Below are 121,896 nucleotides of genomic sequence, written 5' to 3' on the forward strand. Positions count from 1 at the left end.
CTCGTATGTCATGCCGGAAAAAAACTTTCTATCAAAATCTTGCTGACAGAATTACAGATTAGTTTATGTGTTCTTTAAAATTTATAATATAGTTACTAGGTTTAAATTGAAATTTGGTACATAAAGTGAAGTTGGTTATGGTGTTGTAAATAAAAGATAGCTGATTTGATCCATTGGCATTACAAAGCTTGAAAATAGCTCACCAAAATAATGGATTTTACACCAGTCGCAAAGCTGGCAAATTTGTTTTTGTCAAGCAATTGACAAAACGGAGAGAGAGTTAAAGGTCCCTTTAAAGTTAAGAATAGTTTATTGGCCGGATTAGTAGAGCTTATTTTGTTGATTAGATAAGAAAAATTAGCTTCAGAATTAATATATATTGTATAGTTATACCTATATACATATATGTAAGTGAAATCAAATCAAATGAAACGAAATGGAATAAATAAATGGTCCTTTAAAAGACGCGCTTAGATGTTGTTTTAAAATAAAACATGTAAAAATTGAGATTAGATTTGAGGTTTTACTATTTTTATTCAAAATACGGATTTTAACAATTATACGTGAAAAATGACATCATTTAAATGTTCACCATAGGCACGCCTACAGATGAAATCTGCCAAACAGTCATGAATACCTAATTATGGAAGCCAGGGAAGCCAACGGGTATACCAGGATCCTACCGGCCTCTTTGCCCCCTCGACAAATTGGGCAAACTTTTGGAACGTCTTATCAACAACAGAATGCAACCGTACACTGAAGGCGAGACGGGACATTCGCCGAACGAGTATGGTTTCCGAAAACGAAGGACTGCTATACAAAAGGCAATACGAAGGCAATACAAAAGGTAGTCAAAATTGCTACGGATGCGATCGCAGGCAAACGTTGAAGAGGGTGCGATAAACAGTAGTGTGCAGTCGTGACCTTAGATGTGAAAAATCGCTCTTAAAAAGCAAGCTATCCCACCAGCCTTTATTTAGAATAAGGTCTGGAACTATCTGAGCAATCGAGTGTTGGAATATGACACGGAAGAGGGAATAAAAAAGTAACAGGTTACAGCAGGTGTGCCGCAGGGTTTAGTGCTAGGCCCACGCTATGGAATATTATGAAGGATGAAGTGTTTCGCCTACCATTCCCCACAGATGTAGATATCATTGGCTTTGCCGATGATGATATAGCTCTGGTAATCTCAGCCAAACTGGTGAGCAATATTGAGTTCAAGGCTAATACTGCTATTACAACAGTAGCAAACTGACTGGATAGTGTTGATTTATCCATTGAAGCGTAGAAAACCGAAGCGGTTCCCATAAGTAGTCGTAAGACACATGAGACAGCCTCCTTCAGCATAGGCCCACATACATTTAATTCGTCTCGTCAACTGCAATATCTGGGTGTCTTAATTGACGATCGGCTCAGTTTTGGGACACATGCGGAATATATAACCCGCAAAGCATCAAGAACTATCAGTGCACGCTCTCGAATGCTCCCGAACGTAGGAGGGCCGAGAAGCAGCATCATCACATCGACTCTGCTATACGCAGCACCAGTATGGGTAAAATCCTTGGAGGTAAAGGTAGAATACCATACGAAGCATTGTACAGACTTTGCGCACTGAGGGTGATAAGCGCATACAAAACTACCTCGGACGAAGCTGCAATGGTGATCGCAGGCATGACGCCCTTCGATATATTGGCAGAAGAGCGAGCAAGAGTGTACGCGCTAAAAGAGCAGGGTCGAACTAACATAGCAACTAGTAAAACTAAACTATAGTAAAGTATTATAAGTCACAAAATGGCTCCCGTATTAGAAGGTCGCGTAGAGCTATGGGGTACAATAAAACAAAAACAACTACATATTCATACAAGCCAATCGCTAAAGAAACTGCAACGAATTTAAAAAATTAAAAGAACAAGGAACTTCCGCTGAAATTAATATACTGGTAAGACAGCATAAAATCATACGCAAAATGAAACGAAATTTAGTCATCAAATTAAAAGAAAAACTACTGAGTTAAAAGGAATAAAAAACCATCGATTCAAAACAAAAAATAAATCAACAAAATTTTAAAAATTAGCCGATAGTAATCATAAAAAAAACTAGAAGCTGCCGTAATAATGGTAGTCTGTACAGTACAGTTTTGCATCAAAATACAGTTTGATCTCACAAACGGAGGAGTACCCTGACGTTTTGTGGATTTTCATCCCGCCATTTTAATTAAGATTGCAAAAAAAAAAATTTAACAGATGTTTGATTAAAATTTTCCGTTAGGTTGTCAAGTATAGTTTTCTTATTATTTCACAAACTGGAAATAACTTATCGCATATGAAAAAAAAATCTTTTTTCGATGTTTTTAATTTTAATTTTGTTATTATTTAATTTTTGTTATTATTTTCAATGTTTTAATAATAACAATAATGCATATTTGTACTCGTATTAGTCAATCGATGAGTGAAGATGTGTGAACTTCAAGAAGCTATCCGAGAGATTGCACACCATTGCGAATAGTCCAGTCAAATTAGGCCAAAACGTAAGGGTCAAGTTACTAAAATTCATAACAAGCTGAAAATGGATGAAATTGTTCAAAACGTATATAGAAATAAAATTTTAAAGCTCCCAATCGATCCGGCCGGGGGAAAAACATTACCTCGAGTCAAAGATTAAAAAAATGGATTTTTTGTGAATTTCTCGAAAACGGTCAGTTTTATTGTAGATCATAAAATTATCTACAAAGATTTTTTCCCTAAATACCACCGTTTCTAAGATATAACGAAGTAAAGAGTTGAAGAGGAGGAGAAGTAACGCAATCGTTTGTATTTGGCGATGCACAATTTTTGTGGTGATAGTTTTTGAGTTGCGAATACCTACATCAATTACCTTGAAGAGCAAAAAATGATCACCGGTGCGTAAAACGCGAAGTGTTGGCTTTTATTCGGCAGCGATTTGAAGCAAAAGCGACCGGATTTGACTGTAATCGCAATAACAGAATTGCAGGATTTCGATTACGAATTGTTCCCTCATGCAAACTATTTTACACAGATTTGGGACTTATGCCTGCGGGACTCTTATTCGTCTCCAAATATGAGGACGTGGATTGGCAGTGAAAGATTTAGAATGATGAAGGAAACGCCTATTTTAGCGAACACAAGAAATACCAGGTGAAGACCGGAAATTTTTACTAAGACACGCACCACGAATGGTGTAGATGTGGAGTAAAGACGATTTTCTTAAAGGCTTACTACTCATCTACGCCAGAAAACATTCTCTGTTTACACCTTCCAGGGCTCACTTGTGTTATATATATAAAATTGGCGCGAACACCCTTTTTGGGTGTTTGGCCGAGCTCCTCCTCCTATTTGTGGTGTGCGTCTTTATGTTGTTCCACAAATGGACGGACCTATAGTTTTAAGCCGACTCCGAACGGCAGATATTTTTATGAGGAGCTTTTTCATGGCAGAAATACACTCGGAGGTTTGCCATTGCCTGCCGAGGGGCGACCGCTTTTAGAACGAAGTACCTTCTGTCATCAAACACACAGTCGGCGCACTTGCGTATCGGCACCCAGGTTTCGAGGTTGTAAGAGACTTCGTTTATCTAAAAACCAGAATTAACACCAATATCAATGTCAGCCTTAAATATAATACTTTGGACTAAGTAGGCAATTGAGTAGTAAAGGTTCTCATCATGCCCGTCCTAACGTATGGCGCAGAAGCTTGAAAGATTCTAAGAAAGTGATCTGGTAGTAGCAGAGGTAGGAAAGATCAGGTGGAGAAGGTCTTGGCTTCATTTGGTGTGTCCAAATGGCGCCGAGAAAGAAACGACGCGCATTGTCAAACTCGACCAAAATCGAATAAGCGGTCATCGCGCCAATTAAGAAGAAGAAAACAATTAAAAAGTATGAGTTTCCGATGAGTTTATTGTAGAGTTTCCGGCAAACCAGGGTTGTTTTAGCAAGGCAAGTTTATAGTTTCTACCTGACTTTTTTGTTTAAAAACAGCTTTTTTAACATAATGCCTCGAAAGCGTAGACATGGGCTTACAGCCCTGCTTAAGTGAACCAAAAGAATCTTAGAAGTTTGAATCACGAGCCAAAGAGAATTGTCTATTGGAGTTGGAGGAATTCGAAATGCTCTTGGAATGATTAATCGCAGAAAATTCAGAGCATAGCGGTCGGTTGGTTATCCTGTGACTCGTAGACTCGAAGCGAAAGAAACATACATAAATTTATGAAAATGGTAAAAAAGATAAACAAAAGGTCTTCTCCTCATTGAAAGAACTACATACATAGATATTAAATAGATTTCAGAATTTGAACTAAAATAATTCTTCAGAATTTATTCACACAAGCTAAATAAAGGAGTGCCAATGATTTGCGTTCACGACAAATAGATCCCAGTTGTTAAAACTAAATCCATTCACTTTATCCTTTCAACCACGTTATGTACACACCGGACCGTTAGACTTTGTCTAACGCCTGTCTATCAGGTTGAGTGTTTATTCTCGTGTGGATAAACCCTTTGCCAAATATGTTTGTATGAGTAAATAAGAATAATTTCATTATAGTACTTGAAGCTGCGTAAGGCCAATCGTTGTTGTGCAGATGTTTGGTATGTATGTATGTACGATTTTTTATCCCGGAATCTACAAAAGTTGTTTGAGCTACATATAAATGCTCGCAAGAAGTAAAAACTGAGCGAAATGAGTAAATAAACCAAAGCTGTGTTGTTGAAAACTCTCTGAGCGCCCACATTTACTAAGTTTACATATCTCTTTATCGCGCCCATTTGTTTGTTTACGTTTACGCGACAGTACACACTACGCTGTGCATTCTTGCGCAATAACCGGCGAATTCGCCGCAAAAAGGAGCGTTCCGAAAACAAATATGCCGAGCAGGAAATGCAATTAACTTTTGCTTACTTGCTTAAAGTAACTGTTCTTTTAGTATTGTTCTCACTCTCTCTCCCGCTCTCTCTATTTCTTTTAATGAAGAATGTGCCTCCCGGTTTGCGAGAGCGCTCAACATTGCTATCGTCCATTAACGACGATGACGACGACGACGACTTTGACAACAACAACGGCTGGTTATTCTGTTATATAGTTGCCATATCAGCGAGCCAGCAAGTGCTCTTATAAAGGGTATTGATTAAAAATCCTTATTTTTTTGAAGTTCGACACAACAACAACAACAACGATGGATTCGAGTGCGCCGCGAATTGCTATTCCTGCCGTTATTTCTGTTCCTGTGTCAGTGTACGAGTATCTTCCTATTGTGTCCTGCGCGCGAGGTTCGCCTTGACTCCTCGCTCCAGTCGAATACGTTCGCGCACACATACATGCACATATATCAATAAGGATGTGCTTGCGCCTGACAAGGATATGACTCTCGGTAAACTGCAACTAGCGGTAACAATAGCGGAGGTGAAGGCGACAGCGGTTGCTTGGCAAATGCAGATTGCCACAGTGCGCACAAGTTGGGAGTTCGAGGGGTTGACTGCTTGCCTATAAGACGTCGGCTACAATTGCGACTGCGGCAGGCGCGATAGTATTGTGTTTGCAGGACAATATATATGTGTATGTATGTGTGTTATGGTATACCAGGCCAGTCGGTAAGGGGACGAAGGTTTGCTGGTTGAGTAATTGCAAGTACAGCTGTGGGTGTGAGGGAACATGTGTATGCGTGTGTGTGCGCGAGTGGATGCTGTTAGGGTTAGCTCTGCCACTGCCACTGTCTATAGATTTTACCCATTGGTGCACACAAACAAAAATGCACACACTTTTATACGCAGAGTTAAATACATGGACATACAAACATACGTTCTTTTGTACATTTTATCATTGTGTGCAAATGCAATGCACAAATATTAGAAAGTTTGCTACAGACACAAGCAGACAGGGAGTGACTGGGAGTTGTTGCGATTTAATTAAAAAAATGCAGTTAAAGTATTTTCACAGCATTCGTAAACACTTAAGGATGAACTTTAAACTTGATTTTGCAGCTACCGAAAGCTTTTGGAGTACATGAAAAATATGTAGTATGGTTTTTTATTTTTTTGTTTTTTATTTTGTTGCGAATAAATTATATACATACATTAGATGTATGCTAGTATGTGCATATGTATTTGTTATTAACTTTTCACCCAATTCAGTTTTTTTTAATCTTTCTTAGCAATTCCTATATTGTTTTACTTTAATTTTGCTTTTTTTCTCACTTTAAAATAAAGAATTATTTAATTCCAGCACTTCCACATGATTTCCATATTCACTTTAATTCATGCTAATTTCATATTTAAGTTTAATTTTGAACTTTGCATTTGCAAAACTTTTATAGATACATAATTTTCGCCCCCAAATGCACTTAGGGCGACTACAGCAAGCAGAAACTATGTTCTATATTCGTATAAGTATAGCTACATTGAAGAAAAAAGTATTCATAGGACACACAAAAGTTTTCCGTTCACTTACTTTTCAACAACTCACACAAAATTTGTTTCACTTTTTGAATTACATATTATTGCGTATATATTCTCACTTAATTATTATTCTTTGTAATTATTTTATCATTTAGTTAGTTAGAAATTAATTAAATTTAAAAAAAATCACTTTGCTTGCTATCCGACGGTCGATTTCAAACGGCAGCCGAAACACATGAACCACACATTCTGAGCATCGAACTAAGTATGAAATTTTTTTCTTTTAACCCGGTCACACCCTCTATCGCTGGGTATACGAGTACGAGCACTCAAATACAAGTATTCGTAGATTGTATGTACAATTTGTGGGAAAAAGAAATATGCGAGACAGGATTCAGGACTCAGGCACATCGTAAAATTGGGAATAGAGCGCGGAAAGCGACAAAGAGAGGGAGAGACAAAAACGTCAGAAAGTTATTGAACATTTTCATGTGAGAAAAGGTTGTATGCTCAATTTGTGCTTTGCTCGCTTTGTTTATGTGCTTGGCGAGTATCCTGATTTAATGATGCAACAAACGTTGCTTGCTCTCAATAAAAACACTGCCCGTATAAGCTCGGCCGTTCTCGTTTTGAAATAAATTCGCCGCAATACTTAATATTCTGTTTATAGCTCATTAGGCATTAGTATGTTTCTGCTCGATGTCCCGTGCTGCTCTCACACACACGCACATTGTTCACACTGTTGACAGGAAGGAAACTTTGCCAAAGCCGGAAGTATGATTTCTCCTATCAAAGCGGCTCTTTGTAGTGCAGTACACCACTTGTGTTGCGACCTGAAAAGTGGAGTAATTTAGTGTCGCTACGATTATAAATTTGCAAAGATTCATGAATTAATAATTGTTTACCCTTTTTGTTCTGAAGGGTGTTTCAAGGGAAAATAGCGGTGTGGAAAATTTTCAAACAGAAAAGTATAGGCACCACTACCTTAAAAAACCCATATTTTTCGACCGTAAAAACAGAGATGAAAAAATCTACTTTCCCTTTTAGAGTCGGTTTAAAACTGTATGACCATCCATTTGTGGCACAACATCAAGACGCGCACCACAAATAGGAGGAGAAGCTCGGTCAAACACTTAACAGAAGTGTACGTGCGCATTATTTATTTATTTTTTAACAGAGATGTAGAGAGGATGTTGAGGAAACTTTAGAACACCTTCTATGCGTTTGTCCGGCATTATTAAAAACGCGTTTAAAATGCATGAGAACCCTACTGTTTGAGGGTCTGAAGGGCGCCTCAAAAGCGAATCCCCAGCTCTGCTTAGATTCGCTAAAAGCGTTGACTCATACATGAAGTCTACTTTCAGTATGCATAGAGGTAGGTCTCCATCTGGTATCGCTAGGGACCAAAAGGTCTATGCGTGGCTTAATGCCAACCAGGCTAACCTAACCTAACCTAACCTAAAAGAGATGACGGGTTAAATATTTAAAAATTTAGGCCAAGCTTGGACCGTTAAAATTCTGTATTCGAGAACACTTTGCATGTATTTTATTTTTGCAAAATTTTCTGTTCGCCGAAAGCAACTCGGTAGTGCATCAGCTGTTTTGTGTGGATAGTCATTTAATCTATTTATTTGTTTCATGAAACTGCACATAATTTTATATTAATTTTTATAACAATTTTTAGCACTAATCATCGATTTTATGTAAGGAAAAACTAAAAAGAGAATCCATTGGCATCGGTTACACGCTGCTATCAGCGTTCATGAGCAATTAAATCAAATAGCCGATTCAAAAAGCAAATTTTACATGGCCCACCCTATACATAAAACTAAGAATTAAGGTTTTCATACAACTATTTAACGAACTAGTGTGTACAAATGAACAAAAATCAGCTGAAAAACGCTCACCAAGACTTTTTGTAGAGGGTAGAAAATGTCACCAATTCGCCTGGTCGGAGTACTACAGTTTGTGAAAAGAAAACGAAAATTGTACAGCTATTGCGCAGAGCGAAATAAATGCGACATTATTGCAAGAAAAGAATGCACCATTAATTTTAAACTTTGGAGAGTGGAGAGTGGCAGCCGTAGTAGCGACATGGTGAAAAGATTATTAGAGGTGTGCAGACCGTTATTCTGCTCTGAGCGATTTTGACAGAATCAGCTGATGGGCTGACATCACTTGGAATGTATTTACAAAAAACTGAGATTGTGTTGGTGATATACGAAAAAATCAACCAATGACAATTCGTTGCCGTCTGAACAACGACTGATTGGTCAAGTGTGTGAATGCTTATGAAATGATCGTGCAGAGTTCGGTTGCCGATCTCCCAAGTGCCGTGTAGACTAAGCTACCCTCACAATTCTCCTTTTCACCATAGTTTAAGCGCAAACCTGGTAAATCTAACATTTTTGACTAGAATCTATGTCCTGTGCACCACAACCTAAGTTTTATCTACCACGTTTCGCATTCATTCAAATTTTGTAATCTGATCGAAAATTGTGTGTACTCATGATTAAAGAACCGCCGAACTGAACTTCGGGTGAAGTCGAACTGAATATTTCCGAGAGCCTAAGAGCATATCGGAATTTTGACCTTACTAGCGACACTATCTATAGGTATAGAGCTGACTTGAAGCACTGAACAATTACTCAGCAGCGGCACTCGTTGGAGTAATATACAGATATTTGAAAGCAATATTTTCCAATAGAATATGCGGCGTTTGCTTAATTTTAAAGAGATTTTACTGAAACTAAAATAAAATAAATAATTTTTTGGACAAAATAATAAATATTTAGAATTTTTTTGGTCGAAGTAGAACCGATACTAAACTGACCCTTCATGGCCGAACATGGCCGAAACCGAAGTTCAGTCATTTTCTACTAGTGCATGATGCCGCCACTCTAAATCTTGTATTCTATCATTTTTCAATAATGAAGGAAGTTAGATGAACAGAATATGAAAATTCAAATATGTGACATTTCAACAATAATTTGAAAATATCGATTGAGAAAAACAGAACTAACTAATGCTTTTCCTGCTTTTGTTTCAACAAAATTTGTGAAATATTGTGATCAAGAGCATTAAACTCGTATTATATTTTCAAAATTGCAGAGTATATTTATTGATCTCGCCACTATGCGCCCAAGCCCGGCGCGTAGCAACCAATAATAATAAAAATAATATTTACCGCTCGAAAAATTCACCATAGAAATCGCTGCCAATTATTCATCACGATGTTACATGGCAACTCTGAATTAGTGATAAGAGAACGCTACCAGCTGATTAATATTGCAATGACGTTTGGGAAGCCCATTGACTTTAATTTGTTCTCATCACTTATCGTGAGCGAATTTCAAGTTATTTGTGTTTGGAAAAGGAGTGCAAAAGTAAATTGCCGAAAAATGCGCTAACAAATGCAATCACAGTAAAGTATGTGACTGATAAAAAAGGCCAAAGACCACAGCAAAACAAACGAAAAAGGAATTCCAGTTTGCAGCAGCGTTCAATGTAAACGCTAGGCAAATCAGATAGTAGAAACGATGTCCGGGAAGTTACAACGAAATGCGGCAATTGAAAACGCCAATGCGACCGGTGAAGGAACTTCCCATGAGAAACTCAATTATGGCCTAACTACTCGAGTTGCATTAGCGCGTCTGCACGATGATATCGAAAAATTGTTGCGTGAGCATGAGGCCACCTACGCCAAGGAGAGGTAAGTGGCAAAGCAGTATATATGTATGTACATGTGTGTATGTATACATGTGTGACTTAGTCTAGTCTAGTCAAGAGTGTTATTTATGTATGTACATATTGTTATTCTGTTTGCATACTTAATTATTAATAATATTTGGACTCATTCCAAATTTGCTTGTTGTTGTTCATTGCAGCTTCTATCGGAGACTGCGTTCGGCGTTCGTAAAGCCCAGCGATACACCATTGGGATGGCCTGCAATCACTGCCACACTATTCACCATGATTGCTCTACTAATTGGCGACGCGTATCTGGCTGCGATCTGTGTTGCGGCTATCTTATCATTAGATTTGTGCGTGGTGGTGCGCGAGAACAATTTACGTCGCACCGAAATCTACCGCAAGACACGTCAGGCACTCGCCGATATAAAACTCGCTGAACGGGATCTATGTGGCGAGTGGCAACCATGCAATTATCCACATCTTTGTTGTCCAATTTCGCCATGCGTGTCATTGCAGTGGACGTATCGCGATGGTAATATTGTGAATCTTCCGTGGGCGCTCCTAGTGCGGGGCGATCACATCGTGCTACGTCCGGGTCATATCACTCCCGGTCCATGTACGGAAGTGAATGGCAAGCGCACATTTGAAATGCATGAAATATATGGCCCAACACAGGTGAATGATCCGCCAGTGCGTCCATTGGCGAGAGCACCGCTACCCGATTTGGTGTGCAGCTTACAGACGACGCCGTTTTTGGATAACTTGCGTGTCATTTTGGAGAACGCTTTAAAACGACCATCAACGATTTATAATCAGCAGCGTTATTTGGTGGGTAGAATAAATAATACTTTCGGTTTATTTTGTGCAAATGTGATAATTAAATTACGGCAAATTACTTATGACAACTGCAAATAACTCGACGAAAATGATTTGAAGTGTATATTGAGTTAACGTTGGCTTAGAGTCATTCAAATTAGTCGATTACTTCTTAGACAGCTTCAAACAACACCAGTGGCTATATTTCAACTAAGCGAATAATAACTTCAATTCAATCTGCATTCCTGGGTAGCCAATTTTCAATCAGAGGATCGCCTTTGAATTATTTATAAATACAAAAAATAAATATTTTTTTTATTCATTTGCCTTTCGCGGCCTTATATTTTATTTTTTTTATTTAAAAAATCTATTTTTAATTTTCTTATCCTGTAAATAAATAAATAATAATTTTTCATAACCTGCAGCTGGTGACGAAATACATCCAACAATGGGGCTTCATATGTGCTCTTTGTTTAACACTTTTCGCCGGCTTACTACGCATAAATGGTTTGAGCAGCTCGCCCAGTGCGGGGCGCCATTCCGACGAACAGCATTACTGGAAATATGTTTTTCTGGAGACCCCAGCTGCCGCGGTAATACCACTACTTCCACTCATTTTCCCCATCATGTGGATATCGATGAATTTGTGGGGTGTTGCCAGACTACAGTGTTTTCTCAAAATACCACAAGTGCTTATCACTAAGGACTCCGAAAAGTCATTCGAAGAAGACTTGGACACTCCCACCTTTGACTATGAGAATATTTCGTTACTACGTTCAAATGTCTTCCGCAATTGGTGGCAGCTATGGAATGGTGATAGTGAATTGCTACCGCGTTCATCGAATTTGGTACAAGTTTTGGGTTCCATCACTGCCCTTTGTTGCATAGATAAGAAAGGCATACTTTCATGGCCAAATCCGACGGCTGAAAAAGTGTTCTTTTTACACGATACTGACGACGAACACTTAGATGAGCGCAGCACTAGTTGTTCTACGTTGAATACGGAAAGCAATCGAACGAGTCAGGCCGAAAGCAAGGATGGCGGCATTGTGGCCGAAGTTCTGGATCTTACACATGATCAGCATTGCCCGTTCCGTTTGGAGTTCGATGATCATGAGTGGAAGTCGCATATTAAATCTCTTAAACCATTAGGTACGTACATATACAAACATATTTGTATGCCTAAAAACAGACAAATTGGTAATAATTTTTATTATGCGATTAACTATTTTCAGGTCTCGCAATACTACTAAACACGTGCTCGCCCTTGACACACGCACATTACGCGCAATTCTGTGGGCATGTAACCGCTGTGGCAATGCTGGATAAAGATTTAGTGCCCGTCACAAATCGGTATGCCATCGTTGACTCCAGTTTGACTAGCTTTTTGCATGGGTACGTAGTTCATTTTCGATGCTTGCCTTTTCTTTTGGTTGAATATTTTTGGTTTTACTATTGGAATAATTTTAATTTTTTCATATATTTATCTACAATTATGAACGAATTTTCTTCTAAACTCTATTCTATGACCAAATTTAATTTTCTCGATATTTTTATTACATTCAAACCACTTTGTATTTTGCACAAATATTAAGCGAGAAAATTACAGCATCAGTTGTAAAGCAAAAAAAAAAAAAAGAAACGCAAAATTCCAAATTATCAAAAACAAATTTTCTATGCGCACTGTAATAAGGCAAACAGCAAAAATCGTGCTACATACTGCCTCTTAATGAGCCTGCATACTCACATATGTACATACATACGAGTATATGTAAACCGAATTGAATCACTGCATAATTATGTGAGAGCGAAATAGTAAGAATTATTTGAATTCATGTAAGATGCGAAGCTATTTTCTACTGCACTACACTAACGCGCTTAACCATGAAACAACAGTAACAAAACGAAAAAAAAACAAATTACAACAATTTTGGTTTTTGAATTATTACCTTTTTCAATTACTTTGTATACGCGTTTAATTACTAATTTGCATAGGAATTTGTTTTTATTAACGAAAAAACTTTTGTACTCATACAAAAAGCTACGCTGAAGTCTTTAACGCAACAACAGCAGGTTTACTTGCACCGAATATAACCTAACTTTTTCATATACAATTTATAAATAGCTTTTTGTGTTATTAAGAAATTAAATATTGAGCATGAAATTTTTCAAAATTTTCTAATTTGCACACTTTATTTTGTACCTACGTAAACCTTTCTGGCGTAAATAATTGCTTTCTATATTCAAAAGTTAATTTTGTAATAACTTATTTTACTTGTTTCATTTTATAATTTCGTTTATGTATCGGGTGTTTTCTTAAAAGCTTGAGAACTTAAAATGATAATACGAAATAGAAATATTGTTGGAATGAATTAGAATTTGTATTTATTATTTAAAAAATTAATTTGTTTTATTAAATGATTTCCTTTTTTCTTAACATACTTTTATTATTTTCTTTATTTAACCTCTTTTTATTTACTTTTTTATTTAATAATTTTTATAAATTTTTTGGCTAAAATTTAGTATAATGTATATCGCTTTGGAAAAAACGGTAAAAAGGGGGTGATAGAGGGGTGTATTCCCATCTTAAAACTGAAAACAGAACCTGCCGGAGGCTTATAGTTTTTAAGTAATTTAATGTTAAAGTTCTATAATTTAGCGAAAAGTTGGTGTTGCCATACACCTGAAATGAAAACGAAGTTCGCACGCAGGGCTGTTCAGTGGAAGGTTCATTGTAAAACTGCAGTATTTTTTGCTGTAATTTAAAGTTGAGAAATAATTTTGAAAATAAAAACATACAACTCATTTAAACTTAAAAACAATGATATTAAGCGTATCACAAAAAATAATAAAGTAATTAAAATTAAATTAAATTAATTAACACAGTATTTTTGCGTGGAACTCCTTCGGCCGCGCTTCAAAAAAATAACCCTCATCAGTCCAACTCCGGCTACGCAATCCACAGTATTTTTGCGTAGAACTCCTTTTCGCGTGGGCGGCCTTCGGCCGCGCTTCAAAAAAATAACCCTCATCAGTCCAACTCCGTCTACGCAATCCACAGTATTTTTGCGTAGAACTCCTTTTCGCGTGGGCGGCCTTCGGCCGCGCTTCAAAAAAATAACCCTCATCAGTCCAACTCCGGCTACGCAATCCACAGTATTTTTGCGTAGAACTTCTTTTCGCGTGGGCGGCCTTCGGCCGCGCTTCAAAAAAATAACCCTCATCAGTCCAACTCCGGCTACGCAATCCACAGTATTTTTGCGTAGAACTCCTTTTCGCGTGGGCGGCCTTCGGCCGCGCTTCAAAAAAATAACCCTCATCAGTCCAACTCCGGCTACGCAATGCACAGTATTTTTGCGTAAAACTCCTTTCCGTGTTAAAACCATTGAACCCAAAATTAAAACGTCATATGCGTGTATGTAGTAAGCAAGCACAATAACCCCCATTCCCATCATTAACACTAAACTCAAGTACTTAATTTTTGTTTTCATTTGCAGGCATCCGGCAACACCATACTGTTGTAATTCCAATCTTCTTCTTGTTCGCCCTTAAAATTGGAATGTGATTGCATAGGGAAATGAATTTGCATTTAATTTTAATAGATATAATTAGAATATTAGCATAAAAATCGGTAAAAACACGCGTGGGAGTGTATATTTGGTGAATTTTAGTGAAATGTTAAAAAATATAGAGTGTAATGTGGCAAATTATAGTGAAGTTCCCGAGGGCATTTTGAATGTAAATAATTAAAAAATTATTATTTCCCGAATAATTTAAAGTTATAAAGAGTGTTCCTTAACACCTCACTAACATCTCCGCCAAGTTTCATTAAAAAAAACATTATAGTTTGCCAGAAATTCCAAAATATACATTGTTCTAAATTCCAGCCAATTTTTTTATTTACTTTTTTTTATTTATTTTTTTTATCCAATTTTTATTTATTAATTTTTTTTTTTATATTCATTTATTTATTTTTATTAACTTGGTTTTTATTCAATTTTAATTTAATTTAAATTATTATTTTTTTTATAAGTTCTTTTTATTTTTTTATTAATTTGTTTTATTAATTTTGTTTCTTCTTTCTTAAGTTTCTTTTATTAATTACTTTATTTAATTTCTTTTTATTTAATTTTTTTATAATTTTTTTTTATTTATTATTTTTTTGTTATTTAACTTTCTTTTATTAATATTTTTTATTTAGTTTCTTTTTATTTAATTTCATTTGATTTAATTTTTTTTGGTATTTATTTATTAATTTTTATTATAACTTTTTCACGTCTTTATCAAATTATTATTTTATTTTTTTTTTATTTATTTTTTACTTATTGTTTATTATTTTTTACTTAATATTTTGTAGTCTTTTTATACAATACTTTTTTTGTAATATTGTTGCTTATTATTTATATCAATTTTTAATTTAATTGTTTTTTGTTTTATTTGTAATTTTTTATTTATTTTCTTTATTTATGTTTTTTTATTTTTATTTACTTTTTTTATTATATATATTTTTTTAATTTAATTTCATTTTCTTTAATTTTTTTTGTATTTATTTAATTATTTTTATTAACTTTTTCATTTGTTTTTATCAAATTTTTATTTTATTTTTTTATTTATTTTTTACATATTTTTTTATTATTATTTTTATTTAATATTTTGTAATCTTTTTATACTTTTTTTAATATTGTTACTTATTATTTTTATCAATTTTTAATTTAATTGTTTTTTGTTTTTTTTTTATTTATTTTCATAAATTTTTATTTTTATTTAATTTTTTAATTAATTAATTTTTTATTATATTTTTTTTTTATTTCATTTCATTTCATTTTTTTTTTTTTTGTATTTCTTTAATTATTTTTATTAACGTTTTCATTTGTGTTTATCAAATTTTTATTTAATTTTTTTATTTATTTTTTACTTAATTTTTTATTATTATTTTTTATTTAATATCTTGTTATCTATTTATAATTTTTTTTGTTTTTTATATTTTTACTTATTATTTTTATCAATTTTTAATTTAATTACTTTTTGTTTTATTTTTAATTTTTTGTTTAATTTCTTTATTTATGTTTTCTTATTTTTATTTATTTGTTTTATTTATTAGTTTTTTTTATTATATATATTTTTTTAAATTTAATTTTATTTAATTTTTTTGTATTTATTTATTTATTTTTATTAACTTTTTCGCTTGTTTTTATCAAATTTTATTTTATTTTGTTATTAATTTTTTAGTTCATTTTCTATTATTTATTTATTTAATATTTTGTTATCTGTTTATAATTTATTTTTATTTATTATTTTTATCGATTTTTAATTTAATGGTTTTTTTGTTTTTAATTTGTCTTTTTTTATTTTGTTTTATTTATTTTTTTTTATGGGTTTTTCATGTTGATTTATCTTGTCGCCCGCGTCTAGGAGTGGCTTGAATATTGCAATAAATCGATTGTTAATTGCGCTGTATGGAGATCAAATGTCAATGTTGAGCTGATTAATTTTTGGAAACAAAAATTCAGTCATCATGACTCGATAGCGCTCGCCATTCACCGTAACGTCAGCTCCTTCCTCATTTCGACAGAAATAAGCACCGATTATGTCGCCAGTACTCTATGAATTGTTCGCGATTTATTTTATTCATTTATTTTTTTTTTTTTTAATATAAATTTCCACAATTTTGAAGCGTATTCTGGCTTTAAACGATTCATGATGATTTACCAAACCATACTGAACAAAAATGTCAACACAGTTTGCCATTCTCAGCTGTCAAACCATAGTTAAAAATATCGATAGTTCTCATGCAGCCCAAAAAAACACCCGATACAATTATTATTTTATTGTAGCTTATTTATGTTTTCTATATTATTTGTAAATATGCAACAATGCTGTGCGCGTGCATACACTTTTATATACAAGGGACGCACAAAGTCTCGACACACGTTTAGGCCGAACTTCTGCTCCAATTCGTCGTATGCATTTTTATGTTGACTTGACCTAAAGTTTGATTTCGGCTGTAAGTGTCATATTGGTTTTTATGAGAAACTTTTTCGTAGCAGAAATACACTCGGAGGTTTGCCATTCCCTGTCGAAAGGCGACCGCTATCTACAGCGGGTAGTGCAGCAATATTTTCCCAGGTTTTGTTTTTTTTATATTTCACTTTGTTTTTACTTTTTTGTTTATATACAACAAAAATCATTTAACTCAAGGTTTCACAAATTCAACAAATTTTCATCAAAATTTCAAACTTTTTAATCAGAATTTTTAGAAAAGTTCAAGGTAAGCTATAAAAACGGAAAGAAAAAAATTCTGCGTGTTAATTTTGATAATTCCTTTTTTTTCCTTACAATAAAAATTAATTATTTCAACATGAAACCTTTGCATGTGAGACCTTTTCATGAAGATTAAAGCCTTTTTTATCGAATTTACTAGAAATTGCTGTCAATGTGGTCCCGCAGATTTAGGAGAAATAGAAATGTCCCTACTTAACCCTCCGTTGGGCACCCGACTTTTTCGACTTTGGACATGAATTTAGCCTATTTCTATTATACCCAACGAGTTGAGCTTCCAGGTAGCTTCCTAAAATTTAACTTTCTATCAATTTATAGATATAATCTTTTAAAAAGGATCCTCGAACAGATTGAAAAAGCCAGACCCGGTTGTCCAACCCAGGATTAAAAAAAAACGTTAATTCATGGAAAAAAAGGCACATTTTTATGATTTTTTTTTTTGATGACACAGTTAAAATTTATTCGTCAAATCTTTTACTACATAAAACTATAGCATTTGAAGTATATTTTGTGAAATTTTCATCCAAAAATATTTAAAAATACGGCAATGGCAGAAATTATTCGGACGCATCTCAAAAAAAGTAGTTTTGCGGTGCCCCTCATAACTCGGTGTTAAATCATCTGAAATCAAAAAACCAAAGTTATTTCGTTAGATAATCGTTTTCTCCGGGTAACGCCGAGGGTTTTTTGAAATTAAAAATTTTTCGATTTTTGGGAACACGTTAAAGTCAAAAACACGATTTTCGCGTAAAAAATCGGTGAATTAGTTACCGTAAAAACAAAAGTATCAAAAAATTCGAAAAAAAAAACTCTTCGGCGTTACCTTGTAAAACATCTACAGAAAAAGTGTTCAAAATTTCAAAAGGATCGGCGCAGTAGTTTCAAAGTTATGAGGGGCACCGACTTTGAAAACATAAGTTGTGGGAAAAACGCTTTAAAGTTTTAAATACAAAAAAAATCAGAGTAGGTAGCAACACTTACATGGCTGTATCTTTGTAAGTTTTGCTCCTATTCATCTAAAATTTTCACAGAATATTCTTGAAAGGTTCTTCATTTAAAAAATCAAGACGTTACTTAAACTACTTATCCAGAATGAAACCGTCTCCCAAAAAAATATATGTATATTTTTTTTTTTCAAAATTTTTTTGTTTGTTTTTACTTTTCGACTTGATACACTTCTAGCGCTAATTGCACAATCATTTATTGGCTTGTTCCTAAATTCCGTGTTGTTTCTCTATTGGCTTTCGGTGCTAAATTGTTACTATGTATTTTACTATATTTGTGTCTTTAAAATTGTACAAGGTGGCACAAAACTAATCAGTCTGACTTGACCTATACAGCTACAGTATACAACAAACAAGCAATTGAGCGCGGAAAAATGTACATCGTTCAAAATCAGTTTTATAGTTTATTTAGTAAAAGAGTTATTAAAAAAAAGATTGGTTGATTAATTTTGCGCCACCTGTATTATCACATATTGGACTTGCATACTTATACAAATCGCCATACAAAATCCATTTGTGATCATAGCTTCGTATGATGCCCGTCGACTATCTAAGTGTTTGTGTATTTACAAATTTTTACATGAAAACATTTACTTTTTATAGTTTTATTTTTTAATTATACTAGTACACTAATTTTACTTTTAACGCTGTTCCATGTACTTATGTGTAGTAAACATCTATTAGCACATATATTTCCATATACAAGGAACAAAATTACAAGACATATTTCAATGCTTAAACCTACTGCTCATCACTTCACATGCAACAATAAAAAAATCTAAATATTCAAATCAGTTACTAATTTCTAATTTTATAAATACAACTTGAATTGGCGGTCAGACGTTGTCTCTGTGAATTGGCCAAACAAATCGGTTTTACCGATCACGCCACAGATCGTTTTTCGCTCGAGGGTCAGCTTGCTTCCTACAGGCATTTGGTGAGTAGCGACTTTCTTTTTTAATAAATTATAAATAAGAAGTATGGAAGAGTCTAAGTTAGAGTGCATGTTTTTATTTTAATTAAACCTTTCTTTTTAAATAATGTGCCGTGCACCCTCCATTCCCCAAAATTGGTAGTCATGTTATTTGCGCTGGTTTCATTGCTAATCTGTGCTGCCTTAGGGCAGAAATCGCTTTTGTTTTGTAACTGTAAAATTACCGCGATATGACCGGTGGGTGCAGTTTTTCACCGACTTCTCCCACTTCAAATTGCAGCTAACTTCATTTGAAACTTAACTCATTAAAATCTTAAATGTTGGGAGATGGGCGTGATTTTTGTCAGCGTTGAATAAGTGTCAGCATTGAGTAAGAATGAATGAAATCGTTTTTGCTGTATTAAAGAACATTTTGGAATGTTTGAGAATAACGGTTTTCGTGTTGGGCGTGCAGCTGCTTCTACGCCTATGAGGGGTTTTGTTTTTATAAGTACAACATTTGGAATATCGCCTGGTGGGCGACAAATTTTATTAATTTGAGATATTATTATAATGAGATAAATATTAAAATAAAATAATTCTTAATAACACATTGGCTGAAAAGTCCCGGGCCTAATAAAGAAAACACTTTTTTTTGTTCAAAATTTGCTTTATTCATCAATGTAATTTCCATTAAGGGGTTCCGGTGGTCTAAAGCTCGAAAATTTAGGGTATTTCAGGAAGTGTAAAAAAGTTAAAAACGCTGCTGCAGAAATAAACACTGTTCATGGAGAGGATACCATGAATGTAAAGACTGCGCAAAAGTGGTTTTCAAAATTCCGAAGTGGTAACTGCGACGTGGAGGATGCCCCGCGCGCTGGTCGTCCTGAAGTCTTTAACTCCGACGCCTTGCTCGTACCCGTGGAAGCTGAGCCAAATTTGACAGTCGATATGATAGCTCAGAGGTTAAATTCATCGCATGGAACAGCTCACAGGCACCTGGTTCAGTTGGGAAAGGTTTCAAAGCTGGGAAAATGGTTTCCGCATAGACTTTCCGTCGCCATCCTTCAGCAGAGAGTGAATGTGTGTTCTCAGCTACTGCAACGGCTTGAAAATGAAAGCTTTTTGAACCGTATCGTTACTGGTGATTAAAAATGGGTCCTTTAACATAATGCTGTTCGCAAACCCCAATGGTTAGATCAAGATGAAACACCAGAACTGACCCCTAGAAATGGCCTTCACCCCAAGAAGATTCTCCTGTCTATTTGGTGGGATATGGCCGGTATTGTTTATTATGTACTTCTGGAGCCAAACCAGGCGATAACTGCTGATTATTATTCCCATCAGCTATCAAACCTGAATGAGGGAGGCACTTAACAAAAATCGACCGTCTTTTGTGAATAGACGCAAAGTTTTGTTCCACCACGACAACGCAGGACCTCATACCGCAAGGCAAACATTAGGCAAGCTGAACGAGCTCGGATATTGCACCTTGTGATTATCACCTTTTCCGTGGACTTCAATCCCGTATGAGTAACAAGAACTACTCCTCAAAAGACGCTATAAAAAGGGATATCGAAGCTTATTTTGGTTCCAAGGGCAAACCATTTTTTGGGCAGGGAATTAAAAATTTGCCTAAACGTTGGAAAGACATTGTAAAAAATGAAGGAAAATATATTATTGATTAATGAATACTTTAAACATCTTTTTTATTAAATTGAAAACCACCTTTAAAAAACGCACGAACTTATGGACAGACCTGATAGAACAAAAACAAAATTGACAAAATGCCGCGGTTTTGAATTTGATACTCTAAAAATCGGTGTTATTTTAGTTTTTTATAAAAAAATACGAAATAATTGAAATAATAATATGATGCTAGTACGGGCGATAGCCATTAAACATATTAAAATTTCAGACGATTCGGTTGACTAGTGTTTTTTTTTTGGTTTGATAGCACCAGGCCGAAAAAAGTCGATTCGAGATAAATGAGTTTAAAGCTTGAAGTACAGGAGCGCGCGGACCGCTCTGTACCTAGCTAATGGGCTGTAGAAGCTATAATATTGGGAAGTTCCGCATGAAAATTTCACAGTATATTCCATATGTATGTATATACTATACTTTCGAAATATCGAAAAACAAAACATTGATTTTTTGAAATTTCTAGTCCAACGGGGTCCCTTTAAGAACAACACAATCATTCCAGCGCCGCATTTCAATACCATTTTGTAGAACGATTTATCTTTTGCCTCAATATATAGTAGGCCTCAGTTTCAGCGATAACCTCCTCATTCGAGTGAAATTTCGTACCGACAAGCATTTTTTTTAGGTCTGCGAACGGCCAGTAGTCCCTGTGAGCCAAATCTGGCGAATACGGTGGATGTGGGAGCAATTAGAAGTTCAATTCATGTAGTTTTGCTATGGTGTTCATTGACTTGTGACTAACTTATTTGTGGTCAACAATTACCACTTTGTACAAAGCTTTCACATAGTCAAATGCTCATGCAATATAAAGCCAATGCGATCTTTTGATATCTTCAGGATGTCAGCCAACTCACGCATCTTCACTTTCGACCATTCAAATCGAATTGTTGGATTTTTGTTATGTTTTCTGGTATTACCGCCTCATTTGGACGTGCTTTGCATTGTGCATCATCGGTGTCTCTACGACGACTCACAACTAACAACTGCCTTTTTAAGGTTAATACTAACTAAAAAAGAGATAAATGCAATAAAACTATGTGTTCGGCCCGGCACTTTTTAGCCCATGTGTTAGTACCATAAAATATTTTATAAAAATTCCGAATCAAAATATTACCAAAACATCAAAAGAGCTACATTTATGCGTACATAAAAATACATGCATAAATATTTGCATATATCTACATATGTACGTTTACCGTAGGATTGCTTTCTGAGCGGACAAAAATCAAAAATTCGGTTGTTCCAAGTATAGACGTATTTGATATCAAGGATGATAGATTACCAGGATTGGCCAATCAGCTATGGGGAAAAACGAAATTGGGGAAGTAACTTCGGCTGTCACGTCACCGAGTACTCGGCAGCATAACTTCTGCCCGTTCATTTCACACGTATTCACACACTCGTCCAATCAGAGGAATGATCGATTTACAAGGTTTGGCCAATAACTATGGTGAAAAACAAAGTTGTGAGGGGGCTTCGGTCGCCACGTCGTAGGCGATTCGTCACCCGAGTTCATTTTAGATGTATTCACACACCAATCAGTCATTGTTCAGATAGCAAAGAAGACAAATAAGCGAATACTTTGCTGATTTTTTTTTTTCGTATATCACTAACACAATCTCAGTTTTTCGTAAGCAAACCGTTGTCTTGACCCCGATGACGTGAACCAATCAGCAGGTTCCTTCAAATTCGCTGAGAGCCGGTTAACGGTCTAATACTGGCCAACCATTTGCAATTTTTTCAACATGTTTTTGCTATTGTTGGAATGCTTCAAATGTTGAATCTTTTTCTTAGTCTTAATTTCATCGCAAAATTGAAAGCTATCAAAAGGACAAATTAGGTTAGTGGACTAGAGTATTAAGGAAAAACTTTTATCTAAACCCCACATTTCCTTATTTTTGCAGACTTTTTATATCTGGTCATACCACTGCGATTTACTTACTTTTTCTTTTTACTCTGTACGAACAAAGTCATTGGTGCTCGCCTCTCGACGCGATGATTTACCTATTCTCTTCGTCTCACACTTATTAATTTTACCAATTATTTAAATTCATTTATGTAAAATACACAAGCATTTTATGTTTTCTTTTTCTTAATATGACGTACTCGGCAGTCATTTTTTTTAATAGTTGTATTATGCATCAAATATAGTGGCAAATATTTGCAAAAATTTTGTAGATTATGCAAGATTGTAAATTGATAAAAAAAAGTGAAACATTTAAAATAAAAATTTTCAACTTTCAAATTTCATTAAAAAAAAATATAAAAATGCGGCAACGGGTTTTAATTAAAATTCCTAGAAAAAATGTTGGCATGCAGTTTTGTAGCCCACTAACTTCTAGTACAGGGTCTGGCACTCGAAGTGTAACTAATTAAAAAAAACCATACATTTGGTATGGAAAATTTCTTTTATTCAATTCAAAGTAAAAAATGTGTGGAAATAATACGAAATTAAGAATAATTTTGCTTTTGCCTTGACTATGGCCTTGAGACGGTCCAGAAACGATTCGCAAGCTGTCCGAATGTGACTCTCAGGTATTTTGGCCACTCGCGAACAATGGCTTTTTTTCAGCGCCTCGAGACTTATGAGTCTTTTAGTTCGGTCTTTGCTCTTCAAAATGGCCCAAAGAGAATAATGCTTTGAACTCGCGCCTGGTGAATTTGAGAGCCATTGTGTGGACGTTATGAAGTTCGTAACGCTGTTTTTTATTTTCACATTTACCTTGACACCAGGTTCGATGAAAACGATTTGAGAGCGCCCATCTGTGATTACAGCGGCCCAAGTCAGGGGTGCTGCCTCCTGCTGGCCAATCGGTGACTCAAATTCTCGTATGAACGGTCAGTCAAATAAACGTTTTGGCAGTTTACGAATTGCGCAATTTGAAAATCTTTCTCGTCAGAAAACACAATGTTCGGACCGCTTTAGGCCAAGCGAAGCAACTCCTTCGCTTTCTCAAGTCAGACTTGTTCCTGCTTTGGTGTGAGATCATACGCCTTTTGGGTCTTGTAACACTTGACTTTGAAATCATTTTCAGTATGCGGCGGATGCTACGGTCAGATATTTTCAGTTCTTTCGCCATTTGATTGGCACTTCGTCGGGGATTTCGCTCAAGTCACTTCTTCATTTTTTTGTACCATTTTACGTGCTGTTGCGGTCTTTTGATGACCACCTCGTTGACGTTTTGCGATGCTACCAGATGAGTAATGGTGCGATAAACAAAAACTTTATTTATATTAAGGTGTTCGAGCTCACGAACAAGCGCTGATGATGATATCCAGCCAAATAGGTATAATGCAATCACACTATTACGTTTGAAATCCATTACTGATTTTCTTTTTTCGCGTTTACTCTCCGCTTCCGTGCGCTTGTAAACAATGCTCTGGACTGTCATTTAGCCAACTAACAGAAAGCTGATGCCCGTGCATCAGCTGCGCGAGCGGTCGGAAGTTGGTTACACTTCGAGTGCCGGAGCCTGTACAAAAAGTCCAATTTTAAAGTTGCTGAAAAATTCCATTTTTTATAATTTCTTTCCTTGAAGGTGATGCGTGTATTCTCCAAATAAAACGAAAGCATTTGAACAGAGGCATTCCGCTAGACACCCGGAATGTTTTGATGTACAATCGGTCGTTTTGTAGAAATAATGTCATAATTAAAAAAAAAAGAAAATATGCAGCTTTGTCGGAGGCTACATACTCTATGTTGTGTAAAAATTCATAATCGACATATGTATTTTAACAGTTTCTCATTGGAATATAGACGTAGTAGGATTTATAGCAGCTATTTCGTGAAACCTTTTTCAAGAAATCAATTATAAGCCAGTTCGCCACAAACTGAGAAAATTGTGAACCTCGAAAGCTTTTGTGGTTCTTTCTTCAATTTTTATTTCAAATCAATCCAAGAATGATGAATACAATTCGTTTCTCAATTCTGTATTCGATTCGCCTTCAAATCAATCAATATCAAGTACAAATATTCGCCGCTTCTTAAACTCCGGCTGAAGTTATAATTTTAGGCTGAGTAGAAGAAGTGGTAATCTCCGAAAAAGCAGCTATAATTTTTTTTACCATAGAAATATAAATTGGCCTTGAGCTCACAAAACCAAAATTAATATTTAAAATTATTAAACCGTAGTAAAAACAAAAATGTGAAACACAAATATAATCTCTATTGTTTTTCTATTTCTCACTTTTGCCTTTTGCAGCAACCGGAGGTAGTTCGCCGTGACATACGCTTCGCACGGCAACTCCAACTTTCATCCAAAGTGAAGGTGCCTTTTCCACACTCATTGTCGGTTGTGATGCGCGAAAACCCTGGTGGCTACCTTTCGCTCTTCACGCAAGGCACCGCCGACATAATAATGGATTTTTGTGATGATTTCTGGGATGGCAAAGATTTGCGCCCACTGTCGGCACAGGATCGCAAAAAAGCGCTCGATTTCTATCAACGCAGCGCACTCACCGCCTACTGCACGGCCTTTTCATATCGCCCACTCCGTCATGGCATCAATGGTGCGCTAAGTGGCGCAAAACACACAGGCGGTCCCATCGCTTACCTCGAGTTACCACCCGAGTCAAAAATACGTATGCAACATGTAGATCGTGCGCATTGTGACTTTGAGAGTGGGCATGGTCATGCCAAATTGAGTCACAGCATCAGCACCGATTCGCTGCTATTCTCCGAGAGCAAAGACGATGACATTAACGATGTGGATGGTTGTTTTGAGATGCAATGCCATCAGGTGTTCATTGGTATGGTTACGATGCAGTACCAGGCCCAGACCGATATTGTGCAGCTGGTGGAGCGACTGGAACGCGCTTGCATACGATTTGTGCATTTCAGTAAGGAAAATGAGCTACGCTCGCGTGTGTTCTCGGAAAAAATGGGCCTCGAATCGGGTTGGAATTGTCATATATCGCTGTTGAACGAAGCAGACGATAAGGCATCGACGAATACTGGCGCCGCCACAAACGCAAATGCTGAAAAGGCTAACAACATTAGTGGTACGTCAGCGGCAGGGCAAACGCCCATGCGCTCTGGTAACAAAGATGCGCATACTAATATTGCGAACAATCATGATCACACAACAGCCATTATCACCATAAACAACAACAACACTGCCACAAGCACCATCAATTCGACCACCACTGCCATTACTAGTAATAATACTTCATTGCCTCATAATGTTGAAAACATGAATCAGTGTAGCAGCACCATGCACCCCAACACAACCATCAGCAACCAAAACAACAACAACAACAGTAGTATTAGTAGCACGCATCACACTCATCAAACGCACCTAAATACATCGAACATTGCAGGAGGTGTTGGAGGCGCTGGCAACGACGCCGATGACGAGGGTAGCGACTTGCATCGACTGCTGCCGCCACCCAATCTCGAGTCTTCCAAAACGCTTAGCTCATCAGCTCCTGGCGCAATCTCCAATCCCGACGACTACAATGCGGTGCAGCTCAGCTCAACGCCGACATCTCGTCGCAGTAGCGCCAGCTATGGTGATGGTAACGACAAAGAGCAATCCTTGCACTTAGTTGGTGATGGCGGGGTCGACGCAGAAGGAGCGCATGCTAGCAAAGCTACTGCCGATGCTGTTGCAGAGGAAAACCGCCAATCGGAGGATTCCGCCATGGATGAAAACTGTCGCTCCATGAGCATCATAACAGAAAGCACCGAACAAAGCGCTCCGGTACACTTTGATATGTCGAATCGTGCCAAATTGCCGCGTGGCATCGAGAATATACGTCCACATTTGGAGCAAGTCGATAATGTACCGTTGCAAGTGTCACTTTTCACCGACTGCTCGCCCGAAGCGACACGTCAAATGCTCGATATTATGCAGTCGTATGGAGAGATTGTCGTCTGCCTCGGCTCTTCGGCAAGCAATTCAAATGCGAAAATTTTCTTGCAGGCTGATTGCAGCATTGCTGTGGAGCCATTATATCCGCAAGTTTGCCAAGATATTGCTGCATTCACGGAGAGCAATTTGACTAATAATAAATTACGCCTGCTACGCCTTAAAAAAGATCTCAATGGCGAGGAGAAGTATGGCAGTCATGAGCCCTACACCACCGAAGAATTGCTCGAGAGCGGCTTCTATGGGAATGACGAGCCACAAATGCGCCCAATGCAAGCATCTGGCAACACCCTGTCGCCCGTCTATCTCAGCCGACTACTGAATTCGTTGGCCTGTTCAATATCCGTGTGTCGTGACGAGCCTTTGTCACTGGTGGCCATTATCGAGCTATCGCGTCGTTTCTCTTCAGGGCTCTGGAATTGTATACAATATTGGGCTTGCTGTGCTGGCGCACTTTCCGTAATTAACATCTTGAGCGCCTGCCTTTCATTGCCACCGCTACTGACGCCGCTCATGGTGATCTACTTGATGAGCATACCGGTGCCACTGATTGCTCTAGCGCTGGCGCACATCGATATTGACCCGAAGATTATGAACCGCGCAACGGGGAAGAAACAAACTGAGTATGACACGCAAGTTTTTGGTTTTGTGCTTTGGTGTTACGGCTGTAAATTTATCGCGCCTATTTTGGTATTGGTGAGTACGTATGCAAGTTAAGTTGAGTTTTAGATGTAAGAATTTTCGGGAGAGTTTTGTAAATTTTGGCTCACGACATATCAGCGACGCAATCCATATGTTGGTTGTTCTTACGATTTCATTCGCCTTCGGCGCACTTCTACAACTCCTAACAGGCGTATGAAATATTTGATACCATCATATTTACCGCATTTATCCAAGGGTTATCTAGAAGCTACGACTTACAATCATGCCAAAGTATTACCTCAGCTGTTCAACAATAGAAATTTACAGCATTTTTTTTAATTCTAAACGTTCCTACGACAGTCGAATCGACGTTACTCTTACGCCATGGGTGCTGTCGGTTCATCAGCATTCCGTATAACGCATTGTATAGGATGTTACAACAATACACATCAAGAAGCAGAACTCCATACGCTGACATATCATTGAATCAAAATTCACATAATTAAAACAATTAAAATTGAAGGTGTCTGAGTTCCTCTCAAAAATATAAAGTAAGGGTTTTCCCAAGAATAATAGAAAGATGATATTCTTTCCATCATGGGGTTTTCCAATAACAGGTGTAAGGTGTTAAACAGGACAGATGATTAACGATTATTTATGGCCAGAATTGGATGGTATTAATCTGGACAACGTTTGCTTACAACAAGACGGCGCTACGTGCCACACAAGCAACGAAACCATTGATCTTTCACGGGAAAAGTTTCCGGTCCGTGTTGTCTCTCGAAGAGGTGATCACAATTGGCCACCGAGGTCTTGTGATGTAACACCTTGTGACTTTTTTCTTTGGAAAATAGAAGGTCTACGCGAACAGTCCAGAGTGGATTCAAGTCCTCAAAGATGGAATTCGTGAGGCTATCGAGGTCAGGGCAGCCACTTTGCACTTCGGTTATGGAAAATTTCATGAAAAGGATATTGTCCTGTAAGCGTGGTCGTGGTGGTCATTTGCCTGATGTTATTTTCCACGATTAACGGCACACCTTCCTCTTTATAATGAAATAAACATCCGATCATTTATATTAAAAAATAGCATTTTTCTTTGAATATCAAAATAACACCTTTTATTGGAAAACCCTTTATTTAAGGGCCCGAACTACTGGTCAGGGCCACCCGAAATTATGAATTATGCGCAAAGAAAATGCCATCTGCCCTAATTACTTTTTATACGCTAATGCTTTTACTTTTTATTACTTCTATTCGAAAACAGGTTTTGGCCTATTGTACATTTATGGCCCATCCCATCGAGCTCATGGACATTGATGAAGAAAAATTTCATATAAATCTGCATATTGCGCGCATTTTTTCATTTCTTGGCATTTTAGTGCATTTTGGTAAGCATACAGTTTTTTTAAATAAAATTTTTATTTAATGACATTGTTTTTTGATACATTTTTTTTTTAATTTTTTTTTTTAAATTTTTTTTTTATAAATTTTTTTTAATAAATGTTTTTTTTTAATTATAAGTTAATTTTTTTTTAATTATTATTTTTTAAATAACTTTTTTTAATTATAGTATATACATACATACCTACATATCTGTATCAGACTATATAATTTTCGTATATATTTTAACATTTAAATAAAATTTTTTTTTTTAACATTTTTTTTAATAATTTTTTTTTAATTAATTTTTTTTTTTCCAAATATAAATTAATTTATTTTTTTTTGATATTAAATTAATTTTTTTAATTACTATATACAGCTGCGGTCAAAATCTTAGTAGTCACATACGTAAAAATGGAATGGGTTAAAAAAGTGCGTGTCATCGCTTTTATAAAAAAATTTATTTTTTCCCTCTTATAGCCCACATGTCAACCAAAACAAATCCCAAAAAAAATTCAACGTTTATCTTATTTCAGTAAGGTAAAATTTTATTTAGAAAAACTGCAGCGAATTTTGAGCAGTCAAAAACTTAGTAGTGTAACAAATTGTAAGAAAAATGTTTACAAAACTTTTTTATGAGGATGATTGCATTTTTATTTTTACATGGGGTTTTTTTAGTTTTTAAATTAATTAATTTAATTTTGTTGCATCACCATTATTCTTTAGAATTGCAGCACAACGGCGTTGCATTGAGTCAACAAGTTTTTGGCATCTTTCAATCGAAATTGACTCCCATGCGCTCTTTACAGCTTCCCATAGTTGCGTATTAGATGTTGGCTTGCCGTGGGCTACTGCCTTCTTGACATCAACCCACACATTTTCAATGGAGTTTATGTCTGGTGACTGTGGCGGCCATTCCATTACGTTGATCTGACTCTCCTCAAACCATCTTTTACAACTTGGCACGTGTGTTTGGGTTCGTTGTCTTGCTGGAACTTCCAAACAAGCGGCATTTCGTCTCTGGCATATGGCAGCATCATGTCCTTGAGTATACAGGGTTTGATTGAAAAGTAATGAGCCTTCCCGCGCGGAGCGTCTGCCAAGCGATCAACCGGACTTCTTCTTGTTCCCGCGCCTGAAAAGAAAACTGAAGGAGAGGCGTTTCGACTCCATCGAGGCGATCCAAAAAACTGTGACAGCCGAATCGAGCGCGATTCCGGGGAATGAGTTTAAAAAATGTTTCCTGCAGTGGAAGGACCGCTACCAGCGGTGTATTGACGCTCAAGGGTCCTATTTTGAAGAATATTAGTTGTATAAGCCAAAAGGTTTAATAAATAAATAATATAAATAAGGCTCATTACTTCTCAATCAAACCCTGTATCAACATATGAGCCCCAGTCATCATTTCCTTAACCCAATGAATGAGTCGCACGCCTAGCCAAGAAAAGCATGCTCAGACCATAATGCTAGAACCAACATGCTTTATTGTTTTTGTTTGACAATCTACGACTTTTCCGACCATAAAATGTTCCGCCATTTGGTGGAAGACCAATTTATATGTTCTTTGGCGAATCGAAGTCTCTTTTCTACATGCGTTCTTGTCAACAACGGTACTTTTCTTGGACTGTGGGCAGCCAGGTCGTAGTCACGCAAACGCCGACGAACAGTCTCAACACTCGACGACACTTTTAAGGCATCTTTTATCTCAGTAGCAGCCGCAAATGGAAACTGCTTTGAATATCTGACGATAGACTTAACTTCTCTTGCCGACATTGCTAGCTTTCTTCCACGCTTTTTGCCACTTGGTATGTACTTGATGGCGTTACGTATCATTGTTGGTGAGCAATCGATCAGCAATAAATTTTTTTGTGGAACAGTAGGTCCCTCCATTTGTGGAACAACATCAAGACGCACACCACAAAAAGGAGAAACACCCAAAAAAGGGTGTACGCGCCAATTTAAAAAAAAATATCTATTTTTTTATAAGGGCGCGTTACTCGGGTGTGCAATTTTTCCTTCTGGACATTACTGAATGAGGAATATGGTAATAAAAAATTAGCCATTCGTTTATTTAATTGATATAGTGTAGATCAATTAAATAAACTTATTTCACCGTTTGTTTTTTTTTAATTTTCACAAAGATAGTCGCGATAATATTAATTTTTCACACACTACTAAGATTTTGACTGACTAAAAGTCCGTTTCAACTAAAATTTCATGCAAAATTAACGAACCCAACAGGTTAAGTTTAATAAATGATTGCATAACTTGAAGCCGACTACTTAATCTAACGGTTTTTACAGTAGATGGCGAAAAATTGTCGTGATAAAAAACCACTTAACTATAATGAGCCATAAGCACTACTAAGATTCTGTCCGCCACTGTACATGCATACATACATACATACGAGTACATATCTATATCAGACTATATAATTTTAATACATATTTTAACATTTCAGTCGTGATTTCTGGCTGCTTCGTGCATCGCGATCACTCGCTGTGGCAGCGCAATCCCTTCCGCAATCGCATTTGGGCTTTCACCTGCGGCTGTACGCTGCTCGTGCACGTCGTCATATGCGCGGTGCAAATATTGCTGCACGACACCTACTACCACGAGGTATGTGGCATGTGGCCAGCAATAGTTTTTCTCTACTGTGGCAGTTTTATAAGTCTGATTATCACAGAAATTTGCAAGTGGCAAGAGATTAAGTGAGTTTATTTTTTATTGGTTACTATTTAGAATTTTATCGATTGTATCTCATATTGAATATCTTTTCTCGTTTGAACCAGAGTAAACACACGTTATCAACGCCGTGCGAGGCTGGACTTTGGCACCAAATTGGGCATGAATTCACCGTTTTAAAATTGCGACTGATCATAAGCATTGAGTATTCAAAAATCTAAAGAGACTAATTTCGTTATCAAAGAAATAAAAATAAAACGATGCAAGAAGCGCATTAAAAAGACCATAAATTTACGAAAAATCAAAAACTATAATACAATTAAAAAAAATACTACCCTTGTACACATGTGTGCGCGGCTATAAAAAATATATTTAAATATAAGAAAAATGATGAGCAATTCAAGGCCTAATGTATGGGCTGCAGGAAAAAAATCAAAGAAGATTAAAAAAAAGTTTGCTTGTACTTACATTTGTGCCGCATGCGGAATGCGAATGCGCCGCTGAGAATATCCATCTAACAACATTCTCTAACGTATAGCAAAATGCATTTACAAATATGAATTTACGTAGAAGAAAAAAAAGTGTAAGGTTTTTGAAAACCTTTAATGCCGAAAAGCGATATTCAATTGACATTAAAAATTAAACCAATTAAGGGGACAGATGCCTGTAAACGGCCATATTCTTTCCTGATTTTCATTAAAATTATTTAAAATGAAGAAGTCAATATATTTTTTTCAAAATTGGCATACAGTTTATTTATACATTAAAATAGTATAAATTTTTTTTTTATTTTAATTATTTAAAATGGCGGATGTACACTCAATTCTTCCAGGAAGGTCGCAGCGGGGCTTTTTAAACGGCTGGCATTGCAGCATCGCCGTCAGTGACCTGAATACAAAAAACCAAACATTTTTTTGTTTATTAATGTCATAATTTCGATATGAATTAACAATAAATGAAAAAAAAAATCGCGGAATAAAATGCTTAAAAAAAAAGAATTTTGGGGCGAATTTTCCTACTATTTTTACTTCGAAAAAATTATTTTTTCGAAAAATATTCGCAAACTTGAAACGCATAGAAAGTAATATCATAAAAAAAATGTGTACAAAATTTCAGGGGGATCGGTCAATAACTTTTCGAGTTATCGTGTACGCCAATTCGAAAAAGTATAGTTTTGAGAAAAACGCGCCTAAAGTTTGAATACAACGTAACTGTACCTCTTGGTACCTCTGTACCAAAGAATAGAGTCGTCACGGTTTACGATCTTTAATATAAGAAATACTTAAATTTACGTTCTAAACATTTTTTGACATATTAAAGGGTTATATATGTATATATATATATATATGTATAATAGGCGCGTACACCCTTTTTGTGTGTTTGGCCGAGCTCCTCCTCCTATTTATGGTGTGCGTCTTAATGTTGTTCCACAAATGGAGGGACCTACAGTTTCAAACCGACTCCGAACGGCAGATATTTTTATGAGGAGCTTTTTCATGGCAGAAATACACTCGGAGGTTTGCCTTTGCCTGCCGAGGTGCGACCGCTATTAGAAAAATGTTTTTCTTAATTTTGGTGCTTCACCGAAATTCGAAGGATTTAAAGGATTATATTAACATTTTATGTAAAAACAAAAAAAAAATTTTCGAAATTTTACAGGTATCTGTCCCCTTAAAAATGCCATCAAATAGCTAGTAATGCCGACTGAACATCTCACGCTTATTTGAACGAGCGTTTTTTTCTGTTTTTTTTCTACGTACCAAAATATTTCCTTAACGATTTTCTGTAACTCAGCGCGCATTCGCGTTTGGCTGCACATAAAACTTCATAGCATCTAAGTTTGTAGTTGTTAGTGTGTACATTCTTCACATTATGTACACTTTTTTTGTAACCAATCGAGTTTATGTTCTTATTTTTGTATCGTATTGTACATATACATAAAAAATAATTAACTAAAAAGTGTTTATGAATTTTTCGCTTTATAGTACTAACAAAACATATTTGTAAAGTTTTAAGTGTTTTATGAATTCAAACTTGCTTTGTGGCAAGCTAAAAAAATTACAAAAAATTAACATTTATCAATTTTTTATGAATTGTTCCTTTTTTGTGCGAGTGGCCCAAATATGGTCGCAACACGAATTTAACGAAGAAAGAAAAAAAAATATTACAAATAACTTAACCAAAATGATGTATTTTTCTTTTAAATACTAGGTGATGAAGTTACAAGGCGCATTTATTAAAGGCCTAAACCAACAACAATGTTTTGTACGTTTGGTTGTCACGACAAAGTATTGGCAAAGTATAAAACCAAGGCGAATTGTGTACCCTAGCTAGCTTCGTGCCAAAATAATTACTTTATTTTTCGCGATTTTGACAAGTCTGATGTCAGTTCCGTTTCCAAAACAAAACAAACAAATAAAGGAGAAATTAGATGCTTGTGAAAATTTTGTGAGTGACGTGGTAATATTGTGATTACCGAGATTTAAACTAAACACGCTAAGGAAAATGAAATCCCGCGTGTTAAATTGTGAAAGCACAAATTAATTATCGATCAAACTATTTAAAGTTTATGCTCGTTGTCAAGGTGACGTAACACACTAAAAAACACAGGGTGTTAACAATGAGAGTCAACAGAGAGAAAGTTCGATACATTCTACAGTTTTTCTTTGATAAAGGCGAAAATGCAAGCCAGTCCGCTGAAAGGGCTATATACAGTTAGAAGGCAGAAAAAAGCGACTTTTTACAGAATTTTTACTGAGAAAACTTTTAAATTTATTGATCTAAAAATTTCCACACATATTATGTTATCTTTTATCTGCATTTTAAGACTTAGTATTAGTAAAAATATTTATTTGGAAAGGAGCTACAGCTGATCTCCGGGAGCTCCTCTCAAAAAAGACGTTTTGCGGGGACAACTATATCTCTGAACTGGATCCTCTGAAATTAAAAAACCAATCAGATTTCGTTAAAGTAATGTCAAACCTAGTCATTTATCGAAGGAATAAGCAAAACACATTTTTTTGACAAAATGGCGGTTTCTCAAAAAACAAAAATCGGCTTTTGACCAAAATTTCGGCCTTAAATTGTTTATATAAAAATATTTATCGGTGAGAAAAAATCTTCGATTACTAAAAAAATATATTTAAGAAGCTCGTGTTAAAATTTGAGACTAATCGATTTAGCCGTTTTCGAGTAACATTGGTCACCGACTTTGAAAAAAACCATTTTGAGAAAAACGAGTTGAAAAGCACTTGCCTTGTACTTTTAAGCACTCTGAAACGCCTTCTCAAATTTGCATGTAACTTCGAAAATATTGCCCGGAACGATATTAAATTTCCTGTCTGTCCATTAAGAAAAAAAAACCAAAAAAAAAAATCGATTTTTTGCCCAAGAATTTAACGCAAAAATAATGAATTTTCTTTTCCTCTACCTCATTTTATCATTTGACATACCGTCTGCCAGCTCTCTCGTTTATTAAAAAAAAAACTTTTGCAATAGAATTCGTTTAATCAATTTCACGATTTCTAGTAAACTGCGTTGTCCTGTCCAAAAGCATAAAAAATTCTAGTTTTTAGTTATTTCGATTTAATTTTTTCCCCATAGTAATAATTAAGCACCCCAGTAGCCTCAGTCCCAAATTAATCATTAGCATCTCACGAAGACAGCCTCCGTAGCCTAAAGGCTTGGTGCGTGACTAACATTCAGAGTACGTAGGCTCGAATCTCATTGCATGAAATAGCAATATGATAAACAATACTTTTTTTCCAATAGCGGCCGCCCCTCGGCAAGGAATGCCAAACCTCCGAGTGTATTTCTGCCATGAAAAAGCGCCTCACAAAAAACCATTTGCCGTTTGAAGGTTCCTCCAATTGCGAAACAACATCAAGACGAACACTATAAATAAGAGGCGGAACTTGGCCAAACACCTAACATTAGAGTACAGGGTTTGATTGAAAAGTAATGAGCTTTATTTTTTATAAGCAGTTTTATTAAACCTCTTGGCTTATACAACTAATATTCTTCAAAATAGGACCCTTGAGCGTCAATGAACCGCTGGCAGCGGTCCTTCCACTGCAGGAAACCTTTTTTAAACTCATCCGCCGGAATCGCGTTCAATTCGGCTGTCACAGTTTTTTGGATCGCCTCGATGGAGTCGAAACGCCTCCCCTTCAGCTTTCTTTTCAGACGCGGGAACAAGAAGAAGTCCGGAGGGGACAGGTCTGGGCTGTAGGGAGGGTGGGAAGCACCGGAATCCACATCTTGGCCAATGCAGAGGTGCAGAGAAAGGTGGTGTGCGCCGTCGCATTGGCGTGATGAAGGGTCCAATTGTTGACGAGGTCGGGCCGAACCCGGGCGACACGGTTTTCCAGCCGAAGGAGCACTTCTTTGTAAAATGCCGCATTTACAGTGCTTCCTGGAGGTACAAACGCCTTGTGGACGATGCCTCGAGAGTCGAAAAAGATGATCAGCATGGTTTGGACCTTGGATTTCGACATGTGCGCCTTCTTGGTTCGTGGCGACTGGCTCGTGTGCCACTGGGCACGGGACAGAGATTGGTCCCCGTAAGCCTCCTTGAGTAGCCCAATGGTTTCGGTACTCGTTTTGTTTAGCTTTACGCAAAATTTGATCGAGTAACGTTGCTCCTACGATCGCTGCATTTTCGCCACTGCAAAATCCTAACACACTTTTAAAACAGCTTTCACGCGCGGAGCGATGTTGACTGTTGACCTTCCCCGTTGGCAGACGCTCCGCGCGGGATGGCTCATTACTTTTCAATCAAACCCTGTACACGCCAATTATTATTTTTTTTTATTCTTACGAATTTTAGTTCCACCAGGCGCACAGAATCGAAAAAACCGACTTCCGGAGCTCTAAACTGTGCAACTGTTGCCTACATTTAGGTCATACGATAACAGTGGTGCCAAAAATGTCGAGAGAAAAGTTTGGAGATGTGCATAATAGAAATTTTTTCTTTTCTGCTTTAAAAGCTCTTTGGTTTAAAAGCACAAGAAATGTGTTTTTAGGCAATCGGCGAGTGTTAAATAATAAACTTCTTTTGATTTTTATTACAGCTCATTTATTTCGTGACTTGTTTTTATTTATTTATTTACCATTAAACATTTTTTGTTTACATAATTGTAGAGTTTTCTTCTTGAGATGGTTGTTACAGGTCTTATTGAACGATTTTTCTTTCTTTTATTTTTTTTTTTTTTTATATATATTTATTTATGTATTTAACAAGCCGAATAAAGCATTACACAAAAAATACACCAAATACAGTAGTATAGTATAAATACAACAACAAATATAAACAGTTATGCATTTGAAAAAGCTACATGTAATATAAATAACAGTATTTTTTGTTTTTGTTTCTTTTTTCTTCATTGCAAATAAAGTAAAAATTACAAATTCTCCAAATGTGTGCAATATTTTGAGGTATTTTAAAATGGGTTCTTTGTATCGGTTTCAGGTTCGTGTTCAACTTCAGCTTCAGCTTAAACGACAATTGCACTTTCCACTGAAATTGATTAGAGTTTAGTAACCACCGCGTAACTATTCGTAGCCGTAAGTAAAATTACTACTTTAATCAACATTTTATTTTACTGGTAGCCGAATCGCTGACAATTCGCTGGTCTTCTCATTAATTGGATGGTAGAAAAGGCAGTTGAAAGGACAAGGAGGGGATCTCGGAAAAGCACTCGATCGATGTTTTTTGAAAACTGGCATCTCTATTGCATTGAATCGCCATTTCGGTTGTTCAGCTGTAGAGGTTTTATGAGAAAGTGAGTGATCAGTGATTTGTCTACGTCAAAAAAACGATGAACTGAATAAACTCGTGAATATTTCATAACTAAATGACAAAATTCATAAATAACGAAGTTTTGCGAAAATCAGATTTGGAAGGAACGAAGTATTTGGGGTACTCTCGACCTGCAACGTCGTCAGATGGCAATTGGCGCGTACACCCTTTTTGGGGTGCTCCTCCTCCTATTTGCGCCTTGCATTTTGATGTTGTTCCACAAATGGAGGGGCCTACAGTTTTAAGCCGGCAAATAATTTTTTATGAAGACCTTTTTCATGGCTTAAATACACTCGGTGGTTTGCCATTAGCTGCCGAGGGGCGACCGCTACTAGAAAAAACGTTTTCTTCAGTTTGGTTTTTCATCGAGATTCGAACCCCCATTCTCTCTGAATCGGCAGTATTGCTCTTTAGTATAAAACTTCAAGCAGATTAAAGAGCTCGACTTTACGAAGGCAAACCACTGCTGGATATTATTTTTGCCATTAAATTGGTATATAACGGTATATACGGCGGCCGCCGTAGCCGAATAGGTTGGTGCGTGACTACCATTCGGAATTCACAGAGAGAACGTTGTTTCGAATCTCGGTGAAAACACCAAAATTAAGAAAAACATTTTTCTAATAGCGGTCGCCCCTCGGCAGGCAATGGCAGTGTATTTCTGCCATGAAAAAACTCCTCATAAAAATATCTGCCGTTCGGAGTCGGCTTGAAACTGCAGGTCCCTCCATTTGTGGAACAACATCAAGACGCACATCACAAATAGGAGGAGGAGCTCGGCCAAACACCCAAAAAGGGTGTACGTGCCAATTATATATATATATATATATGGTATACAACTTAATTTAGACCCGATTACGGAACTTATTTGGCCAGCCGCAAATTCATGGAAAATCCATGAAAACGGTGCAGAAGGGTGTTAGCGTCAAAACGTCATCTGGGTTCCCGGTCAAAACAGCATAGAGAAAAACCCTGAGCTGTCTAGACAGGTGACCCTGGATATGGTTTCAACGCAAAACGAAAAGATTGGGGTACCCATCAGAACTTGTGATCTGCTCTTGCAAAAATGGTTCTCACGCCTACTCAACGAGCGTTGGGCTAGTGCGAAAACGTGTAAAGTCGCGAGTTCGATCTCACCACGAGTGGATCGGGAGCGCTCTAGGGGACTTTTAAGGCTAACAAAGCCGCAGCTCTCTAATTTAGTGGGCATCCTACCGGGTATTGTCCGTTAAGCGTACATGCGTTGAGACTTGAAATTGCTTCAAGTTCTTTCTGCAGAAGTTGTCTGGAGGGTGAGGTGGAACTATCTAAGCACCTTCTTCTTAGCTGCCTTGCTCTTGTAGGGCAAAGATTGAGATATCGGGGCTATAACTTTTTGCTATACCTGCGGATATTGCGGGTTTAAATATCACACACCAGGTGCAATTCATCAATAGCTTGAAGCTGTTAATACCAACGTAGTTAGCCACTGTTGGTCGTCCTCCTTTAATCCAAAGCCCTTTTCTTTCTTTTTTCAGCTGTTTGGTTGTGTTCCTTCTGTATTGGGGGCATTGCCACAATGAACTTGCTGACCCTTACGCTCGTCGCAATAAAAAGGGATGATTTAAAAGAGAATACCCCAACTGGAGTTGCACAGCTCCAACAACCAGCTCAGGCGATTCTGGCCTTTCGGCAACTGTCGAATCTGTTATCTCTGCGGACATGCCGAAAGCACTCAGTCCCCTGCCCGATGAAAAGGTGGCAGACCTGGAAGCTCCACGTGTGTAAGACCCTAAATGTGTCGATGAGAATTATGGTCGGACTTATGTCCTATCTGAAGAAAGGGCTTGTATCCTCTCCCTTTTACATTTCATGATGCGGAATCTAGTCGCAGTATTGGCAAAAATTTCTACTCGCCGAGGAGAGCAAGAAGCCATTTTAGCCTACGCATATCTTCGGGTGAGGAGGGGACGGCCCGCAAAGCTAAAAGTGAATGCGCCTTTCATACACTGTCGACGGAGTAGCTGTCCCTGGATCTTATGCTGTGGCGCCAACGCCTACTACACAGCCCGGGGTAGCTCAGACAACAACAATAGAAGTGAATACACCCGCAAGTTTATTAGTAGTTATGAATGAACATTTGTTAATGTTTTTGGAAGCGATGTCTTAGATCTGACTCTGGGAGTGAAACACAGAATACCTATTGTCGGATTCATAGTGAATTTGATTGTAATTTACTCGGAAGGGAATTACAGAACCTGCTGATTATTACAACCAAACCTGCCACCAAATTTACCACTTACGAAAAGCGTTCTGATGGCATATGCAGAGAGACATTTGCCCCGTCTCTCTTATCTCTCACAATAAAATTTTCCCATCTAGAAGTATTTGGAGGCATCGTAAGAGAAGAGTTGAATGCGACTGGAACAGGTGCGATTCAAAGTGCGGCACGTTATCTGACACCAGGCGCATCTTTTGAAATCAGCAGTGCGGCGATAGTGTATGAGGGTACCGTATCTTCAGAGTGATCGTATAATAGAACAACTTCAAGTTATCTAGTGAATCGACCTATGATAGGTCAAGTATTGATTGAAGCGATTTGACATTTTAAGAGAGACACCAGATTGATGAGAATATTTCGTTCGTTTTTTGGTTGGTCACACACATGTCGCTGAATCTTATTTCGCTGGCCGCCAATGCAAGATTTTGCCCAACTACGACAAGCTTTGTTGATTGAGGGTCAGATAAATCATTCCGCGACCAATTCTTTGATATTTTTATTCAGTTACCTTGTCCTCTAAATTGTCTCCTTTCTATCCAATTTGATGAGAGGACCTAAAACAAGCGAAACTCGATTCTGATGGATATGGCTACAGAGTGGCTATAGTGAATAACACGCGGTGGTTATAGTGGCTGGTATGACCGCCACATGTATATAAGTATCTTATTTCGTAAAGAGTGACCAGATAAGAACAATAGAAAAAATAAAATTGAAATAAATAAACAACTATGTGAGATACCAAATTAATTCAGGCTGTATTTTCAAGCGACTTTCGTGCTGTTATGTAAGGAATAGCACGTCATAGAAATGACCGTATCTGCTTCCTTGGCAGATCTTCAAGCGGTCGATTCAGTTTTTGATGACTCGATCCAAATTTGCGGCGTTGTTCTGGTTATAGTGACTCGAATGTTGGGCTCAAGCTCGTTTAAATTGGATGGCTTCTTGGCTTCTTAGTGTTGACTAAGAACTTGACGCAGCCCAAGAGTGAGGTATCAAAAATCGCATGATTGCGGCGACAAATTGATGAACACTCGCCGTGAGATGATCCAGTCGTCAAATTCCTGTTTCGCAACTTTGAGCGTGGCGTCGCTTGTACGGTATGTAGCGTCATCTGCTTGGAGCCATTGACGATAACAGTGTCTGCACCCTCCTTATATCAAAAGAACAAGTTCCGATGATGCCGCCACGCCTTAAACCGTATTTTAGATGCTTTGATGATTGGCAGTCCAACACTCGTGGTTTGTATTCGCCCCAATAAAGGCAAATTTGGTTGTTAACATAGCCGCTACGCTAAAAATTGGTCGCCTCCGAGAAATCCGAATATTCGTAATTACAACTGAGCCGGTATTTCAATATTGATTTTTATGATTTCCTCAGTCTCCACGAGCTTGAAACGAGGCATAATGAAAAGTCAAACCTAAATTTAGATATAAATGTCATTGGTAGCATTGCCAGTTACTCAAACATAACAATTGAAAAAACTATCCTTTCTATCTAGTCACCCTTTACTTTCGCTTGGGGGGGGGGGGACAAAAAAACAGATACCCTGTATGTACGATTAGAAACAATTCTATGTAGTTTATTAGTAGTGGTTATAGTAATAGTAGTAGTTGTAGTTGTAGTTGTAATTTAGTGGTAAATGTAGTAGAAAAAAGCCTCAAGAAGGTTACATAAATTCATGAGAAGATGATGACTACATCGCCATGGCACCACAATTGGATTATACTTCTGGTTGCTCAGTGTAAAATATGTGCGGGTGCTGTCGCTTGTGGCGTCGGTACCCGTTGATCCAGCAGCAAGCTTACTCACTCTTGGGAGTCTCATGCACCTTGAATATGTTCGACAACTCGTCCAGCAGCGTTTCGTTGCGATAGGCGACACGGATGTCGGGCACGTTGGTGCGTGTTATGTCATTGCCAGCGACACCCTCACGCGTGTAATTCGGGCCGAGCCAATGTTGTTTGACCTACGGAGAGAATATGGAGACAAACATTAAGAAAAATCGAATTCTCATCGTGATGAAAATAATAAAATAATAAGCGGCCTTGGTAGTCTAGCGTAAGCGCACTAGCCTGTCATCCCAGAGGTTGCGGGTTCGAGTCCCACGTTAAGCACGGTCCTCGCACTTTTCCAAATTTACTTACTTTCCCTGTTGCTAAAAAACAAAAAAAATCCTCAAACCAAAAAACCTTATCCTTTACATCCTTACTCCCGCACAAAAGTCAGCGCATTATTTGCAGTCGGAATGCCCACAACGCTTTCTTACTTCTAGAAGCGCCATCTGTGTCTCACATTTTTCTGGCAGAAGGATAGCACAGATGGTTGAGGACTTCGCTAAATTTCGTGTGTCTGCGCTATTAACGCGGTCGCCCGCTTCCTCTTGCCCGCGCCACTGATGCATTGTGTAACTGTGTTTGCTTGTTTTAGCAGCCACAATGCTAATAATGCGCTGACTATTGTGCGAGAGTAAGGATGTAAAGGATAAGGTTTTTGGGTTTGAGGATTTTTTTTTTTTTTAGAAACAGGGAAAGTAGGTATATTTGAAAACGGGCGAGGACCGTGCTTTACGTGGGATTCGAACCCACAACCTCTGGGACAGCAGGCTAGTGCACTTACGCTAGACTACCGAGGGCACATACGTTCATATAATTCAAGGTATTTTTATTTTTCGCAGCTGATATTTTTGCTGTATAGAAAAAAATGTCCGCTCAAGGGAGTTATCCGGCTAATCGAGGTGTCCGTTAAGAGAGGTTACACAGTAAATACAAGATGGCACAAAATTAATCATCGAATTTTATATTTGAAGAAATGTTTACTACATAAATAAAAAAAGATTTACGCGCACCATTATTTGTAAACTGCAGCTGTTCTAGCTCAAGTTGCCTTAAGGCAGCGGCAAATACTTTTGTATCTCTAACCACCTCTTCACATGCCCCATCAAACCCACTAATCTAACACCTCTCTCCCTCTGGACCCAACCCGTCGAAACTGCCAGTTTCCTGGGCCTACCGTTAGATGAGCTAGACGAAGACGACCGGTAATTACACTACACTGACAGGGCGAAGATACTGCTACAACAACAACAACAACAACAACAACAACTTCTGTATCTCTACTCCTGTATTGTTTGAATGTATATTATATAGTCCCACGTACTACAAACAGGTGCTTGTTGTTGTTGTTGTTGTTGTAGCAGCATAAACATTCCCCATACTTACATACAGGGAATGCTGCTGGAGTGACAGTCCTTGGCTGGATATAAGGCCGGGTCATTTCGGTAACGTAGAACCGACTGTCGTGGAAACGACAAACAGGTTCTCCCTATAATCGGTTCTACGTTACCCAAACGACTTGCATTTATATCCGATTAAGGACTGTCACTCTGGCAGCATTTCCCAAACATTTATGAGGAATGTTTGTCTTTTTACAACAACAACAACGCACCTAAAACACTTCCCTCAGCCGTCTGGACAAGCTAAAGCAGCCTTAATAAACCAATTACTTGTTTGAGCATAAGCTTCTTCTTAATTCCTGCCACCCCCGGTGGATCATAGGGTCTCAAACATAATAATCAAACTCAAAAGAAATTGGATTTAGATTTTTAAAATGATGCTGCAGTCCAGCTCACACTTACCTTATGCGGAAAACCACTCATGATTACACTGTTGCGCGCCAATTCACACATGTCACATGAGCTAAGCTTCCACACTTGCGCCGCAATGCTGTACTCCTCCATCAGAGGTTCCTAAAACACAAATAGAGCGAGTTTTTTTAATATTTAATCAAATGTAATATAATAGAATAGTCTTACTTTTGTGAAATGAAATTGCAATGGATCATCAGTCGAGAGTGAGACAATCAAGCCGCGTGCCAAATATTCTGGTAACGGATTGCGATGATAGTTGAGGAAAAGTGAATTATTAGAAAGCGGAGACATGGCAATGCCAATCTGAGACAAATAATATAAATACTGCAGAACAGGCACTTTTCGCAACAACAGGCCGTGAGAAATATTCTCAGCCATTAGGTAGCCGCAAACTAAATGCTGCACGGGCCCAGCTTCACCGCAATGCGGACGTAAAACAAAGGTGTTCATGCCGCGCGCTCTATTGGAAGAATTAAAAAAGGAAAAGGAAACAAAATTATTAGAGGATAAATTAATTAAAAAGCAAATAATGAAAAAAATAATGCCCACTTACTTTCTGTACTGATTCAAGACCGTCATATTCGCATACATATAATAAATATAGTAGGCGTATGGCGGATTCTCCTCTTCACTCCACGCTTCGGGGGTTAGTATATCCAAATCGATAATGGGATTCTCCGGTTTCGACTCATCATCCACAGAATCGAAGCCGATGACATAATTGAGAAAACGGTGCAATTCTGGATGTTCATTGGGCCGGCTTGTGGCCTCGAACAGTGGTAGAAAGATATTATCCAGTATATTTTGGAACGAATTCATCAAATTATTGGATTTGAAAATATCACTAAAAAGAGGGAAATAGATATTGATGATTGCGAGATTGTTTGGCCGAAATTTTTATATAACTTATTATTTATTTATTTTTATTTTATTTTTATTTTATTGCTTTATTTTATTTTATTTTATTTCTATTTTATTTTAATTTTATTTTTTTCTTTTATTTTATTTTTTTTTTTTAATTTATTTTTTTAAATTTTTTTTAAATTTTTTTTAATTTTTTTTTAATTTTATTTTTTTATTTTTTATTTGAGCTTAATTTGCCGGAGATTACACATCCCGGATAAAATTTTCAAGGGATTGTGCTCTGGTGGAGCGTAGTCCAAGTTCTACGCTCATGCGATTGCTATTGCCTACATATTATATTTAAAAATCTACGAACTATTGCACATGCGTCCAGTATGGTCGACTTCTGCATGTCTTCTAAAAAATGTTGGCAGTCATACTTCTTCAAATTTTTGATTAGATGCCTAGGCACTAACCCAGTGAAAGATATAATTATTGGTATTATATTGACTTCCCTCGCTTTGTAAATCCGTTTAAGTTCTATGGCCAAAACTGCATACTTCGATATTTTAGTGGAGTATGTGCTTCGGATGTTGCGATTAAGGGGCACCGCTATATCGGTTACTTACTTCGACTGTTTTATTTATCTTGTAGAACAAGATGATGTCAGGTTTGTTGGCAGCTGCAGTTTGATCTGTAGAAATAAATCTGTCCCAGTACAGTTTAAAATTTGCATTTTCCAATATTGGCTTTGGTTCATATTTAAAATACAAGACTTCTGCTTGTAAGAGACCGTGTTTTATCGCAATTTGTTGGTGGAGGATCTTTGCTATATTGTTATGTCTCATGACATATTCACGGGGGGCAAGTACGCTACATCCAGCAATTACATGGTCGATTGTTTCGCCGTAAATGCGGCACCTTCGGCATCTATCGACCTTCCGAAATTTCTTGTTGGAATAACTCGGTCTTGGATAGCGATTGCGAAAACTTCTGTTTCAGAAAATAGCTTTCCTCTTTTCATCCATAAATTGGATTATTGTGCGTCTATCCATTCCATTTCGAGATCATGGGGATGGGCACCGTGTATTGTTTTATTTTATTTTATTTTGTTTTATTTTATTTTCTTTTATTAATTTTTATTTTATTTTATTTTATTTTATTTTATTTTCTTTTATTAATTTTTATTTTATTTTATTTTATTTTATTTTATTTTATTTGATTTTATTTTATTTTATTTTATTTTATTTTATTTTATTTTATTTTATTTTATTTTATTTTATTTTATTTTATTTTATTTTATTTTATTTCATTTTATTTTGTTTTGTTTTGTTTTGTTTTATTTTATTTTATTTTATTTTATTTTATTTTATTTTATTTTATTTTATTTTATTTTATTTTATTTTATTTTATTTTATTTTATTTTATTTTATTTTATTTTATTTTATTTTATTTTATTTTATTTTATTTTATTTTATTTTATTTTATTTTATTTTATTTTACTTTATTTTATTTTATTTTATTTTATTTTATTTTAATTTAATTTTTATATAAATATAATATAATATAAAAATTTACTCACTAAAGTCGGGGAATTTGTATCAGCCAGCGCACATTTGTTGAATGCACGTTGTAATCGATGGCCCATTTAGCCAGCTTTTTCCACTCGTCCGGTGATTTGCCATAAATGGAAAGACGTAACTCCGCATTTTGGTATTTTGACTCTTCCAAATCGTAAGCGACTTCCTGCGTAAATTGCAAAAAAAGGAAATAATAAGGAACTTATTTCTAAGTTAATGCCATTACATTTAATATCGGTTCCCTTTTGCATGCCAATTCGGTTTGAAAAGCCATATGCGGCAATTCTGTCATATTAAACAGTTTACATACTTGGTTTTCTCATTACAGTGTGACATCAAGTCGCTTTTTTTATTTCGACGTTTCAAATGTAACACTTTTCAAAACAAAAAATTTCATTCAATTCCATGCAATTTTTTTCCGAACCGAAATTTATATTTTTAATTACAAATAAATAAATCGTACCAAAATCTACATTTACCTTAATAATTTGTGCAAAATATTTGCCATTCGAATAGTTGTCCGTCTTGAGGAAGACCTCACGTAAGCGCGACTCGCCGATCGGATTGTATTTGGAATTGAATTTGTCGAAGCGATGGAATGTGTTCCGATCTGCATGCACATCCAGCATATCCACAGTTAGATCATAAGTGGTCAAATTCATCGATTGGAAAACATCTCTAAGTGACATTGGTTGACCTTTGGTAACTGTCACAATTTCATCAGCATTATTTTTAAGGGTCTTCTTAATGAAGCGTAATAGGTGTTTTTGATTCATGCACGAGGCTGCGTGTATGTGAGTGTCCACTTTTCTAAAGTGATAGGTAGGATAAATGTAATTGAGGTTATGTTTTTATTATAAAATAAATTTGTATAAAAATAAAGATATCAAAGAATTTAATTGCAAATTTCATTAGATAAATAACCTTTTTATTAATGCTTTTCAATATATTGGGTAGTCGAAAAAGTCTTTCGTATTTTGTCAATAGATGTCCAACTCACATTGTATCATATCATATGGTGTTAGAAAGGTGACATTTTAAGCTTCATTTAACCAAAAAAAAATGAAATTCGGAGAAGTTGAAAAAAAGGTATACATAGCTGTTCAAAAACGAGTGAAAATAATGAAGAAATTCGCTATATTTTGATATTTTTGTATAAAAAAGGGAAGAATGCCACGCAAGCCACCAATGAAATTTTACGGAGACGATGATGTATCAGTTCGTGTAGCACAACAATGGTTCGCTCGCTTCCGTTCTGGAAATTTCGATGTGAAAGATGCACCTCGCTCCGGTCGACCTATCATTGAAAAAGTCGATGAAATTATGGAAAAGATTGACCAGGACCGTCACATAAGTTGCCATGACACCGCCAAGGCACTAAACATTCATCATCAAACGGTTTTGAACCATTTAAAAAAGGCTGGTTACAAAAAGAAGTTCGATGTTTGGGTACCACATGAATTGTCTGTGAAAAATTTAATGGACCGAATTAACATCTGCGATTCTTTGCTGAAACAAAGTGAAATCGAAACATTTCTGAACCGAATGGTAACAGGAGACGAAAAGTGGATCAAACACGACAATAATGTGCGAAAAAGATCATGGTGCAAGGGTGATGAAGCTCAACAAATGGTCGCAAAGCCAGGATTGACGCCTCGAAAGGTTAGGAAGGAATCATCCACTATGAGCTGCTCCAGCCTGCTCGAACGATTGATTCTACACTTTACTGTCAACAACTGATGAGATTGAAGCAAGCAATCGAAAAAAAACGGCCAGAACTGATCAGCAGAAAGGGCGTCGTCTTCCATCAGGACAACGCTAGGCCACACACATCTTTGATGACTCGGCAAAAACTGGGAGAGCTTGACTGGGAAGTTTTGATTCATCCACCATATAGCCCTAACCTTGCACCATCGGACTACCATTTGTTTCGGTCAATGCAGAACTCCCTTAATGGAGTAAAGTTGGCTTCAAGAGAAGCCTGTGAAAATTACTTGTCGCAGTTTTTCGCCGAGAAACCATAAAAGTTTTATACTGATGGAATAATGTCTCTAGAAGAAAAATGGCAAAAGGTGGTCGACCAAAATGGTACATATTTGGTTTAATAAAGTTCATTATAAATATAAAAAAAAATGAGTTGAAGGTTGATTAGAAATACGAAAAGACTTTTTTGGACACCCAATATAATATAAACGAAACGAAATTAACGAAAATATCTTAATTTTTGGCCAAAAAAAAACACCGTAATATTGCCACCATAATATGAGCCAATTGATCCTGCACCATCGGACTGGAGGCCAAAATCGCCAAGACAAAGGCTATGAAAGTCAACCAAAATAAAGCAAGAATTGTAATGGTTGACGGGTGTCCGGTGGAATTTATCGAAAGCTTCTGCCACCTCCGCTGCACTATCACGTCAGACTGGAGCAAATGAAGATGTGAACTGCCGGCTAAACAAAGCAAGGGCGGCGTTCGAGCGAATGCATGCAGCATGGACGAGTTCGCAAATCCCCAGGCGCACTAAACTGCGAATATTCAACTCATGTGTGAAGTCTGCATTGTTGCACGGAAGTGGAATATGGCTGGCCTCCGATACCATCGCACAGAGGACGAGGCGAAGGTCGATGTTGCGCGAAATAGCAGATGTGAACCGTGAACCGCAGAACCGTGTACGACGGAAGAGTCACTCCCGAACGGAGTGAACCAGGATATTAAAATATAACCGTACTCGCCGGACTTGGTCCTTTTTTTTTTTTTTTTTATGTTTCCGAAACAGATACCTACACCTACGAAAATATGGGGATTGGCCACAACTGTAGAGATGAAGTCCGCATCGTTAGAAAAGCTCAGACCATACCGAGGTGGTTCAGGGCTTGAAAAATGCTTTGTTAGTTGTTGTTAGGGATATACAGCTTTATGCGAAGGGCAGATGACTTTTTGAGGAACTTTTTCATAGCAGAAAATACTCGGAGGGTTAAAACTGTCATAAGAAAAAACATTTTCCATCACTTGGTGGTTCATGAACACCGTCAATTTCGGGCCTTACCGAGTTGTAGTCACGTACAAACTCCCATTTGGCTACGGTGGTTAAAAAGTGATAACTTAACTTTTTTTTTTATTCGATATCTTTTCTAGATGACAATCTACCGAAATCTGAAAAATTCGTTTTGTGTTTGCTTGCCGCTGCTGTTTTAGCAGTTCATCAAGTCCTGCCAGTACGGAGCAATGTCCGGTCATCAGCGTCTATCTTATCCAACGGGAGGCCCAAGAGGGGTGAGTGAGATTAAGGGGCATGTGGATAGGTGGTTAGTAACGTGAGGGGTGCCTTCACATACCGGATATATGTTGAGCTTGTCGGGTTCAATTCTGGATAAGTAGGCGTTGAACTTGCCTCAATATCCTGAACGTAGTTGTACCAAAGTCCAGGCCAGCCCAGGTGGTAAATGGGTTTGCCGTGGATTAAGTGGGGTAAAGCTGGTGCTTGGTAACGCGCAACTGCTTTACAACGTTACAAAATGAAGAATGGAAAAGAGAAAATTCGATACACGAAGGCCATTACGCACTGCGACCAGAGCTGATCTATTGTGAAAGGCCTATTTTGGTAACCCTAGAGTTTTAGGATTTTTAAAATTTTTAGCACAATTTTGGGTTTGTTGTTCCAAAGATTGCATGGAGATACTACGATACCACCAAGGTGATGAAGTCTCTGTCTGCCCAACTCAGGACATTCACAAAGCACATGTTCTGAGCTTTCTATGTCCATTTCGCAAAAGCGGCAGACATTGATCGAAATACAATAACAAAGCGGTGGTGCCAACGGTTCTTTTTTCGTAGTACGGACGGGGAAGATGAGGACAAAGAGCGAAAATGACGATGACACCATGGAAATTGTCGACCTGCGTACTTTTGCAACGACTCTATCACAAGCATCAAAATCATAGCATAACCTAATTAATACGCACCTGATGTTGTAGAAATCTCGATGTGGTACCGCCTTCTGTGAAGCTAACTCGCGCAGCTCATTCAGGAGCACATGCAACTGGAATTTCGATGAGAGATAGCAAAGACGGCGATAACAAAATGATTTGCTGCAAAAAAAAAATTATATTTAAAATTGTAATACCAAATTAGAGTAACCAACTCACAGCGGTCCATCGACGATCATATTGCACATCACCTGCATATCGTTGACAAACTCCTTGAGATTTGGATATTCGCACTTAACCTTTTCTGTGCATTCCTGTCAAAGTAGGCAGATCGAAAAAGAAATTAATTAAGCAAAACCATCGACAAATATCCATCGCATTACGCACTCACCTTATCCTTGTAGACGTGGAAGACACCATTAATACTTTTGATAGCATATTCATTATCGGGTGGAAACTCCAATCCCCATGGGTCGGACTTGTTAGTTGGCGGATGTATGGGATGGTCTACATACGATTACACGAGAGAGAGAGTGCGCCAATTGAGTGGGGTGTCGGGGTGTCAGGTGTCGGATGGTGGTGTAGATGAAGATAGTGGCGTATGTGGCCCAGTTGTAGATGCGAGTGTGTATGTGTGTAGTCGTGAATTCCATATACGTAATTGCATTTGCGTATTTATTTTGATGGTTGGTTGGTTTTTGTTTTCAAGTCATTACGTGTGGATTTTATAATCACAAATCACAAATTGCATTTGATGCGTTGCGCGTTACGTTTCAAAAATAGTTTTACGCACACACGCATACACATTACGATGTGGCACGTCATAAGTGTAAAAAAGAAAAAGAAAAAAACCAAAATGTTTATTTGTTGCACTAATCAGTGTCATCTATATAATTGCATACATATGTAAAATTCACAATACATATGCACATATAACTACGTATGCATGTAAGTATGTATGTATGTGCTCTATATACTATATACATTTACTATATGTACAGTATCCGTGCAACGAACTGCGAACAGTAAGAGTTTCTTATAAAAGTCGGCATTTATGAGACCTTAATAAAGGCCCTACTGTGGTCTCTACCGCGCATACAAACTACGACCCGACCTATTGGAATAAGGTAAGAGTGTTGAAAAGAATGTGTATTAACATTTGTAAAGAAAAACAAACTAAGATTCTCATAGAATTGCTTCTTAAAACTCATATTGAACGACGAAAGCTGTCTTGAAGCCTTGACGGAGGCCGCAAATTACAATTGGAAAAGAAACATGGGACGCTTTATCACTGATTGTATTTTTCCAAAAGTGAAACACCCACATTCAGTGATGAGTTAGTGCTGCATTTCTATTAAGGGGTTAAGGGTAGCCAGAATTTTCTAAAAAATATATTTTTTTCTTTGCATTTTTTTTAAGTATAACATCTTAAAAATATTGTGTGAATATTTGAAGTGAATCCGACAAATACTTTTCGAGTTATTCAACAATTAACAAAGGGCGCTCCGGAGTCGATAGCAAAAATTTAAATGCGTTTTTCTCAAAACTTTGTTTTTTGAACTGGTGCTCACTGTAACTTCAAAATCGCTTGGAAGATTTCAATACAATTTATAATGCTTTTGAAAAACATAAAAAGCTCGTGCCTAATCGAATGATTTTTTTTTTTTAATTTCGATTTTTTTAAACAATTAATTGTCGGCTTTTTTCTCGATAATCTGAAAATTTTATCCTTGGTAGATTTCAATAAAATTTATACTGCTTTTGAAAAACATAAAAAACTCGTGCCTCATCGATTTTTTTTAAACAAATTGTCGGTTTTTTCTCGAAAATCTGAAAAATATTTCTTTAGGCCGCCATATTATTAATTTTAAAAAAAAGCTTCGAACAGGCACAAGATTATCTATTATTAAAACTACTTTCTCTTATCCGATTGATTTTAGATGAATCTCCAAGGACTTGTGATGATCACCGAAAAGGACTTCTGGGGAAGTGGGCTCCACACAAACAGCGATAAATTTTACAATTACTAATTTTTTTTTTTTTTTTTGTGAAATTTTACTAAAGTCAAGTCGAAAAATGATGTATTAATGCTGTGTTTTTATTTTTGTAAAATAAAGCAACTGACTAGCAAAAAAAAAATTTTGAAAATCTTAATTTTTTCGGGTCTCTGACGACGCACCTCTGTATAACCTCTTAAAAAACTTGGGAAAGTGCATTCCGATGAGCAAAGAATGCACTTGGTCCAATACATTCTCAATGCTAATTTTCAACTTATTGCTAAATTTCCATGGAACGACCAGAAATGATCAATTCTGTGCATTTTCAATGAACTGCGAAACAATCACCAACTTCGCGCTCTATTTTGCTCCTCTCGTGCCAGTACATTTCATTGCTCGGACGATTAAATTTTAATGCATTTTAATTAGGTTAGGTTGCCAAGTTGTTTGTCTATGACAAGACACTCGGTGACCCTAAGGCCCATTGTGATACCTGCTTTTGATTTCCATCCCCTAAGTTGCTTAAACCGCTTAGATCTTTGCAAGAAGGTAACTCGTCCCTCCAATGAGGCATTTGCAAATTTCCCAGGTATTTGGCACGGCTTCTTTGGATTGCAGGCCATTCACAGAGGAGGTGCTGTAGCGACTCAATTTCTTCTTCACCCCTACAACTTCTGCAGAAGTCATTGTGAGGCACACCCATTCTACTGGCTAGGGTGCCAATAGTGGAGTGAGCCATTAGAACACCTGTGAGGACGCTGATAGTTAATCTGTTGAATCCAAGCAGACATTTTGTCCTTTTGAAATTCAATTTTGGCCAGAGCGCGTTGGAGACTCTGCGGTTAGTAGTCAGAGACCACCTTCTATTGGTTTCCGCAATTACGCTCAAGTCAATCGCAGTGTACAATTCGTTTAGAGGAATGCTTATGTCCGCTACTACTAACTGAAAGTCGCACCTCAGAGCCTTTCCTTGAACACTCACGCGCTGTTTCATTTTCCCACACTCTAAAGTGGCCGGCGACCCAACAAAGTGTGTTGTTGGATAAGCGAGAGCGACCTACTGCAATCTTTAACACATCTCGAATTAATGCGCGCTGAGGCTAGTGTTTTAATTGCTGCTTGGTCACAAGAGAAATCGTAAGGTTAGCCGGAGGTAAGTTCATTAGTCTTATCGTTTTTACTGCTTTATGTGTAGCATAGATCTAGGCTTGGAAGACGCTTCACCGGCCTGAAAGTCCAAAGGAGCGCGATAGTGAAACTTGTCACTTAGCAATAACAAGCATCGCTAATCGCCTCAAGAAGTTAAATTTGGAGATGAATTTAGAAAGTGCCCAATATTTTTTTAAATTTATTTATTTATATGAAAGCATACCTATACCTTTAGCAAGTTGTAAGATGCTTATAGATAAACACACTATCAGAGCTGCCAACAGGCTATGGTCTCAGTCCCTGACCTGTGCAACTAGTAGAATGACGTGGTCGGAATAGAACATGGGCCGCACAAATCGACTGTTAAAACTAAACAGGAAAAACATGAGAAATCTTCTCGGAGTCCCAACAGGGCAGTGTCTGATTGGCAGGCATGCCAGTAGACTGGGAGCGCCCTATAACGACTGACTATATCAGAAGAGACTATAGAACACTTTCTATGCGGGTGCATGGCTCTGGATAGGAGAAGGTTCTATATTTTAGGTAAAAGTTCCCTGAATAATTTGGCAGAAGTAGCCAATATAAAACTAACAAGTCTTGTTAGATATGTTAAAGCCACAGGTTGGTTCAATGAGGACAATGTAGAGTGAGGAGAGGGGACAGCCCTGGTGGTATCACAATGGGCCTACATCAGGCCTAGGTGTGTCAACCGACAACCACTTTCCCTACCTACCTACCTACCTACCTATTTGTATGAAATATAATTATAAATAATTTCATTGCAGGAATAAGACAACTAGCAGCTGGGGCTATGGTAATAATTTTAAATTAAACTATTAGAGATGTGCTGGAAAGTGCCGTTAAATATATTCCTTTTTATTGCTGGTCGATGTTAAAAGTTCGTAATATTCCCCTGCTATTCGTAATTCTTTGACCTGATACTGTATATACGCCTAGAATAAACGCTAAGTAGATTAAGCGCATCGCAGGGGTGAAAAAAGTGAAAAGCACACACAAAAAACGGTAACAGTAAAACAAAGGGCTTTCAATTGAATTGAATAGCGTGAGTAGCGGCTTAAAAATACTTAGTTAACAAAAAAAAAAAATACACATAAAAACAAGTTAAATATAGTACAGCGCGACCGGCAATCTGCCCTCGTAAAGGTCACGGCTAACAAATATACTCTATTCAAGGGCGTTTAGCTGCCGGCACTTTGTTGGTATTTACAAGTGGATGGATGATGGTGCATACGTACTTTAAATTTTGTAAATTTCAGCACTAAATGTGGCTGTGCTAAAAAAGAAAAATATATATAATCTGATAGCGATTTATACAGGCGAGTTAGCTACTAAAAAAATTAGCTTAGATTTTCACTATCAGCGGCTGCCTGCTTATGGACAAGTGTAGCGTAAACTAAGCTAACAAATAATCCTGTTAGATTTTTATATTATACGACACTTCCATAACCAGTGTTGCCAACTTTTTAATTTCAAAAATCGCGGAAACTTGAATAAAAAAGCGTTCTGCCACACTAAAAACACTACATATTTTTTTAAATCAAATAAAAACTTTTTTATAGCAGTTTCTATTTATCAGGGTTGGGCATAGTGCACTAAATCATTAATGCGATAAGTGGATAGTTAAAACACTGAAAAACTGAAGACTTGGTGATAACGAAACCCCTATTTTTACTACTTACTGATAGTGCAATTTAGTGGTGGTTCGAAATGCCCAATCCTATTATTTATATATACAGTCTGTGTCAGAAGAAAAAACACGGTTTTTTTTTGTAACTTCAAGATATATTTCGTTCTGCTTTTTGCTCCGTAATAGTCCCACTCAAGGGCTACGACGTCAGTGCTAACTCAGGTTAGTGTCGTACGAAACTTTCCCGTAAACGCAAACAAACAAAAATGAGTGAGAAGTACGCGAAGCGTTTTGAGGCGGTATTTTTATGCACGCAAGGGCCGAAATTACCTTACGCCGCGACTGCAAAAGTAATTAAAAAAGTTTGTTGTGCTGTGGAATCAGCGGTGTAAGTTGTACAAAAATGTTGATGACTTTTCCGAGCGCGGCTTGAAGCGAGTGACGACAAAAAAGCAGGATAAAGTGATCGTCCAACTTTTTAAGCGGGACCCTTCATTATGACTACGCCAAGCACGATCAGTTCTTACTAAAAAGGGATTAGATGTGAGTATCAGCACCATCGAGCGTCGACTGAAGGAGGCGAACATATCCCACCGTCCCACATCATCAAAACCACTGCTCTCAGAATAACACATTGAAAAACAACTAAACAAGAAAATGGCGTCACAGTAATGGGCTGGCCTTCCCAGTCCCTAGACGTACATGTGTGGGGAATTATGAAAACGCATCTTGTCGAAAAGATAGTCCACGATTTAAAGCAACTCGTGCGTCAACTTCGCAAAATCTAGTCCTTTTTGTCGACGAGCTACGCAGAAAAACTGGTTCAAAGCATGAAGAAGATGCCGGGCTACACCCGACAACGATGAAGACTACACGACTTATTGAGTAATTGCGACTCGTAGTTTTGTACATACTTTCATATAAAAAAATTTTAAATATATATCTTTCATATTTCATGAATAATCGCGGTTCTTTTTTGCTGACACAGACCCTTTTTGGGTGTTTCGCAGAGCTGCTCCTCCTATTTTTGCTGTGCGTCTTATTGTTGTACCACAAATGGAGGGAGGCGGCTCCGAACTGCTTTTTCATGGCCAAAATACACACGGAGGTTTGGCATTGCCTGCCGAGGCGGGGCCGCTATTAGAAAAAAGTTTAGTGTTTCATGTACGGAGATTCGAAGCTGGATACTTCCAAATGGTAGTTTGCAAGTAAAATATAACCATAATTCAATAAGAAAAAAATTATTCATTTTGTTAATAAAAATTGTCCCTACACATTTATCAAAATTGAATCCAAGGTCTATTTACTCATAAAATTTACCAGTCTGCAATGACCTGTGGGAATGCACGTGAGTATTCACAGTTTATCCTTGGGGAGGGTTATGTGTCTTTTAAACCACTTTTGGTTGTGCCCCAACCCCCAGTAAGCCTTTCGCCTGGCCCCATAGTTTGGTGCCAGAAAATGCTCAGCCTTAGCTCTGCACTCCTAAGTTTGGGTGTGTTGTCCCATAGCAAAGAAGGCCTAGGGTCCTATTAATGGAGAGGTCACTGCCTCTCTCGCCAATGCATCCTAGGGCCTGCCTGAGCTGGATACGATTGTGCGTTGCTAGTGGATTTAGTTTCTCGATACACTCTAGTACCAGTGAGGACTTAATCTCACAAGCTGTAAGAGCCTTGAATGCCGCCTGACTGTCGCTTCGAATGGCGATTCGCTCATTCCGGAAATGTCTGTCTAAGTTTATCTCGGCACATAGACAGTTGGCATACATATCCACTTGGAAGATGCTTGGAAAACTATCCATCGGCACTGAAAGCTTGGATGTGGAGCCATATATTCCAGCGCCTACGCCTTGTGGTGTCTTCGAGCCATCTGTGTACCAGTACAGGGTACACTCCTGGAGTTTCCTTTCAAATGCAGGTCTACTCCAGTTTAGCATATCACCCAGTTCAATCCTGAACTTCTCTTTGAATTTGATGATTTTTGTGATATCATCTCTGGTGGTTACCGTATTCACCAGATATCAACATTATTAAAAATACATGGAGACGGCTTGCTCATAACGCTTATGAGAAAGGGCAGCAATTTGAAGACAAAAATGCTTCAATTCGAATCATTAAAACAGCCTGGAATGAAATTTCATTAGGTTATCTGGAGATTCTGTAAAAATCCATTCATCAACGGATTTACGCAGTAATTTATAAACAAGGAGGCAGCACAAACTACCAAGCTTTAAATAATAAATTAAAAACAAAAACTTCCTATATTTGTAATTATTTGGTTACTACCTCTAATCAAGTGAACTGGACTGTAGAAACCTTATTTGAGATCTACACTATGGCCAGCAACTTCAGCTAGGTCGGAAATAATTATGTTCAAATCCACAATTGTCTACATGAACGCACAGTACTCACTAAAAGAGTCCCGTCCAGTCTTGATGCTCATCCTCTCAGTCGAACTCAAACCCTTAGTTTGATATACGAAAAGTGGTGCATACAAGAATTCGTTCCATAAAACAAATGGATTATAAAGAAAGATAATTTGGCCCTCTTGAAATGTCGGCGGAGAGCAATCGCAAAAAAATACCTGAATTGTGAATTCTATCAGCTGATTCAATGTCGCCGGAAGATTTATACTTTTTGCAAATGGCGTCGTACTTCAATCATCTTTGACATCTGTGAACTAGACAGCCGCAGTACGAAAGCAAGACAAGCAATGGAGCGCAAATGGAGGTCAAACGATTTCCACCATTCAAAATAATATTTTTTTTTTCATTCAGTAAAAAATATATTTGAAAACTAAATTGGATGATTAATTTTCGACCCTTCGTTATATGGAGAAAATGTACAAGATCGCCAATGAAAAAAATAATCAAAAATCAACACTTGCTCTATATTTTACCAAAATTCTATGGGCAATCTGAAACAATGGGCAATCTAACTTATAAATTTTAAATTTTGATTAAATTTTGCCGATTTTTTTTTCTTGTCGATTCTTTCTAATTGAAAAAAGTTTTAAACTTGGATTTTTATAATTTTTGTAGTATGATGAACTATATTTTCACAAAAAAAAAAAAATTATAATAAAAACAAAATATTAATAATTGGCGCACAGGTTTCTGTTAGGTGTTTGGCCGAGCTCCTCCTCCTCGAATTTTGAGGCGTGCGACATGATGTTTTTCCACAAATGGAGGGACCTACAATTTTAAGCCGACTTCGAACGGCAAATGGTTCTTATGAGGAACTTTTTCATCGCAAAAATACAGTCGGAGGTTTGCCATTGTCTGCCGAGGGGCGACCGCTATTAGAAAAAACTTGTCCTATCAGTTTGGTGTTACATGAACGGAGATGCGATCTTACGTACTCCCGAATGGTAGTCACGCACCAACCGATTCGGCTACGTAGGCCGCCGAAATATTCTAAATACGAAACAAATAAAAAACGGTCAAAAAATCTTTGTGCTATAGTTATGAAACGCATTGTTTTAGGCTCGCAAAAAACAGTGACCTACGTAAATGTATAAAATATATTATCCAGGTTACTAGGTTTTCTTAAGAAGGCTGTTTAATAAGGAATGATGTGTAAAATGGGCGCCACTCTATATACTTCGTTTCTACTTCATTAACTACCTACATTTTGTATGTAAATATGTGTATTTAGTAATAAATAAATTGTTACGTATAATGACATAAACTGATAAGCTTACTGACGCAGACTAACGAACAAAAACTACACTTGATTTTCAACAAAAAAAAAAAAAAAAAGAACATAGAATAACAATACGAGGGTTGCCTTTCATATTTTGCGTAGCATATTTTATGCAGAACTACATGTGATTAGCTGGAATTCGATATTTTTATCGAAAAGTTTGGTATCTTTTAGCATATAACGTTTTCACTTACGAGCTTTATTTCTTCTTTTTTCAGCGAGTTGAAAATTTAATTACGTCCAAAAGATGGAATTAACTCGTGAAAATTTTCCTGCGACGATTTATTACGACTTTCGACGTGGAGAGGAACGCATTGATCCACTTACTTCGATCGTTCGAGAACCACACTTAGCCACTGTGAAACGCTAGTACAACAAGTACCAGCGTGGTCGTTGATCCTTCCAGGATGAATTTCGTCAAAGTTGTCCAAAAACGGTTATTGTGCCAGAAAAAATCGGTGCTGTGCGTCAATTTGTAATGCCAGAATGTCATGTAATCGGTGCCAGTTGGATACACCAAGTGAAACCAAGTCTTTCTCCACCTGATCTCTCCAACTGAGGGGAGGTAGCAGACCCCAGCTGGTACCGCATCGAATACTTCCTGAGCCGGAGCGGTTGTATCCACTAGAGAAACTTGAAACAGGCAATTCAGAGTGGTAAACAACCATTTGTTTGCTAGAAGTTTTCGAAGAATTAAGGAAAACCAAGCGCCGAATGCGAGTCACTCTTCACCCAGCCAATGCGAGCTCTCACGTATCGGCTCACACACGAGGGCTTTAGAGCACTCAAAAGATCGAATTAATGGATCATCCGTTTTACAGCACTGATTTGACACCTAATGTTTTATTTTTTATACCGAACATCAAAAATAAAATGCGAGGTCAAAGGTTTCCAGAAGCGTGAAGAAGCTGCTGCAGCCTTGACCTTTGGCGACTGGTGCCGGGTACATGCGGAAGTCACGTGGTGCTGGACGCGGTCTATATACGGCAGCCACTTTTTGTGCAACAGAGTCTGACGTCGCTTATACACGGCAGTCATCTATTGGTTTACAGTGGCTGATGCCGATACGGCAGCCACCTAACGGTATGACCGATCGCGCCATCTGAAAGGCTTAAACAGCTCGTTTTGGAGGTGTCCACTTCCGAGTAGCAAAAGTGCTTTGAAAATTGGTTCAAGCGAATTCTGAAGTGTAAGCATTTCTAAGAAAAATATTAGACAAAAAAAGACAACCCTCGTAAAATAATTTGAAAAAAAAGCACTAAAAATTTTGCGTGCAAGTTCAAAGCATCATTCAAAAGCAAAATGCAAACAAAGATGTGAGAAACATGGAAAATAAAAATTAAAATAAACGAACAGAAAATAATAATAATTATAAAATTGTATCAAAAATCCAAACAAAGCCAAGAGAGAAGCAAAACAAAAATTTTAAGGTCAATCACATTCCAACATAAATTCTGAAAAAGTCGTAGAACAATTCCGACTTCTAAATGATTGATACATTACTATTTACTATGTATGAAGGCATAGAACTCATTGGCTTAACTGTGCAATGAAATTTTGAAATTGAAACCAAAAATAGCAATTCACAAAAAAAAACAAAAAAAAAACTGAAAAATACACAACTCATTCGCCCGCTGCAGTGGTGAAATGCATAAACGAACGAATTACCTGTCTGCGAACTGGGGAGGCTGATCTTGCGTATTATAGCTATAAAAGAATAATGTTGGAAATAAAATGTTTATGTTTGTCCAAAAGGAAATGATAATAATAGAAATAAACAAAATGAAGAGTGTGTGACTAAAACACTAGCGCTAAGAGGATTTATCCAAAATATTTCTAAATTATTTTTAGAAAACCATATCAAATGAAATCGAGAAGAAAACGAAAGAAAAGAAAGAGTTTGCGGTGCGATAGGCAAAACACGACACGACAATGCGGCGTTTGTACGACTATTAACGAGTAACTGTTATTCAAAGGAGCTTAAGATTGTTAAAAGTCCTAAAACTTTGCTTTGTACATATTTACAATAAAACAATAGGTGTAGTAAAGGAAGTTAAAAAATATCGAATTTCCAATTCAATTATAACTAATTACAAAAAAAAAATAAACAGCAAGCACGAAAAGTGACTTGGTGTACAAATTTATGCCGTAATTAAGTTAATTAATAAACTTGCTTTAAAAATCTACATGAGTACAAAACATTTTCTTTTTTTTTAATTCTACAACCTTCTACAAATTATGAGAACTTTTTATAGCATAAGATTGTTTTTGTAGCGCTAAATCGAAATAAGCTCAACTCACCAGCAATGGTCTTTCGATTCTCGTGTTCAATCGTACCGAAACGATTGCGTTCGTGTACGGTTTTCAGAAAACGCCGAGTGGTTGTCGGGAATGACTGTCCAGAATGCAACATATAGCGTTCGCGCAACTCCAGCGCTTGTATTAGTAAAGTGGAGGCGCGCTCTAAGTCCTCCAATGGCACTCCACTTGTATCCTCGCCCGAAATAGAGACACGTTGAAAATTGGGCAATTCATGCTCCTCTGCATCGACGGTCTCTATTGTCACCAAACTGTCTTCAGTGATTGAGGAAAATTTTTCGGGAGCATTAGCAGGTCGACTGAAGAGACATATAAAAAAACAAACAAATATTACAATATGAACAATTGAATTAAAATGTAAACTTCTACAGGGTACGGCACTCGCAGTGCAACCAATTAAAAAGTCCATAAATTTAGTTTGGAAAATCACTTTTTTCATTTCAAAGTAAAAACTGTGTGAAAATAATACGAAATTAAGGATCAATTTACTTTTGCTCGATATGACCACCTTTTGCCTTGACTATGTCCTTGAGACCGTCCAGAAACGAATCGCAAGCTGCCCGAATGAGACTTGCAGGTATTTTAGCCACTCGCGGACAATGGCGTTTTTCAGCGTCTCGAAACTGGTGAATCTTTTAGTTCAGACCTCGCTCTCCAAAAATGCCCAAAGATAATAATCCATCGGATTCGCGTCTGGTGAGTTTGAGAGCCATTGTGTGGACGTTATGAAGTTCGTAACGTTGTTTTTTAGCAATTCATGGTTCACTCGAGCTTTGTGAGTCGCTGCCGAGTCATGTTGAAACGTCCATGGTCTACCACCAAAATGTTTGTCTGCCCACGGCTTCAAAGTAACCTCCAGAATAGCTTCCCGATAATATTTCGCATTTACCTTAATGCCAGGCTCGATAAAAACGATTGGAGAGCATTCACCTGCGGTTACAGCGGCCCAAACCATTACCTGTGGCGGGTGCTGCCTCCTGGTGACCAATCGATGACTCAAATTCTCGTAAATAAACTCTATCATTTTGGGAGTTTACGAATTGCCCAATTTGAAAATTTTTCTCGTCCGAAACCATAATGTTCGGAAATTGACCGGTTTCAGCCAAGCGAAGCAACTTCTTCGCTCTCTCAAGTCTGACTTCTAGCAGGTTTGGTGTGAGATCGTGCGCCTTTTAGATCTTGTAAGGCTAGTCTTTGAAATCATTTTTCAGTATACGTCGGATGCTAAGGTCAGATATTTTCAGTTCTTTCGTCATTTTATTGGCACTTTGTCGGGGATTTCGCTCAAGTCGCTTCTTTACTTTTTGAACCATTTCACGTGACATTGAAGTCTTTTGATGACCATCTCCATGACGTTTCGGATGCTACCAGTATCGTAACGAGTAATGGAGCGATAAACAGAACCTTTATTTATATTGAAGTGCTCGAGCTCACGAACATTCGCTAGTTGTGAAATTTCCAACCGAATATAATGAAACTACACTGTTACGTTTGAAATCCATTATTGATTTTCTCTTTTCGTGTTTACTCTCCGCAAAAAACTTCCGCGCGTTTGTAAACAATACTCTGGACTGTCATTTAACCAACTAACAGACAGCTGATTGTCTTATTATCCCTCCATAAGTTTACAATTTAAACCATTTTTACCGCAGAACCATTGATGATTTCCCATGTTTCCTCGCTACTTAGCATCTATATTGAATATCGGAATTGATCCCTGTGGCGCTCCAGATGTGGCGTCTATACAAGGAGAACCATCTGGAGTTTGATAGACGAGTTTGCGGTCAAGTAATTCCTGATTATGCGTTATAGATATGCCGGAATTCTGAATTTTTGTTATTGCCTGCGGGCGGGCGCTATAAGAAAACTTTCTACCATTTGATTTTTCATTCCCGGAGTTTCGAGCCTGGACACTTCTGAATAGATGAATAAAAGGTCTGAAATATGAGCATGAACAACTTTAGTTCTTTGGTTTCATTCCTTTAGTACAGGTTAGGGTTAGGTGAATAACATGACAAACAAGTGGTGTGGCTATTTCAAAAGCCACGGTAATTTATTTGAAACCTGGACCTCCGTCCTCGAGTGAGTAAGTACAACAAAATATACGCGGTAATCTGATTGTGGACTTAGCCGATGTAGTTATAAGTCCCACAAACTAGCAATATAATTAGCCTTATCACTGAGTACGTCATAGAAAAGTTACGAATACTAAACTAAAAGGTCAAATTTTTTTATGTTTCGACACAAGCTGCCACTAAGTAAAAAAAAAAAAAATTTTAGTTAGTTTAGTTTTCAGTTTTTTCAGCGATCTTCCAGAACAACTTATCGCAAAATTCATGATTTGGAACGAATTGGATGAAGTGGAAAATTTCAGTACTGTGATCACGAATCTTCTAAAATTTTTGAGAAGTTCACACTGGTTTTAGGAGAGATAAGCACAAGTTTCCCACGCGGCATCACAATGGGCTACATATTGGACAACCTCAATCTAACAGCAGCTAGAAGTTAGTTGAGAGAAAGGCCCTTAATCCGGATGTATATTTTTTACCGATTACCCATAACATTTAGTTGAAATGAAAAACAAAAAACAGCATCTTACCTGTAGAATAACTCGAATGTTTTAAATTTATAAGTATCACAGGCGAAAGACATTTTTCAACGTACAGACGCGTCACGTCTTATCACTATATTTGATTATTTAAATAAGGCACTTTTTCTAAATAATTATGAATGTATGACATTAGCATAAATAGAATTTAAACACTTTGTTTGCCACCGGCAAGAGACTTTTAACTATAACAACTCAAAAGCAAATGTCTCTCAAAAATACTCAAAAACTGCCAAAGTCATCTGTACACTTCGTTTCACTATTAACAATTTCGACTCGATGAAAATATTATGATCGATTGCTATTATTGTTGTTATTATCTCTTTTTTTTTTTGAAGTTCAGACAAAAAAGATTACAAGTATAAGCAAGTGGCACACGCCATTCTGTACACGCACCTTCACAATGCCGGCTGTTGCCACAGATACGAATAGATTAGGATTGTTGGCAATCGTTCAACTTTTTGCGGACTAAACCGTCTATCAATGGGCGATTACATATTTTGCAAGATGTTAGGAGTACTAAAGCCGCTATTGTTCATGTGAAAAACAAATTGACAATCCAGAAATTCTGGCATAAGGTGTTGACCTCCACACTCTTTAAATGCCATTAATTGAATGAGTGAATTTCGTGTGACACGAAAACAAAGTCAAAGAGTTCAAATTACACCAGGTATAAATATGAAAGAAACTTTCGGTTTTTAATCATAAAGGAAAGTTACGAAATGACTTTTTGGAAAAAAGCATTTTTTTTTGCAGCACAGTAGAGACTGTTAAAAAAGTACGGGAAATTGGTGAAGAAAATATTTGGTATGGGAATAAGTTTCCGTCCTTTCTTAGCCAAAGTTACGAATTATTTAAACAATTAAATAATACATGATACTATAAAAAGTATTTGCCAGTGGATGCTAAAACTTTCCTCCATCTTTCAGCTAGCATACGGTTTCCTCTGACGAAAAATGCGAGTTCGTTTCACTTGATCGATTCATTGAGCCAGTTTGCGATGCTCTCTCCAATAAGGGCTGACTGCATTGATCGGAACAGATGGTAATCCGAATGTGCGATGTCTGGGGAATACGACGGGTGGGGAAAGATTTCCCAATTCAGTCCCTCTAATATCTGGACCTATTTAGCAACGTGTGGCCTGGCGTTGTCATGCAGCAAAATCAGTTTGACATAACTAACGTCCCATTCCGGCCGCTTTTCTTTAACACTAAACCTACCATGACGGGTCAAATGACCTATTTTAAACTTTTTGTCAGAAGTTCTTAGAAATAACATTATTAAATCGCCGTTTGCCTTCACGACTTTTATTAAAAAATACATCAAATATATTTTTCAAGACTTACTTCTCTCTTGCTAATTGTTTTACCGAGAAATATATGTGATCTTAGTAATATATATAACATTTTAAAGACGGGTCATTTGACCCACTTTGGTAGGAATAGGAATACAAAAAGTATCGGTAGGTTTAGTGTTAGGAGCTCGTCGAACGCATTAGCTGCAGTCGGTAACGATCGCCAGTGATTGTTTCAGATGGTTTAAGGAATTCACAATAGATGACACCCTTCTAATCCCACCAGTTGAACAACATAACCTTTGAAGCATGAATATTTTTTTCGCCTACAATGGACCTGGTTCCCCTGGCAGGCTCCAACTTTTTCGACGCTTAGAGTTATCATAATAGATCAATTTTTTATCGCCAGCGACGATGCGATGCATCTTTACAAGTTGTATTTGATGGAGTGTGATTACCGTAAATATTGATCAATATACGACACGTTTCAGCTGCTCTTTTCTTTAAAAGGTAATAATGAAGCATGACTTCCCGCAAATTCTGTGTTTTCGAGACGAACGGGGTGTACATTGATAATGATATTCTCTATTTACCGTCAGATATTGTTTTTAATTTTGAAGAGCTTTTAAAACTTCCAATTCCCAATACTTTTCTCGTAGAATGTGAATTCATTTTCAGTGTAAATTTGATTAATCATTTACAACGGAATGTCACGATGTGTTGAAGAATTTCTTGAAGCAAGAAAAAGTGGAGTTTATTGAAGACTTTTAGTTTTGTATTTTTTAAATTATCCATAATAGCTAAAGAATATTTCTAGTAAATCCAGGGAAAATTGACGAAGTTATAAGTATCGGAGCGTCCATTGCTCCAGGCCGGGTTTCTAAACCTGCTCGATTTTAAATCGTTGTTATTAGACTTGTTATTTTTGGAGCCTGCCGTGTGTTGTAGGTTAAACTCTACTGCACCAATCGTTCTGCGATTTTGCGCATAATTTACCTGGTATTATCAGGAGCATTTTTTTTAATAACATCAATTAAAGTAAGAGAGTAGCCAAGAATCAAGATTCCAAACTTTAATCCCCCAAAATTAGTCTTATGCTAACCCAACAGGCAAAATACTTAGGTGTTATCTTAGATCCCAAACTTAGCTGGAGGTCAAAAGTAGGGTACAGGGTAAAAAAGCAAATATAGCACTTTACACGTGTAAGAGAATGTTGGGCGAAAAATCGGATCTCCAACCAAAACTATCCAATTGGTCCTACACAGCCATTGTAAAGCCACTACTAACGTATGCGGTACTAGTCTGGTGGCCCGCAATAGAAATGAAATACAACTAAATCATGCTGAACAAAATATAAAGAACAGCGTGTATCTTAACTACAGGAGCAGTCTACTGATGCACCCAATGTACTAATTCATCTATTATCATTAGACTTACATATTATATAAAACAATCGCTACTTGCAGCGCGGTGAGAGTCAGAGACATAGGAGGCTGGACAACAAGATCGTACGGTCACAGCAAGATCCTCCTACAGAGACCCTCGCTGCTCAAAAACAAATCAGACTACACAGTCCCCGACCTTAACTTCAAAACGGTACGTTTTCCACCGAGAGCCTCATGAGGCAAAGGGAGGGTAATTGGAAGATACGATATTGAAATCTACACTGACAGTTCTAAGATGAACTGTGGTGACTTCCATTTGGAACCGCTCAACTTATCCTAATCAATTCGACTTACAGACTATGCCAGCGTGTTCCAGGCAGAACTATTAGCGATCAGAGATGCATGATAATTACTAAAACTCTGCAAGGAAGTTGGTGCAAGGGTAGCTATCTTTTCAGACATTCAAGCAGCTATCAAGGTCTTAGACTCCAACTCCATTTAATCCAAACTAGTCTTACAGTGTAGAGAGGAACTAGAATGGTTTAGTTATTGGCTTGAAATTACTCTGATAGTAAGCAGAAGAAGGTACATATTAGAGCTTGTTCTCGGCCAAAAGTTACGGCATATAATTCTGAGGCATTTGTTGGCAAACATTTGAAGACGTCGACTTATATGGTCAGACATAAGCCAGGTCTCAGAACCATATAGGTTAACTGGTTTTACACTGGTATTGAAGATTTCAAGTTTTATTTTTAGTGCGAGAATGCAATCATTGTAAAGACAATGAACTATATTTATTGTATATAAAAAAAACCGAATGAATATTCAAAAAAGTAAAATTGTCAACACTTGTCAAGGTGTTGATGTGCTGTCGTTGTTTGTCGCGGTCTGTATGCACTTGGGTGTGTTTCAGCATGGCGCGTGCATAATTTATTCAAAACTTATACACATATCTACGTAGGCACTAAACGTTAAAAAAAATGGAGTTTCGAGTGCCAAACTCGGGTTCCGAATAGATGCTTATATGTACAGCTAAAAAATGGAAATGCACGATCCGAGTTGTTAGTGTCGACTGTCCAATTTTCGGTTGCCGCCGCGTATATGGTAGCTTTATCGGTGGGCACGTTGTACGCACAAGTTACTACTATTGGCGAAAACTAATGAGTCTGGTCTACAATTGTTGCAACAACATTGGACACCGACCACGACCACGATCACGATGTTAAAGACGCGGAGACCGTGTTCCAAATCATTTGAATGCAAAAATCATACTAAAACAAAATAAACCTAATCTGTGGGTTGTATGCAGCTAACAAACAGTCCTAAGTTATAGACGTGTAAATATATTTTAAATACATGAACAAATACGTGTTCATTAACACATGAATACGTGCGTACGAAAGTGTATTGCCACTCTTCAGGTGCATATTTCAGAGGTAAGTCCGTAAAAGCTGCCAAACACCAAACACTGATGAATGGTCGTTGATGGTGTCAAAGATGATATGTCGCGAAATGCCGCCAGCTGAGCTGGCTTACGTAAGCGTGTGTAGAAGAACGTCGAAACGCTTCTACGGCGAGAAATTCTGACAAATTTTCAATACAGCACGCAGAGGTGTGTACGCACAGCTAAGCTATGCACCAAAGCGCCCCTATTCAACGGTCACATTTGACAATACTAACTGACAGCTTTATGCGATACCACTGACATATGGTGGGTGAATGCCATAATAGAAGGAGGATAGAGACACTGAAATGGCAGTTGAGTGAAGCCACTTACAGACAGGCCGGTAAGAACGTCCAAAACTGAGCAGTAGTATGGAATTATACACATATGTAAATACTACTCGTATGTCTGCAAATACTCATGTATGTATGTATGTAAGTAACTATGTGCATCGATATTAGTGTCACTGCTATCGGTCTCCAGTGTAAATTGAAATCAGTAACTTGTGGAGATACGATTATTTACTTTATTCACATTAGAAAGTATATTTGCGAAAATCAGAATATGGGGGTAGTTATTCAGGTCAGTAGGATAAAAAATAAGTCATTGTCATACGAGTAACTTGGCGTGGTTAATTTAAGTACTCTGTTAACCAGCGTTTATGTTCGGCAGTCAGAATTTCATTACTTTTAACTTGTCCCAGTGCTGCTCTTTACGTCGTTTTGCATTTAGTTCCCAACGTCTCTCACGCTATTTCCATCGCTGTTCAAACTGCACTTAGGTTAAAGGTGGTTGGACTCTGGAGACAATCTCTCAAGGGACATGGTAGCATTTTTAGGCATTTAACACCGTATTTCTCTGAACTTCGTACAGATCTCTCTATCCGAAAACTGGAGTTTGTTGGTCCCAACAGGCCAATCTTTTCAAGTAGGCAGGAAGGGAATGAGGGGAAAATCTGTACCGAGGCTGGTACCTCTCCCTTCACTGACGACTACAAGATGGAATCGGGAGTCAGAGCGGTGGCTTTCTTTCAATCAGCTAATTAATCTATTTCCTGAAAATTGCCGAATACTGCTAGTGTTTCAGGCAGAAGTCTTTGCGATCCTACAGCCATGCAAAATGCTTCGAGACCGCGGGAGTGAGGAAGATATCAACATTTTTTCCGATAGTCAAGCTGCGATTAAGACTCTGACGACGCCATGGTGCAGATCCAAATTGGTAAACCCCTGTAAGGGGTAAATAGAATCTCTTGGGTATGCAGGTAACATTTCTCCGATCCGGGTTTCAGGACATAGGTACATGGAGGTGAATGAGATTGCTTATGAGCTTGACAGGAAGGGGTCGACTTAATTGGTTTCGGAGATCCCCACCCGGTCATCGGCATTCCTCTGACTGTTGTTAAAGGGGAATTGCACAAGCTATTTCTCAGGAAGGCATAAATCAGTTGGAGCTCCATTTCTCATGTGATATTTCGAAAACCCTTTGGCCCCAGTACAATAGACGGAAGACTCAGATAGTCCTAGAGACTCCATGACATTAAACGACTGGCACTTACGCAGAAAAGCTGGGTTTACCATTTAATCGTCTTCAGAGAAGGATATTATTGAGCATTTGCTCTGTGAATGTCCGGGTTTGGCAGTCAGGCGATTAAGGTCACTGGATGCTCCTTTCTTCGACAGGCTGGGGCAGTACTCCAACCTAAATCCCATCAATCTTCTTCGTTACATCCACAGCTCTGGTTTCCTGTAGATATCTGCCCGTTGCAGTGGTATCAAAACGGTGCTTTAGTGCTCTAGTGCCAGTCTATTACTTCAACCATTTCACCAAACTAATATTCTAGTGGTTAACTGACGACTAACGAGCACGGAAGATCAACCCGCAAGCAACAGAAATTTGAGCAAAGAATTAATTAAAATTATAGTAACTGTCCATGGGCATCGAAATCGACGAAAGAATACAAACAGCTAACTGAACATACTCGTATTGCTCACTTTCAAAAATCTTTAAATCAAAGCTGCTAATATGCCGTGCAAAATTGCGATGTATAAATCTGTAGTCTGACCAGTTTTGTACTACGGATCAGAGTCGCGGACATTAAGTGACATTAGGAGACAAACAGGCGTATAAGACGGAACCGTGAACTGGATCAATTATTAAAAGGAGAAAATGTTGTGAGCTTTATCAAAGCTTATAAAGACCAATTTTGTCAAGAAGTGCCCAGAAATCCATCGAACGCCTCTTTAATTTTTTTTTCGAATTGCACGAAATTCGTATTTCTCTTGCAGGAAAAATTAAAAGTTAATTTCTTCACCCAATTAAAACTGATATGCGACGCTCAACCTATGGCAGCTGACAAATAAAATATGGCAGAGGAGACTAAAAATTATTTGCGCCGCATAGTGAAAGAAGGATAGAATGCAAGGTTTGACCACCCGAAGCAAAATTGTGAGAGTAACATCGACTTTGGTTAATTTCTTAGCCGGCTTAACTTGCCGTTTGACACCCGGGCTCTTTTTCGACTTTGACGTTAATTTAACATATTTCTAGTATAGCTAATGACTTGAGCTTCCAGGTTGCTTCCTTAAATTAAATTTTATATCGATTTAGGATATAACTTTTTAAAAAGTATCCTCGAACAAGACGAAAAAAGGCCAGCCCCGAGTGTCCAACCGAAAGTTCTAAAAAAGTTGTCCAACTGTGAATTTAATATGTGGAGTAAATTGTGAGTAGTCGTGCTTGAAATTACATAAGCTACTCACCATCTTGTTTCGGACAATTACTTGGACATTATCCTGAAAAGGTCCTATCCCATTTGAGGTCCTATGTTTCCCCTAGGAACCACGGGATAATACATACATACATAGATAAGTATATCCTAAAAGGATCTACACCTGAATTTCGTCATCGCGGTGCACCATATTTGTAACACACTGCCAATTCGCACGTTCCACAGGCCAAATAAATCAGACTGCGCTAATTAAAATTATTTGGAGCATAAATAATCCCACAGTGCACAGTATACCACAATGTATAAATATTCCCTTCACACAATAAATAAGACACTTGACAGTTCAATGAAAACCTACTGCCTATAATCATTTGAAAATTTTGGCATCTATTCAAAGTGTTCACATAGGGGGAATAGAGTGGTGTCATTAATCGAAAATATCAATATTTACATGTCTTTGTGCAAATATATGTGTGAGTGCACGTCAATTAATTGAACAAATTACGGCATAAATTAGGAAGTCTTGCCATTATTGCTATTTATTGAATAAATTTCGCACGATTCGAAAATCTGGTACCTATGCATCTGCAATACATATGTATGTGTGTTCTACCTTTCACATCATACAAGTATCGTCTTGCCCACGTGGAGGTAGCTTTATAACGTACAACTACTCAGCAACATATTTGTGACTGATTTAATATGGTAACTCAACGATAAATAGCTTATGCCAAGAGATTTTGGTGATCAAGGTGTCAATATTCAGATCTTTGTTGAGCTCAATGTACCGTACAATAAGTTCATTTCAATTATTTTATAAAAATATGTTTTAAATAATCAATTTTTTTTTTAAATTGTTGTCACAAATAATAGCACAAAAGTTAAAAATAAAGAGTCTGGGGTGGACTGAGGATGGTGTATTGTGTCTCCTCCACTCGCTACGTGGCCAACGGGAAACTGGGCATATATATCCAGATATGGTAGATAACCTCATCGCTCTAAGATAGAATGCACCTACAGTTGTCCACAAAGTAATAGGAGTGCCGGCATGAAAACTCTACACTATACTGTGCACGAACAGAACGTTAGTGTAAAATCGGAGGCAAAATTGTATTACTGCGGTAGTTAAACGAGTATTACAGCAGAATAACTTATTTTCTGAGACACTTATTAGTGCTTTGCACAAAATAATAGGAGTGTTAACGCTTTTTAATCAAAATAACTTTTAATTTATAAATTTATACACAAAATTCTATTTAGCAATTTTAATAAACTATTGCTAATTTACATATGTATTGCTTTTTTTGATTCTAGTTGTAGAGGAAAGCACTGCACAGAGGAAAAGCGAGCAATGAGGTAAAACCATGTGAGGAAATTCAAGGCTTCATAGGATGTTCTGCTCAGACGATAGAAAATGCATTAAATTATAAAATTTGTAAGCATGAAACTCGCGAACGAAAGCACAATATATCCGATAAAGACGATAGCAATACAATACGTTACTGGAAAAGTAATCCATTTGCATCAAACAGAGTCACCGAGACGACCTTAGCCTGCCAGTGCGAAACATGCGCGTGGACGTTTGATGCAGCAAAAATTATTTGCAAGAAGTCCACGAGAAGTACCGCTGCTGACAAAGAAACATGTGAGTCCTGGCCCGTAAATAAATCGCAAAATATATTGTGGCCAGATGAAAGCTAAATTGAATTTTTTGGTAGTACAGGCTACAGAAAATTGCAAAAGAATGATTTAGGGTCAACGGAGTTGAGGTTATGCGTTGTCCTGTTCAGTCTCCCGAACCCAACCCCATAGGAAACTAGAAAACTTCTGGGCTAACATAAAAAAAAAGTTGGGGAACGGATACCAGCCGATTCCAGAGGTTTATGGAAGGTAGTAGAAGAGACATGAAAAGGACGGGTGTGAGGTTCGCACAGACTCTTTACCACGAAGGTGTGATGCAGTACTGAAAAGCCGAGGATATTCAACGAAATATTAGTTTTTTCCGTTTTATCTATAAAACATTAAAGGCATATAGCAGTATAAAATAATCGTATATTGTATAAATTACTTCCCTTCTTATGTGGAACCAATTTGTTTTATGTTTCATGTAACTTAAGTTTTTAAATAAAACTCTTATTTTATTGAACATTTAAAATTGCATATTTTTCATGCCGGGACTCTTATTATTTTGTGGAGAACTGTGCATGCACCGCACGGGATATGCAACTAAAATTTGGAAATTTTCCTTGGTTGCGAATGCATTACTGGTGATCACAGCAAAACTCGATCTCCATAAGGCAGCGTATCAGCGGTGATCACATCAGAAATCTATTCCCCGGTGCCAACCATGTTTATGAATTGTAATTTAATACTTTTTGTTAATTTAGTTTTAAGTATTATGACCTCCAACTGCTTTTTTATAAGGAATAAAATATTTTCGATAAATTAACGAGCCCACTGTAGAGGTGATGGATGCATTGCCTTCTGGTGATAGATCTTCGATGTGATCACCAGTGATACACTGGTGCCCAGCGAGCTAAAGCTGAATGGCTCCTCATTTCTCTAAATTCTTCGGTTCAGAAAAGTGCACGGGCAACGATGTTTTTCTAGGTCATGCCGAACATAAAAAAAATAAAATAAGAGCAAAGAGGTAAAGTAAAGAGAGTTCTTCTTGCATAAGTTGGAGAAACGCTGAATGTCGATTAGAAAGTTTAACAGGTTTGTCCACCCATGCTAGATTCTCAAGAATATTAATGCAATTATAGCCAAGATGAGGACAAGTTTGAGAGGTGGTGGCTCCACCTCATCATTCTTCAAGCAACTATTGCTGCAACTTGGCATACAGAGCTTCACAGCAGCATGGAACTGTTTCCAGATGGCGCAAAATTAATCACTCTATAGAAGATTTATAGTTTTTGCAAATGGCTTCATACTTCAATCACATTTCACACTTGTGAACTAGACAGCTGCAGTATATACACAGACAAGCAGTGGAGTGCATAAAGCTCCAAATAAAGATTTCCATCACTCGAAATTATTTTGTTTTATTTAGTAAAAAAGTCATTCAAAATCCCAATTGAATGATTGATTATGCGTCAACGAGTATATATATACTATATACACATTATAAAGGGTCCGCCATATAACTTTACGGAATTAAAAATGCTATAAAAAAGAAACTACTCAATATTTTTCCAAACTGTTTTTTTTTTTATTTTGAAGTACAATCCTTCCGGTTAATGATGGAACACAACTTCATTCATATGGCTGCCTCGGCTAGCCGTACACCATCCCATACGATCGGTCCAATTTTTCAACACATTTTCGATTGTATTGTTGAGAACGACGGTGAACTGATTGTTCCTGGTTATTCACGAACACTCTCGGCCACAGCAGCAATATTTTCGGGTGTACGCGGGGTTTTTGTCGGTCACGCGTTGGTTTGTCAATAAGCAACCCAGTTTCTCTTACTTTTTTCGCAAAGTAACGCACATACGCTTTATTCGGTGATTTTCTTCATCCCATTGCCGTACGTAATTTTCGTACACATTCTACAACATTACCATGATTTTCAAAGTAATGTCGCAATATTTCCCAGCGTTCTTTGAGCGTATACACAACCATTTTCGTTCAGCTGAAGAATAAAACTAATTTTCTGTCAAATCAAATGACAGCTAAGTGTTACCATTCTTCAAATAATAACTAGTTCAAATCCGTAACGATAGATGGCGGGCCTATCGCTTACATCCTTTGTTTGGCCGAGCTTCTGTTCCAATTTGTGATATTTGCCTTGATGTTTTTCTGGAATTAGTTGGTGATTGCGAGTATCGTAGGCCATGGAACGATGAGCTATATGAACTTTACGACGACACACACATAGCACAGCGAATAAAGATCCAGCGGCTATGTTGGCTGGGTCATTTCGTCCAAATGGAAACTAACACCCCGGCTCTGAAAGTATTCGATACGGTACCAGCTGATGTAAACAAAGGAAGAGGAAGACCTTCTCTGCGTTGGAAAGATCAGGTGGAGAATGGATTGGCTTCACTTGGTGTTTCTAACTGGCGCCGGTTAGCATAAGAAAGAAATGGCTGCCGCGCTTTATTAAACTCGGCCAAAATCGCTTAAGCGGTTATCGCGCCAATTAGGAGAAGAAGAATGTTGGTTTTGAAACGGGCCCTACCGAAAGGTACGAACGCACAAATCTATTCCGCTACAGCAGCCACTATTATGAGGTATGTTTAAGGCCTAATTAGCCTAAGAAAATCCATCCTTGGGCTTATGCTGGGTTAGAGCTGGGCTACGAAAAACTTGAGAGCAAGCCGCTTTACCTTTTAATTCTCTATATATACGAGGAGCTTGCAAGTTCTATTTTATATGGACAACAATCGGAATTTCTAAAAAACTAAGTGAAGCGCAAAAAATATTTATATTCGCTAAGTTCCTACGTTTTTTTTGGACAATTGAAATTGAAAAGTAAAAAATTGCATACCATCGGATACTTTGTGGGCTTTTACTCTTTCCACTTTACTATTTTATTTCATACAAAAATTTTATTTCGACTTTAATGTAAATGATTTCTTCAGCTTCAATATTGCATAAGAGGTTGAGAGTGGTTAAGTGGTTTTGACAAAAGTCCATATATACCATAGATATATGCATATACTATACGTAAATATATACGTTTTAAAACCATACCTACTAATTTCCTACTTAAATTTATTTTTGAGTGAAACTTACGTTGTGGTTATGGACTCATTTAAGTGTCTCTGTATTTGTAATTTCTTCTCAATCTGTTCGATAGGGAATTGCGGTACTTCATAGGGGGCTGAGATTTCATTAGGAAGCACATCGTCGGCGACTTCACCGGGCACCGGTGTCTTGACCTGTCTTGCCGCTGCAATAGATGTGGGAGAATCGGAACCTGAAATTAAAATTACAAGAAAAAGGAATATATAAAACGCCAGTCGAACACTAAATGAAGAGTTATAAGCAAAGGAAAGCAATTAAATGTTTAAAACTACTTCAGCCAAGTTAAACGCACATGAGGCTTTTAATGCTGTACGTCTTAATTACTGCAAGGAATCGCCTGCAATTACTGCTGGCATTACTGCCTTCAGAATGAAATTCTATAAAACGTATACGTTTTGCAGCTCATTACTGCCATTGTTCTTGGCCTATTTCTCGCATCACAAAAAGCATTAAGCCCAACACAATAAATTAATAGCACTGTCGGTAAAGTCGGACACGAATCTGCTGTCTACAGAGAACCCACATTTGGCACAAAAATCAATATATCACTAACGGCAATGCGGCACTCGCATGGCATGCATAGAATTACCTCACCACCATTCGCTTGCAAAAGTACGCGTGCACATTTTGCGTGTTCTCCTTTATTTGCCTTTCGACTTTGCGTTGGTGCGATACAATCACCTCGCTGGTGTTTCCGCTGTCTTTGGCATTCGCGTAGCGGGGCGTGGTGCTTGTAATTGGTTGCCATGCCATGTAATCGAAATAGGACACATTCGAATGCTATCCTAACATCAATTAGTCACTTTTTCCATTAATTCAATTTTACTGATAAAATTTGCTCGATTAGTAACAACACTAGAAAACATTAGTCACTCTCACCAGTAACTTGTAAACCAAACAGTTTTGCATCAACCAACAGCCGCTGCGTAGAGTCCATTCGATTAAAATTCATTTTTAAATGCTATTTGCAAAGTTGCTTTATAAAGTTGTTGATCGATTTAAAAGCCACAAGTTACTAACAAATTTGTATTCGATTATACGAGGAGCTCCATCACTTCGCTATGTTTAAGGCGTATTTTGCCGATAGACAGATGGTTGGAGAGATAAGTGGATGTGATAGGCCAGTATACGGATGGTGGAGAGTGAAATTCATACAAATAAAAAAAATAAATTCTAATAGTCGCTGTTGTTTTATTGACCTATTGAAAATAAATTTGAGCTTTGTCTTGATTGCTTTAGTTTCGATTCTAAACGTTTTTGATTTCTGATCCTATTCTAAAAATAAAAATCTAATACAAATAATAGGAAAATTAAGAAATATTTAGCTACCTATTCAGCTTCCTTCAGACTCTTCGCTCAGAGAGCAAATTTTTTATCACAATAAAACACATACATCACATCATATGATAGTCAGAAGAAATGCTACAATATCATATCACTTCTATCACGTTATGGTAAGGCATATAATATCGGGTCCATCACATCATAGCACAGCAAATCATATACTTCATATCATATCGTATCACATGACATCAGATGATGATCAAAGCACTTCATATCACATGACATCCATCCCATCATTTGATGATCAGATCAGACGTTCACACGACAGTCGGTTCTACTCCACCGGAACAACCCGGATTTATATCCGGCCTACAGCAGCATTGTCCGTACATATATGGGGAATGTTTATACTGCTACAACAACAATGTAGATACTACAATATTATATAACTTCTATCACAGCAAACCACATTATTCACACCTTATCATATCACATCACATGATGATTAAATCACATCATATCACATCACTTTTTATAAAGACCAAAACACATCATTTCGCATGGCATCTATTGCATCACAAAAAATCATATCATATCGCATTCTTCACACCATATCATGTCACATCATATGATGATCAAAACACATCATATCACATTCTTCCCATCATATCACATCACTTCATACAATGACCAAAATTCATCATATCACATGACATCCATCACATCAAAAATCATATCACATCACATGCAACACACCATAATGAGCTGTATGCTTGTTTCCGTATCACACATACGAAAATATCGTGTCGTACACATGTATATATATAAATACATATAAAAATATAGCAAATGCAACACATCACATCACAGCATAGCACATCACATAATATAATATCACAGTCAATCATATGAAGCCGTATTCTTTTACTATGAATCAAAAATACCGTCTAGCTAAAACGCCACATCGGTGCTTTCATATGATAAAAAAAAATCAGAAAGTGTTACCAAAATCAGGTCGTTAACCGGCTCTCAGCGAATTTGAAAGAATCAGTTGTTTGGCTGACGTAACCGGGGCCATGACTGCGTTTTGTTTACGAAAAAACTGAGATTGGTGATATACGAAAAAAATCAACAAAGTCTTCGCTCATGTTGTGTCATTACCTTCTGAAGAACGACTGATTGGACGAGTATGTGAATACGTGTGAAATGAACGGGCAGAAATCAACTGTTGTAATGATACAATATCATCTGTTCAATGTGCCTTAATACAATTTTTTACATTAATTTTAAAATATTTTCATTAAGGGGGAAGTCTACTGTGACAAGGGAAAAAACAGGCTTATTTTCCGGATTTTATTTCTAACAAAATATTGCTCGTACATAAAATCTATTTAAACTCTTATCTTTATTATATATTTAAGTTTTTGAAAAAAAAAATTTAAGTCAAAATATTCAAAATGGCCGCTGTGGCACTTCTGCAAGCGCAGGTCCGCTTTTCTTAGGTGCCTAAACGGTGTACATGAAATCTTACGTTTCGGTGATCTAAAACAAAAAAACAAAATATTGTTATCATATACATAGTATTGACTCTCGTCTGACGTAGGATTATGTCGATAAAAAATTTTGGCGTTGAAAAAAAAATTCTTGAAATATTTTTCTTTTTTTTTGCCTAAAATTGATGTTACTATTGTTTATAACAATTTAACAAATAACGATATCAAAAAAATCCTATGTCAGACGAGAGACACTATTACAGAGAATATATAATTAAATTTTTAAGCTGATTCATTTATCAGAACTCGAGATATCGTGTACACCGTATACAAAAACTTAGTTTCGAGAAAAATGCGTTTAAAGTTTCAGTATAGCAGGTACGCGCTTTGGAGCGCTTCGGGAAAAGGTCGAAATTTCAACGAAGAAAAATTTAGCCAGCTGTAACACATATTGTACCTTATTTAAGAGGGTTCAAAGTATTTTTTAAGCTAATAAAAAAAAAATAGATTTTTTGAAAAATTCACAGTAGACTTCCCCCTTAAAACGTGCCTTCAAAATAATAATAATAATAAACTAATTCCTAATTTAAATTTACTGCTATGTAACCGTAGGGCGGTTTATTTCGTATGCGAAAAACGTACGAAAAATAAAGATTTGTAATAAATATTATCAACAACAGAGCCGGAAAAGTATTGACATGAGTTTTGATCCTTAAAATATTTTAAAACTCAAAAATGTTATAAAAATCACAATTAAGTGTTATTTAATTTAGATGCTTTAATGATTAAACTAAATATAAATATATATTTGAACATTTAAAGGGGTTTTCAATAAGAGGTGTTATTTTGTTAAAAGATCAATGGTTCAAATGGTCATTTTCGAAAAAGTAAGGTCCAATGACTCCGCCGGGCTATATACCTAACAGTCACACGTTGAGCATAGAGAGGCTTTTCAACAATAACTCTTGTATTTTCTGAGGCACAGTTCCGACAATTTTGCTTGTTGACGAAGCCACCGAGGTGGAAATGAGCCTTATCACTCAAGATGATTTTTCGATTGAATTCCGGATCATGATCAATGCATGAAGCATTTCAACGACCCAATCAGCAAAGACACGACGTTGTTGATGATCGGCCGGCTTGAGTTCTTGTGTTAACTGGACTTTATAAGCCTTAAGACCCAAATCTTTATGCAAAATACGGTGTTGAGGTTTGTGGAATGCCTAATTCCAAAGAACGACGAGGAAAGGGAAAACGCGGGTTTTCTTCTAAACTTTCGGCTACAACAGCAATATTTTCGGCTGTTCTTGAGCGACGTGCATGGGTTTTATTCTTCACATCACTAAGCTGTTGGGACAAGAGCTCGAATACACGCTAGTACAAGGTGGCACAAAATTAACCATTAAATTTTGTTTTTGAATTTAAAATTAAATAAAAACAAACAAATTTGAGTGATAGAAATCTTTATTTTGCCTCTTACATGCTTCAGTGCTTGTCTGTCCATAGACAGGACCTGCCTAGTTCATAAATGTCATATGACGACGCCATTTGAAAAAATTATAATCCTTCCGATGGGGAATTTAATTTTATTATTAATACTATGCTTCTAAAGGGTGGTTAAATTTCAAGGGCCGATGCTGAATTTGAACCCCACCTAAACGTCAACGACACCGTTGGACTTCTTTCTTTGGCGTTATTTGAAAGAAAAGGTGTACGTTGATAAGCCAGCATCAATTCAAGAGCTAAAGGATGAGATAATTCGGCACATTAACGGCATAGAACCTCAATTATGCCTCAACGTGATCAAAAATTGGAACCATCGGATGGAGGTGTGCCGCCAAGGCCGCGGCGGCCATTTGGCCGATATTTTGTTCCATACGTAATTGAACCATACCAATATTATCGTAATAAAGAGAAATGACAATAATTTCCTACAAAAATTGTATTTTATTCAAAATCAACACCAGCCTTTGAAACTTAACCACCCTTTATGACGAAACGACGAAACCATACTGTGAAAGACACTTAAATTTTGTGCTTCATAATCCAGCTCACCAGGATTTTGAGCCTTTTTTAGAGCTTTCAAAATGACAAAGTTTTTATAGATTTCAACGAAAAAATTTATTTCTGAAGCTTATTTTGATACTACGTGCAAAATCTATCAAAATCATATCCGAAAATTTATTTATTTACTATAAAAGTGCTTATGAGTGAGCAAAATCGGAACACCCTAAATAAGTATGTATATGTACGAACGAACAAAATATTTATTAATAACTTTTTAATCAAATATGAGTGAAGAACTAATTGGACGTAGTAGCTATGCAGTAATACAAGTTATGGAATTTTTATATTCGTACGCAACTCATCAGCTTCTGGTCAAGTGATAAGACAACAATTGATAAGCAAGATTTGAGTTAATGTGCGCAAGTATACCTATAACAAAAATTAAGCATATGAAAGCAAATTTATGGTAGAACTGCTTAATTTGTATAATTTTTAAATAGACTTGGGCACTGCAGTTGCTTGTTCATCAACGTAACAGGTTTGGTGCTACGAGGGCTAAACATTTTTGTGGAATTTGACTAGCTACTCCCCGGTATAATCAGCTATGGCTCGTCAGTTAAAAAACCGTAAATATTTACTTTATGAAGTAAAAGAGTGTATGAGAGGAAATGTATGAGTTCAAGCATTTGCAATTTGTATACCCTGCGCTTGGTTTTAGTTATAAAAGAATCATAACTTCAACGTTGTTCGGCCTGTATATTGCATAAAATTGCAGTAATGGTTTAGAAAACTATAAAGATGCATAAAAAAAAATACAGTCTTTGCGAACACGCAAACGACGTTATCATTAAAAATTATTTTGCATGCTACTTAAAAGACAAAAAAAACTAACTTCTTTTATTTTAATATTTGAACGACGTTATAATATTTTCAAATGCTTTAAAATTCATATTCGGTATTTTCGTTATCGCTTTCGTAGTCTTTAGAAGTTTTAAATTTTTTAGATGGTACTCGTACTCAGATGTCCGATATATAGATTTAAGTTTTTGAATGTCATTGTCTTTCAGCGGAACGTAGTCTAAGAAATCAAGAGATAAATCCAATGAAATGTCATTTTTTGGTTATTTTGAAGACAGTAAACTTTAAACGCACATTTAAGTGTGCTCTGTTGGGCAGAAGGCTGATCCTGCAATCTATGCCAATTATCGCGGGATTAGTCTTCTAAATATCGCCTATAAGGTTTTAGCGAGGGTATTTTGTGAAAGGCTGAAGCCCACCGTCAACCAACTGGTTGGACCTTATCAGTGTGGCTTTAGACCTGGAAAGTCTACCATCGTCAAGATATTCGCAATACGCCAAATCTTTGAAAAGACCCATGAAAGGAGAATCGACACACACCACCAGAAGAAGTTACCTGTATGCCGCGATGTCTGAATTTGGTATCCCCGCAAAACTAATACGGCTATGCAAGATGACGTTGCTCAATACCAGCAGCGCCGTCAGAATTGGGAAGAACCTCTCCGAGCCGTTTGATACCAAACGAGGTCTCTTTAAGATGATGTAGGAAAAGATCGTGCGAGCCGCAGAATTTAATCACTTAGGAAGTACCTCCTGTCACCAATCAAACAGTCGGTGCACTCACGTATCGGCACCCACGTCACTGTTGGCAGTTATGATTTCGAGGTTATAAAGTCTTCGTTTATTTAGGAACCAGTATTAACACCTATAACTATGCCACCCTTGAAATCCAACGAAGAATCTCTCTTGCCAACAAGTGCTTCTTTGGACTAAGTAGGCAACTGAGTAGTAAAGTCCTCTCTCGACGAACAAAACTAACACTCTATAAGGCTCCCATCATGCCCGTCCTAACGTATGGCGCAGAAGCGTGGACAATGAGAATATCTCATGAAACGTCGCTTGGAGCGTTTGAGAGAAAGATTCTGCGAAAGATTTTTGGGCGATTTTTAGCGCAGCGAATAAAGATCCAGCGGCTACGTTGGATGGGTACTATCGTCCGAATGGATACAAACGCTCCGGCTCTGAAAGTATTCGATGCGGTACCAGCTGGTGATAACAGAGGAAGAGGAAGGTATCCTCTGCGTTGGAAAGATCAGGTGAAGAAGGACTTGGCTTCATTTGGTGTGTCCAACTGGCGCCGGTTAGCACTAGAAAGAAACGACTGGCACGCTTTGTTAAACTCGACCAAAATCGCGTAAGCGGTTATCGCACCAATTAAGAAGAAAAAGAAACTTTCTACGCTCAACGCGTGAACGTAAGATGGTTGTGAAAGTTTTATCCATTTACTTTCAATCAATTTTTTTTCTTTGAGCTCGACAACAATTGGTATAATTTGGACCGGCGAGACTTGAGTCGTGAAAAGTTTTATACTGAATACATTTGGTTTTGTATTGCTCATGTAAATACTTGAGCCTGTGATACGCTTAGTACGCAGTTTTCCCAAAATACCCTTAACTTTATCTAGTTGAATGCCAGGTTATTCTTGAATTCGTTAGATTTTGTAGATTTTTTATGTATTTGCTAAATACACCAACAAAACCGAATATTCCCTTAAACAACTCAGCACTTTCCGTGTGCCCAGTTGGCAACAAAATGAAGACCCGATGTTTCCCATCTAGAGTGTTAATATTACCCATAATTGTTTTTACGGCAAAATCTTCCGAATTACTCACACAAATACCGAGCATGTTTCCAATGTGTGCAAATTTAATTGGGTTTTGTAGTTATATTAAACAAAATTAAATCTCTTGATTACATTCTTGTTAAATTTTCTGCTCCTTTGCCTTGTACAAAATCCGCTTTATCAATAACAAGACTTAGATCATTTTTTACACATCTACCAAAAAAACCATTTACAATATCAAAATCTTCACTTTCTGGTTTTATGACGCATTTCTTATTATTATTGCCTGCACTGGGTTCTCCAACTTCCGCAGAACAAACGAACTAACTCAAAACTATCTCTGTTGTCTCTCTTCCCCATTGCATTCTTACTATGTAAAACGTGCGACTGAAAAATAAATGCATGCGATTTATAATGCCTACAAATCTTTATATTCTTTTCTGCAGTTTCACCATATTTTTTAAATCCCTCGGCATTTGGTAATTTTGCGCTTTTATTGTTATTAATTGCCTTTTTTCTTTATCTTTATTTTGACAACTTATTTGTCAATGCCTTTATCACGCCATCTCATGGCGAGTGTTCATCAATTGGCCCCGCGATCATGCGCCTTGATGTCGCTCGACTATTTTGCTCTGGGGCAACGACAGGTTCTTAGTCTACGCTAACGAGCCAACCAATCTGCACGAGCTCTAAGCCAACATATTCGATCAATCCATGAGAAATTGGACCGACCAATTAAAGCACTGAAACGAAGCCGCTGCGGTCATTTGAATGATGTGCAATTCCATACCAAAGAATCAAAACTTGTAGTCCTGTCGTTCTTAATGGGCTACCCTATATTTTACATATTCTTTCTTAAATACTTTAATTAGCACTTACTGCCAACTGCACAGTTTTCAAAGCAAGGCGAATTTTTTAAAGGTGGTATCGGTCAATCAGCTGATTTATTTTTTTCTTTCGCCGTGTCCATGTGGCTGTCAGCCCAGAGTGAAATAAGGCGAATTCAATTTGTTTTCTACTTTACCTATACGTTTCTTTGACAACCAAACGTACAAAATATTGTTGTTGGTCTAGTGCCACCATCTTTAATGAATGTACCTTCTTTCAAAGCATAACTTAACTGATTGACTTGAAATATAATTCATAGAAGTTCCGTAAATTTTCAACACAAACTTGGCTCTCGCGACTTATAAGCTCACGAACGTAAACATTTACGCACAAACACATTTATACTTCACTAACACACTTACGTATGATCGCCAAAGCTCCAGGTCCTGATATTGAGCGCAAAATATTCCGATTGGATGTCGTATAGGGATAACGGCCTATTCGAGGTTCGGCGCTCTCAATTGAATCCGTTGAGTCTTGTGCTTGTAAACCACGGAAACTCATTTTTTAACACTTCACTGTATTTGTTTTCGTTTATTTGTAGTATAGATTATTTGTGGTAACGATTTAGATTTTTACGACTTATGCAACAATTGCAAATTTAGGTTAAAACACAATTTCACTTTAAATTTTGTTTATTTATTTGAGTTTTCCTTTAGAGTAGACGATTTTTCTTAAAATTTATAAGATAATACGAAATATGAAGACATATTATTTAGATGCCAACTGCCGCCCCACGAAGCGTTAAAACAAGCTCGGAAGCAAAATAAAAACGACTTAAGGGCGCTATTTTTTCCTCGATAGCTGTCTGGCCGATGACGACGTACGACTAATACACGTTAATGCGCTTTTTTATCATTGTTGACGTGCAAAGCTTTATTTTATGTACGGAATTTTACACAATTTTCACACCTTTTCTGATTTTTGCTTTTAAAATTTCGTTGCTGTTGCTATCATTCCCTTATTTTGTTTACTTATATCGGCTGATATATTTCAAGTCATTGCTTGTATATTTTTTTTTTTTGCTATGCAAGTGCTGCCACTTTTTTTGGTTTATTTGAATTTTATTTAATGAAACGGCAATTGCCATGCATTCTTTAAAATATATGAAGAAAAAGTAGTAGAGTAGCCAAGACCGCAAAGTAGTAAAGCACAAGTCACCCAGATAATGGCTTAAATACGATCTTAAAGAATATAATGGTTTCCACTGCAGGCAGTTCTATGTTAACGGCATGACCTGGGTATACATATGTACAAGGTGAAGTCCAAAATAAACAAAACTGAACTAAAAGAGAAACGACAGGAGCTTTTTTCTGATAACTGAGAGTATATTTATTCAAAATAGTCCCCTCTGGCCTCGATACAGTGTTTTGCGCGATCTAAAAGCTTTTCGAAAGACTGTTTCAGGTCATTGACCGGAATGTCCTTCAGGATGTCGGTACAAGATTTTTGGACGGCTTCTACGGACGAAAAACGTTTTCCTTTCATGACCAAATGCGATTCTCCGAATAGCTAGAAGCCACAGAGAGTCATATCAGGCGAATACGGTGAGTGATTGGTGGTTAAAATGCGAATTCTAGTCAAAAAATCAGTCACATGAGTGAATCGGTGAGATGGTGCATTATCATGTAATAAGCGCCAGCTTCCTCCTTCGCGGTATTCAGGGCGAATTCGACGAATGCGATGCAATAAACGTTTCAAAACGCCAAGACAGAAAATTGCATTGATGGTCGTAAATCGTAAAAAAATTAGCATGGACTTGATTTTTGACTTCTCCAAACGCGATTTTTTGGATGGTGGCTCATCTGGGGCCTTTCATTCGGCACTTTGACGATTACTTTCAGGTTCATGTTGGAGACACCACGTTTCATCACCAGTGACAATGTTGTAAAGGAAGTTTTCGTCTTTTCTCGCCTTTTTAATGAGGTCTTTGGAATGTCGAATTCTGAGAAATTTTTGGTCCTCAGTTAACTTGAGCACACACCTGAATGCTACCAAGCTTTCACTGGAAGCCAGCTAGGGATGTAACTTCAAACGCACAAGCTCACTAAAAAGATGAACACATCAAAACCATTTTTATGACGCCAGATTTTTTTATTTTGGACTTCACCTTGTATATTCGACCGATAATAAATAAAAGGTTATCAAATTGAATTGAAGGGTATAACATATTAACGGAGTTTCAAGTAGGTTTCAGAAAAAAAAATTTTCGACTGTGACAAAAACTTAATATATATTTTCAAAATTCAACAGAAACAAGTATACGCCTATTTTGTGGATTTCAAATCGGCTTTTGACAGAGTCCCCAGAAAACCTTTCCTGTATAAATTACGCCAAATGGGAATATCTACCAAAATCGTTCATTTGATCGAAAGTATATACATATAGCGGCCGACGTAGCCGAATGGGTTGATACGTGACTACCATTCGGACTCACAGAGGAACGTAGGTTCGAGTCTCGGTGAAAAACCAAAATTAATAAAAACATTTTTTTAATAGCGGTTGCCCCTCGGCAGGCAATGGCAAACCTCCGAGTGTATTTCTGCCATGAAAAAACTCCTCATAAAATCTCTGCCGTTCGGAGTCGGCTTGAAACTGTAGGTCCATCTATTTGTGGAACAACATCAAGACGCACACCACAAATAGAAAGAGGAGCTCGGCCAAACACCAAATCATGATTATTTATGAAATGATCTAATGGTTAAAAACATTAAGATAAGACTACTGCTGCACGCCGGCGATATTGTGTTGTTAGCAGATAATCCAAGGATTATGCAAGCTATGATACATAGACAAGAAAAGTATTGCACCGTATGGAATACGGAAGTTAATCCAAATCAATTGGTCGGATATCGCAGCTAGAAAAGTGCTGGTACAATGGCGAAAATGTAAGCGTTGTGGCGGATATCGCTCTTTAGGTGACATTCTTACATCAAAAATGACATTCGGAAAACATTTGGAAGAAAGAAACAACGCAGTCAGCCAAGGCAAGCATTAATTGCACCTGGAAAAGTTTTCTTGCTAAAGCGACAGCATCGCTGAAAAATAAATGGAAAATTTTTCAAGCTCTCTGCAGATCCATACAATCTTATGCTGCCCCAGCGTGGGGTTATACATTATCGCGTGAGGTCGACAAACACAAAAATACTTCATACAACGGATCCTAAGGACACTAAGAAAACAGCAGCTAAAGAAAGCCACTTTTTTGCATTGGGTCTTCATTTGAAATATATTTTTAAAACTTTATATGAATATAAAGAAAGCAGACTTCCGCATAAATTGTCGCAGTATGTAATAGGAAAAAACATTTTCTGGTATAAATATTTACATGAAATGGGATCAGAATTCGGATTAAACTTCTGTCAGAATTAGGAGGACCCGGTAGTCTAGATATCTGTAAAAATCAATGTTTTGTTTTTTCGAAAGTATAGTATCTTAAGAATATGCTGAGAAATTTTCATGCGGAAATTCCCAATATTATAGCTTCTACAGCCCATTAACATTAGAGAGCGGTCCGCGCACTACTTCAAACTTTAAACTCATTTATCTCGAAACGACTTTTTTTGGCCTGGTGTTGTCAAAACAAAAACTATTCAATCGAGTCGTTTGAAATTTTACTATGTTGTTCAGAACATAAATGGCTATCGCCCGTACTCGAATCATATTATTATTTCGTATTTTTTGATTAAAAAACTGAAATAAAACCGATTTTTAGAGAGTCTAATTCATTGTGAATAATTGAAATTTTTATGAGGCTATATAATTTTTTTTTAATTTTTAGATCTATAAATATAATGCGTATTGAAATAAACTCCTTGAATTGGCCAAAAAACAGTCCTGACACCCCAACCCAATACAAAAATTTGTAGTCAATTGAATTCGGAGTCAAAAATCGATGCAAAGCTGTTCATCAAATGCATAAACTATGCCTTAATTTCATAAAAATAGCGCTTTATTTTATAAAAAGGGATTTTACAATAATTTTATAAAAAGATCTTTATTTTTATCGCACACTTCACAACTGCATAAAAAAATGTACCACGAAAAGATGTACCACCTTAATGTGCACACGCTGAAAGAAATGGGTGTCAAGAAGTTAACAAGCAATTTGTGATTTCAGCTATTCGAAGAATTTTCATTCAGAGATAAATGACTGCAATGAATTTGCGATTTATTTTTCAATCACAACAAAAACAGCTGCTGAAATGGCGAACAGAAAAATGACCTTGTGTAAACGCTCTTACATGCATTTGGGCATACCGAATAGAGAATGACCGAACATCGATTTTTAAGGGTGAACCGAATGGAACCGAACTTCAGTCAAACCGAACCGAACATTTTTATTCGGAAGTTTTTTCTTGTAAATTCCGTATTTTTATTATTAATAAAGCAAAACAGGTGCATAGGTCTCAATAAAAAAATTTCAGCTCATAATATACACTTGAGCTCACATCATTAACTTTATTGTTTTACAATGATCGCAATATTTATTAGTTATTTTTGACTTAGTTTCGTTAGTGGCGCCTGCTGAAAACGCAACTTTTTTCACATGAGCAGTCCTTTGTTTACGAAATACTTATTTGTGAATATTCAGTGAATGAATAAAGAATAGAATAAAAATATTTTAAATTTCTTCCTAAAATTAAAAAGATATTAATTGTATGTGCCATAAAATGTGACAAACTTTTCTCAATGAAACATATGGCGCCCTAGTGTATGCTTGTGCATATGTGTGTGTGTTACCTTTGCGGGTGTACGAAACTAAAATATTCATCATAGCTCAATCTTTATTTGTGATAGTCTCGGCGCAATTATGAAAAATACGCTAAACTATGAGTCAACAAAGGTATGTACTAGAATTTGGCATTGTTTTTTTTATATACAAAACGAGCGCAAATAAATAGAACGCAAATAAAACAAAAAACAAAAAACGAATAGGTACCCACACCTATAGTAGATGAAAATAATACCTATACAGCTACAGGGGGTTGGTAAACTGCTGATGGGTTTAGCAAACAACAGTCGATAGGTTTAAGAGGAAAACAAAAACAACTTCACAACTGTAGCTATCAGCGACTGGCAGATGTGCAAACTATCTGTGAAATTTGTGGAGCAAAATAAAAAATAAAATAAAATAAATCAGAAAACATAAATTATGCATAAATAGAGATAAATCAAAAATAAAGAAAAATAAAATAAAAGTAAAATAATACTCCATAAAATAAAATAAAATGATATAAAATAAAACAAGAATATCTATACTATAAAGGTGAATGTCTGTACGTTGTCCGCGCATCACTACGAAACGACAACACCAAATGAAGTAAAAATTTTTATACATTCATATTTTCACCCAATGAAGGTTATAGGCATGTTTTTATGATGGAACTCCTTTCCCGCAGCCCCCAGGCCGCGCCATCACTCTCATTCGAATATTTGCTTAAATTTTATCTAAAAAATCTTAGTTTTTCCTATTTTCCACTATTTATAGCACACTCTAGACTTCATAATCCGCATAAGCTGTTCAACTATGACCCAAATGCAAAGTTCAAAAACGGTTTGAAAAATAATTTTGCTTGACATTTTTCTGATTGGTTGTTTTGATTTTATTCAACGAGGCATAGCAACGGATGCCGGTTATTAATAAAAAATTATTTTCTATGAAATTATTGTTTGTGATTCATTTATATACCTACATATCCTAAATCCCTCAAAACTACTCCTACGCGAGCGGGGCCGCTGGTTAAAGCTAGTAAAATATAAAAATTAAATGAATTAAAAAATAAAGATTAAATGAAACAAAATATACCTAAATAAAATATAATAAATTGAAATAAAAAATAATCAAAAATAAAACCAAATATAAAGAAAATATTAAGGGGTTAGGTGGGTTTCAAAAGCTCAAAATAGGTACATTTTTATGAATTTTTTTTTATTTAATCAACAGAATATTTCATTCCATCAATTTAACGCATAAAAGATACATATTTTATAAGTAGTTTGTGAAATTTTCATTGAAAACTTTTGAAAATTAAGGCGTGGACACGTCGTCTCCTATGACCCCTCAAAAAAAAGTTCTCTCGGCGTAGTCAGGATAACTCATGACAGATTCATCTGAAATTCAAAAACAAAAAATTTTCTGTTAGTAGATGTTTCAAACTCGTGCTTGGACGAAGGAAAAAAAAAAAACAAAAATTACATTTTTGGCGGCGTTGAAAACAAAAAACCCTTATTTTGAGTAGAATTTGCACCCTTCATGCCCTTGAAAAATTACTTGGAATAGAAAAAAAAAAATTCCTTCGTTCAAGCACGAGATAATGTTATTTTGAAGAAGTGTGCAAAATTTGAAAGAGATCGGTTCATAAGTTTTCGAGAAATCGTGACTACCGATTTCAAAAATGTAGTTTCAAGAAAAACGCGATTGAAAATTGCTAATAGCTAAGCATCTGCCTCGATATACCTGCCAATCCAAAGGCTATATCTCTTAGAATATGACTCGGATCGTTTTAAAATTTTAAAGGAATATTCTCAACATATTCAATTATGAGATAAGCAAAAAACAAAAATTCGATTTTTTGAAATTTTGAAACCCACCTAACCCCTTAAAGAAAGAATAAAATAAAATGGTGTTAATTAAAATAAAACAAAACAAGGTAAAATGAAAAAATGTATAAAAAACATAAATAATAAAAATAAAAACAGAAATAAAATAAAAGTAAAATAAGACTCCATAAAATAAAAGAAGATGATATATTGTAAAATAAAACAAAAATATAAAATTAAAAAAATTAAATACATTAAAAGCAAATAAAGATTGAATGAAACAGAAAATACCTATACCTAAATCAAATATAATAAATTGAAATAAAAAATATAATAAAATAAATTTAATATATAAATAAATATAATTAAATAAATGAAACAAAAAAACGTATTATTTTATTTTATTTGTTTATATGTATAATATTTTGGTTTTATTTTAATTTGTTAAAAAAATTTATACACAATTATTTGTACATATTTTTCAATTTATTTTATTATTCGTTTTTTGTGATTTTATAAAATATTTTTATTTTATTTTATAGAATCTTAATTATTTAAAATTTTTTGTTTACTTCTTTTCTTTTATTGTTACTATTATTATTGTTTTATCATTTTTCTTTTTATTACTATTTCTTTTTTTATTTCTATTATTTTTAATTTTTTTTTTAAATATTTTTTTTTTTATTTTTTTTATATTTTTTTTTATTTGTTTTATATTTTTTTTTATATTGTATTTTATTTTTTTTTATTTTTTTTTTATATACATTTTTATTTTATTTCATTTATATATATTTTGCTTATTGTTTTTTTATGTATATATTTTTATTGTATGTTTCATTTTATTTCTTATTTTTCTTCACAAATTTCAAACAAGCAAAAGAATAAAATTAAATTAAATAAAAGCAAATCAAAATGAAGTAAAATAGATAAAAGTTTATTTCAATAATTATTACAAAGAAGACAAGTCCGGATTTTATTTGTTTTTTTTTTTTATTTCGTCTAAATTGTGACCATTCTGTCGAATACACTCTTGGAATCTGATCTCTGTACTTCCTGCCACCCACTGGAGAGGTGATGTTGATATGTCATTAACCTCGCGAACGATATTTTCTTTTTTTGCTATGATGATTGCAGGGTTTTTTTCGATAGACTTAACCACAATAGGTATGTCACCGAAAGGGCTTATCAGTTTTTTAAGGAAGTATCGCTATGCTTTCTCTGGCCCTGTATGGCGTCACGCCATCTTGCTAAAACCATGTACGGGTACTGAAGGAAGCATGTTATCTCATTTTTGACAGAAAATAATCATTCAAGCATGCGCCGATAAATTGCTTCCCCTAGACGATTTTCAAAAAAATATAGTCCAACTATTCCACTTGCACTTTGAAACTGTGAAGTGCCAGTTGGTGCTTTAAATAATAGTGAGTTCTGTCTTTTAAGTAATAGACTAACCGTCCATGTGCAATTTTTTGGGAGGATCAACTTCAGCGCCATTTTTAAAATTATTCAAATACAAAAAAAATTTGTTTCATTTTTGTATGCAAAAGAAGTTAAATAAAAAGCCTAAAAACTTGTTTTTCATTTTTTATTGTAAAAGTACTGAAATACCCTCAATTTTCGAGTTCTAGGCCAATGGCACCCCTTAAATATAAAATGGGTTTTATCACCCCAAAAAATAATATTGTATTTGCTATACAAAATCGCACCAACATTGTTGCGCAGGAATTCTTATGCAAATTGTAATCGTTGGGCTTAAGCGCTTGCACGATTTGAATATTGAAGGGGTTAAGTCTAAGATCCTTTGTCAATATTTCACGCACAATTGTTTTTGAAGTCCCAGGGCAACCGCTCTTTTGCGACTAGCAACTTCGATTTTTTGCACTTGTTTACATATTTCGCCATATCTTCATTACAGTCGCATTTTAAAGTATGATATATCGATATTTGTATCTCTGTTTTTTTGTTATAAAGTTCATTTACCTCAAATACTCTGTGCTATTAGTGACCCACCAGATTTTCGTTCTTTGCACCCTTACGTATCAGTCTAATGTCAGTAAGTTAAAGCTCGCAAAAAATTATGTTTTTTTTGTTTTTTGTTTCTCAGTTGTGATCAAATTTTTGTCAAATATTGTGTTTACAATTGAAATTTCGCTTGGCATGAAGATATTTCTACACACGACAACACTTAGAAAATAGATAATAATAGTATATAAAAATACAATGCACTACGTCTGAGGTGGCTCGCTTTTTTTTGTAGAAAAATTACAGTCATAAAATGCGAGCGATGTGTTGGCAGCAGGCAGTAGGCACAAGTTGCTATATACAATACAACAATAAGAAAATATACGCGCCACATACATATACATAGATATGCATGTATATTAGTTGATTGCAAGTATCTTCAGGTTCAATGTGTCGTAAATAAAGTCATTAAAACGTCACAATAATTTATGTACAGCCGTATGGCCATGGTGGCATATTCGATTATGGCGTGCCTGATGATAAGTGAAACATTTTTGCGTTCAGAAATAAACTGAAAATTGTCTCAATTCGCATACAATAGTATATTTGTTTATAATATAATTTCAATTAAATTTAATTCAATTTTATCCTACAAGAGTGCCTAATGGTGCAGTTTTCTAATTTGTCAAAGAAAAATTACTTTGAGGTGATTTTGTGAGGGCCACTGATGTGCTAAAGTATTTATTTTAATATAGTGGTGAGGGCACAGCTTGTACGTGTGCTCGTAGAGCTCAGCGAAATGATTTTTAGATGAAAGATGGGTATAAAGGAACGAGAAATTAATCATCTTGATTGATATGGATTTTGGTCAGATGCTCGGAACGAACGAAAGTCTTTCGACGATAAAGTCTTTGTCCCACCAAAAGTCTGGTAACGATCAGTTGGATGGTACGAGTAACTACAATACATTTTGGAATACTAAATAGTTTTCCTACGTATCCTAGACAATATTGCTGTTGTTGTAACAGCATAAAAAATCTACATAAATGTTTAAGGAATGCTGCGGGAGTGACAGTTCTTGTCCGGATATGAATCCACGTCGTTCCGATGGCGTAGAACCGACTGCAGTGCGAACGTTTCTCTTGGTTGAAAGTGATGAAGACTATGTCTTTTTAAGAGGCAACCCTTTAGCCATTCGGGGTCATCCCCCTCCTTAAGGGATATTGTATCACGGTCCTAACAAGTTTTCGCGTAATTTTGAACGTATTTTTAACGTGGCGGGCTGCATCTGAGTACATAACATCACTACTTTAAGTTTGAACTAAAAAATAAAAAATAAAAATAATTTACGATCCTCTTCAACGACGTATAAAAACAGCAACAGCACCATAAATCGTAGAAAAAATACAGGAAAATCGTCGAATGGCTGAACGAGATTTAGCAGTGTAAGCAATATTTTGACTGAAGTTTCAGAAAGCTGTGTCCACAATGGGAGCCCTATTCGCTAACAACGAAACAAAAACACATTCGAATGCAACTTTCTTAGCAATATTTAAAACGTTTTCGAAAGAAGAAAGGATTTTGTGGATTTGTGCGCCAGCTGAAGGAAAAAATTCATGAAAAAAGGCCCAGTTCGCAAAAGAAAAACATTCTTTTTTCATAAGAACAATGTATTGTGTCTGATTTGGTTTCAAAATACTGAACAGAACCTTGAACAGAAGCGTTGAGTTAAAATCTGTAACGAGATTACTTTCAACTATGATGTGGTCATGAAACTATTATTGCGGAAAAAAGATACTTGAGTCTATGCTTATGTACAGTTCCGAAGCAATCGACCAACGACCCTTCGAGAGAATATGGCGCCAACCTGTGAGAAAACATCAAAAATTCATACCAATTGTAAAACTTAAAAAAGTGCTGTCAAAAAAATTACAATAATCGGCAAAACAAGCATTGCTCAAAATACACGAAAAAAAATGATACCCCCGGCCTCACGCTCAAGGATTTTCGAATAAAAAGCATCGAAGAGGAGTGCGTGTATTTGTTGCTCATACGCCCGGGCTGTCCGAAAACATGCGAACAAAATCGAGAGCTCTAATTCAACTCAATTTAAATTAAAACAAATGGTTTGCAATTGTAAAGCAATGCACATACAATTACTTTAAATAAAGTTTTATAATAAACAAATGTTTATACAATATATATGTATGTATATAATTGGCGCGTACACCCTTTTTGGGTGTTTGGCCGAGCTCCTCCTCCTATTTGTTGATGTTGTTCCACAAATAGAGAGACCTACAGTTTCAAGCCGATTCCGAACAGCAGATATTTTTATGAGGAGTTTTTTCATGGCAGAAATACACTCGGAGGTTTGCCATTGACTGCCGAGGGGCGACCGCTATCAGAAAAATGTTTTTCTTAATTTTGGTGTTTCACCGAGATTCGAACCGACGTTCTCTCGGTGAATTGCGAATGGTAGTCACGCACCAACCCATTCGGCTACGGCGGCCACAAAATTTTTACTTCGTTCAATTCTAATTACAAAATTTTTGGGATCCCGAAATTAAGTTGTTAAATACCGGCATCCCGAAATTAAAAAATAGTCAGAAAAGTTGTTGGAACCATTTAAGTAAGCATTCAATTTCCTCGTCAAAAAAAAACTAAAAAGGACTTTTTACCTTACCCAAAAGGTTATCTCGCCAGTTAAGTAGAAAAAGAATAATTATCACCTTTCAAAACCGTTGAATTGTTTATATTTCGCGATAAAAGTTCAAAATTCTCCTTAATGCGCCATTCTAGAGGTTCATTCATTCATACTATATATGTATTTATGTATGTATGTATGTATATTTATAAGTACATATGCACATCCTATACAAACATACATACGTCTATATACTCTGTATCATTGCGCATTTATTCGTTTTTATTATTATATTTAGAATATTTCGCACTGAGCTGCCGCCCACTTAACCACTCAACCCACAAATATTTTCCCTACATACATATGTGTGTGCATACATAGATGGAAACAAGCGCAGTGATTAAAGAGCACAGAGAAAATGCAAGTACATACTGCTAATGACGTGCAATTTCTTTGATTATATCTCTTTGTTGCTATTCATCACTTGGCCTGTATTGCAAGCTGGCTTGAGAGAGAGAGAGAGCGAATGAGAGAGAGGAGAAAGAAATTTATAGAAGCGAGAAAATAAATATGAAATTTCAATTGGTGAAATAAATCAGGAAAAAAAAATTTTAACGAAAATTATCTTGTACATATTGGCAAGAGCTCGAATGACGTCTTTTGTGGCAGTTGTGAAAAAGAAAGCATGCAAGCATACCTGCATACGAGTATATTTGTGCAAAGTACAAAATGTATATGTACATACACACATACATATGTATAAGTATTATTCAGTATTTTAAAAGTCGATGCATTTTGCACCAACAAAGAAGTGGCGTTGTGAAGGAGGATATACTCTAGAATAAACACAACTTCACAACTTTTGCTCTTCACTTCTCATTTGCATTTCAATTCATTGCATTGCACTGGCCTTTGGTCATCGTAATTTATCGATTGTTGAAAGTGATCAACGATTAATTTTCACCACGCCACATCTTTAATGCCGCATACATAAATTTGTATATGAAAAATCATTGCTTTTATATATCACCGGCTAGCCATAAACAACCATAAGCAACACAACATAAACTATCACATAAGTCAAGCAATAGCAACAACTACAACAATATTAATTTTTAATTGCAATCACATTTCTGTCGTCTATTTATCATTCCGTTGCATAACAAAACAAAAACGCTGATTGCGTTCTCAGCTGTTCACAAGGAGGAAATGTTGTTGTCACTAGCTGGTTGTACAACGATTCCGAGATTTATTTTACAATTTGTTAGATTTCCCACACTCACTTGTGCAAAATATGTTATTTAATTTTGTTTATTACAATGAACATCAAGATTGAGGAGTTGAGGAACACTTGGATGGCTAATTGTGCTATAGGATGGTACTGTGTTGTTGCTTTAATCGCGTTTGACTAAGTTGACAAAGGAAATTTAGTTTTCCGCTTGAAAATCCACGATAAACTGAACTGATTTGCACATTCACAAAAGGCACAGCAAAATGACGCTTCCGACGATCGAAACAAAAGATTTCTTGGCGTGAGTACGGAGCTAAATAGGATATATGTATGTATGTATGTATGTACTTATATTATATGAAAGAGTGCACAGCAGGTACGACGACGACGACAACGTCAACCATTGCTAAGGCAACAAGAACAACACTAATAAATAATAAAAGCGTAAACAATGTTTGCATGAGAATACATTTATTGTGTTGCATTGGTGTTGCAAGGCGCTACATTCGACAGTGAGGTATTTTCTAATACCAGATGGTAGGAGGAATAGGAATTATACTTTTAGATGAGGTTAATTCGAACCGGCACGGAATAGAAACGATTGATATTAGGGGAAGAATGTTGCGGGAACAAAACTTTAAATATTTGCAATAAAATGCCGCCAGCAAATGAATGTGTGAACCACGGCTGAATGCAGAAGGTTACCTATTTCGCAGATTTTAGTAGGTTTGACAGAACCAGTTGTTAAGCGCTGATACAATCCTAAAGTTTTGTCTGTTTTGCAGACAAATATTTTCTTCAAATTTTCCTTTTATTTCTCTTTTATATGTAGGGTTTTCCAATAACAGGTTTCTTTTGAATAGCCCGCTATTTCGGTAGATGTCACTTTTGATGCTGTCATTTTTTGCTATTCGACAAGTAGAAACTTTGCCAATAATAAAAATGGAACGATACACGCTTAAACAACGTATTCAAATTGTTAAAATTCACTATAAAAATGGTGAAAATGTGGCAGATACGGTTCGTAAAACTCGAACATTTTTGGGTCATCGTGAAGCACCTTGGACCGCATTACAGAAATTGGTGAAAAAATTCCAGCTGTTGGGACAAGTTAGTGATGTGAAGAATAAAACCCGTGCCACGTCGCTCAAGAACAGCCGAAAATATTGCTCTTGCAGCCGAAAGTGTTGAAAAAACCCAGGTTTGTCCATTCCTCGTCGTTCTTTGGAATTAGGCATTCCACAAACGTCATTACACCGCATTTTGCATAAAGATTTGGGTCTTAAGGCTTATAAAGTCCAGTTAACACAAGAACTCAAGCCGGCCGATCATCAACAACGTCGTGTCTTGGGCTGATTGGGTCATTGAAATGCATGAAAATGATCCGGAATTCCATTGAAAAATCATCTTGAATAATGTCTATTTACACCTCGATGGCTTCGTCAAAAAGCAAAATTGTCGGATCTGGGGCTCAGAAAATCCAAGAGTTATTGTTGAAAATCCTCTCTAACCTCAACGTGTGACTGTTTGGTGCGGTTTATGGTCCGACGGAGTCATTGGACTTTACTTTTTTGAAAATGTCGCTGGAGCAACAGTTACGGTAAATGGATTGCGCTATCGAGAGATTATTAACGATTTTTTATGGCCGGAATTGGATGGTATTGATCTGGACAACGTTTATTTTCAACAAGACGGCGCTACGTGCCACACAAGCAACGAAACCATTGATCTTTTAACAAAGTAACACTTATTATTGGAAAACCTTTACATATATAATCAACGTCAAAAGAAAATGTTCAACAGATATTGATGAGTTAAGACTATTTATTTATTTATTTTGTAATTTAAATATTTTTTTATAAAAATATAATAGATATATAAGTATACAGCCTTAGCCAAAAGTATTAGGAACCCCAATAAAATACAAGTAATTTCAAAGGTGGCTACCAAAGAGACCGCTGTTTTTAGAAAATGTGTCACGTCTAAAAAAATGCATTTTTGACGGTATACCTAAAACAAAATATTTAGGCATTTTAAATTTGGTAGTCAATGTGTGAATAATCTTTAGTGCAAAATTATAAAGCCGATATAAATAATTTCTTTTTATCGAAAAAAAGTGAACTTTGTTACGACGAAAGAGTGGGAATCTAAGTTTTAAGTGAGGAAGGGAAGCCTCAGGTTGAGTTTGCCAATTCTGTGGAATATTCGCGGTGTGAAGTCCAATGTGATATTAATGCTCCGTGGGCCCCCGGGTATGACCAGACTTTCCTGGGCGGGCTTTTTCGACATTGGACGTGAATTTAACATATTTCTATTATAGGTAACGAGTTGAGCTTCCAAAAAATTGATTTTCTATCGATTTATGGATATAACCTTTAAAAAAGGATCCTCGAACAGGGCAAAAAAAGGCTAGACCCGTGTGCCCAACCGAAGGTTTTAAAAAAGGGTTAAGCGATTTGCTGAAACAAAATCCCACCATAAGAAAACAAAAAATGGAAGAAAACGTTTCACTAGTGAACGGGAAGACCGAAAACTTATATGTCTTTGAAGCATCGTAGAAAATCGACTGACGCCGAATGGAATGGAATGGGCTGTCCAAGACGGAGGAAAATTGGTCGAATGTTCTGTAGTCTGATGAATCGAACTTCGAGGGAGGCTTAATTTACAACATTTTAAAATATCGACAACCATAGCTTCTTACCCCAGTCCAATTTTGAGGAAATAACGCAAATCTTATAAAACGATTTTTCCTTCCTCTGGTGTGACGTTCGCGACAGATTACCGAGCAATACCATCCAGATTGTATGGTACCTACCATTAAGTATGGGAGAGGCAGCATTATGATCTGGGGCTGAATGGCTGCTTAGCGAGGGACGCATGGACACTCGAAAGTACATGAATGTATTAGAAACAGTACATACTTTTGCCTTCGTTACTGCGCATTTTCGGCGACACTAATTTTGATAGAGTTCAATTCCAATAACACAATGCTCCTTGTCACAAATTAGTGTCTACGATGTGTTGGTTTAGAGACAATAACATTATTTTGTTAGATTGGCCCACACGGTCTCCAGATCTAAAACCCACAGAGCAGATGTGAGCTATTTTGAAAAGTTTTAAGAAACTCAGCATAACTTCACAAACAGCCCTGAAAAATGCTTTAATGTACGTGGAGCGCCATAAGTAAAACTACTTTTTCTTATTGCTGGAAAATGGAAGGAATAAATTAATACAAATTAATGTGAATCTTAAATAATAAATTAATTTATTTATTAATGAAAAGCAAAGAACCATAAGAAGAGCTCCCAAGTGGTTTACGGATACGCCGTGGATACGCCTTTGCGATCATATTGGAATATTTTAATCCATGCGCTATTTTCGAAAAACTATTTGAAAATATTCGAAATGGCCAACCATTTCTTTTCAATTCAGCGTCACTATAAACCAATAATTCGCATTACATGCATAGCAAACTTATGAACCTATTTACATATGTACGTAAGCTACTAATATTGCTAGTGCTCCGTAGTTGAGCGCAGCGAAAGTTATTACAGAGAACGTCACGCGATTCAGTCGCTTCGGGTGTTAGACGTTCTCTGGTTGTTATCTGGAATTACTGTGAAATGCATTGAATCATTTTCGAAATAAACTAGTTAGACACATCAGGCTAATGCATTAAGTAGTTTGGCAGTGAGAACGTAGTTGTTGTGACTCTATGATTGCGAACACTTTTGCCAATTGACTATCGAAAGTAATTGCGTTTATCGATAAGATTAGAAAAACGATAATTGAGCTATTTCATATAAACTAAGCTAACTTTTATTTTTATCAAATATAAAGCTTTACATATAAAATTTAAAAATCAACAAACCATAAAAATAAGGCAAAAAATAAATAATTTGACTTCAAATTATATGTTTGTAGGGCGGGTCGATGTAAAAATCGCTCATTGCTCTGTGAAAATCATATTCTAGGGATCAAAATAAGAAACTTTGCCGAAGGAACCATACCTCTAAAACGAATTCTGATGTCCCCCAATTTAAAAAGATCACCATTTTTGGCCTTTACATGAAAAATCAGCTAAATGGCTGTGTTTTTCTTTATTTTTATTTATATTGTATATTATTTATTTATAATAATATCTATTTTTTCTCTTAAGAAATTTATTTAGTCAGAACATATGTAAATGAAAAAATTGATTTAAGTAAGTCATAGAAAAGAAACTAAAAAGTTCGACCCAAATTGGGGGGCATCAGAATTCGTTTTAGAGGTATAGTTCCTTCGGCAAAGTTTCTTATTTTGATCCCTATGATTTTAACAGAGCAATGGGCGATTTTTTTGCCTCCCCACAAATCGACCCGGCCTAATGTATTGGGTTAGCAACTAAGTAGCTGTGGATTGCACTCATAGATGGTTTCGCTTGAATTTTTAGGTTTGCAGACGTAGTACAAATGTAAAAGACATTTTGTTATTTGATAGTTGGCAATTCAGCTGTCAATCAGTAAAAAAAAAGTTTTTTCATCGGTTGCGTAGTTTTCGATAGCGTGCGTCATATTTTGCAAAGGGAAAACCGCATCGCAAGCCCATAAAAAGTTATGTACTATTTATGGTGGCGAAGCCTCAAAAGTACGGCAGTGTCAAAATTGGTTTGCCAAATTTCGTTCAGGTGATTTTTTACTCAAAGATGAAACACGCTCTAGTTCTCCAGTTGAAGTTGATGACGCTCTAATCAAAGCAATAATCGATTCGGATCGTCACAATACAACACGTGCGATTCCAGAGAAGCTTCATGTATCACATACATTCATTGAAAATCACTTAAAACAACTTGGCTATGTTACGCATTAACAGCTGCAATTGGCTAAAGAAACGTAATAAAAATGATCCATTTTTAAATCGACTGATAACTGGCGATGAAAAATGGGTTGTTTACAACAAAATCAAGCGGAAAAGATCGTGGACCAACTCAAACAACATCAAAAGCTGATATTCATCAAAAGAAGGTTTTATTATCAGTTTGATGGAATTACAAAAGAATTGTCTACTTTGAACTCTTACCACCTAACCGAATGATCCATGTCTAATGTCTAATGTCTACATTGAGCAACTAACAAAATTAACAATGCAGTTAAAGAAAAGCGGCCCGAATTGTCAAATCGAAAAAGTGGTGTTTTCCATCATGACAATGCAAGGCCACACACATCTTTGGCCACTCGGCAAAACATATTGGAGCTTGTTTTGCCGCATCCAAATCCTTACCTTGCACGATCTGAGTACTTTTTGTTTCGATCTTTACAAAACTCCTTGAATGGTAAAAATTTCAATAATGATGATCATGTCAAATCGTATATGATCCAGTTTTGTGCTAATAAAAGCCAGAAGTTTTATGAACGTGGGATTATGATGCTGCCTGAAAGATGGCAAAAGGTCATTGATCAAAATAGGCAATACATTACAGAATAAAGTTATTTACTTCCATGAAAAAATTGTCTTTGATTTTCTAAAAACAATCCGCAATTACTTAGTTGTCTACCCAATAAATTAGTGCCAATTTATTTTTATTATTTATTATAGGGCGATTCCGCAACCGAATTCCAGTATTCGCTGTCGCTAAAAATCCAACTCCAAGAATCTCAAAATCAAATTTAGCAATATTTTTGATTATGATTTTAGCTATGAACAAATGACCTGGATAATATTATACAGGGTGGGCCATATAGCGTTTGCTTTTTGAACCACCTATTTTTTTGAGAATGGTAACACAAATGACATGTCAAATGTGTTCATAATTTACTTAAAAGTTTGGCATTTACGAAATGGGACGCTATACGCTTGAACAAAATTGGGAAATATTGAAAACCTATTTCCAAAGTAGTGAGTCTTCTTCTTCTTTTCTGCTTTTCACATCGGTGGCTACGTCAATAAGCAAAATTGTCGGATTTGGGGCTCAGAAAATCAACACGTTACTTTAGAGAAGCAAATGCGCCCAGAACGAGTCACTGTTTGGTGCGGTTTTTGGTCTGGCAGCATCATCGGGCCATTTTTTTTCGGAAATGAGCGAGGAGCCGCGGTTACAGTAAATGGCGAGCATTACCGTGACATGCTCAACGAGAACCGTTTTTGAAAACCGAATAATCAGCCGAAATACCGATATCAATTGGCCGCCTCGGAGCTGTGATTTAAGCCCGTTGGACTATTTTTTGTGGAGAGCCGTTAAGGACAAATGCTATGCGAACCATCCAGAGACGATTGATGCTTTGAAACACGAAATCGAAGTTGCCATTCATGAAATTGGAGCCCAAACAATCGAAAATGTGCTTAAAACTTGGGTTGATCGAATGGCCTACTGTAAAGTTTGCAAAAATATTGATTAGTTTTTTTTTATAGCCGATTCAAAAAGCAAATTTTACATGGCCCTCCCTATATATGCAAGCTGCATTTAGCAGGTCATGTATATTATTATATTTTTGCATAATTCGCTAAATTTTCTAGTGTTCTTGTACAGGTTGGATGCAAACAAAAATCTACTCCAAGTATTAGTATAATGATAACCCTTACGCCTCTTTAGCACATTCACTGCCAAGTGGATTTGACGAAAATGTTCAATGTAGGGCGAACAGGTTTTTAATGTGTTCCATGTTTTTGTACAACACGACTCTGTATGACGAAAGTGAAATCGTAAAATTAATCACAAGCTATGATTAATCACGCCAGTTTCCACGACAGTTCTTCGTTACCGGAACCATGCGGATTTATATCCGGGCAAGAACTATCACTCACCAAAACTTTAAGGGGAATGTGTATGCTATTGCAACAACAAGAACAACAAACCACTAATAAATACGAATCAAAATATCATTCGAAAAGCCACTTGCGCATATAAAGAGAGAACATTTTAAATGACTCCGGATAGCAAAAAAATTCCGCCTAAGGTGCAAGTGAATTTGATCGTAAATAATCAGCCTCACTTCACTGCTCATACAATTTATCGCAAAATAGGTGAGTTCGAACGTACGCACACTCTTTTGGGCCATTAACCAGAAGACACATTATGGAATAGAATGGAGTTGTAGATAGCTGAAAATTTTCAAAGAACTGAGGCAAGAAACTTAAGCAATATTTCATATTGCACTTGTCGTCTATAGCAGAAATTTAAAGGTTAGGGATAGACAGGTTTGGCGGCCGCCGTAACGGAATGGGTTGGCGCGTGACTACCATTCGCAATTCGGAGAGAACGTAGGTTCGAATCTCCGTGAAACAACAAAATGAAGAAAAAGTTTTTTCTAACAGCGGTCGCCCCTCGGCAGGCAATGGCAAATCTCCGAGTGTATTCCTTCCTCATAAAAAAAATCTGACGTTTGGAGTCGGCATGAAACTGTAGGTCCCTCCATTTGTGGAACAACATCAAGACGCACACCACAAATAGGAGGAGAAGCTCCAACAAAGGTGTACGCGTCAATTATATATACCATATATATATAGAGAGACAGGTTAGGTGCGGATTCATTCATTTGTTTAAGAGTCTTAGCAAAGTGTCGAGAAAAAGATAATGTATCTCGTCCATTCTCAATATTTTGTTTCCTTGTCCACTCCACTCGGGAGCATAGGGCCTCGACAAGACTCAGTTTTGCGTTGGTTTCGTTAATCTATTGTGATTTCTGACAGTGCAGGTGATTAGCCTGCCGCTACCAGTCCTAAGTAGTGGGAATTCCCACCTTTCGTTGCTTAGGAACACAACCTCTGGGATGGCAGGCAAGTGCACTTACGTTAGACTACCGAGACCATTCTCAATATACCTGACCCAAAAATGTACCATCCAAGTCATGCGAAAGCAAAGACGTAGTATATTAGGGACTTGGGTATTCATTTTAGTAAGATTATGCTGATGCAAGAGCTAAAGACTTTGGCTCATATGAAAAAGTCCGCCCCATTTGACGAGATCGATGTTCGAGTCATTATTGCTGCGCTAAACTTTCATGAGTGAAGAACTGGCAATAAGACAGTATTTCTCTAATTAACCACTTCATCGAAGCTGTTTTTCTTCTTCTCTCTTTTTTAGTGGTATCATAATTACTGTGTGTGAGTCTAAGTTCGCTTTAACCTAAACTTCCCGAAAGGCATAAGGCCATTACTGAGCATTTTACAACCTATATGTTAACCTTAAAATATGTCCACTTAGCCTAAAAGAATCTATTATATTCATTGGCTTAATAAATAAATAAATAAATAAGGGTTGTGTGAATATGATTTACTCTTGGTGTTGGATCAGGGGGAACTCTCGAATAGTTTTATCGAATATAGAAACAGTTCAGAAATCTTCCTCAGGTATGTCTTGTCTGTCTACGTCTTTGAACACGGTAAGCGTCAAGCAGAAGAATTTTGCAATATCAACTGGCACATTTCTAAAGGCTGTTGGTGCGAACTCGTGGCAGGTATTTGCCACGTTCGAATGAAGTCGCACTAGGTAGCACTTGAAAACATATTTGTTGATGTGATAAAACAATACTTATTATATTAAAATAATTAAGGAAAATATACAGAACTAAATATTTTCTGTCTGATTAAATACTTTTTATCTGAACTATGTATTTATATACATATACATATATATTTATATTTATAAATTCTAGAGATGATCGAACGAAATTATTTTTTTATTTTATTTGTATCTGTTTTCTATTAATATTTTTTGTCGTCGCATTTATTGTCACTTTGAATTGAAGCCAATTGCCACTCAATAGTTGAGCCGCGAATGCATTCATGTCCTAATCAATTATAGTTATTATTAAATTTAAAAGCCCTAATAGGACAAAGCCCACAAAACATAATCTATCAAAATTAATTAGTTTCAACATGCACACATGCACAGACATGCCATAATGCATCATGCCTGCATGCATACGTACATAGGCTGGGGAGCGTGTACAATTAATTATATTGTTTACGGATGAAACGAAGTGTTTATTGCTAGGAAGGAATTCAAATATGATATAAAACATTTTTTTAAGCACAAAAATAGAATTGAATGCTATTTTTGCCTTAGAATTTTTAATACACTAGTAAACTACGTATGGAGTTTCACCAGACATCTTGAGGACCTGGACTTCGCCGATGACATCCGCCTCCTTTCTCACAAACTCAATGATAGCAAGTGAAGGCGGACAGACTAGTTACGCTGGTATGCACTGTCGGACTTGAGCTTAACATCGCCAAGACAAAGGCTATGAGACTCAACCACAATAAAGCAAGAACTGTAATGGATGACGGGTGTCCGGTAGAATATGTCGAAAGCTTCGGCTACACTGTCACGACAGACGACGGAGCAGATGAAGATGTCAACTGCAGGCTAAACAAAGCAAGGGCAGCGCTCGAAGTGAAATATGGCTGGTCTCCGACACCATCACACAGAAGCTACAATCTTTCGGCAACAAATGCCTCCGCATCATCTGTAGAATATTCTGGCCGAATGCCATCAGCAACAATGCGCTGTGGAACTTAACGAATGAAGGGCCCGTCCTACGGCAAATCAAATGCAGAAAGTGCCGGGTATTGTTCATTTAAAAAGCGCGAGTTACACATATCGCACCCTAAATACAAAAGGGTCACAACTCAAAATGTTCCTTCTGCTCAAATATGAACGAGACGTTATCAATAAAACGGTCCGCGGATGACATATGGCAAAAATAAATTTTTTGTTTTCTGGTAGGACTGTTATAAGCTTACGTGGCAAATTTCAGCGTGATATGTCACATAGTTTGTTTTCTGTGCTACTGTAAACAAGTCAAGCTCGAGTGTGGAAAATTTTGAGTTGTGACCCTTTTGTATTTAGGGTGCGATATGTCTAAATTGGTTTTGCTGAAATGTTGGTACAACTGTCCTCAATAGTGTCGCAGTTTCAGCGTAATCTTTCAATTAGCTTGTTTTTGACATTTAATTATATCAGTTAACCGCATTGTTGCTCTGCGATTTTCACTATGGATAAAAATATCGAACTAAGACTTAGTCTTAAATGTTGTGTTATGAACGGGATTTCGTGTGCCGAATCATTGAAAATGTTGTGGCGAGTGGCGTGTGTGCTTTGTTAAAAGCACAGGTCTACGAGTGATAAAAGGCTTTTGCATAGAGCCGAAAAGTCGTGAAAGATTTGCCCCGATCTGGTCGCCTATCAACGTCTTTAACGGATGAAAACGTCGACAAAGTCAAGAAAATGTTGCTGGAAAATCATCATTTAAGTTTAAGGGAGGTATGTCGTGACCTTAGCGTGTCTCACGAATCAATTCGCAACATTTTACACCATCAATTGGGCATGAGATGCGTGGCTGCTGGACTCGTTTCAAGAGAGTTGAAATTCTTTCAAAAAATTCATCGGAAGAAGGTGGCTGAAGACATGCTTGCGTAAGTGAAGATGTGGGTATACGAGTTTGACATGCAAGCCAGTCAACAGGCGGCTGAATGGCGCTATCCCCATAAGCCAAAACCAAAAAAAACAACGTCAAAGTCGGTCAAAAGTGAAAGTCATGCTACTCGTTTGCATGGTGTTGTGCACTCGGAATTCGTTCCAAATGGTTATACCGTATATAAAGACTATTATTAAATTAAATATGTTGATTTTGTTTCATGTTTTGTACGAACTGTAAACCTTAAGTTTTATAGTTTTTGTTGTCATATAAAACTATTTTATAAAAAAAATGCATTAAAAAAATAAATAAATAGGCAACAATTTGCAATGTGTCGCGCTGCTTTCGTGTACACAGGTGTACGAATAGACGAGAATTTCTGTCAATTACGGTTGAATGCCTATATTTATTGACGGCTTTGCGTCTTAAATAACCAAACACAAATTTTCTAGTCTATATTTTGGTAGAGAAACCAAGATTCTCAAATGCCTTATTTAGAAGAATTTTTTAGAATTTTCTTTATAAAGTGGTCAAATAGATCCACAAATCTTACTAGAAAGTTTATTATAATATTTCTATCGGGCATGGACTTATAACACTTTTTGCACGCAATACACATTCATACACAAAACAAGATTTAATTGGGCAAACTTCGAAGTTTTGATTTACAATTCTATAACTTTGTTGTTGTTTTACAATATTCAGTGAAGACAATCGGCGTCGTCAATCTCTACTAACAGTACGCCCAGGAAACGAGCTGTTTTTACAGGGTTTCCACCCTAATGGTAGAGTGATGTTAGATTAGTGGGTTTAAGTGGCCAAGTGCAGAGGTGTTTAGTGGCATGCGGGTAACTTCGATATGCCGAACTTACTTTTGTTGGTTATATCAGGGTCTATCCTGCATGGGTAGGAGTTTAGCCTGTACACTATCCAGAATACAATTGGGCCAGGGTGTAATACGGGGCTCAAGTGGCAGCTGAAGCTCTTCGTCTCTTATAGGTGGTGGTTTGACTCTCATAACGGTATTTGGTGGGCAAGTTTGCTTGGTTTTTTTTTTTGCATTAAAATGAAATGAGTGCACACTTTTTTGTATTTTATGTTGAGAAATGAAATAACATAAAATATCTGTATACTGTTTTTCCATTTTCGCGAAATGTTATGAAATATAGAACACTTTACAAAAAAAGCATATCTGTATGAAATAAGGTGTGAGTGACTGTTTATACTGTTTATAGTACGCACTAATCTCAATATTTCTCCTAGTCGTAGAGTGCAAACACTGAGTTGGATAGATAAACTGACAAAATCCTATAATTTTGAATTAGTGAATAAGATAATTTGTCGCTATTTAAGATTAGTTAAATTCGAAATTCCGAGTTTACGCCTAAATTAAGGTTCATAATTAACCTTTGACGAAATACTTAGCGACACATTTTGCCAACTGTGTCAAAGCACTGAAAGAGTCTTTCACGACGCGCTGGTTAATAAACAAAGTTGATTTTCGTCAAGGCGCTTCTCGGCACCACGCGATCGGCATAAGTGAATTACCAAGAATATGAAACTATCATTTTTTAATACATACACATACTAATGCATGCCACCGGCAAGATAACATAGCAAAACGTATTTCAATCGCAATTAAAAGGCGCCTCTGTTTGCTGAAACCATAAATAGCAAATAAGTGAGAGCGATTATACTTTACATACATACATACATACATCCATACATCCATGCATACATACATACATACATTTTTATGTTAAATATTCACTATGACTAATGCAACGTTTAGCGCTCACAAACTATCACTTCATGTGTCTTCCCTGCCAAAAATGCGGTCGTAGGCGCATAAATGTTCCCCAAATGCAATAACCTGACGTATTAAGGCCGTCGCCTCATTTGAAATGTTGTTTGGGTGTTTCTTCAAAAGCGTGTAAAACGGACAAAAGAGATTTTTTTATTTTTAATTTTATTTTTTGATCCATTGATAAAAATAACAAATTTTTTTGGCCATACCGAGGTTCGTTCAAAACGTTGTCAGCTTGCAAAACATGGGATTCACATGGACAATGGACACAGATATAGCCGGTTCTACTGAATCGATTTTGATGAAATGAAATTTAAATTATGTAGAATTAATGCCGTTATAGTCAGAACTACGATCATTCAGAAAAAAAATTTAAATATTTTTTTCGGCCCGAAATCATATCTAAGTGAATATGGAATAAATTACACTTCGCAATAGATTCACAACCATGAAGCCTATTATAAGTGTTTTTATTTCACTTCAAAGTTCTATTACTGCTAAAGAAAGCAACCAAAAAACAAACACACTCCGCTGTCAGTAATTTTTTAATTGTACAAGATTTAAATGCAGACAAATTATTTTATATTAATAAATCTGTACATTTGGCGTTTTAACACTTTCCCTGTCCGCTGAGCCACATATGGCTCAGGAAAAGTGCGCCTGATAGGCACTGATACGTTCCACATGTGTTTCATGAACGTGCAGAAGCAAAAATGTCCCTCTACGCTCATGGACCATATGTGTTTCAGGTTGAAATACCCTACATTACTAAAGCTATCCTATGACTACAAAAACACAAATTATTCAAAAAACCCTGTTGGACTTGTCGGTCAATTTTGCATTTTTGTATTGGGACAGGGAACGTGTTAATAAGCCTATCGATAAGATAGTATACGGAGATAATCGAAGAAAAAAACGTGAGAGAGTAATAGATAATTGAATAGCGAGACTAAGCCACTTATTGCGAAGATTTTTTAGTAATGATATAAACTTTAAATGAAGGCATTTATGTAGAAAAGCATATATACTTATGTACATACATACATACATACATCCACATTTGGCCATTAAAATAGGTACACTGCCTTTTCCTATCGATTTCTTTGTACCGGTCGGAAATGTTTAAAGCTGTTATTGAAATTTCGCTCCTGTTACAAATGGCATTACTGCTTCGTTCTGAATTTAAAAGATCCGTTATATTAAGTTTCATTATTGATTCAGTTGTTTTCGCAAAGTCTAATCTTGCGGCTAACTCTTGCATTTTAACCGCAGTAAAGGAGCTGGGGCTTGTTGACAATCTTCGGAAATAAAAAACAATCGTACAAATTAATCGCCGAGTAATCTGGACGGTCCAAAAATTTTGTTGTAAATACCCTTAAACCTAAAAAAATCCGCAGAACGATGTGGCAGTAAGCAAACAAAACGACTTGCACTATTATAATTCAATTGTGACTCTTGGATCCTCTAAAGTCATCAAAGGTCATTGCAGCTGAAATCAACGACAACTTAGTATCAGCGAGAACTGTGCATCGTCGATTATACAACATGAATCTACAAGGCAGAATAGCTCCTAAAGTTCCCCTAATGAAACAAGCTAATTTAAAAAAGAGCAAAAGTTTTGCTCAAGAGCAGAAGTCCTGGTATGGGCCAGAGGATATGAACAAATGGTTTAACATACTTTGGGGCGATGCTAGGCAATGCGAAATGTTAGACGTCCTGAATGACAAGAGTCCTCACCGCGGCACACAGTCAAGGAAGATGACGGCAACATAATGATTTGGGTATGCTTCTGTTCGTATGGAGTAGGACCTAGTGACCTCATAACCAACAAAATTGACAAGTTTATTTACAAGGACATACTTCAAGAAGTGATGCTAACATTTGCTGAGGAGAATTCGCCACTTCGGTGGCTTTTTATGTAAGATAATAACCCGAAACATTCCTCAGTGTTAGTACGTGAATGGTTTACAAAATAATGTTTTAGGGGTAGTCAAGTCAGAGGCCCGAAAAAAGTATGATTTTCATTTTTTTTTCTAATCAATTGCTTTATTTTACAAAACTAAAAACAGCATTAACACATCATGTTTCGACTTGACTTTATTAAATTTTCAAAACAAATATTAATAATTGTAAAAATTATCGCTGTTTGTGAGCAGCCCGTTTCTCCAGAAGAGAAAGTTTTGCTATCGATTTATATAGCGCCCGAGCGTCCTTTGTTAATTATTGAATAACTTGAAAAGTATTTGTCGGATTCACTTCAAATTTCCACACAACATTTTTAAGATATTATACAAATATATATAAATGCAAAAAAATCGATTTTTATAACTTCTGACTACCCCTAACCCCTTAAGTTATGGATTGGCCAAGTCAGTCGCACGACCTAAGCCCCGCCCCATTGATAACCTTTGGGGAGATTTAAAGAAGCGAATCGGGAAGGAAACATTCAAAAATAAAAAAGGGTTTGTGGCAAAAAGTTAAAGAACTATGATAGTCTACCCCTACAGAAACCTGCCGTAGGATTATCAATTCTATGCCAAATCGAATACCAAAAACTCGTTGGCAATCGTGGCGGGCACAGTGGTTCGATAGTGTAAATAGAATTTTTAATAAAATCACTAAGTTCGTTTTGTATCGTATCTATTTTTTATTTCATACCTATTTTAATGAGCATATTTTCGTTTTTGTTCCTATTGTCACTAGTGTAAGATTTAGAAAGATCTCTTCAATTATTATTTATGCATTTTATATTAATCTATGAAATAAAAACCATATACAATTGAATATCTGTCATTATTCATTTAAAAAACGTGCATTTTCCGTATGAACATTGGAAGTACCTATTTTGATGAGCATAAGTGTACTTTATATATTTCGATATACAAAAAAGTAGTTGATAACTATAAATAAAATGCTTAGCTGATAGTCTGTAGATAATCATAAAAGCGATAACTCAAACGGCAGCTTTGCAAACTTTTTTTGGATAACGACACTACGGGGGGAATGGCCACAAGCTCTTCTTTAATGCTGTGTAAAATTCAATGACGATATACCCTAACCGTGTCTCATGAAATAAAAATGTCTCTACTTTTGCCTAGGGAGTCATCGTGAAATGAAAACTTTGAAGTCGGTTTTTTCAACTTTTTTTTTTGTGCATTATGACTCTCTGGCATTAAATAGCGCTCATTTACGTAGATATACAATATTTCCATGTATGTACTTGTATGTGCGTCGTATGATGCTAAAAATACTGTATGCAAAATTTATTACAAACATGTGGGAAGTGATTAAAATCAATCTTGGGGGAAAAAAGTTCTGTAAATTACGAAAAGTTTGCAACGCCACAAAACTGCTAAGCGTAGGAAATTAAATTTCTTCAATATCCATTAATGCTAAAATAATTTGCGCACGCATGAAATTGAAATATATATATGTATGTGTGTATATAGACATTAGTTTGAATCAAAAAAAGGTGTGGTTTTTCTACCTGAGATATAAAATGAAATTTATTTTAATATATGCGCCAAAATATTTCGGAAACATTTTATGCCATGTGAAAAACCGACATCGAAAATATATGGTTTTCGATGGAAAATTCGTTTTTTTTTCGAACAGATCTGTCAGATCAAAATCTGAAAACTTACTAGTGGCTCACATATAAATTAAATAGCGGGATTACCCACATCAAATGTCTCTCCCGAAATCCCAGATTATAAAATAATCTTAAATTATAACTATATTTTTCTCCGTTTAGGTCTGTGTTTTCTGTGTTATCGATCATTTTTATTACGAATGTAAGGAGGCGGTCGCTGTAGCCGAATGTAGCTATTCGGAATACCGGAGCACATAGGTTCGAGTCTCCGTGAAACAACAAAATTAAGAAACAAGTTTTTTCTAATAGCGCACACAAGGTGTTCTAAAGTTTCCTCAACATCCTCTCTGCATTTCTTGCATTTTTCCGTGCCAGCAATCCCTATTTTGTGAGCATGAGCGGCCAACATATTATGGCCTGCCAGCATACCTACAATTGCTCTGCAGTCCTTTCGTGAGAGCAAAGCCCGAATTGAATCAGTTTTTGCACTTTGTTGCACACATGACTTTTGCTGTTTTGCATGCGGTCAGAGTGGTTCACCTAGCTTCCACTCGCTTTTTCATGTCGTCGTCCATTTCGATGTATACTGTATTTAGCGGTTTTGGGATGTCGTTCTTCTGTTCAAATGGTAGTCTAATAGCACTTTTTGCTATCTCTTCCACTATTTCGTTCCCCATAATGCCTTTGTGACCAGGTACCCAATAGATGTGCAGCCTTCTGTTTGCGGCTCGCCTTTTTATAGCCTCCCTGCTCCGTTGAACATGTTTGGACTTGATGCAATATGAACTTTTTGCTTTTATTGCTGCTTGACTGTTCACGCATATATTAATTATTCAGTTATTTCTTGTTTTTGTGTATGCCATTTCCGCGGCTTCCGCTTGGAAAATACTGCTCTGGTCTGGCAGCTTGATAGGCTGCCTTATCCCTAGTTTTGAGCAGTAAATACCCGCTCCCACTCCGCCTAAAGCTTCAGAGCCGTCTGTGTAAATGTGAAAAGTCCTACGGCCAGGCTTCATGCCTTTGTTGCCATCCCACCTCTTCGATTGTAGTATGAAACCTTCTCTCCCAATTAAAGTATGGAGTCATGTAGTCTGTGCAACTCCTCTTTCCTATTGAGCTATGTCCAAAGGTTCTATAAGTGAATACCCCAGCAGCCACTAACCTCCCCGTGGATTTCGCTACCAAATTTTTCGCCATAAGGTCAATAGGTGGTTTGCTGAGTATCATTTCCAGCGCCGCCGTTGGAGTGGTTTTCATCGCTCCTGTTATGCACAGAGCAGCGAGTCGCTGTGTCCTTTCCAGTGGCATTAAGTATGCCAGTTTTCTTGTCGCAGTCCACCATACTAAGGCCCCATACAGCAATATCGGTCTAACTACTGCCGTGTAGCACCAATGCATTAGTGAGGACGATAGGCCCCAAGTAACACCCAGCATCCTTTTACATGCGTACAGTGCATTACTGGTCTTTTTCACCCTTTCCTCAACATTGTGCTTCCACAGCAATTTACTGTCGGGTATTACTCCGAGGCGACCGCCGTAGCCGAATCGGTTGGTGCGTGACTATCATTCGGAGTTCAGAGAGGGAACGTAGTTTCGAATCTCGGTGAAACACCAAAATGAAGAAAAATTTGTTTGTAATAGCGGTCGCTTCTCCGCAGACAATAGCAAACCTCCGAGTGTATTTCTGCCATGAAAAAGCACCTCATAAAAAAATATCTGCCGTTCGGAGTCGGCTTGAAACTGTAGGTCCCTCCATTTATGGAACAACATTGAGGCGCACGCCACAAATAGGAGGAGGAACTCGGCCAAACACCCAGAAAGGGTGTACGCGTAAAAAATAGTATGTCCGTTTTTCCGCGTTTATCCCTAACCCTGCGCGAGATGTCCATTGGTGTACAGTTGAACTACTTTGTCGTGAGATACATATGAAATTTCACGCATATTTCACGGCAAAGCAATTTGTATGGATTTCGACAGCTATGTTATTTCATCAGAAATGCGAACTTACTTTTATGCTATAGATGAAAATGTTCTTTATGAACAACAAAATTATCAAAATTCAAGCGAATTTGGACTCACTTTAAGCTTCCACTTTATCACCATGCCATTTTATCAAAATTCAATGGGCTATAAAACTGCATACTTGAAACTGTTGTAATGTAAATTTATAGACATACATTTATCAGCGACATTGATTATGGTAGTAAAGGGAATAAAACCCAGTCATAAACATTGAGACCTAGTTTAACTAAACCTGGATTTAATGCGGGACGTTGGGCGCAAATAAGTTTTTTTAATTCCAATGAAAAATTATAGTATTTTTTTGTGTATGACGAGTGATGTATCCTAATATAATATATGGCATGTACATACACTCATGCATACAAAAAAAGCTCATGCTCATACATATATAATAAAATACCTGTTCCTGGCAATTGTTTTTGCCATTAGCGATATGCAGTGGAATAGCCGGTTTCAAATTCAGTTCAAATTTGGCAAATACTTTTAATGCGAATACCAGCCAATATGCAGCGTAACTAGCAACATGTGGCTACCTGTGTAAAATATTTTTGCATTTCACTTTTTACTAAACACTAAGGTATTTTTGGGCACAAAAGATCTTTCAGGTCGCAGTGCTAAATACCCCCATAATAATAATAGATAAGGTAGGTTTTAGAAAAGTGGTTGGCCAATATACTTCAATTTGAGTGTTTGGGTTAGGGGTTAGGATTGGTTAAGATACGGTGGCTGCCGTTCTCCATGAGGGCATAGAGAGGCCCAAATGAATATTTCATATTCTATTACAACAACAAAACCAACCAAAAAATTATAAAAAATTTAAAGGAAGATGGATTCAAAGAGATGTGGAAGGTGAAGTCGAAAATAAGCAAGACTGGCGTCATAAAAATGTTCTTGAAGGCGCCATCTTTTGAACGAGTTAGTGCGTTGGAAGTTACATCACTAGCTGACTTCCAATCAAAGCTTGGTGACATTCGGTTCAGTGGAAGCGAAGTTATTGCGTCTAAAGTGTCCGTAGGTTTGTGCCATCGGTACAAAAATAAGTTTCGAACAAAGAGCTAATATCAAATTTTGTTTTAAAATCGGTAAAACGCTTACCAAAACATTTGAATTGATAAAAAAAAGTTAATGGCGCTGATTTTCTATTTCATGCCAGAGTTTATGAGTGGTTTACACGTTTCAGAGATGGTTGTGAGGACGTAAATGACAAGAACATACGGGCCGCGCATAGTCAGTAATCACGGAAAACTCGATCAAAATTGTTTGTAAATTTATCATAAATTAACCGAAATCATCGTTGCAATTCATGGAATCGGAGTTGAATAACTCCAAAACATCCATTTATCGCATTTTAACTGACCATTTGGGCTTACGAAAGGTCTGTGCACGTTTCATTCCACAAAAGTTAACTGAGGACCAAAAATTGCTCAGAATTCAACATTCGAAAAATCTCATTCACGAGGCGGGAAAAGACGGGAACTTTCTTTACAACATTGTAGCTGGTGATGAAACGTGGTGTTTCCAACATGAACCTGAAACTAAGCGCTAAGCGTCGAAGTGCCGAATGGAATGCCACAGACGGGCCACCACCCATCGCGTTTGGAGAAGTCAAAAATCGTATTATTAACTTTTTTTACACTTTTCTCCTAAGCAGATACCTCTCATAAACAGACAAATTTTTCAGTCCCTTAGTTGTCAAGGAGTAAACTGTATATCAAAACATTCTTCAAAGTTTTCACTCATCTTAAGTGAAAAGAATTGTTTAGCCAAATACGGATATATCTAAGGTATTTTTTATCAAAAGAACTATTTTATACTACAAACACAAGCAAACTACTATTTTTCTTTATGTATGGAAGTAAAATATTAATATAGTAGTAGCTAGCAAAATTGTCACACATTTTTTCCCATGTCGAGCAAATATCTTAGTGAGATATTGACGAAGTGGCTAAGAAATAAATATAAAAAATAAACGCACAACAGAACTGTAGTAGATTAACAAAGCACAATAAAAATAATATAATTAAATTGAAAAGTTGAATGAAATAAAATAAAAAATTAAATTAAATTAAATAAAAAATTACATTTAATTGAAATTAAATGTTCACTTAAATTGAAATATAAAATAAAACTTAAGTGAATGGAATCCGATCCTCATTTAGTAATATAATTTTTCCCAAAATCCGGTAGATAGCCCGGAATTTCCCGTCAACCTCCCAAGTGGTCTCATCCATAACGACCAAAGGTTTTGGACTCCTTTGCCGTTTTGCGCCATATAACACATTACTGCATATGTACGATACGGAATTTTCGATTCTCACGAAAAAACAAATATTATAAAAAATTTGTTTTATATACTTTTCTATAAAAATTTGTTTTATTATTACTTGTGAGAGATAATTCACCTTTTACTAACCTTCGCAATTTTTAATTTTCTCATATTTTTTATGTTTTTTCTAAAAGTCATGATTTTTTAATCACCAAAGGCAATGTAATTGAAAAATAATTTTATAAATCATCCGAAAGCCTCCTTGGGAAAATACCCATTTGGTCCCCCGCCTCTTTTAAAAAAAGGGGTATAAGGGGGGGTAGAGGGGGTATTCTACTTTCTAAAAGTGAAAACCTCACTTGGCGGCGGCTTATAGTTTTTAAGTTATTTGAGTTTAAAAATTGTAAAATTGACCAAGAATCCTCCTATTTTGGTTACTACAACCAGCCGAAGTGCTGCCAGACATCGTATAAATAAACAATTTTAGAAGATAATGAATAGAAATACAAAATTTTACAAATTATTTCTATATTATATACGTCTATATATATATAGGTATATTTATGGATATATGTATATATTTATATACATATATATATTAATGCTTGATTTTCAGTAAAGTATGTTTGATTGTATGCATTTTGAATATATGATATATATATATGATATATATATTTTTAATTCCAAATTTTCACTATATTACAATATGAATATATGATATATATATATACATATATATATTTAAAAAAAAAAGAAAAATCGCGCGATTTTTAATTCCAAATTTTCACTATATTATATTGTACATATATATATTTAAAAAAAAAGAAAAAAAAAGCGCCGCAGGCGAAAATTTGGAGTAAAAACTCGCGCGATTTTTAATTCCAAATTTTCACTATATTATGAATATATGATATATATATATATATATATATATATTTAAAAAAAAAGAAAAAAAAGCGCCGCGATTTTTTATTCCAAATTTTCACTATATTATGAATATATGGTATATATATATATATATTTAAAAAAAAAGAAAAAAAAAGCGCGGCAGCCGAAAATTTGGAATAAAAAATCGTCTATGCTGTCCACAGTATTTTTGCGTAAAACTTTCTTCTGCGTAGGCGGCCTTCGGCCGCACTTCAAAAAAATAACCCTCATCCGTCCAACTCCGGCTAGGCAATCCACAGTATTTTTGCGTAGTACTCCTTTTCGCGTGGGCGGCCTTCGGCCGCGCTTCAAAAAGATAACCCTCATCAGTCCAACTCCGGCTACGCAATCCACAGTATTTTTGCGTAGTACTGAATGCGTAAGAATGTACTAGAATGTAAAAGACAAATTTTATCAACAAATAACTTAAAAACTATTATTAACTGAATAGTGTAGGTGCTAGTTTTAGCAAAATAAGCTCGAAATCAACATCTCTTGTGAATTTCATTGGAAAATTCGTAATATTTCTCTCAATATAAGTGAGGGGATACTGCATGGAGTCGGAGCCGCCTCCGTTGCGAGCGCTGTGTTTGTTTTCATGTATTTAGCTTTTCTATTTTTATTTAAGCTTAAAAAAATAATAATAATAAAAAAGTATATAAAAAAAAATATATAAAAAGAAAATTTATAAACTCTTCAATAAAAACTATTTATTAAAGTCTTAATTATTCCAACCAATAGTTTTCTCGGCATATCAGCAAAACTTTTTTATTTCCGATGGCCTTAAAATAATTGAAAAATGTATTTTAAAAATGCGAACAATGATTTTTTTGGTCTCTAATACGGTCTTTAAACATTAATTTCGTGAGTTAAATGCAATTGATTTAAAATTTTATTTGTTTGAATATGTTGTTGTTATGGCGGTATCACCCTATTCTACTGAATTTATTTATTTTTTTTTTCTTCTGGATATGTACACCTATACTTTTTTTGTTGTTTTCCCCATTTTCGTGCATTCATATGTGTATAGTCACTTCGTCAAACGTTGTAGATGCCAGCTGACAAAAAAAAGTTTGCCAAAATTACTATCCCATACCTACTTATTTTACAACTTAAAAGGCTGTCTAAAATAAATATTTATTGCATTTGCCAAAAATTCAGTTCTGACAGACTCATTAACTTTTCCACACGCCATTTGTTTTTGTTATTGTATTGGAAATGTGAATTGATTTCTTCTAAGTGTCCAAATTTGCTGAAGTATTATTAGATTTTTTGCAAATAATAAAGCAGAATATTATATTCGGTTTGTATATAAAATATTAGTAATCTTCGATTACATTAATTGTCAAAATATGGTTGTAAAAAATATATTTATCAATTTAGATTTCTCTTCAATCACCATAAAATTTGCTTAAACCTTAGCTAAAAATTTTCAAAATTCCAATAAAGCGCACCACTAGAATATTCTCATCGAATAAATATGTTAATATGTACATTGGAATGTAGAAAGAATGCCGCTCCTCACAAGCAAACACAATGACCTCAACCAAACGGACCACACAGCACGGAAAAAGCATCTGAGTTAACAGCAACCAAATTGATGGAGAAACTGCGTCATACTAAACATCTACCATTTTGCTATTGTTGCAGCTGTCTTAACTGCCAACTCAACCTACTTTTTGCGCGAGCTAAGTACACTAGTCATTTTTATAGCAAAGTGCCAAATCAACACCCCACTTTGCCATATCCAAGCGCACCACCATGTCAAAAATGCTGCTTGCGCTTTGTAGTGCCGGTTTCTTTCAAGTTTGTATGTGCATATAGGCACATACATGTATGCAATACACACAAAAATATGCATAGGCACATATGTAAGTTTATCGGTGATGTGGTTTCACTTACCCGATTTGGTTTTCAAGTCATGCCCATTGTTCAAATCAAAATCCATTTCCATGTCGGTGTCGAAGCCAAAGCTGCGATAGCCTTTGGCACTTAATGCATCCGCATAATTTTGCATTCTTGCTGCCGTTGCTTCCGCTGTTGTTGTTGTTGTTGTTGCCTCCAGTTTTCACTTTTAATCACTATATCTATGTATATTTAGCAAATATGTAAAATCTTAAATGAAATATTCAAAATATTTGTACTTTAGTGATATTTTCTATGCCTGTTGGCCGTTAGCCAATTCTTGCTCAGATTTTTTTTTTTATTAAAAAAAAATTAAATGTTAAACTGAAAAATGTTGTGCATATGATTTAACTATTTTTTAATATATATATTTAATTGTTGGTAATATCAAAAGCACTACGTAAACAAAAACTTTTTCCGTTTCTCTTCTACGTTGTGTGTAACTTAACTCGCAGCGTTTTTGTAAATGCACGACGACCAAGGCGGAATTGTATGAAAGAAAAACAAAGAAAAATCAAAAACAAATTCCCGCTGACCGATTGCCAACTCTGAACTTGCGCACGAATACAACGCTGTAGACAGTGCTGCCAATCGGATATCTGCAATTCTTATTCGAATTTAAGTTAAGTAGAATATTTCGCAACACGAATTGAATGAAATGACGTAATTTACACGGGCTTACATGATTTTTGAGTATGGCGTCTGGTGTCATATTTTTTTGATTATTTCTATATTACTGATGAAGAGAAAATTAATTTTATTTTGTCAAAGTTTTAACCACAAAATACTGGTTTTTTATTATATTATTATAAATTCAATGATCATGATTAATACCAAAAAAATCTAACAATGAATATTCTTAGAAGTTTTCTTATATTTGTATGGATTTCCCCACTCATTGGCTTAGAAAAGGCAAAAGCAGACCTTAAAAGCTAAGAACGGACAATTTTGTGATATAACTTCTTCTTCTTCTTAATTGACGCGTTAACCACTTACACAATTTTGGCCGAGTTTAACAAAGCGCGTCAGTCGTTTCTTTCTCGTGCTAACCGGCGCCAATTGGGCACACCAAGTGAACCCAAGTTCTTCTCCACCTGATCTTTTCAGCGCAGAGGAGGCCTTCCTCTTCCTCTGCTACCACCAGCTGGTACCGCATCGAATACTTTCAAAGCCGGAGCGTTTGTATCCATTCGAACGACATGAGCCAGTCAGCGTAGCCGCTAGATCTTTATTCGCTTCGCTATGTCTATGTCGTCGTAAAGCTCATACAGCTCATCGATCCATCGCCTGCGGTATTTGCCGTTGCCTACGTGCAAAGGTCAAAAAATCTTACCCAGAATCTTTCTCTCGAACACTCCAAACGTCGCTTCATCGGATCTTGTCATCGTCCAAGCTTCTGCGCCATACGTTAGGACGGGCATGATGAGAGCCAGTTGCCTACTTAGTTCAAAGTAGCACTTGCTGGCAAGAGAGATTCTACGTTGGTCTACGTGATATAACTAGACCGTTGATAATATCTTAGTAGAGACAGATCGGCAACTCATCTTCTGCTCAAAAGACTGCTAATTCTGTAATGATTATTTACTACCTATGCCAAAGAACCATAAAAAATATTAGCGGTATATGCAGTTGCCACTCATCCTAGTTTTCCCTGAACTTTTTTGTGACATACATAGATTACTAAGGGTTTGGCAAAACCCCTCCACTGAACCCTCCCCGAGGGTGCCGACTGGAAATAGGTACCACAGTTCTCATCCTGCACTCAGTTGAGAGGTAGCTAGCTAAGGTAAGACTCCACGGATAAGTGTTCGTTACTCCTTAATAGTACAGCATTTGTAAATGGAGTTTTACCATGGTGTGAGGTAAAGGGCCGGATCAAGGTGTCATGCGACCCGTGCCGAGGATCAGCCTGGCTGGGGGCCCTTTTCAAAAATAGCCCAGTCGCTAACGTGAGCTTACGGATACCTGGCGCCCTCCGTAATAACTAGCCTTGCCTGTGTAGTTCGGAGCTATGCACAGGTGAACATCTCTTCTCCGACACTCGTGGGACCAACAAATGAACAATACAAAAGATAAAAAATTAAAAGAAACAAACAAATCAGAAGGGGCAGCAAGCTCCGAGAAGCGAGCAGCGTTCAAAACGAGCTCTCAATCTGCCACCACGATGACTGTAGTCAAACTTAGTCAGAGTGGACCGGCGGCAAGCGCTGACACTGGGACTGAGGTTAAGCCTAGCCCCAGTACATCGGCACCTCCTGCGGTGGTTATCGGAACCAGACCAATTAGTCGACGTCTTGTGGCTATGCGGAGAGCTGGTGAAGAGACTGCCACAGGTAGCACCGAGGCCAGTGCTCCTGCCGGAAAATGGCCGACAGTAAGGATCACTGATCCAACTAAAGCAGGGTACCTGGAGAGGCGTAATGCCGCCAGGATACTCAAAAGGCTGCACGAATCTCCACCAACAACGGAGGAGCTGACGAAGGAGGCAAGGGAGTCGATAGAGTGGGCGAAGAAGGTTCTTCCTAACTTCACCCTCGAAAGGCCAACCACATCGTCAGCTGCCACCAAAAGACAGAGGTCTACTGAAGAGGTTAAACCGTCAGCGAAAAGACCGAAAAATCGAGGCATAGCGCCTAATAAAACGTTTGCGGAAGTGACCCGCAATCGCATCATCATTGGTGTCCTGGATGAGGGTGATCCCGAAGGAAGAATTCCCAGAGCCCAATGGAAATGGGTGCAGGCCGCTCTGACCAACGTAACGCTGGAAGTGCTACTAAGCAATCCAGGTCCGCCCCCATCATGCACTGACGCTGGCTGGTACCAAGGCCAGATTAAAATTATAGCCTGCGACGACGAAAGATCGGTGGAGCTATACAAGACTGCAATAGCGAAGATCGGGGAAGTCTACCCTGGAGCGAAGCTCGTGGTAGTAGACAAAAAAGATATCCCGTCTCGACCGAGGGCACGAGTTTGGGTCCCTACACCCTCTGACCCACAGCAAGTCATGCAGATAATAAGTGCATGCAACCCAGGCCTTCCTACGGGGAGCTGGAAATTTGTCAAGGTCTTTGACAATACCGTAACAGTAGACGGTGTGGTGACGAAACGTGCCACAACGCAAGTAATGCTGTTACTAACAAACGATTCTCTAGAACCTTTGGCGAAAAGCGAAGGTATGATAAACTACGGTTTTGGCAAGGTTAAGGTCAGAACCTATAAAACAGATGCTGATGCCATCGACCAATTGGCCTCAGAAATTGAGGCCAATGACGCTGAGGAAGATCCTATGGAGTCCTCAAGCGATGTCGAAAGCATCGACATAGAAGGATACTGCTCGTCAGGGTCTGAGCTCACAGCTAGACTCAAGAAAATGAGTACAAGTACGACAACTAAGCTTACAGCTGGTTTGAGTACAACATACTCAGAAAAAGAGCTCTTGAGCGACTCACAGGAAGATTCAGAGAGTGTTAACCATGCGTCTTCTACAAATAAATTTACATCACAGTAAGCTAGCATCACAAGCCCTAATTGATCGCATGGCAGCAGACAACCCTGATTTTGTCCTCATTCAGGAGCCATGGATCAATGGAGGGCGCATCTGCGGGTTGAGGACACCGAAATATAAGCTGTATACAGCAGACTGGGAAGGTAAATCAAGGTCTTGTATTATGGCAAAAACAGAACTAACCACATTTATGATTTATAAATATAGCAATAAAGACACAACTACGATAAGCTGGGAGACAGATGGTAACAAGTACCGGCTATCGTCCTTCTATATGGCACACGGGGATCCAGTCCCATCGCAGTTG

At 36.7% G+C, this 121,896-nt stretch overlaps 3 protein-coding genes across 9 annotated transcripts; 2 read left to right on the forward strand and 1 right to left on the reverse strand.

The window, feature by feature from the left end:
• The first annotated feature begins 9,715 nt into the window (after window positions 1-9,715).
• On the forward strand, window positions 9,716-32,204 carry LOC128857346 (transmembrane protein 94). Of its 3 annotated transcripts, XM_054093060.1 has the most exons (10): window positions 9,716-10,118; window positions 10,294-10,927; window positions 11,341-12,067; window positions 12,151-12,310; window positions 19,039-19,135; window positions 25,018-25,816; window positions 26,135-27,381; window positions 28,592-28,715; window positions 31,169-31,418; window positions 31,500-32,204. In XM_054093060.1, exons 1-10 carry the CDS (start codon window positions 9,946-9,948, stop codon window positions 31,570-31,572), a joined length of 4,284 nt encoding a protein of 1,427 aa, XP_053949035.1. In that variant the 5' UTR covers window positions 9,716-9,945; the 3' UTR covers window positions 31,573-32,204. The 3 variants fall into 3 exon arrangements, with proteins under 3 accessions (XP_053949035.1, XP_053949033.1, XP_053949034.1); XM_054093058.1 differs by having other exon boundaries at window positions 25,018-27,381; XM_054093059.1 differs by having other exon boundaries at window positions 12,151-12,268; window positions 25,018-27,381.
• Window positions 32,205-41,005: 8,801 nt separating this feature from the next.
• LOC128857347 (AMP deaminase 2) lies at window positions 41,006-118,558 on the reverse strand. Of its 5 annotated transcripts, XM_054093062.1 has the most exons (14): window positions 95,221-95,388; window positions 83,151-83,461; window positions 74,464-74,647; window positions 60,247-60,563; window positions 59,614-59,652; window positions 49,839-49,954; window positions 49,667-49,761; window positions 49,484-49,609; window positions 46,001-46,331; window positions 45,524-45,687; window positions 43,652-43,942; window positions 43,264-43,558; window positions 43,087-43,197; window positions 41,006-41,418 (listed from the first exon to the last, which is right to left on the reverse strand). In XM_054093062.1, exons 2-14 carry the CDS (start codon window positions 83,290-83,292, stop codon window positions 41,254-41,256), a joined length of 2,376 nt encoding a protein of 791 aa, XP_053949037.1. In that variant the 5' UTR covers window positions 83,293-83,461; window positions 95,221-95,388; the 3' UTR covers window positions 41,006-41,253. The 5 variants fall into 5 exon arrangements, with proteins under 5 accessions (XP_053949037.1, XP_053949038.1, XP_053949040.1 ...); XM_054093063.1 differs by lacking the exons at window positions 83,151-83,461; window positions 95,221-95,388 and adding an exon at window positions 118,082-118,558; XM_054093065.1 differs by lacking the exons at window positions 83,151-83,461; window positions 95,221-95,388 and adding an exon at window positions 75,355-75,427.
• A 1,690-nt stretch (window positions 118,559-120,248) lies between these two features.
• On the forward strand, window positions 120,249-121,683 carry LOC128857440 (uncharacterized). Its single transcript, XM_054093197.1, has one exon. It carries the CDS (start codon window positions 120,249-120,251, stop codon window positions 121,590-121,592), a length of 1,344 nt encoding a protein of 447 aa, XP_053949172.1. The 3' UTR covers window positions 121,593-121,683.
• Window positions 121,684-121,896: the final 213 nt, after the last annotated feature.

This window comes from Anastrepha ludens, chromosome 3, assembly GCF_028408465.1.
Source record: "Anastrepha ludens isolate Willacy chromosome 3, idAnaLude1.1, whole genome shotgun sequence".
In the NCBI taxonomy this organism is placed as follows: domain Eukaryota; kingdom Metazoa; phylum Arthropoda; class Insecta; order Diptera; family Tephritidae; genus Anastrepha; species Anastrepha ludens.

Excerpts from the sequence above, each read along its gene's own strand:
- LOC128857346 (XM_054093058.1), top strand. The coding sequence starts at position 9,946 with ATGTCCGGGAAGTTACAACGAAATGCGGCAATTGAAAACGCCAATGCG. Across the intron at positions 27,382-28,591 it reads TCGCGCCTATTTTGGTATTG|GTTTTGGCCTATTGTACATT; the intron begins GTGAGTACGTAT and ends ATTCGAAAACAG. Across the intron at positions 28,716-31,168 it reads TGGCATTTTAGTGCATTTTG|TCGTGATTTCTGGCTGCTTC; the intron begins GTAAGCATACAG and ends TTAACATTTCAG.
- LOC128857347 (XM_054093062.1), bottom strand. The coding sequence starts at position 83,292 with ATGAGTTTCCGTGGTTTACAAGCACAAGACTCAACGGATTCAATTGAG. Across the intron at positions 49,762-49,838 it reads TCCACGTCTACAAGGATAAG|GAATGCACAGAAAAGGTTAA; the intron begins GTGAGTGCGTAA and ends CTACTTTGACAG. Across the intron at positions 43,559-43,651 it reads GTCTTGAATCAGTACAGAAA|AGCGCGCGGCATGAACACCT; the intron begins GTAAGTGGGCAT and ends TTCTTCCAATAG.
- LOC128857440 (XM_054093197.1), top strand. The coding sequence starts at position 120,249 with ATGACTGTAGTCAAACTTAGTCAGAGTGGACCGGCGGCAAGCGCTGAC.